We start from the raw sequence: 144,179 nt of genomic DNA, 5'->3' as shown, positions 1-144,179 counted from the left end.
TGAACTTGATTCCAGGAAAAGGTCTGCCCTGAGAAAATAAAGGGAAGGAAACAAAGCTTACAAAATTTCAAGCCAAAATTTTAACCATTTGCCTGCTGACAGTTGCTCTTTTCTATTCGCCAGACACTGTACCTCCACCTGGCTGAGTGTCAGGACTTCAAGACTACAGAGCTGAACTGGAACCTTCAGGAAAGGGTTACCTTGCACACCAATGCTCAGAGCAGCATTACTCCCGATAGCTAAAAGGCAGAAACAGCGCAAGTGTCCGTCAACAGTTGAATGGAGAAACAAAATGTGCTATATACATACAATGAAATGTTATTCAGCCGTAAAAATGTATGAAATTCCGATGCATGCACCAACATGGATGAACCACGGAAACATGATGCTAAGAGAAATAAACAGATACAATAGGACAAATATTGTATGATTCCACTTATATGAAGCGCCTAGCATACGCAACGTCATAGAGACAGAAGGTAGAATAGAGGTTACCAGAGGCTGAGGGTAGTGGGAATGGGGAGTTCAGGGTTAATGAGTAGAGTTTCTGTTTTTGTTTAATGGGTGGAGTTCTATTTGGGATGATGAAAAAGTTCTGGAAGTGGATAGTGGTGGTGGTTTCACAACAGTATGAAGGTACTTAACGCCATTGAATTTTACACTTAAAAATTAATTATTAAAATTGTTAATTTTTTGTTGTACATAGTTTTTCACAATGAAAACATTAGAGAGAAGTCTTGAAAGATCACATATTTGGGATAAAAATAAAATGAATCCAACTTAAAGAATACTGTAGAGCACATTTGCATCCTTCTGCAACACTTTTCTATTCTTTGCAATCTTCATTAGGAGAATTTCTTCAAGACGTCATGTAGTATCTCCTACTTTGCAGATGAGAAGAGTAAAAACATAATAATTCTCCCAAGTTAATCCCTAAGCTGGACATTCAAATGAGGACACCCTCGTTTCCTTTCTGTCTTTTAGCCCAATGACCTGTATCCTATAACTTCAACGTTATGAGACACTTATCTTATGCTATAAAGAAAGAATATGTGTTCCTAATTTAAGTTTTCTTTCTCTGCTTTTCATATAGCCAATGCCCACAGAATAAAAATACCCTGCTATGCACACATCACATGCTCAGTAAACATTTTTTCATCATTAAAAGCAATTTATTATTCACATATCTGATACCAAGCTAGGTGCTATAGTTAGTGAGTTAAACAATCCCTTTCTGACTCATGTTGGAATCTGAGAAAAACAATACTCATACAGAAAGAGACATGAAACAACCAGATGGCAACCCTTGATTTTATATTTGAAGACATTCACATGATAATTCCTCAGCAACAGGTTATTTGAGGGGGAAAAAAAGGTTGGGGGATGGGTGGTTCCTAATAAGATTACTGATGATCCATACAGATCAGAAAGCATGAGAATTTAAGGATTATTTTCCAGGTCTGTTTATTACAGTTCTTTAGGGCTGAAGACATGCTAGCTAATAAAGTAACATTGGACTTGCTGACATGGGAAGGTTTTAATGTCTGGTTCTTACTCACTGAAACATTGAGTTTCAGAATTTCATATATTCCATTTACTCAAACTTTCAAAGCAAAAGGAATGTCTTTTCTAAGATTAGTTCTAAAACCTCAAGATGGATCAGAGCAGCATTTCCCAAACTGTTTTCTGGGGAATTTGAAATGTACCTCAAGGAAAGGATTCTGTGGTCAATTAATTTGAGAAATTCTACTAAATAAAATCTCCCCCTTGAAGACTTACAATGCACTTGAGCATCTTAACATTTACCTTCCCTGTAAGAGTAGAATCCACTCCTCACCTCTGCTATGCTTGCATATGGGAAGAGTATACTTCCTGGCCCCATGGAGAGGTGTGGTCATGCGACTTGCCTTTGTCAATGGAATATGAGCAAATATCATGTGTACCATATCTAAGCAGAAGCTTTAAATGTGCTTGAATAATTTGGGTCAGTGTCTTTGTTCTTTACTCTGCCATGAGAAGACTGGGTCCCAAGTAGGGACTGTTCCTTCAGCCTAGATCCTGGAATGAAAAGAAATGTGGAACTCAGCAGGGCGAAGTCAAGCCAGAGATGACTTACAGATCTGTAAGCAAGAAGTAATGTTAGGAGAAGATTTTGGGTCTGAAAATAAAATACAAAGCCCCAGAAAGAGTAAGTCCAACACTAACTGCCAAAATATTAATCAGTGGTCAGGGACTTTCTAGTGCAGGGAACCTGCTACCAGGAAGGGACTTGTAAATGAGCAGAAAAGAGGTGTTAGCCTGGAAGAATCACTGTTTATGGGGAAAATCAGAAAAATAGATAAGGAGCAGTGTCCTTTGGAGATGTAGCAATGAAGGACAAGAAGGAAGAAAGTAAAAATAAGAAACCTGCAGAAACAAAAAGAAATAAGACATCTCAGCTACCCCTGGGTCACCCCCCTCACCATCACCAATACTATCTATTTAAATATACTGAACTTTATTACAGTGACAGAAAATCATGCTTTTGATATAGAAAACTTGTCCACAAAATGCCTGGGAATAGACAAAAATCCAACCAACTGCATATAATACTACTATAAGAAAAAAACAAAAATGTACAAGATATTTCAGTGAATAAAAATTCTCCCCAAAAATTTAAGCATAAAGCTATAATACCTATACCTATAGATATCTATAGAAGATACCTATAACTCAATAGTACAAATTGAATTGAGTATTTTCAAATGAACATATAAATACATATATTCAAAAACTAAGCATAAAATGGACAAGAAACAGGAAGAAATATAATGAGAGTTCATCTTACTAAGGACAGAAATTTTTTAAAAAGACAAAAATGTCTCAGAAACTACAAGATGCTCCAAGGGAGAATAGATTCAACTGGAAATTACATGCATTATATAATTAATTGATCAAATGAGTAAATGGGTTGGTGTTGTTGAGAGTCAGGGTTCTAACTGTAAAGAAAAGAAATCAAAAATGGAATAGAAAAAGCCAGGAAGAACCTATGGGATTGGATTGGAATTGGAAGTAAAAATATCAACTCATAACAGCATTAATCATTTTTAAAATGTCTTTGAATTGTAAAAGCAATTACACTCCAGTTAACTGTGAGCACACTTGGCACCCTGGTTTTGATTTCTAAATATCATTTCCCAACTAAAAGGAACCAGGACTTCTTGCAGAAATGACTGACTCCAGGGCTAGGGCAGGGGAGGTAAAGATGAATCTGGAATATTTGGTTGTGGCAGAGAGGAAGGAAGTGCTTACAAAAATGAGAGAGATATGTCAAAAGAATACAGGAACTAGCTTGCAAGGGTTCCCACTGGCCAAATCTACTAGCAATTTGAGCATCAAAACAAATGGATTATAATTAATAAAATAGGAATCTGTGAGTAATTGATAAAACAGAGAAAAGGAGAGGAGAATGCCTTTCCTTAAAATAGAATGAAGACTGATAAATGTGAAAGGAGTGGGGTGCACGCTGGCTTTAAGCCTCCATTCACACCCTTTGTCCAGGCGACTTTGTCCAGGTCACAATCTGCCTACCTATATTCAGTGGTCTTGGGAGCAAAAAGAAGCACCTTTTCCAGATCATCATTGTCTAAAAACAGAGTTCTCAAGAGAATCATTAAAGTCAGTGGAGCCAAGAAAAAATAAATTCGTATAGAAGGCAGGGCGGGGTGGTGGGGGGGAAGAAGTGAAGCAACCAGAGGTAACAGTATATGGGGTGCTGATAAGTCCCAGTGATGGGAACACTGAGTCTCAGATCTGCTGACAACAGAGAAGAAAGCTGATAACAAAGAAACAAAAGACTGCTCTGCAATTCAGAAGCCGTCAAAGCCACAGAGCAAGAATAAGAATTATGTGGCATGAGCTATATAACTTCCCCTCTTGAATCATCACAGACATAAATCATCCATCATGGAGCTCTTTCCTACCGCTCTTGGATACATCCTCAGAATCTTTCTCAACACAGCAACCCACTGGCTTTTCATCTAAGGCAAAGGACATCTTCTCTATGTGTGTGAATGTTTTACGAGGTTGGGGGTAGAAAGTGGAAGAAAACAGGAAGGGGAGCCTCTGGTGCTAAGTCTCAATTCAGCACCCATGTTGGTGACAGACCTAAATCAGGGACTGTCATACTTAAGAGTACAGTACATATATTTTTTTAGATACAGTAAATTTTAGAGAGCTTGCAACCCACACAACTACTAAAATTTTAATAATTATAGCAATCTGGCACCTTAAAAAGTTAATTCCTTCCCGGCAATAAAGAATTCTTTCTCTAAGCAGTCCAGAAAGTTTGCATTTAACTATGGAATGCCAGAACCAGCATGCCAAACTTTTACTAAATGTACCTGAAGCACTGGAAATTTTTATAGTCATCTAAACCAAATGCCAATCAAAAGCTTGTGTTGAACTTTTAACATCCGTTTAAGAAATCAGCAGTATAGACCAGGGGGTTCCCAGGGACATAAGATTTCCACCAGTTTTCCTACATTCCCTAAAGTCACGGGAGGCTGGACCTCTTCACTACAAGCACTAGTGAGTATCTTAGGGAAACAGAATGTGCAAGAGTTTTAAAGTTTTCATAATAAGGCTAGACTGTGGCCCCATTTCTCTCAGGCCCAGCTTTGCAGGCCTCGAAGCCCACAATTAATTGCACGGCTTCTCTAGGGTGACAGAACCTCCTACTAGATGCTCAACTGGGTGACTTCATGTGAAAATTGGTATCAGGCTTCATACAGTAGAGCAGGAGTTGGCAAACTTTCTATAAAGGACTAGATAGGAAATATTTTCAGCTGTGCAGGTCGTATAGTGTGTTGCAACTACTCAACTCTGCTCTAGTAGAACAAAAGCAGCCATAAACAACACGTAAACAAATGGGCATGGCTGTGTTCCAGTAAAACTTTATTTACTACAGGCGTTGGGCTAGATTTGGCCCAAGGCCACAATTTGCTGAGCCCTCCTGACAGTGTGCTGAGCGTGGAGTCCAGATGAATTAACTGCAAAGCAGTTTTTCCGATGCAGGCTGCCAACTCCCACCCCCACCCCTGGTATAAGACCTTGCCTTCTGGTGGCTCCTCACACCTTTGTTTTAATATGCAAGGGGACAGTCACGCACTATCAGATACATCTCTGCCTCTTGATTTCCCTTCGAAATGCTATGGGGACTACTAAGAGCTAGCTTACCAGTGTCCTCTCCGGCACAAGAACCTGGGGGCTCCACCAAAAAGCCATCTAATGCACAATGCAAATGCCATTACTGGAAATGCATTTTTTGCACCCTGAGCTTGAGTTTGCTGGAAAAGTTCATGTTTTCTTTTTCATTCCTCACCCTGCATGATGATGGCTTCAGGCCTTTAGCCTGGGCCATATTGAGGTTGTCAGGAGACGTGAACAAGTTGTGAGGGACAGCCTCACACTGGCAGCAATTACTAGAGGGAAGCAATCAATGGGGGTCTTTTGTTAGCATTGTGGGATCACCACTGCCTCAAGGAAGTAAGTGTCCCAGTGGTTTAGGCAAAAGCTGAAATGGACAAGCACTTACACCCTGGCTGCTCGCAAGCCACAAACCTACACTTACTCCATCAATTAATCCTGCCCAAAAAAACAGGGGTTGTTACCATCCACCATCTGCAGTCTACTGAGAGTAGGAGTGGCAAGACTCACAGAGGTTCTATTTACAGCGCCAGGAAATGCATCCTTCTTGCTTTCCCGGAAAGCGTGATTGCCTCATTCCACTGTGATTCCTTCTGTAAACAGGTAAAGGCCATGTGACAGCCACTTGGAAAGGGAAGACTTTGAAACTTCAGTCATGTTTTTCAACTCCAGAGATTTATTTATCAGGCACAACGACCTGACAAATTGCTCCAGTATGGAGGAGACACCCTTGATAATCCATAATGCCCATGTTGACTTGCTCTTTTCCCCTGCATTTTTGCTTTTTACACTTTCTTGCTTTAAAGTCATGTGACTTGTACAAAAAAATCTAAGGTTGGAAGTTGAAAGAAAGGTCCATTGTGATCGTCATCCAACCCTAATTTCCATAAAGAAGAGAAGCACCTAGAATTTTTCCTTCAAGGAACATAAAGTCAAAACCTAGTTAATACAGCCTCCTCCAAGAAGTTTGCTCCATCTGCAAACTAGATGCAATCTCTCTTGATTCTGAACTTCCATAAGAATTCTTCTGCACCACTCAATACACCACATTCAGGCTGGCCTTATGCTTCCACACGCACATGCCTCATCCTCCCCACCTCGTCTATATCCTTGAGAGCAGGAGCCAGGTCCCATCCATCCTGACAGTCTCCACAGCACCCAGAACACTGCCTCAAATCAAGTCGGGGCTGAACAAATGCATCATGAATGAACAAAGCAGTTCCTGCCTCTGTCTCTAGGACTCAGGGGACTCGCATAAGCACAATATTTGACACTACAAGTCATGATGTTATCGCATGGGACTTCCCCTCCAATTAAGATTAGAAGAATACAGAAGACCTACGTTTCCTTGATAATAAGCAAAATTCAGGGGTGGCCGGATGGCTCAGTTGGTTAGAACGCGAGCTCTTAACAACAAGGTTGACTGTTCAATTCACACATGGGCCAGTGAACTGTGCCCTCCACAACTAAAGTGAAGACAACGGCTTGAGCTTGGAGCTGAGCCATCGGTGGGTGACCGGTTGGCTCAGTGTTTAGAGCACGGTGCTCATAACACCAAGGTCACTGGTTCGAGTCCCACATGGGCCAGTGAACGGCACCCTCCACAACTAGATTGAAAAACAAACACTTGACTTGGAGCTGAGCTGCGTCCCCAACAACTAGATTGAAAAACAATGACTTGACATCTTGGAAAAGCACACTGTTGCCCAATAGTCCCCAATTAAAAAAAGGAAAGGAAAGGAAAGGAAAAGAAAGGAAAGGAAAGGGAAGAAAAATTCAGACAAAATCAACATCAGACTTTTCTATGAGGCTAATGAAGAGTTGTGGAAACAAGGCTTGATGAACTCAATTTCAGAGAGAAACAGTGTAATTGCAAATAGGAAAACATAATGCCACTTGCAAAATGATACTGAATTAGTATCTTGTTTGTCCACAATAGGGACTTGCATTCAGAACAACACTGGGCTCTAAAGTCAGCTAGAAGATATGGGGGAAGCCAGAGTGAGTAGGATAAACAGAGTTTCCTATGGTCTACTCCTTGGCAGCTCCAACAGACACCTTCTGCACACTGGGTCAGTATCTCACCCCCTAGAACATTCTTCTCAGGGGAGAATTCCTGCCAAATTCCATAGGATGGAAAGCTGGCGTGATGCCTTGAGATGAGAACAGATAATGATGAATGAGGCCAGTTCCCAGCGAGGCTTTCATTGAGAAGTTTGCTTCTGAGCACTGACACTTTCTCCCTGGATCACTGAGTAGTGCTATTCCACAGGGGCCCCCAAGAAATGGAAAGAACATCCAGCCGGAGGAATGTTTCTCATTTGGAAATTGGCTTTGTGGAGAGGTAATTATGTCCTAAGGTAAATTTTAAATATGAGAAAGGACAGCCAGTTCCATATATGAAATTACTCCATTTAACTTTATAACCATATCTTTCCTCAAGCAGTTAAGTTAATTCTTAGATGAAGGGCTTGACTGTCCATTTTTACTACATGTAATTTGGTATTCTGTAACTTTCACAGCTATTGGTCTATCATTTCTATGTGAAAAATCATGGAGATTATCAGGAGTGTAGTTTCAACCACTCAGCCATATCTGCAGATTTATGACAAAAGAGGGACACTTCTTCTCCAACAGTTTGTGGTAAATAGATTCCTGGGGCCACTGGCCTGTAGGAAGTCCCCTTTGTGATGTTTTACTTGGCACCTAGGTTTGGCATAACCTGAACTGGACGTAACTATTTCTGACTTAGTACATACATGAAAAATGGGCTCTCCCTGGTTCAGTGTGCAAATCTGTAAAGTGGAAATAGCAACATTTACTTATGTCACAAGAAAAACTACAGTTTACCATTGACATTTTTATATTATAATTATGAAAATGAAACTAAATGATAAAAAGGTATTATTATTATTATTATTATTATTATTATTATTATTATTATAGCCAAGACACCAAAAGGAAGACATGGGAAAGCAGGATTTGTTTATGTACAAAAGAGAGTGCTATACCGCCATGGACTTTATTCAGGGAAAAAAAAAAGTGGGAAGAATAAGAGAAAAAAGTTATTTTAACTAATGGAAGATGGAAGAAAAACAGCAGTGACATAAAACCTTGGCCGAGTCTTCCTAGGGACCATAGGAATTTCCCCAGATTGGTCAACCTCACAAATCACATGTCTTCATCTTCCATTTCTGACAAAGTGAGTTTGATTCTGTAAAAGGTTTATTCCCCAGTGGCAATATCAAAGACAGTGGTTCTTTCCCTATTTAGTCCAAAACTCCCTCTGAAAATCTGGTAAAAATCTATGGCTTTTATATTCATTTAAAATTCACATAGGCACATCACAGTAAAAACGATAACTATAAAAATAACATCTAATGTTTAGTGAACACTTTGGGGCCAGGCATTGTGTTAAGAGCTTTATACGCATTTTCTCTTTTAATCCTCACACTAACCCAACGAGGCAGCTACTATCTCCCCATCTTACAGATGACTTAAAAAGCTGGGAGAGGTTGAGTAACTCAGCCCCCATGCAAAAATTTGCCTATGATTATAGGGATTCTCAGACCTTGCTGAGGGCCACCCAAGGTCGACTGAGCATGCACATCAGGTTGGGAACTTGCCCTCCACAGACAGAACAGGTGCACACAGAGCTCTTCAGCATGTCACCAAGGATGTCCTAAATTCAGAATTTGTTCTAAAACATCAAAAAACAACCATGTAGGGAAATCTAAGATGGCGGAGTAGATAAACACAGTGCCTGCGTCTTTCCGTGAACACATTAAAATTACAACTGAATTATAGAACAATCTCCAGGTTGATTAACCTGGAGAACCATCTGAAGTCTAGCTGAACAGAAGTCCTATAAAACTAAAAATATAAAGAAGCCACGTCGAGACTGGGGCAGAGACTCAGAACAGGCCCCAAACTTCCGTACAGTGGTTGAGAATCAGGAGGGATATCTCAGCCATGGAGGTTCCCCCGGAGAAGCAAGGGACCCCAACCCCACACCAGGCTCCCCAGCCCCAAGTACTGGTGCCAGGAAGGGGAGCCCCCACAACATCTGGATGTAAAAAACAGTGGGTATTCCGATCATCTGGGTGGGAAGGAAGGCTGCAGGAAACCCAGCCATCCTCTTAAAGGGCCCATGCACAGATTTGCTCATTCGCAGGCACTCACCTCGGGCTCCAGCAGAGGGACGGTGACTCAGGAGGTGTCAGAGGCATATGGTGGGCAGATTAAGCTGTGAGGCTGGAGGACAGAGAGCGGGCTAGAGGACAGCTGCCATTTTCCCTGTGAGAGGTCCTTCTCCCGTGCAACCTGCAGGTGAACACCATCTTTTCTGTGTTAAGCCCTCCCCCACTCGGCCAAATCTGAATCTGATTGGCCTGAGGTGCTCTGCTCACTCCACCCTGCAGACTCACTGGGACCCCACCCCTCCCAAAAGTAGGAGGTACTTTCTCCACAAGCAGCCAACTCCACCCACATTGTACTCTTTCTTGGAAAACTATCAGAGTCCATTAGACGTCAGATGGGCAGCAACTGGCCTCAGTGTGCGCTAAGACGTTTGCTGAGTCTCTCCAGGCTCAGCACTGGCACCAAACCAGAATTTACATTAACCTGGTGACCAAAACTCTTCCTACGCTAGAGATCCCGAGACCCTGCCTCACCCAACCTGCCTACCGCATGAGGCTCTATCAGTGGCTGCACCTTAAAGGGCCAGCAGGTGGCAGCAGGCCTCGGAGTGTCCTAGCTTTTTGCGGAGCTACCCTAGGCCCGGTACTGGTGACACATGTCCTCAGTTCGCAGCGTGGTCTCTCCCACACAACTCCAGGTTCAGCACAGGCAGCAAACAAATGAAGATCACTTTGTAGCTCCTACTAGGTAGCCCCCAGCCAGTCAAAGGCAGTGGATGACATGGGCCTGCACCAGAGCCCCTCCCAAGAGGCCCCAGAACCAACATACTTGGAGGTTGGCTTCAGATCACAGCAGAGCACCACTCAATTAACCACACAAGCAGCACACACAAAGGGTGGAGTCAACAGGCACCAGAGCCCACAGGGGTCAGTCCCATTTAGTGAGGTAAGCCCCTTGCACTACAGCCCATAAGCTGTGGACATAGCCAAACCCCACAGGGTCAATCCCACCCACTGACATGCCAATAGCTATCAAGGCTCAGCTATAACAGAAGGCACACGCAAGCCACACAAGGGACATTCCTGGAGCACCTGCAGCAGGTGACCAGGGAGACTGTGCCAGGGCCCCACAGGGCACCTACTACCTAAGGCCACCCAGCCAAGACTGAGAGACATAGCAGTTCTACTTAATACATAGAAACAAACACAGAGAGACAGCCAAAATGAGGAAACAAAGAAATGCATCCCAAATGAAAGAACAGGATAAAACTCCAGAAAAAGAATGAAACAAAATGGAGGCAAGCAACCTACCAGATACAGAGTTCAAAACAATGGATATAAGGATGATCAAGGAACTTAATGAGAACTTCATAAAGAGATAGCAAGCATAAAAAAAAGACATAGAAACAAGTCAGAAGAATTGTTATTGAAGAATACAATTACTGAAATGAAAATGCACTAGAAGGAATCACCAGTAGACTAGATGAGGCACAGGATCGAATCAGCAATTTGGAAGACAAGGTAGCATAAAACACTTCATTGGAACAGCAAAAAGAAAAAAGCATCCAAAAAAATGAGGACAGTTTAAGAGACCTCTGGGACAACATCAAGCAAAACAACATTCGCATCATAGGTGTACCAGAAGGAGAACAGAGAAAGCAATGGATTGAAAACCTATTTAAAGAAATAATGACTGAAAACTTTCTTAACCTGGCAAAGGAAATTGACATACAAGTCCAGGAAGTGCAGAGAGTCCCAAACAGGATAAACCCAAATATGCTCACACATTATAATTTAAGACACATTATAATTAAAGACACATTATAATTAAAATGGCAAAGGTTAAAATGACAAAGAAAGAATCCTAAAATCTGCAAAAGAAAGGCAACTAGTAACTTATACGGGAGCTCCCATAAGGATGTCAGTTGATTTCTCAACAGAAACTTTGCAGGCCAGAAGGGTTTGGCATGAAATATTCAATGTGATGAAAAAGAAGGAACTACAACCAAGACTACTCTACCCAGCAAGGCTATCATTTAAAATTGAAGGACAGATAAAGAGCTTCCCAGACCAAAGGGAAAAAAAATGCTAAAAGAATTCATCATTACCAAACGAGTATTACAAGGAATGTTAGAGGGACTTCTTTAAGATGGAAAAAGAAAATCAAAATTATGAATAATAAAATAGCAGTAGCTACATATCTATCAACAATTACTTTCAATGTAAATGGATTAAACGCTCCAATCAAAAGTGTTAGGAGAGCTGAATGTATAAGAAAACAAAACCCTTACATCTGCTGCCTACAAGAGAATCACTTCAGATTGAAAGATACACAAAACAGAGAAATAAAGTAAATGGATGGAAAAAGATATTTCATGAAAATGGAAATGAAAAAGAAAAAAAAAAGCTGAGGTAGCAATACTTATACCAGACAAAATAGACTTTAAAACAAAGACTATAAGAAGAGACAATGAAGGACCCAGTAATCCCTCTTCAGGGTATTTATATAAAGAAACCCAAAATGCTACTTCAAGGGGACATGTGCATCCATATGTTCATTGCAGCATTGTTTACAATGGCCAAGATGTGGAGGCAGCCTGGGTGTCCATCAATAGAAGAATGGATAACAAGGAAGTGGTACATATATACAATGAAATATTGCTCGGCCATAAAAGGAAATGAGTTCTTGCCATCTGGGGCGGTATGGATGGATCTGCAGGGTATTGTGCTCAGTGGAGTATAAGACAGAGAAAGACAGATGCCATGTGATTTTGCTTATATGTGGAATCTAAAGAACAAAATAAACGAACAAAGCAGAAACAAACCTATAGATACAGAAAACATTTTGATGGTTGCCAAAAGGGATGGGGGCTGGGAGTGTGGGTGAAAAAAGGAGAAGGGGTTAAAAAGTACAAATTGGTAGCCATAAAATGGTCATGGGGATGTAAAGTAAAGCATAGGGAATATAGTCAATGCTATGGTAATAACTATGTATAGTGAGATGGGTACTATTCTAGTCAGGAAGATCATTTCTTAAATTATATAAATATCTAACCACCATGCTGTACACCTGAAATTAATATAAAATAATAGCGAATGTCAACTAGAATTGAAAAATTGTAAAAAGGGGGAAGAAAAAACAACAACATAGATATGTGTGTATATACAAGCATATACTATATACACGTATCTCTATGTATGTATGTATGAATTGCCATGTCTAGAAATTAACCATTTTTATTTTTGACGCAGCTCTCTAAAGTTGCTTAAGAATGATGAACTCTTTCATCTCTATCCACCTCTGTTACCTGATAAGAGACGGCTATCAGGTGTTTACACCCCACACACACACTCATCAAACAAAAACTGTGTTCCAGCCGCTGTGAGCTTCTGCATTGACCCTTGGGAGGTGTCAGATAAAGTGCTACCAACCAACAGACAGATTCACAGTTCCTCAACTGACATTGAAAATGAATAAAATATTACCCTGGGCCTTGAAATCCCTCTCAGACCCATTACTGATGACCCTCCCTGTCACTGGGCTGCTCTCTGAGCTGGTGTGTAATCACAGGCAGGCAATGACATCAGAGGTCTGGCGCTGGGCTTGTCAGCAGGTTCTGGGGGAGGGGTGGCTAACGTTAAGTACGACTGAGAAATCCCGGGCGCAGTCGCCAAGCATCCCAGACAGCCTGCAGCCGGCATCCAGGCGAGCCAGCACGGACTGGAGTGGCTCCCTGGCTGGCCCTAAGCCGCATGTCCACACAGGCTTGCTGAAGGGTCCTTCAGCATCTCATCAATCTTCCAAAGGGAGGTTCAACCTGAAGAAGTCAGTGTTACCTGCAGGCTTCCAAACATCTGCTCAATGGCAAAGCAACTTTAGGAAGAGGGTGCTGACTATCAGGGTATATATTTCCCTCTTCCTTCCCAACAAAAGTCTTTGAAGTCCAGGTGGCAAGCAAAAAAACTTCTCTGATTATCGGAAGTTGTCAGAAGAAGTTATCCAGTCCTCCGATTGTGGGAATCAGCAACGAGCTGGCTGCAGTTCTAAAAAGATGAGTTTTCCAGCTAACAAAGAGCTGAGTTCTGGGTCAAACACGTGTGCTGATCCCCTACCCAAATTTAGTAGCTTGCCACCACCAGCCAAGGGAAAAAAATGAACATCAAGAAAATTCAATCAGAACATCATGGAGGTCCTTTAAACCTACCGTGAATGAAATGTGTTTTGGTGTCAGCCATTTCATCCGGCATGAAAAATAAAATATCCACGTAAAGCCAAGATACTTTTTCCAAACACCATCCTGAAGTTATTTACCAGCCTCCAACTTTCCAAACAAGCAGTTGTTGATTTGTTTATTTGTTACAGAACCAGACACACATGGCTGCTGACAGCAATCAGATGGCGGAGGTGGGGGGATGGTGTGGTGTGTGAAAAGAGAATTCAAAAATAAATTGATGTAAAGAGCAAAACATACTGCAAAAAAAGCTCAGGACTCAGGCATACCTTCCAAGTCGTGTTATTCTGTGCTATTCATACCACTTTCCTTATTTATGTAGAACAATTTTTGTTTTCTTTTCCAGAAAGAATGCTGCCAATCGCCAGAGGCAGACATGTTTATCAAGCTGTGCATCTTGAAGTCTGACATAAAATCTGTGGCCTTTGGTACAGCTGAAAAACACTCTGTCAACACCATGGAGAGAGCAAGCCCGTGGCGCTGGCCTCGACCCAAGGAGTGCAGGGGAATGGACAAAAACTTGACACGAGGCCAAAAATTACAAGATGAGGGAAAGTCAAACTTGAGGCGAACAAACCTTTTCCATCGAGTCTGTTTAATATCTCGTGCAAGCATCCAAACCACAAATCGGTCAGTGCTGAGGTGAAAAGACAAGTTTTTCTCCCTTTTGGAAAGCTCTTTTGCTTAAGCTCCTATGAATACATCAATTATATTAGCCCTGAAAGTGTCTGTCAGTGCAATGTTAAAAGGTCCACTATTTTACAGACTGCCCATTTTAGAAACAAAATACCCTTCAAACTCCCTGCCCTGAATTGCTTGGGCCAAAGAGAGCTCCAGAGGGAGAAAAAAAAAGTGTAAACTCTGCTGGGTTGAGACAGAGAAAAGCCACCAGTTTTAAGTAAAATTGTATTAATATTTGCCCGCTTAATAAAATCGCCCCAGCACTTGTGTGCTTTCAGATTCTTCAACAAGTCAGGAACAATGTTCTTTTGTGACAGAAGGTGTGAGGCCAAAGAGAAAGTTGTCAAAGAGGCCCCACCCCCTCCAGCCCAAGTGTGCTTAGAAGTTTGAGGAGACAAGCTTAGTAACAGATCTGCCACAGAAATACTCTGTCCTGAGCTTTTCCTTCAGGGCAGGTCTCTGGATTCCCAGATGAGAAGTCTACAATATCCGGATGCCACACTGCATCAGGATTGTGTCGAGAGAAGCCAAAGATGGTTTGAAACAGCCCACAGGCCTTTGCATATAGATAGAAAATAATAATAATGATGACAGTTCATAAGTGTGCAGCTTCCAATGGACCTGGTAATCATCAGTCAATTGCCGTCACCCTTGGCTAAACTTCCAGAAGTGCAGCAACCTCACGCTGTCGTTTTCATACATCATGTGTTCTTTCCAGAGTCCCTCTACCCCTGCCTCTTCCTGTCGTGTCTGTCCCCAATCTCCGCCACCCTCTGTTGCTTACGTTGGCCAACCTGCCTGAAATGGGAGAGTCTGAAGCCTTCATGCTAAGAGCATAGCCAACATTCCACAAGATTTATGTCACAAAAGCCTGCAAAAATGACAAATAGTGGGAAAGAGGGACAAAAGGGGAAGCAAAAATAAATCCAACCATGAGTTAACCAAAGGTGGCCCAGTACCTGTCCCTAGTGGGTTTTAAGATATCTTAGGGGACATGGACCCAATAAGAGAGACAGAAAATGTTACATATCGTTACAATATCCTTGTTTTCAATTCAAAACTTCTTTGGAAAAATTTACTTTTTTTACCCTTAAGTCAAAATCCAAATGTGTCACAGTAGTAACCAAATATCTAGATTGATTAGGTGGACGGCTAGGCACAGAGAGGGGCGGTTCTTTTCTAAGATATTTACATCTGTTCTCTAAAAAATAAGCAAAGGTTGCCTGAGGTCACTGCAGTCATATAGCTCCCACATGAGGGATGAGACCGGTCACACTAGAGGGGAATGTCCCCATAAAGTAGTTTTTTGTCCCAGCCACCATTTAATGCCATAGTGCAAATTTTACCCTACCAAAAGTTACCAACTTTAGTAAACTATGACCTACCCAAACCATTGTGACACCAAAAATTATTCTCATGAAGAGCTTTTAACAGCATAGAGAGATGCCTCTGACATAACATTATATGAACGAAAGCAAGATAGGCAAACACATTTGCAATATAATCACAGCTATGGAAATACTCTATACAGATGGTTAGATTATAGATGATTTTTATTATTTTCTGTACTTTGTATTGTCTAGGTGTTCTATAACAAGTAGGGATTCATTTTATAATTAAAAATAAATGTTTTAAAATAGAGTAAAATCGCTAAAAAATCATCACCTACTTCTTTCAAGCACAAGATTTTCCTTACTTCATGGCTTGGGGCCTAAGACTGTACTTTTCAAAACTAAAATGACACTGTTAAAAATATATTTCTGTTTTGAAAGCTATTTTCCTCAGTATTTTTTCTGATACATAAAAGTGTTGTTGACCTTAACAGAAATGTGGGAGGACATCTATTATGATTTTATACATACATCTAGTTTATCAGAGCTGGAATTCTCTAGAACTGCATTGAGATGTGTTGTGAGTATAAAGTACCCACCAAGTATTGAAGACGTGGGGGGGAAGAGAGAATGTGAAAATATCTCATCAATATACTTTATACTGATTACACATTGAAAGGATATTTTGGAGATATCAGGTTGAATAAAAAATAATTTTAAATGATTTCACCTGTGTCGTTTTAACCTTTTTTAAATGTGGCATCTAGAAAATGTAAAGTTACCTACGTAGCTCACATATTTATACTGGACTGAAATGATCCAGAAAAAAATTCTGCATATGTGTGATTCAATTATTCATCTACCACCTTTGGAAACGTAAGAATCCAAGTATGCACAGAACCATCTTTTGGAAACGTAAGAATCCAAGTATGCACAGACTGCTTACCCAAGCCATATCTACGGCCGCCATAAAATGTGTCCTCCTGACCCTGTTCTAATTTGTATTATATTTTCAGTGGTCCGATAACTTCAGTTGTTTCTGAGCGTGGATGAATTGAGGCCAATTCAAGGACAACAGCACTTACCAGCTGCACCTACAGGTAATCTTGCCATCCTCAGACTGACACGACCTACGCAGTTCAGAATTCTCTAACTCCCCACTGTCTGCAATGGGCAGCCTCTATTCCTATGAATTCGCTCACGCATCTGTGTAGCACTTCATTCAAAGGGTGCAGTCCCCATTTGCAACATCCTTAAATACTGTTAGGTCCCAAATGGCTGTGCCAAAGGGACTTCCTCTGTGTAGTTCTGGGCCACTTCTCAAAGTGCCCCTCGTGTGAGGAGACTGAAAGTGATTGTTCTTCAAAAGGGCAGGGAAAATATGAAAGGAAGGATTATATCTGCCTGAACTGCCAAACCAAACTCTGAGAAGCAGGTTCTCCAGAGACTGACTCATATCCACATGATGTTTTCCAGGGGCCATGTTTTCACCGGAGGGGGAGGTGTGCATTCAACCTTCTGGCCAAGGCTACTCCAACTTTTTTAGCCAGCCTACTCCACAGCAAACGTGTACCTAGGGTCCCTTTTTCTTCCCACTCAGAGCCGCAGCATCATTAGAATTAATGAAACCCGAGGAGCAAGGACACACTAGCTTTGCAGTGCAGAGAGGCAAGGGGATGATAGAAAGAAAAAGGGAAGGGAGGGGAGAGGGGAGAAGGGGACAGGAGGGGAGGGGAGGGGAGGGAAAGAACAAGTAGCAAAGCCTGCTGGTGCACAGTACCCATCACCCAGAAGTAACAAGTTATATTCTTCCGTGAGGGGCTCTCTCTGACAAGGCAAATCTGTGATTCCCAATCCCCTTCAGGACAAAAGAAGGAAAGAACTTAACTCTGAATTTTCTACTTATGATAGCCTTCTCCCTGTAGTTTCTATTGTTGTTTGAAAGAAAGGAGAGAATATCTCTTGAATGAGGGCAAATCTCAGCCACTACAGCCTGGTCCAGGCAGCAAGAAGAGACCCAGGAAACCACAGATGGCAGTTACTACGTCAAGGCTCATGTGACTGAACTGAGTTACTAACTCCTGATTATTCCCTCAAAGATGACTAACACACAGCCCTAGTCTAGCAGTTTTCATGTTTTAAAATAATTTTCCATAGTGTTCTCTTTAATCAACTCCAGCAAATTCAGTGTCTTCATAAAACTAAAGTCCCTTTCATTCCAAAGGAATAGCTTCAATTCGAATTTTCCTCTGGGGATGAGTATTCAAAATCCTTACCCTGAGTGTGCCATACTACCGAACTATCTTCATTTTTCTCCCTGAAATTTTTTGGCCCAGCCTACAAATTAAAATGTTAAAGGAAATGAAATCATAAACATAAAAAGAACAATAAAGATTATGATTTGTTTGATTTTTAGATTCTTACTATTAAGACAGAATTTCGGAAGCAAAAACTACACTTAATTACTTTTAAATATACCTCAAAAATCACTACATTAAAGGGTGTTATAAAGGGTGACATTATAAGAACATTTAATTGACATGATGGGGAAGGCGGGCTGGCAGCCCACAAGAAAGAATCGAATTTGAAAGAGAATTTGTTAATTTTAAAATGTCATCCAAGTAATTACAGTCATTATACCTCCCCATGTGCAGCAAAGAAGTGAAAATACCAAGCTCTCCCGCAAATTTTCCAATATATGTATGCTGTTAAAACATACACGTGCGCACACAAACACACACAGTGAAACCAGATTTTAGACTTCAGCTCGCGCTTGCCAAGGTTCACCCTAGAGCAAATATTTACTGCGGAGTTACAAAGTTTTCCTAAAAGAGGACCAAAAGGGAAGCGTTTACAAACGCGCTGCGAGTACTTTCTATGCGCGGGGGCCACAAGAAAGATATAGTTTAATAAAAACATTTATGGACTTTGAAAGCAAACACAATCCAAGAGGTTTGCACATATGGGAAAAGATGATATTTCAGCCTAACGCGTTTTCTCTTGATCCTTTGGCTGTTTGCAGTGAACAAGCCCCCGTTTCCTCCGAGGCCCCGCTAATCCGTAGTGTAAAACATTCTCAGGAAACAAATAAAAGAATCCGATGCTGCCATCGGGGACAGGGGCAGAGATGTGGCTCTTTTATACGCAGACAGAAACTTTCCAGAATTTACGAAGGTCGCTGCACTGGGGTTCTCTAACCTAAACCATCCCCACCTCCTCCCCCACCCTGAGAAAGTCTCTAACTGCTTTCCTCTGCGTTCATTCTCCCACCCCATGAGCCTACCCCGCTTCGTGGTTCCAAAATGAACCCAACATGTGCAAAACAATTGGGGGAAAAAATACATGAGTGTGCGTCCTCGTTGTTTCAATGCTTTTGGCCCTTGTCTGCACTGTTTTCTCCCTGCCTGCGAGCCCACTATCTGGTCTCAGAACTAAAGTTTTGCATTTAAAGCTAGCATTTTGCACTTTCACTCCATTTTGTTCGGCCACTGAGTCTTAGGGGGTGTGGTATCCTTTTCTTCATTAGTGCTTTTGTATTTCATTCCCCATGAACCTCATTCAGGCTGTATCCATCTACCACAGGGCTGATGACCAAATGGGATCTTAAAAGAAAAAACTGCGCTATTTACAAGTCACGCGGATAGGAAAAGGAATCAACACCGAGTTTGACAAACTTTTGAAAAAGACCTTGTGGGGACCCTGCTGCTCTATCCTTGGGCTCTATCGCCCCCTGGTGGCATCTCCAAAACAAACATGGTCAGGGCTGAGCGGCTCAAAGGTTCAAGAGTCCTGGCCCTTGGTGGCTGGAGCCGCTCTCTGGGGATGCCCTGGTGCCAACTGGGGGGTGTGAGGAGGTGTGGTTTGGAGGAACAATAAACGTGGAGGAAAGAGAACTTCGGGAAACCCATCCGGCAGAAAGGTTTCTGGATTCCCACCCACCCCCCAACAAAAGAACATTAGAGCTGGACAAAGATGCCTAAAACAGCCCCTTCATTTTACAGAGGAGAAACTGAGGCCCAGATAGATGATGTGATTTGCTCGGGGACTTTGGTTGCTATTGACTAATCTCCCCCCCCCCCCCTTGGTCACGCTGCTATTTCTGAATGACGAGGTTTGGGAGTCCAGGCCGCCGGCAAATATTGAGGAGTCGGCCTTATTCCGTTGGAAGATGCGAAGGAATGATCAAATGAGGGGGCGAGCAGCACCGGAGACTTGCAGGCTTCAGTTACACCCGTTACGGGGGGGAATGGGCTGGGGAGGCTTTCGGGCCACATCGCCCCCTCGTGGGAACGCACGGCGCCCCCCGCCCAGACCCGGAGCTGCCGGACCCTGCTTCCCAGGCCCGGGGCAGGCGGCGGGGCGAGACACAAAGCAGGCCCTGCGGGCGGCGCTCGGGGCTTCGGGGAGGGCGGCGTGGGCTTGATTGATTGATTCACAACGTTTAACCCCCGCCGCCTCTCCAGAGGCGGCCGATCCAGCTGTGGCCGCGGGCCTCGTGTGGCCGCGGGCCGGACCTGCGCCCCCTGCGTCCCCACGCCCCGCCCCAGCTCCGGAGGGAGGCTGGGGGAGGCAAGGGGGGTTGATTTACAGCCGCGCCGGCCGGACTCGAGAGAGACCACTTCAACCCGGGAAATCTACTCCCAAGGCTCAGCCCGGAAGAGGCCCGGAAAGGGGAGAGGAGCCCTGGCCAGCGACAGCGGAGGGGGCGGAGGGCCGCGGGCCTCAACTTCCCGCGCCGGCTGGGTTTCGGAGAGAAAAGCCCACCGCGTTTCCTACCTCTACCCACCTTTTATGCGGGAGCTGAGCTCACGCGAGATCTGGGGGCTGCAGCGTCTCTTGCCCCCCGGACCGCTGCCCAGGGCACCCGCCGCTCAGTCCTCTGGCCTTTTCCACCCGGCTGGGCCCGGCTCCCGAACGCAGCGTCCCGCCGTGCGGGGGACGCCAAATCCGCACCTTTGGGCCCGCCTTTCTTGAGGGGAGCAAAAGAAATTTAGACGCGGAGATTAGAGAGGGTCCTGGGCGCAGCCTGGAGAGTCCCTAGGCCCCACCTCTATCTGTTTAAACACATTTTGCTCCCTTTTTTGCAGCGCAGAAAACAGACATTAAGACAGCAGCGAGACTGTGCTTAGAAACTAGGTTCTCTTGTAAATGGCCTGAGAGTTTACCTTGCTGAGTTAGTTCTCTACCTCGCCTCGTCCCTCTCCGTACTCACTAAGAAAAATAAGCGCTCGCTACAATTTTGGTTTTATCTTTAGCCTCTGTATGATGCTCTCTGATCATGTTTTGCTTCGGAGAAAGAAAATACAATAGTGCAATAAAATAAATAACCTATGGTTCAACTTGAACCAAAAAATTCGAGGTGGTAGTTCTAAAGTAAAAAATAATTTATTCAATTTTCCTACCTATATGTGACTGGATGTGAGGAGTTTTCCTACCTACACTTTGTGAAGTTGATCACTAGAAACTGATGGGGGTGGGAATGAAGATAACGTGCAGATTCTTCTTCTGCAGATACTAAGGACGATAAGGTGTTAGGTTAGACAATTACCCACTGTTAACATGTCATGGAGAGACTGGAATTCATGTGGGCACCCTCACCGTTCTTTTCTAGCTACACAAAAGTCAACAAAGCACAAGGAACAAAAACGCAAGGAATCCGATGCCTTTTTGTAAGCTGAGGGCTTAGTGGCAATTTTCAGAAAGATTTTTTAAAGTGATAAATTTGTCCACTTTAGATCTGTTTTTAACTACTTACTGCAATAATTATAGGGTAGAGTGATGGAAAGTGAACGTACAATTACTCTGCTTGCACCTATAAATGGACATGTTACTTAGGTATTGTCTTTTCTCCTCCCTTCTCTCTGAAAAGGCCATTAACTCTGAGTCTGGCCTTCAAGCAGGAGCAGCACAAACCCCTCTCTTCCTGATAAACCCAAACAGAAAAGCAGATATAAAGAGGAAGACATGAGACGTGGAGGTCCATACATTCCAGGGTCCCATGCCCAAAGTCACTGCCTCGGGTTGGCAAAACAAAGGCGCTGTCTCTGACTACAGGGACTTGTGAATGGAAAGAAAGTCTTCCCTATCTGTAATCCGGACCCCAAAATGAACCCCTACAAAAAGTCACGCTGCTCTGACAGCAGCTCCATCCAAAAGCAGCGATCCAACCTCGGCCCCAGTGGTCCCGCCAAACTCCATTCCCGGGAAGAACGTGGCTGGGAAGTTTAGCTTCACCCTGGATGTCATCTCAATCCTCAAGAAGCCCCGCAAACAACACTCTCAGAAAGGGAGCGGCTTCTTACCCTTACCTTTTAAAACTCGCTTGGAGTTGTGCTTATGGTGCACACTCTAAGGAAATGTTTTTGCAAACACTTTCACTGAATTAGTATTTTACTCGCAATCTTTCCTGGACAAAATTTCAAGAGGAAGTTTCATATTAAAGCAGCAACCAACAAAGCTTATTTTCGTAATATGTAGCTCTTTAACAGTGCGAGTACATTCTCACTTCATTTAGCTATAAAATAGAAAAGTGTTTGGTTTTCAATTTTTCTAAATCACTGCGGGGTACGGGGGTGAGGAGAGTGGAAGACGATCTTTATGCCATCTGGCGGTGCCGTGCGGAATTTCGCTGAAGACGCCAAATTTACTGACCATCTGTGCCTAGAGTGGGTTTCTCCAGGGAAAGGCTTTGTAAATCTCGTCCTTTTAAAATCAAGGGGTGGGTGGGGAGACAGACTCCTTCACCAAGGATTAATTTAAAGACAGATTCCCCGTGTTGGTGGGAATGGAGAGGGAAAATCTGTGCGTTGGAAATCCACACTTACAATTACATAGATTTCTAGACTAAACCATCATATATGTGCACAACATAACTCTTGGGTTTTTTTGGGGGGAAAAAATACCATTTATATTCCAGTGGCATAGAAGTTTGGAAAGGCCAGGGCGAGTTGTAGAGTTGAACATTTTGCTGCATTTATTCAGAGGGCGGTGCTGGCATCTGTGCAATATCCTCCACTGAACACGTGAGGGCGTGCTCAAGTCTCTCAGGTCCCTGGTAATATGACTCCTTCCTTTATTTGCATGAATTGCCTTGATTGGATATTAGGCTTTTAAAACGTCAATTTTACGTCAATTCGGTATCAACCAATCAGCAACCTACTCTAGTGTGATTGGTTTCTACTGTAGGTGTCAATCATCTGAAATTTGCATACTAGTCCGTGGTAGCTAGGAGCTTGTCAGTAGGCTGTGGCAGCTGGAAGGGAAGGAATCGGACGGAGAAGAATGAAAAATCACTTTGTTCTAGCAAAGCAAAATAAAAGTATTATTTTGCTTGTTATTTTAAAATGTAAGTGTATGCTCACCTAATAAAATAAAGACATTCAATTAAACAAAAATAAGCAACAATCAAAGCTTTGTTTACTAATTTTACTTAATGTTTGCTGCTTTAAAATATCAATTAGTCAAAGGCATAATACAACACAAAGAATGAGTGCTAATAATTTAATGTAAATAAGTGATAATTTTAAAATTAAAGGTAAACATTAAGCTTCAAGATAAAATTACTATGATAGTGTAAAAACACTGCTTTCAATACGTAGGTAGGATAAAAGCTCTGCTTCAAAAGAAAAAAAAATGCACCAAGTGGGGGATTTAAAAGAACATTATTTTGCTTTTAACAGTCATATTTCTCACTCTGCTTTTTTTTTAATTTACAGTGCACTCACAGGCAGTATGTACTTGAATGGAGCGTCTGTAATACTTGTATTTGTACATTTCTCCACACACACAGCCCAAAATAAAAACAAAGGAAAAATATCTCAGGGCCTGCGAAGAGGTAATTGCCAGTTTTAAATTTCAGAATTCGTAAAACCGAAGCTTTGATTTGCCAGCTACAAAACTCTTCTTGGGCTACTGTAATTTAAAATATGTGCAGAGCTGTAAGACGTTTATTATCTCCCCAAAATACGTGCAAATATGAACCAACGACCAAACACCTTATAAGAAGAAAACACTCTCGGGCCTTCCTCTGCCCGATTCTAACCCACCAAAGAAACTTGTCCGACGCTAGTTGGATGCAACAGGGCAACGGAGCAACGCTTCTCCTCTCCACTCAGCCAGCCCTCGCCTCTGAAGAATTTTGTACTAGGCGTTAACCACCCGCATTGCAATAAACTGGAGTTGCTTCTACGGCATTAACCGGATTAGGAAGTTAATATCACACTTTACATTTAATAGCCAGTGGGTTTTTCCCTCGGTATTTTATTTATCTGTGTCACTACTGTTTTGCTGGTTGCTGCATATTTCTAGTTTTCTTTTCCTTTCCTCTTTTTTTTCCTTTCTCCTTCGTTTCTTTACTTCTTTCTCTTTTTAACTCCTTCCCCCCTTTCTTCCAGTTAAGGATTATCCCAGTGTTCCGGATGTCTTTGAAAGTTCCCCCTGGTTTGCATGACTACAGGAGGCTAAGATAACGTGCGTACCTGTGCCTGACTATAGTAGAATCAAACCGGGCTAAATCGGCGCTGAAAGAAGAAGTAGGGGAGAGGTGTGTGGCACATATGAAGGTTGGGCTGTGATACGAAGTGTAATTTAGTGTGTGCTTTGCAAGAAATGCACAAATAGACATAGCGGTAAAATTAAATCTCTTCCTCGGGGTTTCTAAGTTATCTTCTTCAGACATAAAGTATGTATTCTATGTCTTTACTACCTCCCTGATTAGCCTGCTGATGGAGACCTTCCTTCCTCGGTAAAAATCGCTTCCAGAAGGTCTCCCGAGCAGATGAGTGCGCGCTCTGTGACTAGCAGCCTTCTGACTCAGCGGAAAATGCCCGCAAAAAGGACTACAGCCACGGAGTGGGCAGAAGCAGCTTCGATTCGAGCACTCATCGCCACCACTATCACCCCCATCACCCTTTCCCCCCAACCCCCCCTACACACACACACACACACACACACACAGACGCATACACCCACACGCGCACGCGCGCACACCTCTCCTAGCTGTCAATCATGCACTCACACCATAAGGCGCATGCGCGCTGATGAACTCCGGCCCAAACCGACCCCACGCCCTTTCTACGTCACCCTGCCCGATAGACCAATGAGAGGATGGATTTGGGGGCCGGGCTACAAGGACGCAGCTAGTGAGAGCGCGTTTGGAAGCCAAGAATTGTAAGGAGTAAATCCTTCCGCAGTCCACGTTCAGCCGCCCCCGCGATGATTTATGCGTCCCTTTTATTATTTGTAACACTTTGGGAAGTTATTAAAAGGAAGATCTACTGCTTCCTGTTTTTTAGGGGTGGAACTGGATGGCAATATTTGTCACTAGCCCTTATTAGGGAAGAGTGAGGCACAGTGGAAAGTGGTTGGATGCTAGGTTTGTGTGCGTCCTGTTTTTTATTACAAGACAGATTATCCTTTTCATTACGAGCTGTAGACAGGGCCAACTTCGAAGGTCTTCGTGGCCGAATGATCTTCGATCACTCAGGGAGCTGAAACCCGATCCCTTCCCACTTTCGTGTCTACTCTTGGCGTTGGGAAGAGCCTCTCCGGAAGGTGTTGCAACCTCTGGTTGCAAGAGAAAGAAATAAGCAAACTACCCCACCCCCCATCCCCCCAACACAGAGTAAACCTCGGCCTTTTAACGCTTGGATGCTCATTAAGAGTTAGTTGACTTTGTAGCGGATGCAATAAAACTTGGATGGTTTCAGGCCCCAAACAATCCTGGTTTCTGTTTTTCTCTCGCCCCAACCACACCCCCAAGGAAATTGCCTTTTCAGCAGGCGCCTGCGGGAAAGAACCGCAGGAGACAGATTCCCCTCGGAGAATAGCAGTTTGGGGGGTGAGGGGAAGGGGCGTCTGGGGGGCTGGAAATAAAAGGGGCCAAGGTAAGAGGGCAGGGCGGCGAGGGAGGTCCTCATGTTTGGGTTTGAATTTTTTGGCTACTAGGGGATGAATCCACAAGCCCGCAGGACCTGGAGGACTCAGAAATTAGTGGTCGCCCACAACTGCTGGCCACCCCAACCCTGGCTGCGTGTCTGCTTTGCGGGGGAAGACCAATCCCCAGGGCAGAATAAGCGGGAAAGAGCCAAAGAAAATAACGGATACAAATTCGCTACTCCCGACATTCAAATATAAATAAAGTTTCAAAAGTAAAACAAAGATTCCAAGAAGTCGGGGATGTAGACAGTATGTTGCCCTTGTTCTCTAGGTCACAGTCAGGAACTTCGGTCGCTGATCGGGAGATATTTTTATTTGAAATTATGAAAATCCATGCAGAAAGTGTTGCTGGGGGATAGAAGTGGGGTGATGAGAGAGACCCAAGGGGGAGGAGAAGGAGGCGGGTAGAAAGAACCAAGAACTGTTTGGGGAAGGACTGAGTTGAAGGAAAACAAAACCGTGAACTTCAAAGCTACAGCCTAATCCCCCTCGGGTTAATTTCTGCTTCCTAAAAAGTTGATCAGGGTCATAAATCACCCGCCCCGCCCCCGCCGGTCCTGCTAGGTTCCAGAGAGGTTCTCTCACAGCCGCTCGCTGCAGGGGGCGCGAAGTGAGTCTCCTGGACGAGGTCGTCTGTGGCCTCCTGGGACTGTTGGGCCCCTGGGACTGGGTGGGCGGATGGATGCGCGGTAATCTGTTTACTGGAGGAAGTGAGGGTCTCGGGAAGATGCTGGAAGGGGGCAGGCTCAACAGTGGAGGGGTCCTACAAATACAGTTTTCATTCTTCAGGGCCCTAACATAAAACTCAACCCTCAAGTGTGTTTGGGGCTCTGTTTGAAGAAGGTTACAGCGTGTTTAGAGATTTAAAGCTCTGTCGAGCAGTAAAAAATCAGAAAGGCCTGCCTGAGATTTGTCAAATGACTTCCGGCAGCAGGGCCCCTTTAAACCCGGACGAGCCTTGCAGCCTCTCATCTTGGCTAGGTCGGGGCCTGTAACTCCGAGCTGGACAGCGCGCTCGTGCCACAGCTGGGCCAGTCGCTATGGAGGATCAGGCAAGGGTCCGCCTCCGGTCCGTAGGGAGGCCTGCTTTGGGTGCGAGGGTAAAAGTCAAGTCGAGGCTTTTCTACCGCTTCTCCGCGCGAAAAGCCCCAAGCGGGGACCAAGAGTCTTGCAGTTGACTGTTAGATTAGGGGAAATGTCATCTGAGTCCAGAGGCTGGATCCCCTAAATAAAAGCCATCGCGGTGGAGGCTAGGGAGCGGACCTGCCCAGGAAGGCCAGGCAGTTCGTCATAAAGGCCCATGTTCCCAGCGGCAACAATAACTAAACAAAACTTAAAAATAAAGGCAAATAACATTTTGTCAAAAAATCTAAGAGACAGTGATCCTCACAGTCCAAGACGCTTAATGGACTGCAGCTCATAGGAATTCCCAGCCTTTCCGGATTATTCCCAGGCGGGCATAGACGCGGGATTTCTATCCTCTAAAATGACAGTTTTCTCCTCCGCACGCCCCAGAGCTGCGTGTTAGATCGCGCGGGATGCGACTGTCGTAGAACCTACCACACCACTCTGGTTTACATAAAGTTTACAGCTTGGGCTCACCAGGCTAAAATAACTAACTGAAGGAGACTGTTAACCAAGGGGGGAAGAAAGAGGTGAGAGGGGAGGAGAGAAGAGGGAAGGGGAAGGGAAGGGGGAGGGGAGGGGTATCTGTTCTTGGATGTCTCAGGTCTCTCAACTACAACTGGAAGATTTTTTTTTAATATTATTAATGTCCCTGCATATTAGATACAAAGGAGTAGATCCGAAAATGAAAAATCAAGTCTGATAGAATTCGTTACCCTAGATGACTAATTATTTAGATTCACACATGCAAATGTTCTTTTTTCCGTGGAAGGGAGATTAACATGGTTTATCTCTATCATAACACACACACACACACACACACACACACACACACACACACCAGGGTTATATTTCTATTTTTAAAAACATAAAATAACTCTAAAGTCGATCAGTGATGGATAGATTTTTTAACGGATTAAATGTTTTATGATCCATGAGTAAAAGCAGGATTAAATTCCAGGAAATAACGGATTGGAGATTTGATCATTTTCCCCGTTTCGGGTGTGGGGGGGGAATGATTGTCTCCCAAAATAAAATTATACCATAGATAAAAATAGAAGACCTCAAGAAAGAAAGAAACTAGGGGAAAAAAGACTGTGTGATGCATTAAGGCATATTTAAAGATCAGGCGCCAAAATAATTACATTCAAGGACAAATTAAAAGAAGGCAATGAGAGTTTATCTGAAGCATCAACGCCGCCATAGGTGGAGTAGCCACATCTGTCCCAGATATCAGACAATTTGCTCCACTCTTTTCAACTTTGGTTTCTGAACACAGCAACCAGTGCCGGAAGGGAGCGCCTGCAGCCCCAAAATACAATGCAGGCTTCGCCTCTGGATGCGTGATGAACTCTGCCCAGAAAATATGAAAGCTGCGGCTAGGACTCAGGTGACCTATTTCCCAAACCACAAGGAGGGCATAACCAGAATAGAATTTTCTCTCTCAGCAAGTCCAGCCCCGCGCGGCCTGAAAGCAAATATTCTCGACAGCTTCGGAATTAAAATGATTTGCTAATAATCATTGCTTGCACTTTCCGGGGCCCCGGCCTGTCCAAACTCGTGGTATTTGCATTGCTAGAAGCCATGCTGATGAACACGCAAGGCTCTGGTGCCCTGAGCACCTAGAGCCCTGCACCCTGCCTAATAACCCAGGGCAAAATATTTTCAAGACTTGCCCCCCACCTTTGTAAAGGACTTGGGGGCATTCATCAAGTCTGCAATGCGTTTATTCATTGCTGTAGTTCTGAGCTTTCTAAATGAATAGGAACCTATTATTCACATCCGTTCCTTGCACAGATATTTATTATCTGTAGGTATATTTAAGGGTCTGTATTGGCTGGTCACCTTTGACAGGCGCCGTCACCTCACACTCTTGGGTAATAGACCACACTGTGGCTGCATTTAATTTATTGAGGTGAGAAGTTACTGCGGGGAGGGGGGGTCCCAAAGGGTGACTCTGCCACGCAGAGAGTCGCAGGCCCAACCCCGTAGGTGCTTAAAAGATTATATTTTTGTCTCAGAAAGAACATACTCAAATGCAGCCCAAAATAAGAAAAACATTTCCTTAACGTGTGGGTTGTCAACTAGGATCCACGGATGCTTAGAGGTAAGTGAAACTTAGAATTCCCTGAAACGGAAAGCTAAATTTTGGGTGGCTGTGGTGGAGGTAACCTTTGTAAAATTAAATTCTTAAAAATGTGTGTAAACACCATCCACAGATAAAGGAAGAAATTATTAAGAAGCCATAGTTGAAATTTACACCAAGAGCTTGGAAGCTTTGCAATGGGCCCGAATAGACGAAATCTGAGAAGCCGGTATAATTAGAAGCGAACTAGGCACGATTTTTCGCTTGCTTTAAGGTAATAGATCAAAACAAGCAATACTGAAATCCTTTAATAGCCATGCCATTGTGATAAATTCAAGAGAGCTTAGGGAACTGGCAACCGGCTACCTGGTGTTAATATTAACGAGTTTTTAAGCCAGAATATTTCTATGACTCCATTTTCCCTCTAAACTTCAAGGCAACCCAAGATCTCCTAATATTGTCATTACCACGGCGGACAGAGGGAACCCGATCCGATGTGGTTCTAAAACAAAATGGGATATTAACCGTGTTTGTTTTCACTTTGATCCATAGGAAATAGGTCCTGCGCCCTGTGACCCATTAAACTAATAAGATTATACACATCAGCAGAGCGGAGGTTCTAATTGTTTCCATCTGTCCCAGATCTTTGCATTTTAAAAACTGATGAAAATGAGACTTGAGTTACAAAAAAGAAAATATATTGACAGCGAAAGAGTGACAAAGCTGAGCTGGTCGGACCACACATGAAATCAATTACCGAGAAAAAAAATAGGTGTATATGGTGTGGCGCTTTTAAGGAAGAAAAAACGCAGGAAACAATCATTTAATTGATCTGTGCTCCAGGTTTCCTAAAGCTAACACGCGTTTGAGAAAACCAGCCAATCAGAAGCGTATCCGGGAGACATTCTACACCTCCCTGCCTCTTCATGAATATTTAAACAATTAGATTTCTAGCTTTCTCATTTAAATGTTCAAGGGGATGTGTCACACAAGTTCGTCTTTCATTGGGTTGCTCACACCGAGGTGGAGCCAGAGGGAGAAGATGCGTTTGTGCCTTCATTTGCTTAGACTGCCCTCTTTTACGTTTTCGTCACAGCTAAACCAATCCGTGAAGCTCACTTTGACAAGTTCCTCCGCCCCTCAGTCCGACACTCCAAGCCAGCCTTAGCCAATAGAATGGCTACATGCAAATATTCCTCGCTCCGCCTATTTCCACACCTCTTCCCGGGGCGTTGAGAACCAAGCTGGGTGGGAGGTGCCGACTGCGGGCGGGGCGGAGGGAGGGAATGAGGAAGAGGCGGAGAGAGCCAAGACACGTGGGACTGGGTTTACCTCCCCGTTTCCTCCGCCTGGTTCCACCTCCCGGCGGACGGGATGCCGTTTGGTCATTGGCTGGATTAATGAGGGCAGGGGAGGATTTATTTTGCATAAAGAGTGGGCGGGCATCCAGAGTGCGCGAGGTAACTCGAGAACTAGTGTCCCGCCCCTCTTCTCGGGGGGTGTGGGCGGGTCAGGGGTGGGACTTCGCCAGCCTCGCCCCGCTTTCGCCAAGGGCTTAAAGAAACAAACGGTTTTCTGAAAAGATTCTTTTTAATTCAAATTTTAAAGGGAATTATATATTTCTAAATGTATCTTCTCGTTAATTTTTATGTCACTCAGGGTTGCACCATGATATAGAGGTTGCTAATACATCCAAAAAAACTTTCCTTTCAATCTGAGTAAGGTCCGCTGGTCCGGCTGGCCTTTTGTAAGGGAAAAGAATAATTTTTTTGTAATAAATTACTCTTTCACTGGAATTCATTTTTGCCGTTACTATGAATTCCCTGTCTCACTAATTTTCTACTATCGGAGCTAAGGAAAGCCGAGTTGAAGTGTTTAAAAAGCAGGGAAAGGGTGGAAAATTCTTGCGGACTAAGAAAGAGTTGGTGAATTGCTTGTGGATGATGCAAGTGTTAAAATTGATTCCAACAGTAATATGCCCCAGGGATACTCGGTTGACGTTTTTCAAATAAGAGAATTATTCTTGTGATTTATTTGGGGTTTTTTCTTACAAAAAAAATTCTGTTTTATGACCAGCTGAATGTGGACTCACCTTTTCGGGACTTGTGAAAGATGTCAGGTGGCAAATAATTGGAAAATGAAAGGACGAACACGGATTCCAGAACTTGAGTTTTCAAATACCATCTGTGTGTTTATATTGAATAACGTTTCTACAGCTTCCAGAAAAGTAATTACGGTATCTTGTTTGCTCCAAACTAAAATTTGGGAGTGGTTATTCTTAAATTTAGATTACTCTTTAAAATCTGAATCCTCAACAAAGCCCTTTGATGAAATAAAGATGGGGAAAAGGGCTGATTTCTTTTGGCGGGCTTGCGGGACTTTATTTAAAAGGAGAAGTTAAAATTCATAGCAAACACTAATATACAGCATCCCGCCCTCCAAATCTTGTCTTTATCTTCCTCCGGGAAGACAAATGACACTTTTCCAATTCTCCCATCCTAATCCTCCAACGTATGTAAATAGAGGTTCCAAATAATTTCTATATCAGTAAAACCTTGAGGGTCTCTCAACGGAGAATAATGGTTCCGGGAAAGTTAAGATCAAGGGTAAAGGAAAAGTTTTCTTGATAGGTCAACGTGGTCTAACTTTTCGCTTTGAAATACTTTCTGACATGTGATAAAGGTAGAAAAATATGCTTAATTATAGCCTTCCTGCAGTTGTATAAATGTGTTGATTACATTTAACTCAACTCATACTATATTTTGTAGTCTTAAAAGTAAGTGGCTTGAAACATTATTTTATGACTCCTCCATGAAATTATATTTAGAAATATTATCCATTGCTAACAGGCAATCTAATGTTAAAAATACATGTTAACACCTATGATATTCCAAGCATTTAAAATAATGCAAATCCATCTTTAAGCCAAGAAACATTGTCAGTTGATAATGTGTCAAAATTGTTATTTGAAATTGAACTATAGATAAAATAGATTAATAAAACATTCGAACTTTTATACACTTGATTCTTAGTAATTATAAGTGGTTAATTTTACAACCTAATGGCAAAAAATTATATGTTCAGGTTAATCAGTTTTAGGAGTTAGCTCCATATGACTGTTAATTCTGGTTTAATACTAAGCTTTGGGATGATGAATAAAATACTGAATTAAGAAATCTGAGTGGAAATTTACTTAATCCAAACCATCACATTGTTTTTTCTTCTTCTTCTTCTTTTTTTTTTTTAACAAATAAGGCTTTTCTAGTTCTGAAGTAATGTATGTTTTTGAAAAAAACTGAGAAATACTTAAAGGCATGAGGGGGAGAAAAAACAAAATATATACATATTCTCAAAATCAAGAATTAAATCTAACATTTTCCTATATATCCTTCCTACATTTTTCTATGTATTAAGTACTGGGATTGTCCTTTTGTTACAAAATTCATATTGGGCGCTATATTTAAGAACTCACTGTTCAAAGTTCAGATTTACATTGCTTTTATTTTCTGCTTGAACTAAATTTAACTTTGTAAGAATTTAGTCTTATTACATTCATATTTTTTATAAGGAAATACATATTCATAAAATAACTTAGAAACTACCAAAAAGTAGAAATAAAATATAATTATCTGTTCATAATTTCCACTGTCACTTGTTTGCATTTTTTTAGAAAAACACAGTATTGTAATTTTAAAACATAATTAATGGGACTTTTGAGTCAAAAACATAACAATACACCCCAAATTAATTTACCTTTTTGCATATTTTAAAAAATAACTTATTAAAAGCTTCATTTTAAAATTCTAAACTAGCAAAGGCTGATTTGAGGGTTTTCTTCATGTTAGGTTATCTCCTACAACATATGCAATTCCAGTATTGCTCATGCAAACATTTTTCTCTGCGTTTTACAAAAATCCTCCTTTCCTGTACTTTCTATTCCTCTTAAGATGCGTGTGTTGATTATTCCTATTTCAAAGCCTGCGAGAAGACATAATCACAGCAAGCCAACACATTAAAGACATTGGTCTGTTTTCAAATTGCAAAATTTTTCCTTTGGCCCAATTATGTTTTACTAACAGCATCTGCTTCCAATCTATTTGCACTTTTAGGAATACAGATTTTTATTAATAGCACCTGAAAATACCAGCAAGCCACAAAGGATATGTAATTAAGAATATCATCAAGCAAGTACTTAACCAAATGCCTGATTGGCTATGTTTGTGGTCTCTAAATGAAGCAAAAGTACATATCTCACCATTTTATTTTAGTCTCAAATGCTACTAACTTCTTACTCATCTTGATATTATGGTTCCAGTAACAAAGCAAATAGCCCTATTAATCATTAAATCATGAACTCATAGCAATACAGTCTTTATAGTATATCACATATCCTGTAAATTTCTAAGCCAAATTATTTCATTGTGGTGGCAGATGGTTGTGGAAAGAAATCCGTTTTTACATCTTGATTCCCTTTAGCTTACTGTAACATCCAACTCTAATATAGTCAAACAAGAGTTCAAATGATAAAAACGAACCTTATTTGAAATATATAAAGTAAATTATAAACGTGAGAAAGTCTAAATCTGTGTTCTCTGCTATTTCATTTAATTTAAATGTATGGATTATGTGAAATGGATAATTTCTCCCATTTTCCCAGGGTAGTTTTATAAGAAAAATACATGGAAATCGATATGCTACATAGAGGAGCAACAATTTAGGCCACTCTTTTTATGGATGTAAGAATTCCGTAAGAATATACGGTGGCATTTTAAAATCTCTCTGAATAAGAACTGATTGACCAATTACATACTCACAGCTGGAAGGCGCTTGCTCTCTATACATTTTAAAAGACTACATTTGTCTTTGTGGATAAACACCATCCACAAGAAAGGAAATTAAGAAAGTAGGGAGTGTTTGTTTTGTTTGTTTCAGGGTTCCTTTCGTTATGAGTGTTTGTTTGTTTGTTTTTAATAGCATAAATTCACCATTGGAGATGGAGATAGATATATCTCCAATTTTTTAAATGGAAACAAGAACTGTTTTGTGAGCAGAGTGCCATAATTGGGTCATGAAAACAGACTCTTAAAATCCGAGTGGCTTTACTAATAGTTACTGTATTTAAGGATCCTGTACTCTATGGCTGTTTCTATAAGGTGGTAAAGTAGTTATGAAATACTTTCATTTTCATTTGCTATAAAATATGCAATATAGAGAATAAAAACAAAATAGTGCTGGAATACTAGCTTTCCATGCAAAGAAGAAATGTATCTGAAGAGAGAAACATAGCCTACCTCCAAAATGTAAAATGAAATTTTTTTTTTCCTTTAAGCTTGGATTATGTTGAAAATTGCTTTAATTTTCTCCCTTTACATCATAGATACAGGAGTATCTTCGAGTGATGTTTCAAATATTCAGCATCCCCAAAACTAAGTAATCTTATTTATTTAAACTTGATTGTAAAATGAATTTTGTATAGAAAAAATATCTAGAGTCCCTGATGAATCAACTTCTCAGTTACAGTGTTATTTGCACATTCTCGTGATGGTGAACAACATGATGTGCAAAATTATGTTTCTTTTTTGAATTGTGAAATAGTACTTTAAGTTCTAGAAGTGGCAATAGTACATATTTTTGGAGAAAAAAAATCATTCCTGGGAAAATACATGTATTATAATCTTTTCCTTCTTTTTTTAGTTTATCCTCTGTAACATTTATAAAATGTCAGTATTATTCATAAGACTATTTGAAGTATTATTCGAGGCAAATTAATAGTAGTTTGATAACCAAATTAAAGTGTGAAGTTGGTAGGAACTTAATACATCTGGGATCAGCTTGTTTTGATTTTAAAGAGTCATTGATCATTGAAAATTACCATGTATGAGATAATAATGCATTTTCAAAACGATATATATATATATTTTTTTTTTCAACCAAAATAGCATGTGAATTGTAGAAAACTTTTAAAGCTCAAAGAGGGAAGCAAAATTCACCTCCAACCATAGAAACTACTGTTCAGATTTTATATGTAACCTTGAAATCTTTTTTCTGTATATATACAGAGGGTGCCAAAAAAATGTATACACATTTTAGGAAAGGAAAACTGTATTAAAATTGTAATACTCAATATATACCAATAACAAAAGATGAATACAAGTCACATTTGACTTCTGCAATTACAAGAGGTGCTCAAAGTGGTTACTATCAGCCTCCAGACACTTCTGATTACTGCAAACTACTGCTTCAGCAGCACTGACCCAAGTATCCACTTGTATACATTTCTTTTCTGGCATTTGCATTTCAAAAATTAAACATGGCACATGCTGTTTTGTAAACTGTTGAGTTGTTTTTTTCTTTGTCTAATTTCAATGATCATAACTGGATTTATTCAACACATTCCATGTCATGAGCCATATAAGTTGTGTCTAATTTTCTGGCATAAACATGTGCAGTAGTAAATATGACATTATATCTTCGTCAACAGCTGTGACTAGCTTTGTAGGGTTAATTCCTATGAGAGGCATTGCATATTTTCAAAGCTTTTTGGGGTTTTTTTTACACTTTTTCTTTTTCTTTTTTTTTTTTCCTTTTCTTTGTGTGTGTGGTTTTGGTTTTGGTCTTCAGATTGTTTGTTTTTCAATCAAAAAAGTGACCCACATATACTGTCTTCTTGCTTTTAAAAAATCAAAACGTTAAAAAATTTTAAAAAGCTAAAGTTTCCACAGACCAGCTTCCTCCTCCTTAGTTTGTTGTGTAGTTTAATCCTTTGTCCATGCAATTTACAGATAACATATGTATATCTACAGATGTACATCTAGAAAATATGTCATACTGATGTATAGACTTAAATACTGTTCCCATAATTTAAATTGCATTCATCCTCAGTGATGATCATACATCACTTAAGAGAACAGAGAGAAAAGAAAAAGGGTAGGAGAGAGGGGAAATTGAAGGCATGACAATCAGGTAAAATGAAGATATATCCTAAGCTAAACAAAGCAATGACATCCATATTTCCTTTACACAATTCAAGAAGGCTGCTTCAAGGTTTTTTTTTTAATAGTGATTTTTTCTTTTTCCTTTTTTTTTTTTTTAACCTAGTGCCTAGTCAGCGCACCGTTTATTCAGTCCACAGAGGTGACGAGAAGGCCCCCTGGACTGCTGAGCAGTCATTCCTCTTCCAGAATCAAATCCCTAATAGTCCTACTGTGCAGTTGTGTATACTGGTTAACACCATCAAAAATGACCTTAGGAACTGTCCAAAAGATTTGTGGGAAATGAACACAAAGAGAGACTTTTTCTGTTTTAATAAGCGATTTTAGAACTAGGAATAGAATTCCCTCAGTCAGGACCAAAGTGCCCAGAGTACGAGCGACAGAACTGAATTCTGAGTTTTCCACGTCTTTTTCATAGTTTCAGGGATGGCAAAGGGAGACCCGGGAGTATGGGGCGTCTAGTAAATGGGTGGCTTTGTTACCTCCTTAGTGAAGCAGATGCCGTGTAGATGAAGTGCTCCGGGAAGAGGGCTTAGCACGGGGAAGTGCTTCTTGCAGGTACAACACGACCCGCTGAGCAATGCTGCCTCCCCCGCACTCCCTCCCTGACCCACCCACGCATTCCACACACCGAGCAGTTGGAGACAGACATGTCATGAGGATAGTACAGGATACAGCTGTATCATCGCGGTGGCACGTCAGTCTCTTTCTTCCTGACTCTTCCACAAAGATGAGTCCCTAACTTCCTTCCTTCTATTGTGAGATCCACCATTATCTGTCTCCCCAGTGGGGTCACTCTTTCCTAAAATAAAGGAGGGGTATGGTGGGGGCGTGGGGGGGCGGTAATGGAGGACTGAGAAGAGGGATAGATGAAAAGCAACGTAAATAATAAGAATAAACTATAACTCCATTTTTGTTTCTCCTCAAATTTTTTTCCTATATGTAAGTCAACAAAACTGAACTGACTTAAACACAGTGGAACTTAGAAATTGACCAATTACTCCTTTCTCATTTCTGAGTGTCAAACTGATGCTAAAACGCCATGGAAACAAACTTCCTGTCAGTAAAGGCACAGGCTTAAAGCTTATGGAAAATACTTTTGAGGCATACTAGACATCAAATAACTGCTACAAAACATTTTGGTACATCAAGCCTAGAAGTATCAGAAACAGATGGGCTCACTTCCTCTCAGTATTTCACACAAACTCCAAAAACTAAAGGAAGAGCCTGGAAAAAAAAGAAAGCTTTTCCATTTGCTCATCCTATGTTTGAAAATTTTGAAAACACACCCAACCCATTCTAATTATATGGGTTTATTGCCCTGGGAAATTAATTATTATTATTACTCCATTAGAGGTGCTGAAAAACATTTGATCTTTCAAAAACGTCTGGCTCTTCTTTATGTAATCTCTTTCACAAAGGCATCAAGTCTTTGGGGAAAAATCCCATAGAACTTCTAGTTTCTGTCATCAGAGTTGATGCCTTATTGCCTACAAGCAAACTAAATATTTGCACATGCATCTTTCTTGAGGTCTACTTTCATGGCTCAAAAGAAGGGAGATATTTCTTTCATTTCTAATTAATAGGAGCAATAGTAGTCCTAATCAGAGGAATCCCTCCCTCTCCCCCCCCCAAAAAAAAGAAAAGGAAAAGAAAAAGCCACCTGGATTTTTCTAGTTTTTTTTTTTCAATTTTATGTATCAACTAAATATTTTCCAAACCTCCACTTTCTGAGCTATAGAAAAATCTAGAAACTATATCTCCATCTATGTCTATCTATTTAAATGTTTGTAAATGTGTCTGAATGTATGGATTGCTAATATGGGAGTGCTTGGGGTGGTACAATAGTTCCTACTTCATGTGAAAATATGGTAAAATTCTGGACTTGGTAGATTGCGTTTGTAAGAAATATTTATTCTTGAAGATCCCACCCAATCATTGTCTGCTGCCCTCTTTAATTGGTCATTCTGTTCTTTTTTCTGGTAAAATTCATCAAAAGTTAGGATCAAAGATGGAGACCCAAAACTTAAACCAGCTCATTTCCTTCATCTTCTGTTTATTAAATCAAGAGTTAAGACCGGGTGAATTCAATTACTCCTTTGAAGACCACATCTTTGTTTTGAAAGGCAGATCCCTCAAAGCAGCATAACTCGAGCATCTGTTCATCTGAACAGCCCAGAAACGTGCCCAGATTGTGCCAACTTCCAATTTTAAACCCAGTCTGAAGTATAGACCCTGGAGCCAGGCTGCCTGATTTGCTGGCTTGGCCACTGGCCACCTGTGTGACCCTGGGCCAGTTTTGTAGCCTTTCTATGTTTCTATTTCCCTCATGGGTACAGTGGGAATAATCACAGTATCTACAACCTCATGGGATTGGGGTGAAAATTACATTAATATTCATAAAGCTCTTAGTGCCTGATACTGCAAGCAATCAAAAGATTTCTTTTACTAAATGTTTAAGTGATAGGTAACCTATTTGACTAAATAACTAGAAATTCCTTTTGCCTAGAAAACAGGATATTTAGACTCTTTTAGGATTGCTCACAAAGGCAATTTGGTCCATATATTGTTATGTAGCAGGGGGCCTGGGACTATCTATTCCACTATCATATTTAGGTCTCTTTAAATGCAAATTCTTTCTTTCTTTCCTCTTCCTTCTTTCCTTCCTTCTTTCTTTCCTTCCTTCCTTTCCTTCTTTCTTTCCTTTTTTTTTTTTTTCTTTTTTTGGTATAGGATTAGTGCCAAGCCCATAACAGGCACCCAATAAAAATTTTTGGAATGAATGAATAAAGAAAGAGTGACTATGACGTCATGTTTTAATAATGGAAAGCTGGAGGGGGATAGTGTATGTGAAGGGTGGATGTGAAAATACTTCCCTGAGCACCTGCTGCAAGTTGGGTTTATCACCAGGACAGAAACTGAGAATTCTGAGTCCAGTGACCAAAGAAAGAGGTTTTAACCACAGAACCAGTGGCAGCTGACAGAAGCAGAGACAGCTGTCCTGTGTTGGGAACAACCCCTAGGAGTCAGGTTCCCCCATAAATGGTATAATGTCGGGCAAAAATGGGGACAATGGCAGTAACAGAATAGAATTTTCCTCCCATGGTCCTGACCCCACCATCTACTAAGCTAGGCAAGCCTTATACCAGCTGAAACTTCAGTTCTCCTTGCTAACAGAAGGATGCTAATGCAGCAGGTTCTGAAGAGTAAATGAGTATGTTCATGAAAGTGTTCTGTAATCTTCATAAAACAAAATGAAAGAGAAAGTGAAAAGAATTGTCATACTGGAATTAGAAAAGAAGTTAGGGTTAGCCATAAGGAAGATGTTCCTAAAAACGTTGATGATATAATTTCAGGCCAGGTTTTAAAAGGAGATCGTGGACTCTCCATTTGGAGAAAACTTGAAGAAAAGGAGAGGAACATCTCTTGGAGGGCAGGGGTTGTTTATAAGGTTCTTGGCCGTGCTTTTTGGCTCTCAGATTATATAATTATGTGGCCTCTAAAAATCTGAACTGGGGTGCTGAGAAACACTTGCAACTGAGTAGGTGCCACCTTTCCTGTGGCGTCCAGAGGCACAAGCCAGCATGGCCCAGAGGTGTGCTGGGATGTGAAAGAGGATGGCATCTGGAAGAAATAGAAAAGCCGCAGACTGGGCTGGTTTCACAAGATCTTGTTTGATGAAGAATCTCTTTTTAGAGAGAACAGTCTACTCGAGTCCCATTTCATTTTAAATACTACAACCAGGCTTTGCAGGGCCTGAAGCTTACATAATTCAGGGGCCTCTCTTTGAGGAAAAGATCATGAAATTACAATAAAAGTCGAAATGAAGCACAGAGTCTTGAAATGGGTTCGTGCAAATGAAGGGCCCCGAAGTCTGAGCTTCCTTAGTGGCCTGGTAAACCAGCCTTGCCTACAACCATATTATTATCTTTGCTTTACAGACTGGGAAACTGAGGTACAGAGAAATGAAAGAATTTGTTCCAGGGCACACAGCTCACGAGTGGTAGAACTGAAACCAGCTCCCCTCCCAGGCATCCTCATTTGCACGTACTTACAATAGAGTGGAGTCGAGTCTCTCTTCTCACCTGTGTAAATAGACGATTGTTTGATCCCCTACTTCCATGAGGAGTGTTTGCTCCTGACTCTGAGAAAGCAGTTAAATGCTGAACATCCTCCTGTGTGAGGGTTCCAGAAAACCTGGAGGTTTCCCAGGCCCGGAATGTTTGGAGGTTTGATTATGGGAGGCTTAAGTGAGGGCAACTGACATCACTGATCATCTGTGTTAAAAGAAGCAATGTTGAAGGAATGATAAAAGATGTAAGCTCTCCTATCTACAGCACAAGTCAAGAACATGGTCACAAAAGTAATCTGAAAACGTCAAAGATGCCAAGGACTCAGCAGCACCATCTTTCTCCAATTGAAGATGAAAACTGAGGCCCAGAGAGTGTAAGTGACTTGCTGAGGGTCACACAGCTTCCAGGGGCATAGTTGAAACAAAGAATCTGTTCCTGGAGTTCCAGTTCTTCATTGCCAACATCATCATTGGGGCTCCAATTCCACAAAGCAGTCTTCATGTACTTCCTACACAGGGCGGAAATGCTGCTTTCAAGTTGAACACTTAACCGTGCACATTGATTTTTACCTAATCTCAGTGACAAAACAGTCTCCAAGTATTTTTCCCATCCTACAAGACGCTTAGGAAAACCTCCAATGATGATCCTTGCAAAAAGAAAGAATTTCCCCCAACGTTTTACATTTAGCTATTTAATTTAATTTCCTGGTGCTTTCTACAGTTGACTAAAGTGTTAGCCCAGTCGGGAATAGTGGTGAAAAGAAAAGTTACCATGTCCTTTTGCTTTGGTGTCAGTGAAGGACATATTTTCACGTTCTTCTTATTAACTCTTATCAACTTTTAAAAGATCATTGCCGATGACAAGACTTAAGGTGGTTCATCTCTAGTAAGCTAGTTCCATCATTCCCACGATTCCACACCCATAGATAAAGTTTACTGGTGATGAAGGCACTTGTCCCTTTCGTTTCCTGCCCTCCTCCTCTTTTTTCTACCCTGGCTCCCTCCCGGGCTACTGAAAAGGTTCAAGATTGTCCTTTAAGTCTGTGCTCCCCAAAGAGAACATTTTGCGATGATGGAAATGTTCTAGATCGTCACTGTCCAATATGGTAGACACCCTTGTCCACTGAGCACTTGAAATTTGGTTATTGGGACTCAGGAACTAAAATTTAAATTTCACTTTAAATTTACATAGACACAAATAGCTAGTGGCTATCCTACTGGAGAGTGTAGATGTCGTGCGGGGCGCCCGGCGGGGTCTCTGCTCCCACTCCCCACACAAGAACGCAGGACACGGCGAGGCCAAAAAGGAACACCCACGGAGCCATAAGTAGGGGAGTCATATCTCTATATTCTCGCTGGCGGCTGGGTTGGAGACACAGGAACCAGGAGCAACACAATTCTCAACCCTCACTGTGCCGCTTGCAGACTCAGCCACCATCTTCTTGCTAGCTCCCCCTTTTTTTTCTGCTAGCCTAGCCACGGCAGTTATATTCATGGCTAATGGCTCACTGGTTACAGCTGACGGCCAACTAGCCACAGCTGATGGCCATTTGATCACAGTCGATGGCCATTTACTACCTGAGCCAGCACCTTTCTATGTGAGGCCGAGAGCCTGGAAACTGCTTTTTGGAGCTCTGTCCCCACAGTAGATATAGAGCATGTCCACAGAAAATTGTGACACAACATAGAACTAAAAGGTTTAACCCCAAACAAGAGCCTTGAGACTCTGCCCCTGTCTGACCCTGAGCTGGGCTTCATCTTTTGGGCTGAGATGAAAGAAAGGCCTCTAAGAGGGCTTGCTGAGGGACTCCTGGGGCATTGAGATGAAAGACAGGGTGTAATAACCTCATTGGTCCCTATACAATAAAACCCAAGAATATAGAACAGAGAAGGGACCTTAGAGATCGCTCATCCCTGCTCCTCTTTACAGATGAGAAAACTGAGGAGCAGTGAATGAATGATTCGGCAAAAGTTAACATAACCAGTTAGTAACAGAATCAGTCTCCTAATGCCCAAGCCAGTGCTTTTCCCTGGTTAGGTGCAGGCCTGGACAAATTCTGAGAGGCCAGGACAAGTCACTTTGCCTTTCATTCTTCAACATATCCACATGTGTGTTTCCTCTATGCAAGGGTTCTTGTGTGTAGGACACACAGGGTAGGAGATGTGAGGTGGTGCCTCTTGGTGGAGGAAGAAGGGTACTTACTCATTAGCTCATCTCAAAGGGCGGTACATGAGACCAGAGAAGGTGACCCAGCAGCCCAGCTGGCTCAGGACTGACCCAGTGTTAGCGTTAAATGTCCCACATCCCAAAAAGCACCTCAGTCTGGGGTATCAGGGCAGCTGTTCACCCTAAGACAGATAATAACATCACTGACCTTCTGGAATCCAGATGAAGCAGAGAATCAGGGCAAGTACTACACTTGTGTGGGTGGCTCGTGTCTTTCTTGTATAGATTTGGCGCGTTTCCTGGGTAATATCCTGGTATTTTTCCCTTCATCTGCATTCAATTGTTCTCCACCAGCAACCTGCAAGCAGTCCTGTGTTTAAATGGGCCATGCCTCCTTGCAAAACAGTACATTTTAAAGCATACTTTTAAAAGACCATAACATGATTTTAAAACAGAGATATAGAGTGATTAACCCACAATGTAGAACTCTGTTCTGGAGGCGGAGACCGGCTGTTACAAGGTGAAAGCATTTACACAGCCGTCAGTCATCTGCAGCAAACCTTGCCTTAGTGGAGGTCTGGGGATTTCTAATTGCCTCTTTAAGAACGTCCTGTTTCCAATTGAGTCAGTCCTGGACAGAAGCATTATTCAGGTGCTTGTTGAACACCTACCTATGGCATCAATTGTCCAAAGCCCCAGGATGAGGGCGATGAGGGAGACAGTAGAGCATATCAGAAAGAGTCCAGGGTTAGGAGACAAGAATTTGGGTTCTTGTTTTAATTTTGCCATTAACTAGTCTGTGTGACTTTGGCAAAGTCACTTGAAGTCTCTGAGCCTGCGTCATCTACGAAAGAGCAATTTCAACGCCTGCTCTGACTGCTCTCACAGGGAGGTTGTAATGAATATGAAAAGGCTTTGAAAAGTACAAAACATTACACACGGATAAGATATATATAGTGTGGGGCCTCCGATAGGTGAAGCTGACTTCTAAGAATGTAACTGGAAGTGGAAATCAAGCATAATTGCTGGGCCCTGAGATGAACCTTCACTTAAATCACCTGCTTCCCTGAAGGACGAGGAAGGAGAAACATGAAGACAGGAAAGGGACAGCACAAACAAGCACTAGTCCAGAGAGAACATATCAAAGGTCTAGAGAAGTCAAAAAAGCCACATTGTCTTCTTCTGGCATGTTCTTCTGTAACAAAGATGTAACCACAAACTGGGTCATTTAAAACAAAGAACCAGACAATGGCAAGACCCCACAAGGCAGCAATATGCATTCGACACGTACTCTATTAATGTGTGTTTATGTGTGGAGTCTCTAGCCTTGGAATGTATGTCAAGATATTTCTTTCTTGCTGTTTCTGCTCAGGTACAGGACATCACAGCAATTAGCTCGTCCTCATCTGAAGCCCAAATCGAGTTCCTTTTCCTAGAACATTTTCTATGATAGTCTCTAAGTTAGTTAGTTTCTGTCACAATAATACTGCATGACAAACAACCACCAAAGCTCAGTATCACACACCAGTGAATATTTACTTTTGCTCATGAGTCTAAGGGCAGTTCTGCTGATCTTGGCTGGGCTCTCATGTGTGTTTAGGGGTTGGCTAACTAACACAGAGTTTGCATCATCAGGCATTGCCTCGAGTGAGCTCACAGATAAAATATAGGACACCAAGTCCAATTAGAATTTCAGACAAGCAAAAAATAACTTTTAGTATTAGTATCAAAATATATAAGGCATACAAATATTTTATATATAATTTATATCTATTAATTTTATGTGTGATTTTAAAATACACAAACTATATAAAAACAAATAATAATGTCTATAATTAGTCCAAATAGTTACTACATCTGGCAACCCTACCCGTGTGTCTCTCCCGGCCCTCTAACCCGTTCCCATGGCAAACTAGAGAAAAAGCAGCGGAAGCACACGCAGCCCCTGCGGGTCTGGGCTCAGAACTGGCACATCACTGCCTGCTATCAGCCGAAACAAGTCAGACGCCCAACCCACCTTCAAGGACGGCAACGTTACATTGAGAAAGACCTGGATACAGGGAAGGTGAGGAATCGGGGCCATTTTGACAATCCATCTACCATAATCCCCAACGGCAAAATCACCACCAAATGTCAGCCCAAAAGCCTACAAGAAAATGTACACAGATCTCTTTGCCCATTCTACTCAAATATCGGAGAGGCGTGGCTTGATGAAGTGTTCAGGGCGTCCAACTCCAGGGGAGAAGGCCTGGTGCTAGCCTGACTTTGTAATTCATTTCCTTTGTTTTCTTGGGCAGACCGTTTTTTTCCTCTGGGGCTCAGTTTCTTCATCTACAAAATGGTAAATTTGCACTCGGAGGGCCTCGCAGCTCTAAGATTCAATATTCTTGAATATTTTAAGTGGAGCTACTTGCCTTCTTCCATCATTTCCCTACAGCGAACTCTTCTAGCCTAATCGACTTTATGACTGTATTAGCAATGCTATAACTTAAAACCGCCCATTATGGTCCTCATTGACTGCTCCTGTATTCAAAGTAAATTCAATCTCCAATATATATCCAATAAAAAAAATGGAAATCTCCAGGCCAAGGGGACATCAGCTCCTGGCAAGGAACAAGCCTCTTGAATAAATAAATCTGCTTGGCCCAATATTTCCCCCTCTTGATTTGAAGAGAGACAGTAACCCTTATTTCTGTCATTGAATTAATTTGCTAGAAGTGGCTGTAATTTCTATATAAATCCTGAGATTGTTTCTAATTTACATGTTATATATGAATGTTTATGCATGTGGTGCCAGCCTAATGTTCTCCAGGGATCCTCTTGGAAACTGTATGAATCATGTAAACAAAATTAGACTGAAATAAAAAGAATGTATGATATTTTCTTCACTAGTACTAATTTTTTTCTAAGTTTGGTTTTCTCCATAATGGCCTTCCTGCTGACTTTAATTATATTTATGGCACAATTATCCTGTACTGGGCACAGCCTCATTTGGCGTCTGTCTGATTTGGGGGGTGCTCGGCAGACAGGGGTGGTATGGCTCATTCGCTGTTTGTCCTCTTTGGGGCTGGTGAGGAGGGAGGGAGATAGAAGGCATCCTAGCGGCATCGATGTGGCTTTTTCTTCCTGCCCCGTCGCACCTCCCTTCTTTTCTGTGAGGATGAATTCAGGTCATGGGCAAAACTGAAACCAGGTCAGGGAACCTCCTCTTTCTAGGGCCTCCCCAGAGAGCTATTTGAAGACCATTACTGCTGTTAATTAATGATTTGCCAGCTGTCTGCACTAATTTTATAGCATTTATGTATGCACATGCATTGTACTTTAGTCTGTTTTCGCCAACTACACCAAACGCAACAAACATGAAATACGAATTAAAGTCTCTGATCTCAGCTTTGGGCAAAAGACCTGCTTAGTGGAGAGTGTTCTATCTCATAATCTCAGCAGGGGCTATGCCCACCTCATTGGTTGGCAAGGATATGGCCTTCTGAAGCTCTGCTTTCCTGGGAGATCCCTTCAGGACTAGTGTCACGAAGGGAGCAGACTGCCATTCCTATTCCGGGGTCATTATCAGCTCAATAGTCTGGATGGAAATGTCACAGCTCTTTTCAGAAAACTAAACTGGTCCAGATTGCCCAGTTTAGAAAACTTGGTCAGAAGGAGGTGTCAGCATCTCCCTGGGATCCCTTCCTTGCCTTAATCTCATTTCTCTAAATAGTAAGCACTGTATTTGTGATTGTTTTGATCTAACTCCTGGGGCTGATCCTTGTCATAATTCATCCTAGAGGCTGTCGTACTCAGAAATATGAGACGTTTGCCCTGGCTCGTCTCCAAAGCCCCTTGGGATTCAGAATTTTGGAGTGTTTTGCCATGAGTATTTTGAGTTCTGTCGCTTCTCTAGGTTAACACACATCACACCGGGTCATCCCCATCCAAGCATTTGACCACTCCCTTCTCGAAAAATCAAGGAAAAGTATAATCTGCCTGTGATAAAGTAGGATACAGCACAGTGGCTCGATTTTTGCTTCACCGTTCAGCAACAACACAAAAACACTGTGAGGTATAGAGGAAGATACAGCAAAGATGTGACATGATCCTCAGGAAGAAAGGAGGGGCAGGGGCCGCCAGTGTTTATGAATCACGTACTGTGAGCCAGGCTTTGTGTTCTGTCTTGTTTCATCTTCACAACTCTGCATGTACAGGTAACCCCCGTATAACGTGGTTGTTAGTTCCCTTAACAATGTCGTGTTATACGAAACAAAGAACTAGTACAAAAACGGGGGTTAGGTTCCAAAAATAAAAAAAAATACTATTATATTTTTATAATTAAGAGAAATATCTTTATTAAAGCAATTTTCACCAAAAGTGTAACATATTAATAGTTATTAAATAATGTTTTCTTCGCCATCACTACTAAGCTTTTATTACGTTCCGTGTTGTTCGAGGATTTCCCTAATTTCGATGAGATATTTTTTGCTCTTCAAAGCTCTTATTAAGCTCCGTGTTGTTTGGGGATTTCTCTAATTCTCAACCCATGTTAGAGTGAAACTGTGTTCTAGGATGCCGTGTTGTACAAGGGGTTTCCCCAATTCTCGAACCGTGTTAGAGCAAACCCATGTTATAGAAGTGCCATGTTATACGGGGGTTACCTGTATTATTATTTGGCAGTTGATGAATCTGAGACTCAAAGAGGTTAACTTATCTCTAGGGGAGAAGAAACACAACGGAAGAGAACATAGTATTAAGTGTCATGCCAGGCTGTCCATGCCCGAAATGCAGCAGAGGATTGAAAAGAGACAGATGAGCAAAAGCTGAAGTGGCTGGCCAGGGGAGCACATGAAGACTTTCGTCAGAGCTGGACAGCTGCAGGCGTAGGAGAGAACATTCCATGAAAGCGTCTGAGTGAGGAATGAACACAGGAGCAGTGAGGGTTTTGGCCGGCCGGAAGGCCCAGAGTCGGGTGGGAGGAAGCTGGTGGGCTCGAGACTCCCCACTCCAGACTGTATTTAGAATGGGAAGTTGACCCAATCTGGGCACGTCTGAGCCTTCGAAGGGGTCCTAGAAGGAAGCATGCTGACCCACTGGGACATAGAGTTCCACAGGTCCTTCTGCCTCCTGGGTGGAGCCCTCAATCTAGCCAGAATCCCTTCTAGACTCACTGGGGCAATTCAAGTCAGTACATAAACGTATATGTAAACACTGCTCCCCAAAATAATCATCAGGGTGAGTGTCACAGTGTGAACATCAAAGCTGTACACCTTATGATTCTGGATGCCTGAGAGGAAGCGTACTGGTGGCATGAAATGTGTCTAACATAACATCACTGCCTTCGGGGGTTTTTTCTTACTTCTAGGTTTCTTTAGGACATTGCAATTAATTCTGATATGTTTATGTTCTATGCCGATACCCCACACGTACTATCGTGTTTATTCATCTGTCTTTATGAACATGACGATTTGGGTTAAGGTGGGAATGAAGCAAAGTCAATTTGGGGAGATTATAAGGCAGAAATCCTTTTTTAAAAGTTTTCCTTCACCATACTGAATCATTTGGAGAAGAATTCAATCTACAAGGTCAAACCTGGGTCACATATCCTGACTTCCTTACACCCACAGCTTAATAATCTAAAAATAAAAATCAATTCTTGTCTGAGAGTTGTGAAGAGCTCATAATTGCTTTAGAGTGAAGCTCAGTATGGCTGTGCCTTCCCCTGCCTTCCATTTCTTAGAGATGAGAATATCATTTTTCAAATCCCGGGCACTGTCAGTATTAGATTGCATGGTAACCAAGTAGAAAAATCTCTGTTTAAGATTAAATCATTCTCATCATTATACTCTTTAGGCAGAATTGAGGTCCCTTCTTTAAAGCTGCCTATAAAAATGGCAAAGAAGTAATACAAACCATTTGTTGGTTAGAAATGTTTTCCCTTTAAAAAAATATTGCTTTACAATTGTTTTTCTCCTGTTATCATGGTAGTATTTTGAATCAGGAACGTGCTTTCATTTTTATAGAAAACTGGTTGCCCCTTTCCCAGCTACTGGATTTTTCTTTCTCTTTAATCTCAACATCCAGATGGGTTTGGAGCTTCATTACAGCACACACTTTAGTTGTGAGCCTGGCTGGGTTGAATTTCTGATTTGTTTGTTTTATTAGATTTTGTGCCCTTAAATAAAACCTTGCATTTCTAGAACACTAATGTATTTTCCATCACTGTTACACATCCATTTGCATATGTGGATATTTGTAATAGGGACAGCTTTCCATTTTTATTAGCACCTTCTTATAGAAGTATTGAGCCTTCCAACAAGTTTTTAAAAACCAATTCCCAGAGTTTTCATGAAATTTTAAAGTACCTATCAAGAGTCTTTTAACTGTAAAGATCAGCCGTAAGATGGAAATGGAAGAGTCCATTAAAATCTCATTATAGGAAGAGAAATTCTCTGCCACTTTTTCTTAATTCTACCCCACGGGAATGTAACTGCCCTCTGTCGCCTGGCTATATCTATATGGCCCCCCATTAAAATCCAAGGGCCGGTGTGGGAGGTGTCAGTGGAGACATGGGCACGCGGTCTGCATCCTCAGCCTCCGTGACGAGGACATACATGCTGGCCTCTGCTGCACCAATCCTTGCACATCACCCCAACCCTGCTTATCCGTTCTCCATCCACCACCATCCTAACAAAAGGAGCGCTATAGCCCTAGAGAAACAGAACATTCATCCTGAGTCTCCCATAGCCTATTTTTAATCAAAATTTAGACATTTCCACAACCTGATTTCTTTTAGACCAAGCCAACTTTCTTTTAAGCCTGGTCTGTTCTGTGAGGCCAGCTAATTAGCCTGCCTGTACCAGAAGTGCTCACTTTTTATTACCTTTAGAAAACAAAGCCAGGTTTGAGGAAGTGTTGGATGTAAGCTGTCTCCAAAACCTCAGGAAGGGAACCCCCACCTTCCAAACCCCCTCCTCCTCCCCAGTAAGATTTGTGGTCTGGTTAGAAGGACCATTTAGATGATGAAAGGAACCAGTGGACAGCCCCTGATTTATAACCAGTGTGATTTTTTTTAATATCCACCAAATTAATATTTTTATGTCTGTTCCCCCATCAAGTTGCTTCGGTTTGAATTTCAACGAGGGGAGCCTGCCAAGATCGTGTAGTAAAATACAAACTGGATCGTAAATCCCAGCAGGGGTGGGAGAACGTAAGACAGATTGCTAACACCTTTAAAAAAAAAAAACAACATTTAAACAAAAAAGGCAGGAATTTCCTTTAAAGTACACCAGGCCCAGGAGAGACTGGGAGAGACACAGCCGTCTGAACACGGCAAGCTGGTTTGCTTTCCCAGCATCCCTTCTTTGAGGACTCCAACCTATAGAAAGCTGTTCTGGCAGGTAAATCAGTAAGTTGGGCTTTTCATCCAAAGCCAGTGATGTCTCTCTGGGATGTGTGTTAGAGATAAGGCAGAAATACTCTCAAATGAGCACCTTCCAAAAAGCTGAGTCTTTCTGCATCCCTCCCTCTCGACTGACCACTCACACAGCTCATCAAAGTCTCCTTTCATTAGTGCCAGGCCGAGGGAAATAAATGCAGCTGGCAAGACGGAGTTTGAAGCCATAAGAAGAAAGCCATGTGTTTCCTTCCTAAGACTAAAATCATTTCCCTATGAGGAATAAAGAGCTTTTACAAAATTTCTGGATGGATATGTCTTAGAGGGGAACAACTTGATTACTCTTACACCCCCACTGGGCACCAGCAGGAGAAACAGAAGCCCTTATTTGCTTGGTTTTATAACAGGTTTATTATATGTGAGCATATATGGAAAAGTAAACACCCTTATAACCTAGCTTATTAATACACCGATTTGGATAAACCACAGGTCAAATCACGTCAGCTGAAACATAACTGCTACCCACAGGAGAAGCCTGATATAACTCAGTTGATAGCCTATAAAACCTGTCTGTCAACACCGGCATTATAAAGGCGTTTCACTAATCCTCCTCAGTGGACAGCACTAAATCCTGAACAATTTTGTCTTTTCTTTCTGTCCCTGGGCTATCTCTGGGTCTTAGGACACAATTTGATCACAGGAGCCAGATGACCTACTCGTTAATAATGAGTGACATCTCTAGCGTCACAGCGTCACCAGGAACTGAGTTTCACAGAAATCCATTTACAACCAAATTGCCTTTTCTCATAACACTTTGCCAAACAAACAAACAAACAACCCAACCCCTTTGGATCTTTGTTTTACCCACTCTGGGTTCAGAGCCAAAGTCACTGCTGAGACTTTCAGAAACCTCTGGGCAGACAAAGAGGCAGCTCCTGAGAGGGAGCTACATACCCAGCCCGGGTATGTAGAGACTTAACACTGAATGGACACGCACTGAGGAACACAGAATATGGTTCTATCTTTTGGTTCAAGGATATAAAGATTTTCAATGTATCAGTTATGGACATTTAATTACAACCATTGGAGAATTATATATATATATATACATATATATGTATATATATGTATATATATATGTATATATATATGCTGAGTTTTAGTCTAATAGCCTAACACGTTAGCAATCTCACACAAGTCCCCACAAGTGAGACACGAGTTTCACACAAACCGAAAGTAAGTGAAAGAATTTTTCCTTAGAAAATGAAAGTTGTAAGAACAATTACCAAAATTTGAATAGGACCTCTAAGTTAGATAACAATGCTGGAGCAATGCTGATGTCCTAACTGTACTTAATAACTGCACCATGGTTATTGAAATGAATTTAGGAAGTACACACTGAGGTCGTCAGGAATACAGGGGTAGCATTATCTACAACCTCCCACCCCATTCAGGAAAATACTCGTGCGTGCCTGCGCTCGTTCGTACACACACACAGTGATGCAGCAAACATGGTGAAATACTGACATTTGAGGAGTCTGCATGAAGGATATACAGGAATTCTTGGTGCCACTTTGGCAACTTTAATGTGGATCTGAAATTACTGCAAAATTAAAAGTAAAAAAAAGTCTTTCTATTTAGGCCCCCCAGAGTTACTGTCTCTTTTTCTTTTTAAATTTTCTTTCTCGACTTTCATTTATTTTCTTAATTTGGGTATAAATGACACATAACATTATATTTGTTTCAGTTGTACAACATAATGACTCAGTATTTGTATACATTGCAAAATAATCACCTCAATAAGTCTAGTTAACATCCATCACCACATAGTTACAAAGATTTTTTTTTCTCGTGGTGAGAACTTTTAAGATTTACTCTATTAGCAACTTTCAACTATGCAATACAGTATCATTAACTACAGTCACCACACTGTACATTACATCTTCATGATTTCTTTCTTTTATAACCGGAAGCTTGTACCTTTGACTCCTTCACCCATTTAGCCCCCCAGCCCACATATATACCCCACTCTTATTTAAAATAGAAGCCGAATAGAGTATATTTATAAGTTCCTTTATTTGCTTCCCCACATTAATCTAAAAATGGGTTTGAGGTAGATTCTTACCATTTTGGATATCATTTAGAACTCTTAACCCTGAAGAAAAACAGAGGATAGGGGATCCAGAGATAAGCCTGCTGAAATGAAAATTGCTACCAGTCAAGCAAATGTCCAAGAGAAGCGGTACTCTGGAAGCAGAAGACCTGAATTCTCTAGGCTTATAGAGTTCCCACCTATGGGCTATGGACCTCTGTAGCCCTCAACTTCCTCATCTTTAAAATGGGCATAAAGGCAGGGCTGTGATCAACATAGGGCATCGTGTCTTGTGATGTCTAGTCTCAGCTCTGCCACGTCTCCCAACCTCAAGTGTCCTTTACTAGAGCAATGGGATGGCACCCATGCCATGTGGTAGGGGCCACAGTCAGCTCCACATTTTCTGAGTATCGCCGACAGCCCCTGGGAAAGGCAGTGATCACCAAGGCTCTGCTTAGGTTCCCCAGGGGACCTTCCTCAGCGCTGAGACAAGTCTTTCCCTGTATCTCTTTGGTAATGGAAACATCCCAACCACACTCCTTCCTGCTAATCAAATCCCATTTGAGCTGAAGGCCTGCTGACATTCATTAGCCCAAACCTGCTTTTCAGAGATTTCCACTCACTTTGAGCTAAACATGTGGGCCCCAGCCTTGGACTGAAAGGAAGATTGTGCTTTCTTCTCTCTCTTTTCGACCAGAAACACCATTCTGCTGCCACTGGAAATTGATGCATCTGAGTACAAAATGTCTGTTCCCTGCATCCTTCAAACGTGGCGCAGGTTCAACCCAGCACACACACGCGCACATACACGCACATGTGCATATTCTCAGCCCATAAAAGTCAACTTCACCACCGAGTATCTAAAACCCACCACTCAGCAGACACTATCTCCTTTCTGGAACTTTTGGGCATGTCGACAGCGTCCTGTCATGGAGCATGTGTGCAGCTTGAACTGGCGATAAATTGAGGCACTAATCCCGATGCACAACAGCACCTGCAGTCACGGGGAAGAACATCTCAGCAGACGACGCACGTATAAATCACATTTATTTTCACAGCACATTTAAATAACGTTTCGGCCCTGGGGATTTTTCACCAAGTAATGAAGCATCACCCAATGAGAGTCTGCAACGTTGCTCCGATCTGTAAGGCCCCTCACAGCAGAGGGATAAAACCTGTGATTTATGTGGGTGTCATCAGGGTGGTGTCGGGGCTTCCTTTCCTTTGCACAAGACACTGCTCTGCATCCGGATTAGAGATGAGATTTATCTGCAAAATAAACAAAGAACAGGCCCCCCGTTTTCTCCCTTAATCACACCGATGAGATATCAAACATGCACACACTCATACAGTCACTCAACAGTGCACACACACACACACGCAATAGAGACAGGTTTATTATGAGATAGGAGAGAAAACCATCTTGATAAAAGATGATAATGTGTACATTGATAAATATTTGTTTTATCAATAGTTCCTGGCAGGAGGCGTCTAGTGTGTGGGCTTCAGCTGTTCCCCTGCAGTGATGTCCTGCCTGTGTCAATGTGGGCGCCTGAGACCCAAGACACATGGAGAGAAAGCAAATCTCTTCTACACATTGCAATACCAGTTCACCTGCCACCTTCTGTCTTCTTGTTCTGAGGGAAAATATGGCCTCACTTTACCAAAATTTTCCTTTGGATGAGTTGTCCCCTGGTCACTTAGGATGAATTGCAAATTGTTCTGCTGAAACCATCACGAGTTCTCTCTCTCTCTCCCCCCACCCCTTTTCTTCCTTTCTTTGCTTGGCAGCCATTGTTCTCTAGAGCGCACAGGGACTCCATATAGGTCTTAAGTTGAGGCTACTACCTGCCTTGCTAAGTGTAAGTTGGTTCTGACAGTCAGAGAAATATGTAAACTACATTTCAGTGGAGCATAACCCTGTGAAAACACGATTTATTGTGCGTGGATTTGGATATGCTACACTTCATTCTGCAACTGCCAAAATATTTCAACTCTGTCTAGAACACACTGAATTACGAATAGTAACTCATATTGTTATGGTGCTTTACAGTTAGCAAAATACACCCATATACTATGTATTATTATCACAGTTGGTCTTCACACACACTTGTGTGACAGCTAGGGCAGTAGGCAGGCCACAATCTTAGATGCAGTTCTTGTGCTTAGAGAAATCACTGTTGCTTCAAGGACCCAAAAGTACTTTACATTTTTGCCTTAGGTTCACATGTCTCAGGATCACTGGAGAAACCAAGAGCAGCAAGTCTCATACTTTAATACAGAAAACCATTCCTTGACCAGCCAAGAGTGGATAATGGATGGCTGAAGGCAGGGATACTAAACAGCCAGTGTCACTTGAATCAATCTGGAGTCGAGTTCAGGATCTCTGGATGCAACCTGCATATTTCCAAATGAGTGTCATTTCCCAGAAAAACACATTCTCATATTTACTGATATATATTCCATTTTCAAGCCAAAGTGTGAACTTTTCATTTGTTCAAATCTGACTTTTGTGTAATGGAAGGAGACTATAACATTACTTTGTGCAAAGTTTTCTAAGCCTAAGGTGAAGATAAGTACATTTACCTATTTTGGCCCAGGTCACAAGTTTGAAGTACAGAAATGCCAGCCCAGATTTCCCCTTACGCTTTGTAGAAGTCATGTTAGAAAGTCCTAAGTGGTCGCAAACGTGTGGATGTACATATACTCTTTGGTTCTTGTCATTTTAATGTCTCAAAATTATTCTGAAGTTGCACGGTAGCCATCCATAGAGCAAAGGAAAAATTTTAATTTATAAAGATAGTTGCCCCAAATTAACATAAAAAAAGACAATGAGATATAACAGCATTACCTAGCAAGACTAATTCAGGACTGTTGGAGAGGAGTAGCATGACCTTAAAAGTAGGGTAACCACCCATGGTAGTTTGCCTGGGGCAGTTCTGGCTTATGTTATTGTCTTGGTTAAATTATTAATAGCCTCTCTTCGACTTTCACAATTGTCCCAGTTTGGATGCTAAATTATAGAGTCACCCTACCTAAGAGCTGTAGGAAAATCCAGTTGAAATAGGTCATATTTTTTTAAGGGTTTTGAAAACAATGAAAGCAGTGCAATGGGAGGAGTGAGTGAAGAAAAAACAACACAGATTTTGTGCAGTCCGTTCAATTGCTCAGCCATAGAACGCTTGTTGAGATGGTATCTGTTTTGTTCATGTAATTCTAATTATGAACCAATAATGTGGAATAGAACTAATTCTATTATAACCGCTAGTCTGCAATAAAGCAAATGCACAGAATAATTTGTTGAGTCATGAGGCCCAGATATAGATTAACTCAAGAGCTCCTGTGGGTGGCAAGAGAAAGAGCCATCACTTCCTATCTCATCTCATGCCTCATGGGTGGTGGGAGGGGGGAGCTTGTCTGCACTGAGTTGGGTTCGTGAATTCCAAGTAGATGAAATACCATCCTAATTAGATTCTGGACAGTGTGAAAGCCGGGCCCATGGGGATGAGCGAGCTGTGGACACAGCATGCCTCCCTGCCTGGACCACAGGCGGCACTCACAAGGGCTGCGGGATCCACATGCCCTAGCGAGGGACAGACCCTGGCTTTAGCAGAAGGAATGGTGGCACTTTTCAATTATGGGAGTTTGGTCTCCCTCGAGAAAAACAAGGCTGTGCTTTTCACTCCTGCTGGCATTTGGTGCTCTGCGTAAGCATGGGTTGGTTGGTTGGTTGGTTTCCTATCTATCCCTGCCATAACCACCTCGATGCCAAACGTGGAACCAGCATTTCCCAGCCCCGACGTCAGAGAATCCAGATGCATCATCTCTGCCTGACAGCTCCATTTTGTCCTCTAAGACAAAGGCCCCAAACATTCCAGGAAATCTCCTCTGACTAGTCCCGCCTTTATTTTCACCCAACCCCAGATTCTCCCCACAATTAGCACTCAGAGAGAGTAAAGCTGGTCTTGGAGTTTCCACATCCTGCTGATCACCTTTCGGCCATAGCACCCGCACCCTGAGTAGCAACTGCCTCCCCTTCTAGAGCCTTTGCTGCTTGAGGTCAGTGACAGTGTTCTTCCCTGGATCTCCCTGGCTTAGCCCAGTGTCTTGCATACAGACATTTGGTCCTTGTTTGTGGAATGAATGTGTGATGTGGGCAGGCTGAGACCCACCTGAAAATAAAAGAAAAAGTCTGATAATAGATACAGTGTATTTATTTGTTCAGGATTTAACCTCTCTCTCCGTATATATAAATTTAGTAAAAAAACAAACAAACAAACGAAAAAAAGAGAGTAACATGTTATTTACCATCTTAACCATTTTTAAGTGTACAGTTCATGGTGTTAAGTATATTCACATTGCTAAGCAACAGATCTCTAGAACTTCTCATCTTGCAAAATACGTGGCATGGTGTATTTAAGTGTTTTATAAGAGTTACCTCATTTAAATCTCACAGAACTAGAGGTACTTGGGGTAATTCTTAATCCCATTTTGAGGAGAGAAGTTAAGCAACTAACTTAAGGTCACACAGCAAATGACTGGTAGAGCTAGATTTGAAACTCATACATCTTCAGTAGACTCTGGCCAGCAGTTTTATGTTAAAATTCCATAAAATTGTGGATTTATAGAAATTGCAGGGTTTCATTTCACCTTCTTCCAGATCTTTATCTTTTAAAAGCATTCTTAAATTTTTTACTGGAAAACAATATGAGAAAAGAAATCCATGCCTCTTTATGAAGTTCATTATCAGGATCTAAGAAAAACGAGGCAGATTTACTATAACAGCTGCTGTAGATGATAGTAGAATTTTAGCAAAGAAAGGCGCACCTGACATATAATTGAACTCAGCTCCATTATTTTACAGGTGTGAAAACTAAGGTTCAAAGTCATGGTGGAAGTTAAGGAAATCAAAGCACAAAGCTCTTGCCACACACTCTGATGCTAGTTAGAAGACATCTTGGCTTGATTGTTAATGATTGTTTCTTCCTGGTTAATATGTATGTCAGTCCTAGCAGCATTGTAAATTAAATGTGCTTTCGTCTGTGTTTCATTCAGGGTCTCCATACCCAGCCCCAGTCCGGTGCCCAGCTCTAACCAGCTTGATGCTGACCGCTTTCCCTGTCTCTCTTCCCCCATCATTGGTCCTTACCCTACAGCCCCTTTTTAGAACCACTCTTCTGTTAATACCCGCTTTTTCTCTCCAGAAATGAAATTCATGCATAATATACTGAGACACATAAATTCAACACCACCAACAAAAAGTCAACATAACAGCCTATCTGTAATATAAAGGAAAGTGAAAGTAATTTGTGATAAAATATATACAGTCGACAAGTAAACGTTCCAGCATGAGTCCGAGAAGCCATGATGGCACAGCCAGTGCCTGTCCCCCTGGGTGGAACCCCTGTGGATGCTGCAGCTAGAAGTGTGGACCCACAGAGACACGCGATGTAGGTGACTCAAATGCCATCCATCAGCAGCATTTGTCCCATATAGCAGAAAAATTTGTAGTAGGGCTCTGAACACGAACAGGTACCATCGTCTCTTCATGTTCATGGTGGATGTTCAGAGCGCCAAAAATTTTTTAAAAAGTAAATTCTTTCTGTTTAAATATGAAATGAGGCTTGGATAGTTCTAAGCAGGTGTTTCACCTATAAGTGACGGTCTGGCGGGGCACCGACTGTTGAGCAGAAGGTAGGACGGCGCTTTGCTGTGTGTCTTCAGCCTGTGGGAGCTCTGGCAGGAATGCGTCTGTCCACTGAATGGTTTTCATCGCCCTCTCCATTTTGGTGACCTCCACCAACCTCAGTCCCAATTTCCTCAACACACCATAGGGTTATCCTCACATCCTTCTGAGAACCTCTGCCATAGACCCTGCACTCCTTCAGAACGTGGACTTGTCTTTGCATCAGCGTCTCCTGCTACACTGTCTGCACAGGCAAACCCTCAACCCATGTTTGCTGAAGGGAGGGAACACATTGGACAACGAATTGAGCTACACCCAAAGTTGCTCATAAAACACCCCAGGAGACCAGGATTTGAGATCTAGTACCAACACAGGATTGGCCTGGGAATGTAATCCAACTCATCCAGTCTCTCACTGTTTCCATGTTTGTTTAAAAATAAATAAATACTTCTATATTTATATAGAAAGAGAAATACATTAATCTATTTCATGAAAATACACACAGATTCAAAAAAGGCTATGTGAAACCTGAAAGCAGCGCATAGTATTAACTAATTATAACTATCTACAACTGTCATGCAGGGCGGCATGCAGGGTCTCTGGTCCCGCTCCCCACATAAGAACACAGGACATGGTGAGGCCAAAAAGGAACACCCACGGAGCCATAGACAGGGGAGTCACATCACTATAGTCTCTCTGGCAGCTGGGTTGGAGATACAGGAAGCAGGAGCCACACTATCTGCAAACTGCCATCCACTTCTCTCTGCCAACCAACCTCACTTTCTAGCTGCAATCTGCCGGCTAACTTCAAACCGCTCTTGCTAGCTCAGCCACCATCTTCTTGCTAGCTCCCATTTTCTGCTAGCCTAGCCACGGCAGTTATATTAGTGGCCGATGGCTCACTGGTTACAGCTGACAGCCAACTAGCCACAGCTGATGGCCATTTACTACCCGAGTGAGCACCCTTCCACGTGAGGGTGAGAGCCTGGAAACTGCACTCCTGGCTCTGTCTCCACAACAACTTTTGTCTATACACTGACACATTTTGATGTAAATTTAGTGATGCAAAAGGAGTTATTGTTTTTAACATTTTTTTTAAAATGTAAAGCTGAATACAGGATCGTTTGTCATTACTGCAGAGAATACGTGCGGTACCATTATTTGTCTTTCCTGCCTTCCAGAACAGTGAACCAGATGCTGGAAGAGTTTTTTCTTAATCAGTAAATTCAACAATCAGTAATAACAGGTGTGGGTGTGTGCGCAGGGTTTTAAATGAATCATCTTGTTTAAGGAGGATTTTGCATGTAAAGCAGCTCATCCCCTTTCTGCAAATGAGCAAAGGGAGGTGCAGGGAAGTTTGTGATGAGGTTGGAACTCCAGGCCAGGTCGTCCTGACTCGGAAGCCGGCTCTCTCAGCCACGACTCACTCTGTCCTCCCACCTGGCTACAATGAGGACACAAACAACCCTAATTCAATGGCACTTTCCCAAACAAGTCACCAGTCCCAGAATCATAGGATTATGGGCAATATTGCCCCCAAACGGAGGGCTCCTTCACCGCTTTTTACTTTTGTCATCACCCTCGCAAGATGAGACGTTGGCAGAGCTGCCCCCAGCCATTCTCCTCAGTCCTTCATTTGACGCCTATTTTTTTATTTTCTTAGAGCAGTTTTAGGTTCACAGCAAAATAGAGAGGACGGTACAGAGATTTCCCATATGTCCCCTGCCCACTGCCCACAATCTCCCCTACTGTCAATGTCCCCACCAGAGTGGTACATTCCTTAGAATCAGTGAATCCACAAGACTCATCATTACCACCCAAAGTACATAGTTTACATTTCACTTCACTCTTGGTGGTGTCATTCTATGAGTCTGGATGTCTAATATCCATTGTAAACATATAATATACATGTACATATGAGACACATTGTAAGCAACATTGTAAACATATGATATACATTGTAAGCAAATGCATAATGACATGCATCTATCTTACGTATCATATAGAGTAGTTTCACCACCCTCAAAATCCTGTGCTCTGCCTATTCATCTCAGCCCACCCCTGGCAACCACTGAGCCATTTATTGTCTCCACAGTTTTGCCTTTTCCAGAATGGCATGTAGTGGGAATCATACAGTATGTATTCTTTTTGGATTGGCTTCTTTCACTTAGCAAGACGCATTTTAGGTTATCCATGTCTTTTCATGGCTGACACCTCATTTCTTTTTAGTACTGAATAATGTCCCGTTAAGTGATGGACCACAGTTTATCCATCACCACTGAAGGACATCTTTGTTGCTGCCAAGTTTGGGCAATCGTAAATAAAGCTGCTAAAAACATTTGTGTGTAGATTTTTGTGTGGACTTAGGCTTTCCATTTGGGGGGTAAATTCCAAGGAGTGTGATTGCTTGATCATATAGTAAGAGTACATTTAAAATTGTAGGAAACCGCCAAACCATCTTCCAAAGGGGCGGTACCATTTTGCATCCCCACCAGCAATGGATGTGGGTTCCTGTTGCTCCACATTCTTGTCAGCATTTGGTGTTGTCAGTGTTCTAGATTTTGATCGACAGCTATTTTTAGCACCGGTAGTGCATGTGACCCAGGGTGACCAAGTAGACACAGTCCCTGCCCTCATGGGGCCTACAGGCCAGAAGAAGGAGCAGGCATTACTTGTATAATCATATAAAAATACTTAAGCGCACACTATGGATGGTTTCGGGAGGCTGTGAGAGAGCACACAGAGGCCTAGCTTGGTGTGCAGCTTTAGTGATATGAATAATTTTCACTTTAATAAAGATTAGGTATCATTTACAGAGGACCTGCGATGTTTCAGCCCTTCTGCCAATCACATCTGATACACCTTCTCCAGTCCTGTAAAGTAGGCATCATCGTGCCCACTTTACTCCTGAAAAAAACGGAGGCTGAGAGAGGTCAGGAAACCTGCTCAGGTTGACAGGGTTTAAATGAGGACCTGTCAAGTGCCAAGGAGCTCTTGCCTTTTCTTTACCCTGAGCTCCATCCTCATATGACAAGGCTCTCCATAAGCACTGGTGACTGTTCTCACAAAGACAGGACAGAGAACAGGAGATGCCCTACTGTCGCCCCTGAAAATCTGTGGTCTGTCTTAGCTGGTTCCCCTCCAACCCAACGTCCATGAGCTAGGTACCAGGCTGCTCATGTCCCTCTCTTGCCTAAATCCTCCAGAGCACATCAGCACTCTGGTATAAAACCCCTTGGCTTAGTACAAAACACTGGAGGTCCTCTCGAGATCTAGCCCTCCTTCCCTCTGCACACTCTTGCTAGAAAGCAGTGCTATGCTGGTTTCTTGGCCTGTGCTGGTCCTGTTCCTGTAACGTCCTTAACCCTCTTTCCCACTGGGCTAATGTCTGTCATCCAAGGTCATGTCCTCCAGGAAAATGTCTTCTGATTCCTCCATCGGTACAGACTCATCCCGTGTGCTCCCTCTCTAGCATAGTGTCCATCCCATGGATTGGGAATGGCAGGTGTTGCCAGCGTGTCTCCCTTTGGGCCTGGAGCCTGAAGGTCAGGAACCCCACTATGCCACCACCAAGCACAGTATGTGGCACATGGAGCTGCACATGAAATATCTGCCAACTGAACTAAATTAACTTTCATCATCACAGACAGCGGCGGGGGCGGGCAGGGAGGGGAGGAAGAAAAGACCCTTCTGTTTTCATCATTCCGCAATTTTGGCTGCAGAATTTAGAGTTAAGCCTGATTCATCAGTAAATAAGCAACAACCCCAAACTCTTGACAATTACCTTTCACCATTTTCACCTGCCAAATCTACTTTCCCATTCCTCGGACTATAAATATCCTTATTGGAATAAATTTCAACACCACTTTTTAAATGACAAAATACTGTCTTTTACAATATTTTAAGTTTTTGCGCAACATTCTTATTTTATAGACTAGCTCTGTGTGTCTTTTATTTAAATGAATAGGTCTCAAGAAAAAAAATAAAGAATGGCTCAATTATTACATGTGATAATCTCTGAAATAAAAAACTGTCTTCTGTCCAACTGATTTAGAAAGAACCTCTTAATGGGCAAAAGAAACTGCTTAATAATCTGCCTTCCAGAAAATAAAAAAAGCCCATAATTTTTTGGAGGTAAAAGAGCTTTTTTACAAGATAACAAATGGCTTCAGTTTTTAAATCTTATACCAGGGTTAATGTACTAGTTATGTAGACATTCCGATGGAAACCCATTTGAAAAGGGGCTGAAAGAAAGGATTTTTCAAGCGGCAGTCCCCCACTCTCTCTCCAAGTAAGCCTGCCCCGCAAAGTACCAGGCTCATAAATAAATCAAGAAATCTGCTAATGACTAGAGCTGAGCACAATTTCAGGCCTTGACAATTGCAAGGAAGAGGCACCAGAGGGCACCACAGGACCATGTTTTGTGACTTCAGGCGCCATTTTACCCTTGGATGTGAGAAAATAATTCCATGAAAAAACTTAACCTTCTGAGCCCCGGACATCGTTTTATTTATTACTTTCAATATGCTATTACCGCTCATCTTAACTAGACGGCATGGAAGCTTAGTTTGAAAGACAGTGCCCTAAAAAGGAAGGTACAATCAAGTTTCCTCTTCGTGTTACCTTCCTGTGGGCCTGTCGCTGTGGGTGTGTGGGTTTTGTTGTGAGCTGTACAATTAAACAAGCCATTCAGGAAATCCATAACTGAAATGCAGGGATTCCCGTCACGCCCCGCACCCCCCACCCCCAATCTTGTTGTCTCAGACCAAAGGGTTTCTTCATTTTTATTATCTATGTAACGACATTTATTTATTAATTCAATACCTACCAGCACATATTTATTGAAGCCCCGAACGCGCGAGGCCCTGGGCCTGCCGTGAGGCTCACCACAGTGAGAAAGAAGGTGGTTCTTTTCGCTCCTGCAGCCAGGTTTAGTCTTAAAGCACCAAAATCCCTATGTGAGAGATGACACGTCTGTTTAGATTATTTCTCTTTTCACTGCTCTCCAGAAATATATTTTTTCCACAGAAAATAGTAAACATCACTGCTATCTAGATGTAACAGTCCTCAGACTGAGCACAAAGGCTTAACACTCGCTTGCTGGAACTGCATGCTAAGTGACTGAATTTTTATTAAATAAAATAATGCTTGTGGAGGTTTTGTGTTTTCCCTTTCAAAGTCCTAAGTCAATTAGAATTTAGCAAGAGATGGAGGAACATGCCACTACTCTTAGCATCTAATGGAGCATGTTTTCTGGACTCAGCTGGGTCTCACTAAGGAGTGCTGGTACCTAGGGTTGGTCAAAATGGGATACAGGAAGTCAGTCTGTTTCCTCCATCTAGTCCCAATGGTTTGTAAAACCAAGGTGAGACTGTACTATGACATAGACATTTTACACCCATTATCTCATTTAATGCTCACAATGACCCCAAGCTATCCCCATTTCCCAGCTGAGCAAACTGAGACAGGAAGAGGTTAATTCTTTGCCCAAGTTCACACAACCAGTAACCAAATCCAAGTCCATTCACCTGCAAAGATCATGTGCCTTTTCCTACTCAAGATAAACCTGCCAAAGACTAAAAATGACATAGCGGTGTTATTGTCCATACCCATCCATCTTCTTCCTGAGCACACAGTTGGACTGTATTTCCCAGGCTCCCTTGCAGTACCTTGTAAGTAGCTTCTAGCCAGTGGGAGATGTGAGGCACCCCACTTCCAGACCTGTCCATCTTCTTCTCTGTCTGTCTCAGTCCAACAACTAACTTCAAGGCCCCTGAGGATGGGGGAGCCACCCACAGAATAAAAGATGCTGTGTCCCTGAATCACTGCATGGAAGGTGCCCGCTAAACACTGACATTAAATGTTTCCACGAGCAAGATATAACTTCTGCTGTGTTAAGCCACTGTGATTTGGGGTTGTTTAGTAAACAGTTAGCCTTCAATAAATAATACACAAGAAAATATTATGGCATCCATGAAGGTTTCTGTTCACCCACCAGGGGCCCTGGGGCCTTGCTTTAGTTCTGTGATAGTGAATTGGTCACAATCATGGGGCGGGTGGTGGCGGGCGGGGGGAATCAGTAAAAGAAGAGCATTGAACCAAGTGATTTTTCAAGTCTTTCTCTGATCTGAGAAAGTCTTGTAATTCTTGGCGCAATCTCTTACCCAATTTTCCTTCACACTTAACACCTTTTCCTCTACTCTGCTGAGCAGCTACAGACAGCTACACCCCTCTCAACCATGGCAGCAACATGAGATGTAAGATGTACCATCAGGAAGATGGGAATCTTCAAATCGCTTTGCCCTGGCATGTCATAACCTGCCCTGTCCCACTCCTGCTTCCTTCGTGACATGTATGGGAATATAAGCATCTTCCTCCAAGAGTAGGGCTGTCTGTAGACCAAGACCTTGAAAACGGCTGGGCACCAGAAGAATAAATAGAAGGAATTCTGCTCTTTGAAAGCACTGATACTTCAAACGATGTCACTTTGATATCTATAAAACATTATGCCTAAAATATTAAGAGTATCTTTAGTGGTTCAAGTGATATCATTTTCTGTCACTGACTATGAAGTGGTCAAAGTGAAGATAATGCTAATATAGAGGAAGGCGGAACTGAGGATTTTAATCACACAGACTCCTGGCCAAATCAGGGAAGGAGTGAATCGTTTGTAATGCTGTTGATTCCAGCTGGGTGCCCTGTGCTGAAATTAATTTCGCCCTCTTCTGGTCTACCAGGGCACTTCCAGAGAAAAGATGTGAATGTTCACAAATTACTCCTGTCACTGCCTACCTTGCCTTCTGAGTCCTGCACGTGAGAACTGCCCCCGATAGAACTTGGCATTTTCGTCCCTGTGGCCTCACTGGGTCTATGGCAGGGGTTTGTTGCATTGAATACTGTTGGGGTTTCTAGAAAAACCAGTGAGGGATCTTGAGAGTTGTGACAGATTGAGGGTGCAGACGTAAAACCCCAGGCCTCAGTAGCATATGATGGCAGTATGTGGCTTTCTGGATGTGTCTGAAAAGAAAGAGGCAGCGTAGGGTCTTAATACATGCTCTTAATATAAAATAGTAAATATGAAAATAAATTTTATTAACTGTTATGGTAGACACTGTTTGGGGGCTGGTCACTAATTTCCTCCTTCCTCGCTTGTCTGTAACAGACTCCTGTCTCTCTGAGGTCAGGAGGGAGGGTTGGGGCGTAGCCGGTGGCTGCCTGACACAGGCCCTTCAGAATCCCTTCTCCTCCTTCACAGTCATTGGCCAAACAAAACCCATCCCTGGGAAATTTCTGCTGAACCGTGGCCCCTCTACGTCCATCCTTCCAAGTTGTTTTTCTGTCCTTTGTGAACTAAAGAATCCCGACGACTCAAGGTATTGACAGGACCCGCACTAGGCATTATTCTAAAGCACTCGCACCTGACTCAACCCAAATTATAAATTACCATAATTACCAAGGGTAACATCCAAGGTTAATGATGAAACAAATTAATGCATAGTTAAAATATCTGAAAGTGTTCTATAACTACTACAAGATGAAATAAGGTTAATTAAAGTAATTTTCAAAATATTAACAGAACCATAGTTCCAGCGAGTTCAGGAACATTATCAGCACATTAGAATCATTAAAGGATTTAAACAATTTATAGAGCCATGGACAGAGCACTTATATTTATGAAGGTCAAGAAAAGAATAAACCATTTAGCTTACTTTTGTGTGCGTGAGCCTATTTTGTTTTTTGCATACTGTGGCATTATTACCTATACGAGCTAAAATGCTTTAATATCATTTGTAGATTTCTATTTATGAAAGGTTATTTTGCTTATAGAAAAAATAACCGATTAAGTTTGACCATTCACAAATGGACAGTTATTTGTAGGTGCTTAACCATGATGATCTATCCAAGCTTGGTAATTTGTCATTTTTAGTGCTTATTTGATTGCCTAGAAGAGCACAATGGAGTGTAAAATGGCGACATTTCTGTAGTGCTTCTGCTACTTTGATTGATAATGAGAAGATACGGCTACCATTTTTAATTTTTAAAATGCAAGATTATTCCAGAGTAAATTACCGTAATCACACAGTGCAAGTAAATTAATATCAGTTCATTACCTAATAGCAAAAATAATATTAACCTAAAGAATCTAAATCCACTTCTGACACATATTCAATTTTTATCAAGTTGCATCGACAGTCTTTTCTGGGTTATATGTGGTGGTTCTCAGCATTAGCTTCTCTGCTAATTACAAATGTTGGGAGTGAGGACACAAGTATTCCAGAGGTGCTGCAGAAGGTTGCTTCCAGAATTGATCTAGCTGTGTTACAATTCGGACACCACTTCACTCACACACCACTGGGTATTTTGCATGGCAAGCCTGCTAGTATAAATTCCTCCAATGAGAATGTCTCAGGGCTTTTGCTCCCGTGGCATTATGTGAATTTTTGCCAAAGCTGCCCAGAAGTTCACATTTGGAGAATTCAGGTTTTCTGGTCCTTGTTACTCCCCAACTGTCTGCCCTGGGAGAGTCCAGCAATCCAAAGGCACTGCCTTCCACAGCACCCCAAGGGGTGGCGCCCATGTTTTCCCCAAATGGGGCTACATGTGGGTCACACAGACTGGAGGAAAGGGCCTGAACTCATAAAATGTCTCTTCAGCCTGAAGAGCTTTCAAAGTTGGGAAATTTATGTTGCAACCTTGAGAAAGGCAAAGTAAATAGAGAGCATGCCAGCTATTTGTTTTCCTGTTGATGAATTCTCCAAGTTTAAACTGGAGGCCCTCCAAGGACTGGAGTTGTCTCAAAAAGCAAAGTGTTAACCCTGGAGCCCTCGGCGGCTTTTCCCACCAGTTCTGTACTTCTTTCTCTGCCACCTAGAAAGTTCCAAAGTATCTCTGGGCTTTTGCTTGCTATGTCTGTTGCTCTCTGATGAGTCTGTTCCTCTTTATAATGCAGAACAAACCAGGGACAAAGTCAGTGAAGGAAGAAGCCAAAAGACTACGTGGTGGAAGAACTTTTAAGACCTTCTTATAGCAAGGCTTCCTAGAGCCAGCTCCTACACGGTTAGTAAAACTTGTTTAGATCATAAAAATGAGTCAACTGTTTAGAGGCAAATTTTTCTAGCTTTAAATATTTGCCACACATTCTATTGCAATTGTGGTTTTCATTTTGTATCATAAATCCTTAATCATCTCTTGGAAACATAACAAGTTAGCATTACACTTGTTTGTTTGTTTGTTTGTTTGTTCGTTTTTTCTGAACATGAGACATACAGTTTATAGACAAAGCTAGGTAAAATGATGACTTTAATCCCTTAACCACTCTTTATTTTTAGTGTTTACTCTAACCAACTGTTGTTACCATTTTTAAAATGTAAAATATAATCCTTTTCTAATTATACAGTCACTACATTCTCTTTATAGGAAACATGGGAAATGGTTATAAAATTTTTAAAATATTATTTGTCATCTCATCACCCACAGTGAAGCATTGTTAACATTTTTGTATATTTCTTTCTTTTTTTCTTTTTTCTTTGCTAGCTACACTATTTGGACGCTGAATTTTTTCATTCGATCTTATATTTATAAGTATCTTCTCAATATTTATTATTAATAATCTTCAAAAATGAAGTCATTTTTAATGACTTCAGTAATATTTCATTGTTGGAATGTACCATAATGTTCTTAACTAGTCTCCTATTGTTGGATAAAAGTGGCATTCCAGTAAACACATTTCTCTGTAAATCTTTGGCTGTAGTTCCAATGGATTTCTTAGATTCCTAGAATTAGAATTACTGGGTCAAAGTGTAGGAACAGTGTTAAGATGCTTAATACATTCTCCTGAACTGCTTTTTTTCAAAGGATGCTTACCAATCTATGCTCCCATTAGCAGTCACTAAGATGCCTGTCACCCATATTGAGGATTGTTGTTTTTTCATCTTGGCCAATACAATAGATACTTCCACTGTTGAAATAAGTGGTGGGGCCCAGCAGTGGGGAGGGCTGTAGACTGGGAGTCAAAGAACCTGAGCTTGAATTTGGGCTCTTCCATTACTTAGTTATATGACTGTGTGGAAAATCCTTAGCAGGAAGGGTGAAAATTTGGAACAGTATTGACTGCCCAAATGAGATGATGAAAATGTGAAAATGCTCTGTAAATGTAAAATGTAAGGTTTTCTTATTACTGCAAGGTGCCTAGCCATTGCTACTAGGACTTAAGAAAAATTAGGAATTGAGTACGCAAATTATAACACCAAATGAAATGTTACGGGAATATTGGTTTAAGGGTTCCTTTTAAAAAAAATAAGAGAAGGTAACTTTCTTATTAGCATATTTTCTCACATCTCTTTCTGAATACACACACACACACACACACACACACACACACACACACACACACCAGTATCTGAAATCCCAGATGAACCTAACTGTATGAAATAAATATATGAAATATGTGAGATAAAGTTGACTACTGTCTTGGATTATGCAGACTCAACCAAAAGTTAACACTGCAGGTGTAATTGGGATTTAGATGGAGATGGCATGAACTCAAGAACTCTTTCAACTTTAACTGCCACACCCCAATACAAAGCTTTCCCTCCACTCTGGCTGCTCCATTCCAGTCTTCCCAACACAGCATCCTCTATCCATATTATTTCCCTCTTCTCAGCAATCTATAGCTGTGTTTCTGCTGATCTCCTTTCTCCTGCTGTATTTCCCAGCTACCCAGAGTAGGAAGCGTAGAAGGCTCTCCCTTCCCAGGATTCTCACCTGTGAAGCTCACAGGCCAGCTCTGGATTACCCATGGCTTTGTAAGGTCCTTTCTTCATTTCTAATCCATAAATGTCCCCCGCCCCCATTGGCTGTAAATGATTAAAGGAGAGAGATTCTTCCTTCGCGTTTGCAGCTCTGTGCACATTCTCAGCCCTAAATTAACTGGCCCCTGAGGCTGATAAAAAGAGAAAGTTTTACCCAGGGCCAAGGAGTCACTTTCCCAGTAACTCCCACTGGGGAAACTTTCTCTAGACCTCGTTGCTCTTGGCGTGATGGGATTGAAGGGCAGATCAGTGCCTCCCGCCACATTTCTTCTGGGGACTATTTTTCCCTCATTAATTGTGCTGACAGGATAAGAATAGCTCACAGCCCAGCAGCAAAGGCTAATAGGGACAGTTTTGTTCTTTCCTAATTTTTTTCCTCACCTTCTACCCTCCTAGCTAAATATATACCTCCTTTCTGATTAAATGTCATTGTTGTGTTTTGTTTTTTTTAAAAAAAAAAAAAAACTAAACTAAACTAAAGAAGAGGCTGCATTTCAGTCTCATCATTATGATTCCCAAAGAAATATTAATGTTCCAAGGGCATGACTGTCATAGGCACATTTTGGAGAGTGAAATGACTATGTTTTCATGTCAATTCTAGATAACGTTCCAGTTTTCAGAGGAAACAGAAAGCTACCAAAATTATTCATGTCAAAGGACAGAACAGAGGCTAAGTTTGCAACACCAGCCTTTCTATCACATCGAGCTTGAGCTCTGTGATTTATGTAAAAAGGAGCACAGGCTTTACAAGCACTGAGCAGGACTTTCAGTGCTGGAGGAAGGAATTGTTATGCTAACGGAAAGGTAAGATTCTTCGCTTCTCATTAGGCAACTGGTAGGGCTCAGAGAACCTTCCTAGTGATTGAGAGCCCCCACTTTCTAGTTGAGAAGGTTGATGGTGCCTGGTTTCAGCTCTAATGGAATCTACAGATTGCAACCATGTATGTCTACAATTGGGGCATTAGGTCCTAGGCAATGACCCAAGACAACTTTCCTCAGACTTCACAACACAATTACAAAAAGAGCATTTGGCAGCTATCCTGAGAAGAGGTTCTGAGAAAGAACTCAGCAACCCAGCCAAATATAATTGCCTCCTAAAATTAGGTCAAAGTTGTCAACATTGGTTGAGGACCTAGAGGCTAAAGTTAGAGCACTGGCCAATCAATCTGTAAACAAATTCATTATTGGCCTTCTTCAGAAACCAGGAAAGGGGATCTCTCTGCTATACTGGCAATGGTTTTTTGAGAAAATACATTAGGAGGAAAAGTTGAAATTTCAGTTTGCCATCACTACCACCAAAGCAAATTATTCCATAATCCAGAACTTTCAACTACTCATATCTTTCCATGCCGTTTCACATTTTATTTTTATTTTAGTGCCCTTTTCATTTAAGAATCATCTCAACTTTTTTTCATAAGTATTGAAACAAAGATTCTAGATAAGGCTGTGAACAGCTTTCGATCCCAGGCTTTCCACACTTTGGGGAATGGTATAGCTTTACCCTGGCTCCCAGACTCAATCCTGCCAGCTCCATCCCACCCACGTCCTTCAAATCTTTCCTCCAATCTTCTCAGCTTCCACAAACACAGACAAGAAGAAGCCGAGCCTATTGCTGACACCGCTGATAGGGAACAAAAGATATGGTAGCTGTGTACCAAGATTTAGTTCCCATCATGAAATAAATACTGCTTCTGACTAACTCTGCGTGATAGATCAGTCCCAGGGGTTGAGCTCACAGGATGTGCCCTCCTGAAGCTGTAGACCTTGTTTCCCGGGTACCACAGCTGTTGAACCTGAGAAAACGAAAAGGAAGTACAGAAGTCCCCTTGACTATCAGAAATTCTCTTTCTGTTACAATCAAATTAGATGAAACATGTGAAAGGCCTTTGAAAATAATAAAGTATAAGGAAATGTGAGGCCATAAAAGAAGTATTACAAGGGGAATCATGTCACCCATTTCAGGTAAAACTTCAATTAATGTTATCACTAACATTTTGAATTCAAAGTTTAAAAGAGAGAATTAAAATCAAACCAAAATCAGTCTGTGAAAGAGGCAATAATGCTCTCCAAATGATCCACGTGCTCACCGACATTTCCAGCCTCAGTTGCAGTTAGTCCAGGGGCTCGGTGATTACCTCTAGCCAAAAGGCTATGAGCAGAAGGGCTGATGGACTGTGTATCACGTTGGTTCAAAGTACTTAGCAACAGAAATGAGTTCTCCACACTTGTCTACCTCCTTTTTCAGTGACCCTGGAAACCACTTACCGAGATGAAGGAAACCTGGATCGCTGAGTCACTGGGTGGAAGAGTGCCTTCCAACCCAAGCCACAGAGATTCCAGTGTGTATTGAATACCCTAGCATAATAAAGACTATCTTTTTAAATACATTGATTTTTTTTAAATTAAATTTTATCAAGAACTCAGTGCTTTCCAGAGATGCTCATGATGAAAGGAAATAATTGTAAATGGTGTAGTTCTTGCACTAAGTCTACACCATCAATGATCTGGATATTAAAGAAAAGAGAGTCAGTCCCAAATCAGAAAATGCCTTATGCATAAACTTCTGACCTAACAGTTCAGTGGATTAAATAGAAGAGCTGACTTTGACACTCAAAGGTCTCATTCTGATCCAGTCATTTAGTCTTCCTAAGACCCTAAGTAATTTAATCTCTTCTCTCTGTTTTGGTTTTAAGATGTAGAGAAGGACCTACCTCAGAGGGTTTGGGTGAGCAATAAAAATAACTGTAAAACACTTTTCCGGCACAAAGTGCTACATAAATGCTTAATGATTTCCTTTAATGATATCATGGACAGGGAGGGGTACTGTACTTTTAGGTGAAATATTTTCATTTGAGTTATAGCATGTAATACTCTAGATGTCAAGGCCTGACGGATGGCTGAAATAAGGATCTTTTGTTTTTTTGGAGCTGGATAATTTAATCATTTCCCCTTCATTTCCAAAAATTATATCTAATTAAACACATGCAGAACTCAGATTTCACAGAAGAGGCTAATGATGGCCTATATAAAGAGAGGAAACTTTGTCATATGCCAGGGATGATACAGTCTTAAGGTCTTCAGTTTTGTTCGTGAATTCTGCTTTGGACAAAAAGCACTCAGGAAAAGTGGAAGGAAAAGTTTGGCTTTTTTCATTTTCTTCCTTTTTTCCATTTTTAATACTAACTTACTTTGATTTTAAAAATCATAGCCTTATGTTATACTGAGGCCAGGTCAGGGTCTCATGGGACAGGCATTCACTCTCTAATGCAGGTGAGTATTTTGTTCTCTAGATCAGAAAAGAGAGCAGTTGGTCAAATATATCTATTCATGATAGACAGGCTGCATTCTTTGTAATTGTTATGGATAAATAGTAAAGAGTAAGAAGAGAAAAGGTAGGGAACTTTTTTTTTTTTTTACAAAAATGTAGTTATAGAATCCATATATTATTTTCTATATTTGTCATAAAATAAATGAGTTTGAGAAATTCTGCCCTACAGGTCAGTTTGCAAACCTCAAAACCTTCATTCACATAGATGCTCCCTCCTCTGAGTTCTTCTAATTCTCAAATGCCATATGTGCCCTCTCCGCTTTCCACTTACCCTCTCACAACAGCTATGACGTACTGAATGAATGCTTACTTTGTGCCAGATTTCGCACCATGCAATGAACATGATCTCATAGACTCCATACTATAGTCGTATAGGTAGGAAGTGTTTATCCCATTTTACAGAAGAGGAAACGATGCTTGGCAAAGTTAAAGAATTTACTCTAAGTCATACAGCTCGTAAGGAGCAGATCCTTGTTTCAAGCCTTGTCTAGCTGCTCCCACAGGAGGAGCTTGGAATTTAGACAGGAAGTGGGGCAGATTGCAATTCTAAGTAGGATGGCCAGAGCAGGCCTCATTGAGGATATCTGAGCTTATCTGAGGGTAAGGCAGTTAACCTTGTGAACGTCTGGGGGGAGAACATTCTAGCAGAGTGAACAGTCCGTACAAGGCCATGAGGTAGGAGCAGTAAGCAGGTCTGCGGTGCTGAAGCAGAGGGAGCAGGAAGGAAAGAAGGAAAGAGGTGAAGGGATTAAGGGGGACGTGGTCGTGGGGGAGGGGCTCGCAGATCATGCAGGCCACTCTAAGGACCAGGCTTTACTCTAAGTGAGAAGGGGAGTCACCGAGGCATTTGTGGGCAGAGGAGTGACATGAGACTTAGGCTTTAAAAGGGTCACTGGCTGCTGTGGGGCGGGGGGCAAGGATAGAGGCAAGAAGACCGATTAGGAGATACTAAGGTATCTGATAGTGATACTGTGATTTCTAATAAGAAATATATATTTATACTTATAATAAAATATATATATTTGGTCTGTAGCCCCTTCCTGGCACAGAGTTCCTACAATCCCTGGAATTTCCTAAGTAGTGAGAGTGGTGAAGGTGTCTTTTGCCCCTGGGTCACCTAAGGATGGGCCTGGTCATCAGAGGAACCAAACAGGTGGTTAGAGGGTTGGAACTTCTAGTCCAACCCCTCACCCTGCCTCCCACCTCTGGGGAGTGGGGAAGAAGGGTTGGAGATTGAATCAATCGCCAATAGTCAATGATTTAATTAATCATAGCTCTATACGGAAGCTTCCATAAACACCCCAAAAGATGGGTTTGGAGAGCTTCTGGATTGGTGCACACATGCGGATTGCAGGCGAGGAGCACACCCAGAGAGGGCATGAAAGCTTCGCGCCTTCCCCCATGCCTTATCCCATGCATGACTTCCATCTGGCTGTTCCTGAGTTACATCCTTCAGTGACCTAGTAAGTAAAATGTTTCTTTGAGTTCTGTGAGGTGCTCTAGCAAATTAATCTCACACAAGAAGGGGGTTGTTGGGACCTATCTGCAGGTCAGTCAGATGCACAAGTGACAACCTGGCCTTGCAACTGGCCTGTGACGTGAGAAGAGGGTGGCAGTCTTGTAGGACTGAGCCCTTAGTCTGTGGAATCTGATGCTATTTCCAGGTAGATGGTGACAGAACTGAGTTGAATTGTGTGGACAAAAAAGGGGCCATATACTAAACCTGACAAGCTCAGGGGAGGCCAGCATGGTGGGCCTTACAAACTCAGAGACCAAAAGTAACCACACAAGGTGGTCTGAATATAAAGATTCCTAACTAAAAGGGGGTCATGGTGGGTAGTCACGTCCTAAGCCTGTCGCTGCCTTGACAAAGGTCAATCTGCAACTTTAAAATTGTCTGTTGTCTTTGTGCATCTAAGATAACATACCTTTGAAATGTCAGAGTAATCTTTTTTTCCAGACCCCTCGAAGGCACAACCACCGGCACCAAAGCACAAGACCATTGTTATCTTGTTCTCCGAATACCATGTCTGTGTGCTGTAAATGTTAACACTCCTGTACCCATCACCGGGACAGAACTGTGTGTCTCTCCGTTTTATTTTTTATCCAGTCTCAGAGACTTCTCAGCTTTGCTTTCTCCTGTCTCCCTAATCTACAACCAATGGATTTCCTGTAACCCTCCTTACGTCTCCTCATTTGATTCTAATATACAAAATAAGCTACAGAACCACTATTCTCCGGAGCATTTTCTCAATCCATTGAGGTTTTGTTTGCCGGCAATTGTCATCAGCTTGGCTCACATAAACTCTTATAAGACAGGCTGGACATTCTTTCATTGACAATTGTAAAACACCCAGCTTGTGTCAAGAAGTTGCTTACTGAGTTTCGGGGAACCCACCCCCTACACACACATTGGAGGTGGGTCCAGAATCGTCACTAACTGAAGGAATCCAGATGACAGATGAAGGTGACCCAGACCAGAACTGTAGCAGAAGAGGTAGCAAAAATGCTTGGATTATGGATATAATTTGAAGAAAGAGCCACAGATTCTTCTGGCAGTCTGGGTGTGGGGAGAGGGGATGAAGAATAGAGAAGAGTCTAAGATGATGACAAAGTGTTTAGCCTGAGCATCGGGAAGGCTGGAGTTGCCCTTTCCTGAGCTGAGGAGACCGTAGGTGGTGCCGATTTGCAGTAGTGACTTCAGGAGCTGGGGGGTGGCCATGTTCGAGACGTGAGCCTGTCTTGGGAGGAAGGTCTGGGCTGGAGATGTGAATATGGGAATTAGCCAATAGGAGAGCCACGAGACTGGACTAGACCACTAAGGAGTTATGCTATCTGGTGAGAATGACCCGTTCATCCAAATGGAGGATTTCGTTTCCCCAAATTGGTAAGAACAGGGAGAAATGATTAAGAGCAAAAGGATTGCTTGACAATCAGGGAAGCAAATTTAATTTTTAAATTTATTTTTCTCAACTATGGTAACAGCTTTTGGCCAGGGGCCCCAGGCCTTTGTACAAAAAACTCACAGATGTTTGGACAAGGAGCAACCATGGAATTTATTGTGTGCATGAAAATTTTGGCACCAGACAAAACCAGAAAGTGCGGTAGAGTCCCAGAGGCCATGCTCTTTAATTACTGTCACTGGGAGACTAAGCTTCATGTCTGCAGAGCTGGCCAAGCATCTGACAGCCCTGGACACAAGGAGAGAGGGGACACACAGGTCCTTGGTGAGGGAATCCTAATTAAGTCCCATGTCACCTCCACTGCACTGGCAGATATTTACATTGAAATTTCAACCCTTTTGGAATCTAGCGTCATTACTATCATGAATGGGAGGCTGAATATCTTGCACTACACTAGAATTTCCCCCAAATGGTAGGTTTGTGAAGTTACCAGTGCCGATCATTTATTCATTCATTCATTCACTCATTCATTCATTCATTCACTAAGTAGCTATTTCAGCTTCATCCCTGTACAAGTGAGAATTGGGCCTGCCCTGTAGGAGTCAGCTGATACCTGCCCCAGGAAGGCTCCTGCCATCCTTGCTCAGCAAAGGAACCACCGTGTCTCCATTGGCTTCCCACTGGCCCTGTCTCCGTGTCCTGCCATCCCATGTTGCTGACACAACCAGCTGAAGCTTGTTGGCAAGGAATCCAGCTGTATTCAATCTGCCCCCCTAAAGTACTCGTGCTCTCAGGAACTCGCTCGATGCTGCAGTTAGTTCAGAGCCACTGGATGGATTTGCTTTATCCTCAGAGTTGCAAACCGTCCGCAGGATTCTACACTACATGGTCACGCAACCAGACCCCAGTGTTCTTCAGCTCTGCACCCTCCCCAGGAACACTGGGGTGTTTCCTTCCCTCTACAGTGCTCCAATTGCTACATATCAAATTCTCTCTTTCTCTCGCTCTCTTTTTTTTCTCTTTTTCTTTTTTGGTCAAATTACACAAGCCGAGATCTACAAGTGCCCAGTAACCCAGATGTTGTGTGACAGGAAACCAATCTCTTCTCGCTTTGTGACTCCATATTCCCCTGTAAGCTATAGATGGGAAGCCTGCGTGCCTGTATTTCCACAAGCCAGTTCTCTCGTTCCAAGCAGTCCTCCAAGGAAATTCTTATTCTGTTGGCATCAGTGCGGCTGCTGTAATTGCTCATAAAGCCATCCTTGGGACTTTGCGGCAGCCGCCTCTACTAAGCTCTGTAATTAATTCTTGGAAAGCCATCGAAGGAGCTTGTTCAGAGCACAGTTAAATCAAAAGCAGGCTTCCTGCTGGCCCACTCCGATGGAGCTCTGATAGTTTAAAATAGATAATGAACCAGGCTGAAGAAATCTCCTCACACCCATTCATTCCTCCAGCAGCCGGACCCATGTGCCACCCACGACAGAAATGGTGAGCAGGGGCCACATGCTGAAGCAGACACTGTTCTCCTCTCCCGTGTAGAGAGGTCTCGGAGCACGACCTTTCACTATTCCAGACACTTGTTTGCTTCACATTATTTTCTTGTACTCATTTGTTTCCTTTTCTGTTTGTTTGTTTTTTCATGGACACTGAGGTTGTTTGGATAAAAACATTTCCGAAAGATGTGTGGGGGTGGCAGGCATCACGAGCTGAAGGGGGAGGCTAGTGAAGCTGGATGATGGGCCCTGGTCTATACGCGTGAGCTCGGTTTGGGTAATAATAATAGTAAAAGCTACAGTTCATAGAGTACCAGCGACGTCCCCACAGGCTTTAACCCTTGGACACACACTCTCCCAAGAGCTCTAAGAGGACAGAGTGATAGCCTCCATTATACAGATTGCAGCCTGGTGTTAGAATGTCACCATGTAACACAGATGGCTTCATGGGAAAGAGGCAGATTACAGCTTTCCGTCTCTGTGCCTAAATAGAACGGCTCTGTAAAAGCACAGTGCCTTGTACACATGAAAGACTCAGTAAACGTGCTTACTGACTCAGTGGCACTCACACTTAGTCACTCGTTTTAAAAGGGAACTTGCCATTTCTCAACTGGGGGTGATTTTGCCCTCTAGGGGCCATGTAGCAATGTCTGGAGACATGTTTAATTGTCACAAATAGCAAGGCAACGGTCTTTGCTACTGGCATCTAGTGGATAAAGCCAAGGATGCTGCCAAATACCCTGCAGTGCACAGGATGGCCCGCTAACCCTCAAAAAATGATCAGCTCAAAATGTCAACAGTGTCAGAGTTGAGAAATCCTGATCTATAGTTAAGATCAACCAACAGATCATCATCTGCTGATTAATATTTAAATTATAAAATGCCAAACCCAGGAAAGAAAATGGTTAATCTCATAGGCTTGGACATTAGATTTTATACCAGAACTGGCCAAAAATGTGTCCTTTGCATTCCCAAATCCAGACAAGTATCTAGCATAAATATTAATACCATACACCTTGGTTTGGGAGCTATCCGAGAAAGCTCGAGCTGTCAAGCCCAATTTTGTGTATAAGAATTAATTCGAGCTACCATGTGAAATGAAAATCCAGCCAATATACCAGTATAAAAATCAGCTGCCCCTAAGGCTCGTACCAAATCAGAAGAAATTTTCAATAAATTCCAAACAACGAATATCATGGAGACTATGTTGTCTGTCCACAATAATATAGAAATTACAAACCAAAACTAAACTTGACAGCAAAAATTTGAAAAACAGTATTTTTGGAAAAGAAAAAAATACACATCTAAATAATACTTGGATTAAGGAATAAGTTATACTACTTTATCATTTGTATTTATCAACTATTAATGTCATAAACATTTCTCTTATACCTTTAAAATCTGTTCTAAAATATGACTTTTCAGGGCAGCATAATAGTCCTACACATGGATAGCATATAATTTCTTTAATCAATCCCTCATTTAGATGCATTTATAGTATTCTCAATTTTCATCTATTATAAATAATGCTATAATGAACATGAAACATTAATATTTTTACTTCATTGTTCACAAATATATTTTGCACCATTCAGTTCTTTGTATGTTTCTCAATTATAGAATGTTCCCAATTGGAGATCAGTTGTACAGCAACTTCATCTAAAGGAAGAAGAGCCATAAAAAAAAAAAAGAAAAAAGGAAAAGAAACCCAACATCCTGTATTTCAGATCTTTCTAAAAATATCATATTGCTCCAGGAAAAAAATCAAGCCAAATGATGGAGGTTTGTGTCACCATTTCAGAAAGCATAAGGAAAAGGACAGTACAGATACAGCATTTCAGATGCCACCATTATAATTTAGAGATCTCACACATTAATACGTAAGTTCCAGACATCACGTTACTTCCTCTGCAGGCTGCCTCTAAATTGAACTAAAAACTACATTCCTGAAGCTAGGCAGCTAGAACAGTAGGACGATAAATCAAACAACGATATGAGTTTCATTTAACACTGAGAAAACAAGCGTTTCTAGATAACTACATGTCGTGTAAGACAAACAATTCTGGAAACAGGAAACAAATGGGTGAGGCAAAACTAAAAGGAAGAAAATTGGATGAAATTCATCAGGACTGAAAATATTGGCAGTTCCAGGACAGGGATATTAGCTGAGTAATCAGGTGAGATGCATGTGAATACTGACACAGTCCACACTGCCTAACTCTGAGGGAAGCAGCACACGGCGCCTGTTAAGAGCCCCCCCTGGCATCAAACTGCTTTGGCTCAACCTTGGCGGTAGAGCTGGGTGGCCTTGGCCAAGTTCACCAAGCCTCGGTTTCTATATCTCTAAAGTGGCTGTAATAACATCTTCTACCTCACAAGGATGCTATGAGAATTAAATGCAAAAACCCACACAAATAAATGGTTTAGCACAGTGCCTAGCGCATTTGTGTGTGCTCAAGAAGTATTAGCCATTACTACACGAGCTTCAAAAGATTAAGAAAAGCCAGATGGCCCGTTGAGAAACAGGAACAGGATGTTGTTACTATGCCTCTGTGATAAACTCTGTAGTTCATTTTAACACAAGGACATAAATTTGGTTCTACAGCCATTTTCAAAACATTATAAATTCCAAATTTAAAATGCTATGAAATCTGTGTGCAAGTTTCCAGTACAGAGTCTGGTCATCAACATAGATATTTATAGATATTAACATAGATATTAACATTGCTATTCATCACGGGAAGACTTTAGGCAGAAGTGTAGGTAGACCAGTGACTTTAAGGGACGTAGGATTGGGTAGCTTGGGCCACCTCGCATAAGCTGCCTCTGATGAGAGGTTGATTGCGTTCTCTCAAGTGGTGAGGAGGATACAGGCCCACTATCCACGATTTGGCATAAAACAATAAAATTGATATATATTTGCCAAACACATTCCCTTGATGATGGCTGGATGCCAAAACATTGTTTTCTGGGTTTTTTTGTTTTGTTTTGTTTTGTTTTGTTGTTGTTAAGGATTTGGCTTTGAAATATGGAAATTCCCAGGACGAGAGGCCACTCAGTAAGAGCTAATGATGCTGAACCCTTATCAACTACTGAGAGCTGCTCTCAGCTGGGTCCATCAAACTGTCCCAATTGGAGATGGCTTCCATTTCCTTCTAGTCAGAATCCAGTCTGTCTACAACGGACCTTTGTTGACTTCATTATTTCCCTAGGAAGTATTTTAAAGCATCTTATTCATTTATAAAATTAACCAACAGGTCATCAGCTTGCCCAGTCTGAAAGCAAGTCTGATCTCTTTATTCTCAAACAGCAAATATAATAATCCTATAAATTATGCATGGACAAGATTTATATTTCCAGAGATTTTTACCTTCGAAAAAAGTGCTGCTTATGGAGTGGCTGTCTCTCTGCGAAGTGAAGGGGAAGTGAAGTGGTTGCCCTGGCTTTCTCTTTGGCCCCTCATTGCGGTTCCGTCTGTTTTGCCTCTGGTTAGCAGCTGGATGCTTTGCCTTGGCAGAGAAAGGTATTGTCTGTTTTAATGCTGACCTGTGATGTTTTATTCACATTTTAAATCTTTTATCGCCTGCGGTTCCTGTGAGATTTTCCCTTTCGTTAGCATTTTTTCCTGATTGGTATTGATTCTCTGTTTTTCCAAAGGGTTAGGATCCTACTGCCCTGCTGGCATGATTGCAAAGAATCTGACTGCTGTTTTCCTCCCACAAAAGAAGTATCTATAGCCATTTAATTATATAGTTTATTTTTAAAGCAAGAATGGAAGGACCAGGGATCACCTTTCACTTAAATTCAGCTTAGCATGTTCTCAGAACGTTTAACATTCTCAGTCCCTTCTGTTAGTGAACTGGGTGTCCTCATCTAAAAGAAAATCAATGCATTGGGTTTTACCCAGTGTAATGTCACAAGATTTTACTATATACTGTTTGCTTTCTTCAGATAGAAATAGAACCCATAACCTCAAATACTATTAAAAAGAAATATATATGCTCTGTGGGAAAAATAATAACTCTTAGACATTACAGTTGCAGAATAAATCCTATACCTTCTATCAGATATAGCCTGCATATGATGGTGACCCGAAACTGCCTTAAATGTCCAAACCGAAGCTGTTCCTGAATTTTATACATAGAAGACACCAACATGTTCTCTGGTAGCCAAATTTTAATATAATAAAAAGTGTTATTCACGGGTAAGATCCATAGCAAATAGGCAGGAATACATCTACTCATGTACATTGTCAAAGGACAAAATGGATGTATCCAGAGACAGCTGACCATCTAGATTAGAGAGAAATGTGTCCTCAATGGGGAATGACCCATTCTGGGCCACCCAGAGTTCCAGATCTCACAGTGCTCCCTGCTCCACAATCACCTTCCATTCACACATAAATACTCTTATCTGTGAACTTGATTTTCCAGGAGTCTCCACTTCCTAGATGCTCCAAAGCTCCAGTTTACTGCATGGTACTTACTGCAGCAATTTCAAAGACTTTGTAGATAGAGGAATTACAGGGGAGAAGCCTGAGGGTTAGAGGCTGAATCTTCCTGATGTAGAGGAGACTCCTTTGTACACACGGAAAGAAAGTTATCAGTCTGGTGCTTTCTGTGTTCATCTCCACCCCAAGGAACCGACTCAGATCTTGCGATCTCTAGGAATGGTGGAAGTTTCATAATGTGCCCTAACGACTCCTAGTCCTTCTCTCCTTGGTCTCCTCCAAACACACCCACACTCTGCACTCTCCAAGCCACTTCAGAAAAGTAGAGAGCTGATACCTATGTCGGTGCCAGGACTGGAAGCTGACTCAGACGCCCGCTGTGTATCTCCAGTGCCCTCTGGGCAGCAGGAAATACCAGGACACTCCCACTTGGGGGTACTCCAATGGCTCTGCCAGCTTTGGGGAGCTCTGGCCCTTCCTTCAAGGGAAAAGGATGAGTCCCTAAATTTCTAGTGGAGAAAGGTACACACAGATCAGGACAGAACTAGGAAAACAAGCAAAAATGTCTCTACCCTACATCTACCAGGCAGATGGGGCTCCAAATACATAGATAGAAGCCACAGAAGTGCTGGGGGAGACACATGAGGGGTGATACTTTCCTACTATTTTGCTAATTTTTTTGTGTGTTGTGGTAATCGAACCATCCTCAAGCCTTACCAGCTTAACTGCAGGTTAACATTTATTTATGCTGAGCCCAGGAACACAGTTAGGCCGCACCTGCCCAACTAAGGATCACATATCCTTCCCCAACTCCACAGTTATTTCTGGAAGTCTCCCATGAGTGTTCCATTTGCTCAAAAACAAACCCACCCGGGTTCTCCAGCGTGTGGCTTCCTTGTGGGAGCCCCTGAGCCACTGGAGAGAGGAGCCACTTCCTGGCCCCGGCTGCTGTGGCCCCAAGAGAGAACACTTTCTTTCTCTGCCACACTATTGGGCACCACCACTGCTCCTCAGTTCACCAGACACTGGCCTTGCTTTCCTTGCAGAAATCAAGGTGTCCATTTCCCGTCCTCGGGACTTAAGCCTCACAAGGATCCACACTGAAAAACAACCCCTTTCCCATTGGCCTGCATCCACTGTCTCTATAGGAGTCTCAGAAGCTTTTGGACTTTGTCACGGATGGGATCACCTGGGGAGTTTGCCAGAAATGTAGAGTCCTGGGCCCCACCCCTAAGAGCCTGACCCACTAGCTTTGATGAGGGATCCGGAGCTGCTTTTATACAAGCTCCTCAGGTGATTCTGAAGCAGGTCTGGATGGCACTTTGACAAAAAAATTGGAAGAGACCACACGATGAAGAGTAACACACAGTAGGTTTTATATGGAGAGGGAGCCAGAGAGCATTTGGAGAATCTCCATAGTAAAGAATTTGGTCGGTACAAATGGTAGGTGCACATAAGGCTAAGAGAGGAGAAAAGAAACATAAAGCATTAAAATAGAAAGCCAGGTAAGGAATCAGAACTCAGAGATTGCCCAAGAAATGAATGAAGCACCACCCTTCCCAGCTTCTTCCCACCCAAAAATAGGGAAAGAATCCACCAACCACTCCTTCCCATTTACCCAATCTTTCTATGCTCTTTTTCAAGCTGGCCAAACACAGCAACCACAGAAGCAATAGCTGTTGGAAGGATCCGTCATATGAAGCGGGGGAAAAAAGTGTAATGCAAAGCAGTCTGGACATGGCATTTCTGATAACGTCTTTTAACTTTGTGATGAAACTTGAGCTATTTGGGCAGCTAACCCTCTAGTACCACATCCTCACCCCACCTCCTCTTCCTGTCCCTCTTTCATCCATCTTGTCCACTCCATGACCAGGGTAAGAAAAGACCTCACATAGATGAGAGAACAGGCCTGAAAGAACAAAAGAGAAGTGGGTTTGGGAGAGTTTGCATTGTTTCATATCCCAGAGCAGATTAAATTTACTGAAAAGCAGTTTTTCGTCTCTGCAAAAACTAGATGAGCATAAACTCAGTTCTCCTCCACTTCTCTCTCTTCATGGGGGAACACTGGATTGACTCCCCCCAATAGCCACCTACCCCCACATAATTGGTTTCAGCCACTCAGCACGTGGCCTTGCTATCCAGTGGCTGTACAAATTGTGTCCATAGTTGGCCACATTAGACCAGAACACTGGTGTCCAATAGAAATATAACACAAGCCACAAATGTAATTTAAAATTTTCTAGAAACCACATTTTAAAAAGTAAAAAGAATCAGATGAAATTAATTTTTAATATAATTATGTAACTTAATAGATCCAAAATATTATTTAAACACATAATCAGTACAAAATTATTATTGAGATATTTTACATTCCTGTATTTCATACTAAGTCTTCAAAATTTAGTGTGTTTTTTATATTTATAGTATATGTCAATTTGGAATAGCCATATTTCAAGTGATTAATAGCTGTATACGGACACCGCTACCATAAAGGACAGTAGAATACTAGAAGGTAGGGCACCACGTTTGAGATTGGGGTGGAGAGAAGAGGATATCATTTCTTCCTTCTCCTCCTCCTCCTCCATTTCCTCCAAGTTATGAATAAAAAAGCATATGGCCCTTGTAGCTGCTGGCAGCTATCTTATGACCATGAGGTGATCCAGACTACCTCCTTGGATCCTTGATCATGTAAGTAGCTTTGCTACTTCAGAGCCTGTCTGCCTTTGAACTCCCAGTGATAGGAGATAACACATCTCTCTATTATTTAAGTCATTTTGAGTCTGCTTTCTGTTACATGTAACAAAAAACATGGTAATCTACATACTGTTCCTGTCCATATTCTAGCCACAAAGGCATACTTCCAGTCCATGGTGTGATGGGTTTGCTTGCCATTTCAAGCAAGTGAACACAAGCCAAACACATTTTTCCTCTAGGCTACAAACTGGAAGAGCCAATAAAACTCTAAGCTACCTATTTCCGTGATGAGTAACTCTTCTCTTTACTCTTGTTTGAACACTACTGCAGTTGAACTATTCTTAACGAAGTTAAGGTAGCACTTTACATTAAATATTTTAGAAGCAAACATAGACTCATTTCATCTAAGCAGTGTTTCAAACAAAATGAGTCCATTGTTGGATATAGACATAATCACAATAAAACATAATTACTTAGGTCCAAAATAAAATTGATTAGTGCAAACTTGATGGAGTTATATAAACAGGAAGAGCCCCTCCAAAGTCTCAGATGCAAAAATTGCACGGAACTCTGAAACCAAAATATAAGCAGTGGGCAAGAGTTTAATGAGTGTACCTCAGCTGGGTTGAAATGCTGCCAAATGCTCACTGGATTTTCCTGCAAAGTTACAAGAATAAGCACATGTAGATAGCTCCACTTAAATATGTTCAAAACACATTAAAAAAGAAGAAAGGTCTCAAATAAACAATCTAAATTTATAATAGCGGAACTAGAAAAAGAACTTAAACACAAAGCTAGCAGAAAAAAAAATAAAGATTAGAACAGAGATTAACAAAAATAAAAAATAGAAAAACAATAGAGAATCAAAATCAAGAGTTTGTTCTTTGAAAATTCAACAAAATTAACAAAACTTTAGCTAGATGACTAAGGAAAACAGAGATAAGACTAAAATCAGAAATGAAAGAGGGGACACTACAATTTATTTTAAAGAAAAAGGATTGTAAGACAGTACTATGAATAATTGGACACCAACAAATTGGATAACATAGATAAAATGGATAAATTCCTAAAAACACAAAATCCACCAAAACTGAATCATGAACAAACACAATATCTGAACAGACCCCTAATTACTAACGGAATTAAATCAGCAATCATAAAACCTCCCAACAACAACAAAAGCCTAGGACCACATAGCTTCACTGGTAAATTCTACCAAACATTTAAAGAAAAATTGACAGCAATCTTCCTCAAACTCTTCCAAAAAATTGAAGAGGAGAGAATACTTCCAAACTCATTCTTTGAGGCCGGTGTTAACCTGAGAGTAAAGTCAGATAAAAACACTGCAAGACAAAAAAACAATAGACCAATATGATGAATACTGGTGCAAAAATTCTCAACAAAATACTAGCAAACAGGATTCAACAGCACAGTAAAAGGATTATACACCATGACTAAGTGAAATTTCTTTCTGTAATGCAAGGATGTTTCCACATACAAAAATCAATTGATGTAATACATTATACTAACATAATGAAGGAGAAAAATGCTACATGATTATCGTGGTTGATGCAGAAAAAGTATTTGACAAAATTCAACACTATTTCATGCTAAAAACCACTCAACAAACTAAAAATAGAAAGAAACTACCCCAATATAATAAAGGCCACATGTGAAACACCCACTGATGACATACTCAGTGTTAAAAGACTGACACTTATGCTCTAAGATCAGGAACAAAACAAGGATGCTTCCTTTCACCACTTCTAGTCAACACAGTACTGGAAGTCCCAGCTAGAGCAATTGGGGAAGAAAAAGAAATAAAAGGTATAAAAATTGGAATGGAAGAATGCAAAATTATTTCTGTTCACTGATGATATGATCTTATATGTAGAAAACCCTAAAGATTACACATACACACACACAACCTGTTATAACTAATAAACAAGTTTTCAAAATTGCAGAATACAAAATCAATATTGCAAAAATCAGTTGTTTCCACAACCTAAGTGTCCTTCGATGTAAATGGGGTCAAATATATGGTGACAGAAGGAGACTAGACTTTGGGTGGTGAGCACACAGTGGAATATACAAATGTTGTATTATAAAGTTGTGTACCTGAAATTTATATAATGTTATTAACAAATGTTACCCCAATAAATTTAATTTAAAAAGAGAAAAAATCAGCTGTTTCTAAACACTAACAATAAACAATCAGAAAAGGAAATTAAGAAAACAATTCCATTTACAATACTATCAAAAAGAATAAAATACTTAGGAATAAACTTAATCAAGGAGGTGAAAAATTTGTACGAAACTACAAAACATTGCTGAGAGAAATTAAAGAAGACACCAAGAAATGAAAAGACATACCATATTCATGGATTGGGAGACTTAATATTGTTAAGATGTCAATACTATCCAAACAGATTCAATGTAATCCTTATCAAAATCCTGATAGAAATAGAAAACTCCATCCTAAATTCATATGGACTCTCAAGGGACCGTGTAGAGCCAAAACAATCTTGAAAAAGATTTCCTGATTTCGAAGTTTACTACAAAGCTACAGTAATCAAATCAGTTGTGGCACTGGCATAAAGACAGACATATAGATGAACAGAATAAAAAAGAGAGCCCAAAAATAAACCCTCACATTTATGGTCAAATGATTTGCAACAAGGATACCAAGACTATTCAAAGGGGAAAGGAGTCTTTTCAACAAATGGTGTTGGGAAAACTAGATGTTCACATGCAAAAGAATGAAGTTGGATGTTTACCTTACACCATATACAAAAATGAATTCAAAATGGATCAAAGACTCTTCAAAAAAATGTAAAGGGAAAGCTTTATGACATTGAATTTGGCAATGATTTATTGAATAGGACACTAAAAGCACAGGCAACAATGGAAAATAGATAAATTGGACTACATGAAAATTTAAAACTTCAATGCATCAAGAGATACAATCAATAAAGTGCAAAGGCAACGTACAAAATGGTATATATGATAAGGAGTTAACTTCCAGAAAGAACACCTGCAAAGCAACAACAAAAATCAAGCAACCTATTTTTTAAAATGGGCAAAGGAGTTGAACAGACATTTCTCCAAAGAAGATATACAAGTAATCAATAAGCACATGAAAAAAAAAATGCCCAACATCACTAATCATGAGGGAAATGCATCACAAAACCACAGTGAGATACCACCTCACACCCATTACGATGGCTATTATTTAAAAAAGAAAGGAAGGAAGGAAGGAAGGAAGGAAGGAAGGAAGGAAGGAAGGAAGGAAGGAAGGAAGGAAGGAAGGAAGGAAGGAAGAAAACAAAATAACAAGCATTGGCAACAATATGGACAAATTGGAACCCTTGTGTACTGTTAGAGGGAATGTAAAATGATGTAGATGCTATGGAAAACAGCACAGCAGTTCTCTTGATTACAAATAGAATTACCATATGATCCAGTAATTGCTCTTCGGGGTATATACTCAAAATTGAGTTGAAAGCAGGGACTCAGAAGAGATATTTGTACACCCACGTTCATAGCAGCATTATTCACAATAGCCACAGGGTGGAAGTAACCCAAGGGTCCACGGACTAATGAATGGACAAATAAAATGTAGAATATACACATAATGGAATATTATTCAGCTTTAAAAGAGAAGGAAATTCTGATGCTACAATATGGATGAACCTTGAGAACATTACGTTAAGTAAAATAAGCCAATCACAAAAAGACTAGCAATGGGTGATTCTACTTATCTAAGTTATCTAGACTAATCAAATTCACAGAGACAGAAAGTAGAATGCTGGTTGCCAAGGGCTGGGGAGAGGGGAATTGGGGAGTTACTGTTTGATGGGTACAGAGTTTTCGTTTTGCAATATGAAAAGATGTCTGGACATGAATAGTGGTGATGTTTGTGAAACAACACGAGTTTACTTAATGCCACTGAACTATACACTTAAAATTAGCTAAGATGATAAATGTTAGGTGTACTTTACCACAATTTTTTAAAAAGTTTCAAATCTTGCTCATCTTAGTTCCTATAAAACTTAATCATTATAATTCAGTAAGTCCATTTCAAATATTAACAATGCTTTTTATCTTATCCCTTAACCAGGACTAGCACCCCTTTAAAATATGAAGGGGCCAAAACAAGATGCTTTTACAAACTCCAGGGGGAAGCCATATAGTACCCATGCCTGCATTACTTTCTCAGGAAAATTTCTGACCTCCAACTCATCAACATCCCTCTCTTTATATCCACGTGCCTTATTCAGTCGACATTTATTGAGGGCCTACTATGAGCTAGGGATCAAGGATACAAGGAAAATCAGGGGTTGACCCTATCAGGCCTCCTTCCAACAAGAGCCTCCACTTGAGCTAGATATTGAAGGGTAAGTAGAATTTGCCAAGAGGCAAAAGATGGGGAATGGCATTCTCAGAAGTAGAAAGAGCATGTGCCAAAGGTACGTAGCTGTGAAAGGCCTGGGTACATCCTAGGAAATGGGAGACATTTTCCTTGGCTGACCTAAGATGCTTTTCCTCAGGTCTCTACCCAACACTAGAGACGGATACCTAGTTCTGCTACTGCTGAGCTGTGTGAGAGATGCTCAGAGGGAACTCTTCAAGGAAGCGTGTTTAAGTGAGAATGCAGAAGGGCAGAGAGCAGGAAACCCATTCTCCCTGGCTTCATGCCTCCACACCCCATGCCACACATGGTCCTGGAGACCTCATCCACTGCCACGTTCCACATCTCGAAGTCCCATCTCCCCTGACCACCTTCAGGCACATAATAGATTCTCCCTCCAAAATTCCCGATAGAAGGGATGTTTTAAAAATCAAATTACATTTTAAACACATAGGGTTAGCTCATTTTAAAAGCTCATGCAGTGGTAAATCCTTTGGAAAGTAAATTATTATCCTTAATCTATCTGTTGTGTAAATACAGATTTTTACATTCTGGGTTCTCTTGGGGGAGAAAAAAGTCTCCCCCATATGAGGTCGGACAATTAAGTTCATGAATTGTAGCAACAATGTTGCTAATATTTTTTTGATATCAGAGGGATTATTCATGATGAATTTGTACCAACTGGACAAATAGTTAACCAAGTTTACTATGTGGAAGTGCTGAAAAGGCTGCATGAAAAAGTTGCATGACCTGAAATTTTTGCCAACAATTCATGGCTCTTGCATCACGACAATGCACCAGCTCACACGGCACTGTCTGTGAGGGCGTTTTTAGCCAGTAAACAAATAACTGTATTGAAACACCCTCCCTACTCACCTGATCTGGCCCCCAATGACTTCTTTCTTTACCCCAAGATAAAGGAAATATTGACAGGAAGACATTTTGATGACATTCAGGAAATCAAGGGTAATATGACAACAGCTCTGATGGCCATTCCAGAAAAAGAGTTCCAAAATTGCTTTGAAAGGTAGACTAGGTGCTGGCGTTGGTGCATAGCTTCCCAAGGGGAGTACTTCGAAGGTGACGGTCGTGATATTCAGCAATGAGGTATGTAGCACTTTTTCTAGGATGAGTTCACAAACTTAATTGTCAGACCTCGTGTGTGTGTGTGTGTGTGTGTGTGTGTGTGAGTGTGTGTGTGTATTATATATAAAATTCAAGTGTATGTATATCATATATTTTATATGATATATGATATGATATAATGTAGTATTATATATATCATATATTTTACATATATGATATATATACAGCTACATATTTGAACTGAATAGGCCCTAGGAGTAAATTGTTCCTCCGCATCAGCTAACAAACTGCTGTTCTGGATGCTGATTGCTTTGGCAGCAGCAAGTAGAAACTAGAAGGAAGACAATGGATCAGGTCTCCAGCTCCAAGTGTGGGGATGACTCATTCAGAACCCTCCACACTCTTGTGGCATTTGTCCCCTTTTAAATGCAAGGCAATCTGAGTCATAACCACCTAGTTTTATTACATCAATTCTAAATAACATAGTTGTCTTAACTACAAGCTCCCAACTACAAGAAATATTTTCTTATTAAGCATCGAATTTACCTGTGTAAAAGTACGCCATGCAGTTTATAAGCATCACATATGCGTGAATTAATACAACAAATATTCAGAGAAAAGAAACAGTAAGCACCTCAAAGATTATGTACTTACTCTAAGGATTAACTAACATTCCTTTATTAATAACCAATTCTACATCTAATCTGAAACACAAATGCTCAGCGGTACTGAATCATCCCTTTGGTAAAGCAAATGCCATAAATATGAATGAATGCACATCATTTCCTTGGGTCCCCTCCCTCTTGCATCTTTCTAGTCTGAAACCCTCACTTCCGGAACTAGTTGGGCACTGCTTCTTTGGTGCCACCCCCAGCCTTGTAAATACCCCCTGCCACAGTGTGGTCCAGGGGTTTGTTTACACTTACCCATCATATCAGGTTCCGAGTTTCTGTAGGCCAAGAACTGAGTCTTACTCATCTTCGTAGACCCAGTACTTGACAGTATCTGGTAACAGGCCCTCAAGAAATGTTAACTGATTAAACAAATCCTTTGCTGAGCGGGATCTGCTCTCTGAGCCTGGGGTCCCTGCAGCCCACCAGCATGCCTGCCCTCGTGTGCCTCTCTGCTCTTGAGCGGCAGTTGGCTGGTTCTCTGGCCAGAATCTCAACTGGGAACTGTGCCATGTGCTCCTTGGACAGTGGCCTGACCCCAGAGATAGCTGTTTGGGGGCACACTCGTTTACCTGTAAATGCTCATTTGTAAAACAAGCAGACAAAAGCCACTATTTTGTGCCAACTGTTTCAAAGTCAAATTATGACCCCTGCGGATAAGAGAAATGGCCTTAGTTTATACGGAGCAGTTTGAGTAACCCCACCCTGAAATGTACCCTTGTATAAACCTCGGCATAGTGAGGTGTGTGATATCAGCTGTTAAGTTAGGAGTCTATGTGAATTCTGCAACTTTGGCACTTTTCAATCCATTTGGTAACAGTGACACTAATGATTTTTAGGGTCAGGCAGTCTGAAGTTACTTAAATGGTATGTTAAGGCGCTGTGGCAGCTTCTGATGGTGGGTAAGTGATAGGATGAAAGGTGGTCAGGAGGCCCTAAGGAAGGAAACCCTGAAGGACGGCCATCAGGCATAGAAGCACCCGTGGGGACCTGCTGCCACGGAGCTCTGCAAAATGGTCCTTGGGGATCCGGATGGGATCCTGGCTCCGTGTCCTGGCTTTGCCATTTGTCAACTTCACGAAGTTGGGCAAGTGACAGCTTTATGTCTTCGTTTTCTTATAAATTGGAGATAACACACCAGAGTTACTTCATTGTGAAAATTAAATGAGATAATTTATGGAAAGCGGCTAGCACAGCCTAATCCCGGTTAGTGCCTCATAAATGTGAGCTCTTAATTCTATTATCATTAAGGCAGAAGAATCAGTATCCCCGAGCCAGGCTGCCTGGGACTGAATCCTGGCTCCACCCTTTCATAGCTCTATGCCCTCGAGCAAGTTATTTCACTTTCCTGGGCCTCATTTGCCTCATCTGTAAAATGGACATACGATTAGGTTGTTGCGAGGAATAAATGAGGCAAGGTCTGTAAAGTGTTTAAAACAGTGCCTGGCACATTAAAGAAGACAGCCTCCAGGTTGGTATTCTTTCCAAGGGTGCCTTTAGGAATAAGACATACAGCACCTGGGCAGTAATATTGGGGGCCGTAATTAGGGTTAGCGTTAGTACTAGTCGCACTAGTGAGCAGTAGCAGCAACTTACTTTTTACTAATTAATAATAGCTTACATCTACTGCATGCTAGTGCTCTGCTGGTACTCATGATAGTCTGGAAGCTTCTCCTTACTTATCTTCCCCCCAACAAAGCTCACCTGATCCTCCCCAAGAGGTTCATACCAAGCCCAGCCAAGGAGAGTTCATGTCCTTTTGCTTACCAGGACATAATCAACCCTTTGCACAACGCCTGGCATGTAGTACGTGCTCAATAAATACTTGTTGCATGAAGTACAACAGAGCTGCCATGTCCATAACATAGGGGGCTGTACATAATGAGCAAGCTCTTCCTAGCACAAGGTTCTGTCACACTTCACTTTGTTCATGCAAAGTCCCTGTGAAGGGGGCCCCGCAGCCATCCACGCTTGTGCCTGAGTCTGAATCGCTCTAGGATTATGGCTGCAGCATATCTTAGAACAGTACCTTAATTTTGTTATTATAACCTTCTGGCCTCTAGAGTTGACAATCCAAAATGACTGCAAAATTTAATTAATTCATATTTATATATTGGTCACTTAAAAGCAGTGATTATTAAGTCAATATTTTATGTGATCTGCACACTTTTTTTCTAGCCCTCCAGGAAAAGCTTTAGTATGATTCTGCCAAATATCAGTTACAGCCAGGTAATATTGTCACTTACAGAGGTTGCCAAAAAAGTGTATACACATTTTAAGAAAGGAAAACTGTATTAAAACTGTAATACTCAATATATGCCGATAACAAAAAATGACTACAAGTCACATTTGACTTCTGCAATTACAAGAGGTGCTCAAAGTGGTTACCATCAGCATCCAGTTGACTAAAGTGTCCACTTGTATACATTTTATTGGCACCCTTGGTGTTTATTGTGCCACTCCACCGACCAACTCCCTTTCCAAAAAACATAACCTATGTTTGGTCTTTACAAGTTTATTTACATAGTCCTCCAGCCCCTTTTGCCTCAAGAACTTTGAAAAACAATGTGCCCCCAGCACAAATTTAAGTTGATACTTAGTATTGTTCATAAGTTTAAATAGTTACAGAGGCTGTAACTTCTGATAATCATAAATATTGAGATTTAAAAATTAAGTTGTGATATTATTCTTTTATATGTACCCAACGAAACAAATATCATAGTAATTTGATGCCAAATAATTATCCATTTAAAAATATATGAACAAGCTCTTATTTAATAATCAGACTATAGTATTCTCCATTTTTTGGAAGCTATAATTCACTCTACTTTCCCCACAGAACTTCTTTATGATGTAATTTTCATACTTTTATTGATTACCCTATTATACTTCTCAGTAGTCAAAGTACATACATGAATTGTGATTTAAATTTGTTTTAATTTCCCAGGACCATGACACTCCACGTGTTCGATAATTTTTCTAGATTGAGTCTTCATGACAATCATTACAAATATACGACTGAGAAAAATCATGTAAATATGGTGTAAGTTTTGATTAATAATTATTAAACATACGAAGAAAAAGTTTTCTGGAACTCATTTCTTCATGAGGTTAACAAGAAGGCTATAGGGCCTGGATTAAAGGAAACCGCCCAGCTCACATTTGTTTTGCTACGTGGAATCTCTTCCTGCTGGAATAGAAGCCCCTGAGGAGAGACCCTTCACTGTGTCATTCACTGCTGTAGCTCAACATCTAGAACTATGCCTAGTACATAGCAGGTACTCAATAAAGACATGTTGTCAAATAAAATAGTCTCTTTGTTTGATATCGCAAAGGTTTTTATAACCCAGTCAATGCACTTTAGGAAGATTTGGGATGAGTGATTGCAAAATAAAGCAAGTGTAGAGTGGGAGGTGGGTGCTGAGAAAAGGAAAGAGAGGAGAGGACGCATAACCTCAGGCCCAAAATGATTCTGATGAAAATCACTGCTAGTGAAGCTGAGGACACAGAATCGATTCTCTTGACACTTCTGTGCCTGAGTTCCCCCTAAAAAGTCTTCATATACCTACTGGGATATGCAGGCCTCAGTCTGAAGATCTCTGGGCTTTATAACATTAATCCAAGGTGTAATGCTATTGTTTTAAAAGAGAGAAGTCGGTGCGCTGGCTTCAGGAAGAATAAGGAGAAAAGCTTCTTTCGACTGTAATCATTCCAGTCTGGAAACTTCCCAATCCAGGATCAACCTAAAAAGAAGTGTTGGAAGAGAAATGAATGCTTTAACTAATTCCACAGAAGAAAAACTTGGAAAGCAGATACTGTGGAAGGATGTGGTTATCTCACCTATTATCATATCAAACATCCAAGGAGCCAACATTGAAAATGAATTGACATTATGTTAACTCTCAAAGTAAAGATACTTAAACACACACACATTAAGGTCTGGACCCACAAACTCATTCACCATTCAAATATTTATGGAATGGTCACTATGTGCCAGGAGGAATGAGAACTATTGCAATGTAGCAACAAATTAAGTACAAATGGTCCCCACCCTCAGGGAGCTTAGAATTGAAGCCAATGTGGCGAATATTCTGGGTTTTGTGCTACAATTTATTTTCAATAAGTCATATTTCAGAAACAAAAAGAAACCTCATGATTTGCATTGGGGAGGAAGAAATGATATAAGAGAGTGAAAGTTTCCTACTATATCCTGGTTTCCTATTCAAATTCATGTTTTCAAAGTAAATTATGCAAAATTTGTTAACAGCGAAGTGCCTAAAATAAATTCAAATTTACAGTTTGAAAGCTAGAAAGACGAAGCTAATTCAATTTTCAGTTTTCACAGGATACAGATAAATCCTGATTAACTGTTAACATCAGATGGTTTAACAGCCCGAGCTGGTTTTACTTAACCATCCTCTTCCTTTTCTCAAATCCCCAGACGCAACGTCATGACACCCTAACAAACCAATTCTCAGTGGCCTTTCATAAAGCTGCGTTAGCTGTCCTTTCTCTCCCCCCTCTCTCTCTCCGTCTCTCTCTCTCATACACACACACACATACACTCACACACAGCTTAGGAAGATTTAAAAAACTGGAGGCGTATTTTCCATAGCACTTCAGCTCATGGTAATAACTTCAGTATAAATGTTGACTCACAGGGAAAACAGTAGCCAACTGGAATCGTAGCTTAAGAAATGCAATACAAAACAAGAGCTTATCTGCAGATACCGGTTCTTTTTCTGTGCTGTTGTGGATTTATCCTCACCATTGAGATGAAACACATCTTTTTGATAGCAGGCCACACAATCAGGAAAACAATTCTAAAAGTTCTCTAATTAAGGGAGCCATTTCTACCAATGAAGACCAATTCAGGTCCAGCCCAAGACATTGATAGACACAAGTCCCCTCCCAAGTGCATGCATGAAGATGGTATCTCCAGCCCCTTCTGACGATCTTTCATAATAAATATCTGCAGTTGTCACATCCTTTCTTGGAGACCTCCTACCCCCAAGAAGAGGTATGTGAAACTGAACCTTTAAACGGAGACATATGATGATTTTAACGTTGATTAGAAGCTCTTAAAGATAATTGTCTCTTCCTGTTTCATCCTCTAGCAAGATTTCCTCTTCTTTAATTTGGTCACAAAGTGGTTTCCTTCTAAAAGGAGTATTCAACTTTTGGAAAACCAACAAGAAGAAACTGAGAATATTCACACACCACAGATAATGGGTGCTCAACTGTTAATAAATTTCATTGTCCTCTCATCTCCAATCCTTCCGCCATCAAACAAAGTTAATCTGAAATCTAAAATCTTAGAGTCCTTCTGAATCAGTCAGCTCTTGTTCAAAAAGAGAGAAGAGCAGGGGTGGGGGCAAGGATGCCAGAGGGAGGGTTAACTACTCAGCCCTCCCCACCCCTGAAATAAAGGTCCTTTACAGTTGAAAACCAAGGAACACAAACCTTGGCATGGGACTTGGCTCAGACTTGTCTCCCTGCCTCTTCTAAGAGACGGAAGCTTTACTTCACTAGTCAAACCTCAGTTTTATCCATAAAATGGTGGTGTGAGGACAATGCCCAGAGCTTAGTATCTACTCAACCAATGTTGGTAGAAAGGCTCCTAGTCTCCATAATCATGGGTAACTTTATTGACCATTTACCATGTACCAGGCACCAAGAATTTTAATCTGCTCAATGGTTCTGCGAGGTAAGTACTATCATTCTCATTGTTTTAATGACCAGGCAATGAAGGAACAAAGATGTTAAATAACTTACCCAAAGCCACATAGCTGCTAAGAGACTAAGCCTACACTTGAACTTAATGCAGCCAGGACGAGTGGCACTGTGCAATAGACCTTCCTGACATGACTAATTACTCTATAATCTAAGCTATCCAACACGACGGGCACTGGTCACATGTGGCCGCCGAGCACTTGAAATGTGGCTGGTTGTGACTGAGGAAGTGAACTTCTCATTTTATTTTATTTTAATTAATTTACATTTAAATAGCCACATATGGTTAGTTGCTACTGTACTGGAAAGCCCAGCTCAAGAAGCTGCACTGTTAACTACCAAAGATTAGGTGCATCCAGTGTGGGCATGAGACTTCAGAAAAAATAGTAATTAAATAAGGATTAATCGATTTATACATGTGGCTGTACTGTGGGAGAATAGTATCATCTAATTACTAGCAATATACTATTGCCATGGTCATATTCTATTTCCTTCTTCCCATGGGGCAAGCTTAATTTTTTTTTAATCACCGAAGTATTATATTGTATTAAAACAAGTCAAACAACCAAAAGTGTATAACCTATTAAGTGTAAGTTTCTCTCTCCAATACCATCCCCCATCCTAATTCCCTTCAGATCAGAACACACAAACTCTACATATCTATTTTGATTACATGTGTACACGAGTGCACAAAGAAGGATCAAAACCAGATCAAAACCCCTTTATTGTTCTATAACATTTTCTCTACTGAAATAACATCTCATTCATCAGCCCATGTGAATTGCATACATACCTCGTACATCCCTCTTTACTAATTATTTTGTTGTAAGGCTTTACCATAATTTATTTATCCGGTCCTCTATTGATGGGCATTTTGGTAAATTCTAAATTTTTGCCTTTAAAAATACTGCAGAAGACAACCAAGATGGCGCAATAGGTAAACATTGTGTTTATCTTCTCTCACAACCACATCAAAATTACCACTAATCGACAAAACAACCATTATTGAGAATCGCCTAAAATCAAGCTGAACCGAAGCCTTTCAACTAAGGACGTACGGAAGAAACCACCTCCAGACTCATAGGAAGGTCAGAGACACAGAATGGACTGGTCCCACACCCGTGTGTGACCTTTAAAGATCGGGAAGGTTATTTCAGCTGTGGGAGTCCCCCCCAATTCCCTAGAGGAGTGAGAGATCCCAGCCACACGCCAGCCCAGGGTTCCAGTGCCAGGGGGAGAAGTCACCACAATCTCTGGTTGTGAAAACCAGTGGAGATTATGACTGAGTGAGACAGTGCAGCTGCACTCACAGGCACTCCTCTTAAAGGGATTATGCACGGACTTACCCACCAATGGATTCACTTGCTCTGAGCGCCAGCACTGGGGCAGCAGCTGAAAAGGTGGCAGGGACAGATAGTGGGGAATTGAGTTGTCTGGCTTGGGACCAGGGCTGGAGACGTGGCTTTCTCGTGGGCGGGAGAGCCGGCGGAGGCCACTGTTTCTTTGTTGAGCCTTTCGTTCACCCTGTCCTGGTGATTTGAGATCTGGCCCCGCCCAACTTTCGGGCACACACTGCTTTCAGTGGCTTTGGCTCAAGCTGCAGACTTTCTTAGGGTTTCTCAAAGGTTCATGGAACCCAGACAAGCAGCATCTGGCTTGAGTGTGTCCTGTACCTCTGGCTGAGCAGCCCTAAGCCGGCACTAGCAGCAGTCAGCCTTGGTTCATAGCTTGGCTTCTCAAGGCGCTTCCACGCACAGCACAGGCAGCAGATATCTGTGGATTTCTTCCTGGCTCCCGCTAGGTGGCCTTAGATGAGGCACAGGCTGTGGCTAAAGTAGACCTACAGGGGATCCACTCCAAGGTGGTCCTGGAGCTGGTGCCCCCAGTGGCCAGCTTCAAAATGAGCTGGAGCATCACCCAGCCGCCTCCAAGTGTGACATACCCAAGGGGTGGATGGGGCAGGTACTAGAGTCCTGCTGAGGCAGAGCCTGCTCTGTAAGGTCAGCCCCTATACAACAACTCTTCCATTACAATCAAGGCCAGTCCTTACAACCAGTGAGCCCAAGGGTCAGTCCCTCACATTGATGTGCAATTACCAATCAAGGCTCAACTACAAGAGGAGGGCACACACAACCCACACAAGGGACACACCTGGAGCGCATGGCTCAGATGATCAGAAAGACTGTGCCACTGAACCTCACAGCACACCTACTACATAAGGACACTCTACTAAGACTGGAAGACATAGAAGCCCTACCTAGTACATAGGAACTAACACAAGGAGGCAGCCAAAATGGGGAGACAAAGAAACATGTCCCGAATAAAAGAACAGAATAAACCTTCAGAAAAGGCACTAAGCAAAACGGAGATAAGCAATCTGTCAGACGCAGAGTTCTAAACACTAGTTATAAGAATGCTCAGTGATCTCAGGGAGAAATTCAACAGAGAGATGAAAACCATAAAAAAGAACCCGTCAGAAATAAAGGATACAATAATGGAAATGAAGAATATATTACAGAGAATCAACAGTAGATTGGATGAAGCAGAGGATCCAACCAGCGATGTAGAAGATAAGGTAGCAGAAAACACCCAACCAGAACAGCAAAAAGAAAAAGGAATCAAAAAAATTGCGGAGAGTTTAAGAGGCGTCCGGGACAATATCCAGCATACCAACATTCGCATTATAGTGGTACCAGAAGGAGAAGAGAGAGAACAAGGAATTGAAAACCTATTTGAAGAAATAATAACAGAAAATTCCCTAACCTGGTAAAGGAAATAGACGTACAATCCCAGGAAGTGCAGAGAGTCCCAAACAAGATAAACGCAAAGAGGCCCACACCAAGACACATCATAATTAAAATTCCAAAGGTTAAATACAAAGAGAGAATCTTAAAAGCAGCAAGAGAAAAGCAGTTGGTTACCTACAAGGGAGCCCCCATAAGACTGTCAGCTAATTTCTCAACAGAAACTTTGCAGGCAAGAAGGGAGTGGCAGGAAATATTCCAAGTGATGAAAAGCAATGACATTGCTCTACCCAGCAAGGCTATCATTTAGAATTGAAGGACAGATAAGGAGCTTCCCAGACAAGAAAAAGCTAAAGGAGTTCATCACCACCAAACCAGTATTACAAGGACTCTTAGAGGGACTTCTTTAAGATGGGGAGGGGGGCGGTAAAGGATGGGTGAAAAGGGAAGGGATTAAGAAGTACAAACTGGTTGTTATACAATAGTCATGGGGACATAGGGTATAGCATACTCTGAGGAATACAGTCAATAACATTGTAATAACTAGGTATGGTGCCAAATACCGTGTTTCCCTGAATATAAGACCTAGCCAGACAATCAGCTCTAATGCATCTTTTGGAGCAAAAATTAATATAAGACCCAGTCTTACTATAACACCAGGTCTTATGTAATATAATATATGACTGGGTCTTATATTATTTTTTGCTCCAAAAGGTGCATTAGAGCTGACTGTCTAGGTTTTATTTTCGGGGAAACCCAGTAGGTACTAGATCTATCAGGGTGATAGATAGGAATGGGGTTGAGGGCAGGGTGAAAAAGGTGAAGGCATTAAGAAATATAAATTGGTAGTTAATACAGTATGAGGAATATAATCAACAATGTTGTAAAGATCATGTAAGTTGCCAGATGGGCACTGGACTTATCAGGGGGATCACATCATAGACTGTGTAGATGGCTGACCAATGTGCTATACACCTGAGGCTGAAGTAGAATAATATTGAATGTCAAATATAACTAAATATATAGGTATATACAGTCCCTGGAGGTGGAGTACAGCATAGGGAAGCTAGTCAATGGTATTGTAACAGCTATATACGATGTCAGAGGGGTAGTAGCTTGGAGGGTGGGTTATCACTTTGTGAGAGATTTAAATGTCTATTACATTGCTTTGTACACCTGAAACCAATAAAAAAAATAAAAGGAATTTCTAAAATAATAATAATAATAATAATAATACTGCAATGAGTGAACAATCACCATGGAGTTGCAGCTTTCTGAGACTTCTCCTTAAAAATGGCTCAGCAGACACTTTCCTTTGTCTACCCAATCTCTATCCCTATCCCATCTCTTCTTTGCTAACAAAATTTATTTGGTTCAGAGTCTTCACTGCAGGAATGCAGAAAGGATCTCAAAGGTTTGGATGCATGGTTTTCATGCTCTGGAATGGGAGCTTTACCAATACGTTAGTCCAAGCACATTTAAGCAGCTCTTGCATCAGTATTTCCTACCTTCTGGTTCACACACATAATACTGTATGAAATATAGAGTCAGAAATCTGGCCAGCCTAAAGATGAGAATCTCCCAAAGCTGTGCTTTCTAGCCTTTTTCATATCACGTGACACATAGTGAATGGTAATATTTTAGGGCTCACGGGGGTAAATGGATAATGCTACTCAAAGCCAACAGTTTCCAGCCTAATGGTTCCAGCTGCCCTACTTCCTATCTGGCCTTCCTAAGGACAGAAGAGAACAATATTTTAGCCCACCTGAAACTCATTCATGGAACCCGGTTGTGAGCGCTACTCCAGAGAGATTCATCATACTTCATTGAGGCTAAGCAACATATTTTTCCACATTTAATCTCTCTGAAATTAGCATGCATCTTACAACTTAACGCCTTATAAGTGCTGTCAGCCAGGCAGCAGGCATCAACTCATTGACATTTTCTACCTTTGCACAAATTCAATCTGAAAATCTACTGTTGGTCCCTTCTTGTAAGGTCAGTATTAGGTGGAGTTATTGTGTAATGGGCACAGAGTTTCATTTTGGGGATGGTGAAAAAGTTCTAGAGATAGATGATGGTAATTGTTGTACAACAAACAGTGTGAGTGCATTTAATGCCACTGAAATGCACACTTAAAAATGGTTGAAATGGTAAATTTCATATTACATATATTTTACCATAACTTTTTTTTAAAAAGGCCCAGCATCAACCTTGAAGAACACGTGTCACTGGCTAGGATGCAGAGACAATAGTGGGGCACCCTTCTAAGGATCTCTGCATCTTGACCTGTGCTCTTGATGGCACAGATGGTAAGACTATGTGAAAAGATTAGACGTCTGAGGGCTCTGAACATGAAGAAGTTCAAGCACTACTTCAAGCAATTTATTACTCGGATAGTTTTCCTTGTTACATATGCACAGGAGTGACACAAGACAAAAAACTCTGTTCTGGCCATTTTTGACTGTGTTTGACCCTCCAGATGCACTTTCCACCCTTTCTTACTCCTGGAGGCTGACCTCTGTGGACTGCATTGGCAAGGCCCCTTGCTCTGGCTTCCAGTTGGGTTCAGCCAATAGGAAGCAATGGCAGGAGCCTGGAGAGGTCGCGGTATTTACCCCCTCCCCGGCTCCCTCCCTGCTGGGCTGTGCTTGGCAATAGCTGCCTTTCCCACTGATGGTTGGGCTCCCTTCAGGGTCTGTTCCTTACCCCTGGCAGCCTGGGAGTGGTACCTGCTTCCCACTGTTACCAGCCCCAGGGCGCCTCTCACTCTTCCTGGTTGGTTTCCCTCACCCCATCCACACCCTTTGTAAATATTCTTGCATCAAACCATCTACACTGCCCCCACCTTTTGAGGGTACTCTTTGTTTCCTGCTGGGATTCTGATTTTTAAAAAATCTGTATCTAAACCAATCTAAAATTTAAGAAAATGTGAAAATCTTAGTGATACGTAAGTACTGTGTCATAGTTTAATTGGCAGCACTCTTTCTTAGCGGGACATAAATAATGGTGCATCGTACATTCGTTGACTTCTTAGATTTGACAAGGGTAAAATCTCCTTCACGCCATAAAGGGTTAAAGAGATGTTTCCAATATTACACTTCCAGAATTAACCTGGGATTATAGCCAAACAAGTTTAATATTTCGAAATATCATACACAATGCAGTTTAGTGCCAATTTTATTCCCTGGGTGAGTACCAGCAGTAAAATGTATGTAAGGGCCTCTGGATCAGGGTCTCCTGGAAGTTCTGAGTGTTGCCCCAGGCCAGCTTGTCTTCCTGCTTTCATCTAAGCCCCTCCACACCCCTCCTGGGCATCCCACTGGCTCTCATCCATCTCTCTGCATTACTTTAATAGTTTCACAACTGGCTAGTCCACCTTCAAACAATTCACTCTTCCCTTTGCTGCCAGAATACGTTTTCTGAAAAAGCAGAGCTGATCAGGCCACTTCCCTGCTTAAGATCCTTTAGGTGCTTCCCATGGCTTTCAGGATAAAGTTCAAATTTTTTAACATGCCACACAACGCCCTTCACGGTTTACCCGACAATCTCCTTAGTCTCCTTTCCTGTCGCTCACTTACACGTGATGCTTAACGCCGGCCAGAGGACTTCCTGACTCCTAAACACACCATACAGTTGCACATTTCCAGGAGTCTGTACTTGCTGGTCCTTTGAACTAGAATGCCCTCTCCACCATTTATTCACCTCCTACTCATCCTTCAATATTCAGCTTTGTTACCGCCTCATCTGGGAAGCCTTCCTAGATATTCCAGGTTGAGCTAGCAGTAGTGGTCAGCACCCTGTGCATTTCACACTACCTGAAATTGCTTACATCCAGGGGCTTTCACATGGTAGGAACTCAAAGGTTGTTAAGGAAATGCATGAATACAATTTAGTAATTTTCTGCTTCTATTGCTTTTCTTGTATCAGGAACATTTTTCAAAGAAACCGTTTTCTCAGCATTCAGTTCTGTCCAGTGGCAAAAGTGGTCAGTAGACTCAAAATAGCAAAATAATCCCCACAGCCATGCTACCACAGGGCCCTGGAAACCAACCTCACATGCTAAGGACAGACTGAAGGTTTGCATTGAACTAAGCCCTAATTATGTTCAGTGCTTTTAACTTCGAGCCTAGACACCCAGGCTTTGTACTATGCTGGAATCAGGTAACTGAGTGATACCCAGTACTGCATAGCTGCTAAGGTCATAAATTCTGACCCAGACTGCCTGTATCTGTACTTTCCTTCTAAAGCTACTGATTAGCTGTGTGCCTTGGGCAAGCTATTATGCCTCAGTTTCCTTATCTGTAAGATGGGAATATTAACAGTACTGACCTCAGAGCAAATGATTTAACATACGTGAAGGCTTATAACAGAACCTAGCACAAATTGAGTACCATTAAGCTACTATTTTTTGCATTTTTCCTATTACACGGAAAAAAAGGCATATCTGAGGCACAAAGCAGAGAAGTCATTTCAGGAATGGCTTTCTGCTGTGGTGAAGCCAGTTAGCTCTCCTACTGCCCATGTAATGAATTCACAGATCAAAATCATGAGTTCTAATATTGCATGGGTCTGCTGACGAGACATCATTGTCCTTCCATCTGCTTTCTCCAGTGCTACCAAAGTGACACAGATTTTTATTCCTTCCATATCACATAGAGCAGTGTGAACAATTGAGTTCTGCCTTTTTTTTTTTCCCTGCCCATAGCTTTTGTATTTATAAGATTTCTGTGTCTGTAGTGGTTATCCATGAAATCTCCCCATGCAGACAGCCACACGATTAAGTCAAATAATGAGTTAAGCAAAAATATAGTTCCTGAAATCATTATGTTAACTAGCTGGTGGACTCCGCTGGCTCCTTGGGATCCCAAAAAATATGTGTCCACTTCCCCCCCACCCCACTATTCAAAGAATGTTTGGGAGCACTTGGGAGTTCTTTGGAATAAACACGCTTAGAAAAATGCAAGGTTATCTAGAATCCTACAATTTTGCTGCTCGAAGATGGGTTTGGACATGACATACAGGTGAGGAACCAGCAATGTGGTTCCCTAGCCCCTCATGGAAGATTTTCCAGCACCCACACGTTTCCCAACCTTTGCACTTGAAAATAAAAGTGTTGGGGCGGCCGGTTGGCTCAGTTGGTTAGAGCGCAGTTCTCATAAATCCCAGGTCATCAGTTTGAGTCCCACATGGGCCAGTGAGCTGCGCCCTCCACAACTAGATTGAAAACAATGACTTGAGTTGGAGCTGATGGGTCCTGGAAAAACACACTCTTCCCCAATAAAAAAATTTTTTAAAAAATGCTCTTTAAAAAAACAGAGGTGGCCTGGTGGCTCAGTTGGTTAAAGAGTGAGCTCTGAACAACAGGGTTGCTGGTTCAATTCCCACATGGGCCAGTGAGCTGCACTCTCCACAACTAGACTGAAGACAACACGCTGCCACTGAGCTTCCAGAGGGGCCGCCAGACAGCTCGGTTGGTTAGAGTGCAAGCTCTCAACAACAAGGTTGCTGGTTCAATTCCTGCATGGGATGGTGGGCTGAGCCCCCTGCAACTAAAGATTGTAAATGGCAACTGGACTTGGAGCTGAGCTGTGCCCTCCAAAATTAGATTGAAGGACAATGACTTGTAGCTGATGGGCCCTGGAGAAACACACTGTCCCCCAGTATTCCCCCAAAAAATTAAAGAAAAAACCCACAAAGGCTACCAATGTTCAGCGAGAGTTTCCATTGTACCTATTATTTGGTTTATTCACCTGAAATGTTGAAAAATGAAGACAGGAGGGCCTAGACCACACAAAGCAGGCTGCTGGTGATCGTGACCCCAGTCCTAACAGCACCCCGCCTCCCCAGTGCTCTGTTCTCCCTTTCCTGGCTTGTTTTCTACCCTCCTATTTTATATTATCTGCCTCTGGCAGAATGACTTCCAACAGGACTGGGATTTGGGGCTTATTTTCCTCATTGCTACATCCTTAGCATCTAGAGTAACACCTGATACTCAGGAGGCAACCACACACAGGTCTGAATGACTGAGATCTGAGACAATGCAAGCTTTACAGTAAGAACCTCCAGACTAATTTTCCTAGTTCCTACTCCCTCATCTCTACGGCACTAGAGTAAACCACAGCCTGTCTTGTTAGTCCTTTTACTCACCAGTAGTCACGGGTGGGAGACAAAGTGAAGGATTTCTAAGCAAATCATTTAAGCAAGTCAAACCAGACACAATCATGGCAGGAGCTCCACACCTTATCCTTCTGTGGAGACTCTGAACTCATCTCTGCTTGGACGAAGGCTCTCCCAGTCAACCACTCCAGCCACACCCTCAGAGCCACATGCAGCGTCTTGCAAAGTTGGTTTAAGTTTTGTTGGAGGTCCGTATTTTTCAGAATATCTCATAGACCCATTTAGACACAGAAAGCAGGGGAAAGAATCCTTTTTACAAGTAAGCACATCTTAACATCTCAAATGAATACAAGTACATGAGTTTGAGTCGCTTTATTTTACTGCACAAATATAATTCAGACATCTTTGGGGTAAAGGACTGAGGAACTGAAGCAAAAACAGCCCCTGATGGAAAGGTGGGAGAATGGGTGATAACCATGGAAGAGAATATACAGGCTGCTTAGGATCAGGACACATTATTCCTGTGAAAAGCAACTGCTAAGTGCTACCATTCAGCTCTCATATCCAGCAATTCATTACTTTCCCCTACAATTGATCCTTCCTCTATTATCACCCGTCCCAATAAGCCAACTGGAATGGAACCAAGTAGAAAGATGGTGGTTTTTTTTTGTTTTTTTGTTTTTTTTTTACAATCAAGGACCTCTGAAACACAGACAATCCCAAAGCTTCAAAGTATCCCACAAATGATGTCATAAGTTGAGTCCCTTCCTCACTTGTCAGCAACATGGCACTGGAACCATTTCCTTTTCGCTCACCACCCTGTGCCCAGTGCCTGGCACCCAGCAGGCACTCCGTAAACATTTGTTGGATAAATGCCTTTGTTAATAAGTTTTTGTAATCCCTTGGATCAATCAGCTCTCCAGCCAAAAGCTCATAAAATCAAAATAGGGCAATGTCGATGGAACACGCCTGGAATCCGGCACCAGTCACTGACCCATTGCACAGAGCAGGCTATTGACAGGAACGCACCAACCCGAAGCCACATTCCAGTGGGAGGAGAAGAGCAGTGTCTCCATGTAAAGTATCTCTACCGCCCCAAAGGGTAAATACCACCCCATCTCAAAACCAATTAAAAAAAATAAGAGTGAATTGGACCTAAATCAGAAACCGAATTGACACAAGATTGCCAAACTCAATCCTTGCAGGATCTCATTTACCTACATAGCAGGTCACTCGAGTAAAAGGACCATCATCCATGACTTTCCTACATACATTTCCTTCTTCTAGGGTAGAGAATTTAAATTCCTGTAAGGCACTGCACACCCACACACCCAATGCTATATCTGTGGCTCTCCTCTCCTACCTCAGTGAGTGAGTCCGGTCTTTTGAGTACCTTTTAAATAATCTTGAAAAGCCCAAAGCTTTTTGTGTTTAAACCAAAAAACTGCAGTCAGAAGTCCACCAGGGTAAGATGCAGTAAGGGAGATTTGGGACGATTTTGTTCCCATTTACGTGTTTTAACCCACCAGCTTCAAAGATAGATCAAGTTCCTGGAGCAGCCTTTGAACACCCCCCTCCCTCCTGAAATCGCCCCTCCCCCAAGGGAAAGGCGCAGTGACGTGGCCACCAGGTTTACCCTGCCCGGTGTCCCAAGGCATCCACAGCCCTCGAGGCCATGGTGGTGGTGGCAGCGGCGGCGACCACAGTCTCTAGAGACAAAGTTCTGTAGTGCACTGACTTCTATCATATACAGAGTCGGAGTGTCTCAGAACTTTGCCTCAAAAGACCAAACAGGCTGTCTTCCTCCAGAAGCTTCTTCCTGCAGGTGTGCTCCCCCCCACCCCCAGCTAAGACAAAGAAGAATAACTCATTAAAAGCAATTTAGCTCAGGATGCGACGGATAATGGAACGGGTCATTAATTATGGAAAGTTACTGCCGCAGTCAGCAGGGGCAAATGCCCAGCAGAAATGGTGTATTAACAACCCGGTTCGACGAATTCTGGTCGCAATGTCACAGCAAACGGGATACAGGAATCACACTACCTCCCCCTCCTACCACCCATCCCAAATTAGAACCCCTTCCCGGCCGAATCCCGCTTCTTCCTCGCTCCTGTTATTTAAACTTTTGCAAGCTGCTAACTCACTCCATTTAACTTGTGGCAACTTTTTACCTCCCCTTCTGGAAAGTTGGTGGGGGAGGGGATCGCACGAGGACAAATTCTCGGAGCTGGAAGAGTTAAGGGGGGGGGGAGCGAATACAGGCCCGGGAAATGCCCAGCAGATGGGACAGCCCAAGAACGCAAGGCTTTGCGGGGCCTCCACTGCTTCGCCCCTTCCCCCCGCCATTCCCACCACTTTATTCCGGTCTGCCCGTAGTCCGCACCCAGCCCCAGAACTCGCGGCTATGCAGTCCTCTCCCCTCCGCTCCACCCACCCACTCTGTGAGCTTCTCCCTGCCCCATTAGGCAAACGGCTTGCCGCGGACCTAGTCTGCACGCAACCTCCCCCTTGCACCGTGTCCCCAACACTGCCTCTCTGCTCTTAGCCCCTGCCCTGCAACCCTGCCCCTGCAGTACCGGCTGCCACCCTCCTTCCCAACACGACAGCCCCCTCCCCCTACATACCGCACCTGAACAGCTGTTGCACCCGTGCAACAGGTCTGGAAAGTGTCTTCCCCTCCTCTCCCCGCCAACCTCCCGCCACCGTCCCCTCCCCTACGACCCCCTTCCCCATGACTCCCCAGAGCCAGAGTCGGAGATGCAGTGGGCAGCATTCCCCCGGCTGGGGTGCACAAGCGGCTGGCGAAGTGCGGGGAGCGCAGAGGCACCTGGGGCTGGGGGCGGGTGGTCGCGCTCCGGCCTCCCTTGGCCGGGGCGCCCTCCCGCGTGGCCCCTTCTGCGCCCGCCGCAGGCTCCCCAGCCTGTTCCTCCAGCGCCGGCCGCCAGGCATTCCCCGGCGGGCTCCCCCCCTCGCGCTCCGCTCCGCTCCCTTCCATCTTGACTTTTGCCGACGTGGAAATTTTGGGTTTGGAGACGACCTGCGCTCTTATTGGCTGCCGGCGGGCGGGGTCGGAGGTCACGGCTGCTCTCGCTATTCCGCGCCAAGAGGAGCCGCACAGCGGCTCATGTCAAGTCAGCAGGTTCCCTCCGCCTCCCCAGGGGTCACGTGCGCCCCGGGCGGGCCCTAGAGCCGCCTCCTTATGCAAATAGACAGGCCGTGAGGGGAGGGGGAGGGGCGGGAGTGGGCGGTAGCGCGAGGGGCGGGGGCGGAGGCTAGGCTCACTGGCCCGGCCGGGGGAGGGGCTTGGAGGGGCGGGGCGCTCCAGGTGGCCACCTGGCTCCGCGTCCTGCCCCGCCCCCCTGCTGGCCCCCCTGCTCACCCCGCTCTGCTACCCTGCCCCTTCTGCCTCCCGCTAGTCTGCGGGACCGTGTCATCCGGCAGCCCCGCCGGGCCTAGGGAACCCGCGTTTTGCCAGGTGCCTCTGAACTCCCGCCTCCTCCCGAACCCTTTCCACCAGGACCGGCCCGAGCCCAGGCTGGGCCCAGGTCTCTTCTGAGCTGGGGAAGAGGAAGCGGCGACGTTGCCTGCGGGGCAGAGAACGAAATGGAAACCTTGGGGAAGGCAGTTTCCTCCTGTGGCAGGGAGTTGAGAGAACTAATAGCGAGATTCCCGGTAAGAGAATTCTAGGACAAAGCAAAAATCAAGAATTCATCGGGGTTAAAAAGTACTCCCTTTTAATTAACTGCTTACCCAGTGGTCCCCAAAATAAAAAGGGGCCAGAATGCTAACTAAAAGCCAGTTCTGATTTTTTTTTTTTAAACACGTCTGTGAGGACTAACCGAAAGGCCAGTCCGTCTCCACCCGACTTCTGCTGAGAGTGGAACCCAGGACACGTTCTCCTTCCACATCTGGATGGAAGTGTGATTCCGTGGAGCTCAGAATTTCCTGAGAACTCACGGGGCATGTAAAAGGAACCAATTCTTAACGTGGTTCCCTAAACACGTCAAAGAAGGTCCTTTTCTAGAAAGAAAGCAAATGGATGAATGGCTGCATGACCTGGATGTCTTCCTTCCCTCCTCCGCCTTCCCCGAGGAAAAGAAAGTAACAGCATTGCAAAGGTAGAGCTCATAGGATAAAAACTAACTCTTGGATGGTTACTCAAAGATCTGCCAGCTTATAGTCACCAAGAGAAAGGAAAGGGGCTACATTTTTTAAAATATAAATATTTCCTACAATTGGCCTATTTTTTTCTTCGTGTAATAAAATATCATCTTTATAATTTACCCATAAGTCTGACCAAATGATCCAGAAAAGCAAAAGGAATTTTCATGGGAAGAGTCTTACCTGTAAAATTCTTCCCATCCTCTCTTCTTAATTTACTCTCTCCTTCTCCCTATTTCCCCCTATGGAAAGATAAATCATTGCTCCTTCCAACTGTTTTATTCTCAAGGATATTTCTCTTCACTCCCCTTTCTCTTCTGTCTCCACACTCGGTTGTTTATCTGACCCTTCCCGGGTTTGCAGGGGCCTCTCCCTGGGCATTGTCTCCTCCCGCCCCCCACCCCCTCCTGTCCAAGGCTTGCCAGCAGTGCTTGCTGGGCCTCCCCCGAGTTGGTGCTGGCTCTGCCGCCTGTTCTGTTGTGTGCACTGGAATATTGATTTTTCAGTGTGTGTGCGCCGGCTCTGTAAAAATCAATATTTCAGTAGCTCGAGCACAGCGCAGGGCAGTGTAATGGAGCCGGCCTGCTGATGTAACGTGCGGGGTCCACTCTCAGCGATTGAGGTCAGTCAGAAAACGGCAGTGTGTTTTCCTATTTCATGTTTGCTTCAGAGAGAGGGAAGGAGTTTGTACACCGGTGTGTACATCAGATTCCAGGACAAAGTAGCCTTAGTGCTATTGAGTAACACGCAAACCAAGTTAGAGAATGATACATTCTAAGGCCAAAAAAGGTGATGATGGAAAATGGATTGTCTGCTCTAAAAACTCCTACATAAAACATTGTGGGGGGTGGGGAGGTTACTGTCTGCCCTCAATCCTACCAAATTTCACAATGAGAAAAAATAGGCTCAACTCCAAGAAAGGGCTGGAGTTTATCTTTGATACTGGATCTGTGGATTATTAATCTACAGCCCCGGAAATATGCTTCTGATCAATGAGGACAAGAGATTTCTGGCATGCTTTACAGAAAAAAAATCAATAATAGTATCACTTGGGGACTATCCTCATGACATTTGCAGCAGATGTGGAAGGATGCTGGACTTGGAGTCAGACCAGTGGGTTCTGAGCAGAAATGCCCCATCTCTAGCCTGCTGACCTTTCTGGGCTGCAGGGACTTTACCTATAAGCGAAGGGGGTAAACTAAATACTCTCTAGTACCTATGAGTCTACAAAAGAGAAAATACTACAGATAAAACCTTCAAAAACAAAAATACAATTAAGTCGAGTATATACCATAGATAAGAAAAATAGATTAATACCAGAAGTGTTGCAGAAACAGAAGGTAGATATGTTCCTGCTCTAGTTATGTGTTTTACTTTTAAATTTTATTCTAGTGTGATCTTATGGAGGGTAATTTGGCCATTTTTAAAAAATGCACTTCTTTTGACCTAGCATTTCTAAGAGTTTTTCCTAAAGAAATTATTAGTATTGCTAGAAAGATGTTTATCATTGCCAATTTAGAATACTGAAACATTAGAAACAACCTAAGTATCCAATAATAGGGGATTTAGTAAATAAAACATGGTAATGGTATATTTATTCAGTGGAACACAACTTTAATATGGTGGTGCTAAGTGGATATTAAAATAATGTGGAAGATTTGCACTTATGGAAATGTATGTACTACTTAAATCTCTATCTACATCTCATAGTGGTAAAGGATATGAGTTCTGGAGCCCAGTGGCTTGAGTTCAAATCTCTCTCCACCGCTAACTAGATGTGTGGCTTTGGTTGGCTTTAAAGGAAATGTCTTAGTATCCCATTGCTGCTGTAACAAATTACCACAAACAGTGGCTTAAAACAACACAAATTTATTATCTTACAGGTCTAGAAGTCAGAAGTCCAAAATGAGTTTCATTGTGCCAAAATAAAGACGTGGGCAGGGTCAGACTCCCTACAGAGGTTTAAGAGGAGAATTTGCTTACCTTTTCTAGAGGCTACCTGCTTGTGGCCCTTTCATCCATCTTCAAAGCACAGCACTTCAAGTTCTGTTTTTGCCATCACACCTCCTCTCTGACTCACCTTCCTGCCTCCTTTTTAAAAGGATCCTTGTGATTACATTGGGCCCACCTGAAGAATCCAGGATAATCTCAGCATCTCAAAGTTCTTAATCACATCTACAAAGTTTCTTTTGCCTTGTAAGGTAACATATTCATAAGTTCCGGAGATCAGAATGTGGACATCTTTTCCGCCATTATTCTGTCTACCTCGATGAGCTAAAATCAAGGTGTCTCCAGAGTTGCATTCCTTTCTGGAGACTGTAGGGGAGAATTTGTCTTCTTCCTTTTTCAGCTTCTAGCGGCTGCCTGCATTCCTTGGCTCAGGGTCCCCCCTCCTTCAACTTCAAAGTCAGCAATGGCTGATAGAATCTTGCGTAGATTGTATCACTCTCACAGGAGTCTTCTGACTCCTTCTTCCACACTTAACAACACTTGTGATTACGTGGGGCCACCTAGGTAGTCAGGATAATCTCCCTATTTTAAGATCCGCTCATTAGCAACATAATTCCATCTGCTACCTTCATTCTCCTGGGCCATCTAGTGTGACATAACCACAGGTGCCTGGGATTAGGACGTGGACATCTTTGGGAGGTGATCATTCTGCCTGCCCCACTCAGGATAATGGTGATAATGTACATTATAAGGTTGTGGAGAAGCTCAAACAAATCAATGCATGAAAAGTGTCTAGAACAGTGCCTGGCACATAGTAAGCACTCCATACTAATTGGCCCATAGTAAGCATTCCATACTAATTATCTATTATCGTTATCATCCGGAAAGGAAATGCAGACTGTAAACAGTTGTTGCATTGGAGGGTGGGATTAAAGCTGATTTTTTTCTTTCTTCCTTTTGCTCATGTTAGTTTTTCTCCCATGAACATGTGTTACTTGGGCACTTAAAATTTTTTAAATAAAAATGAGACAAATCAATAAAGGACGTTATCATAGTATAATAGGAAAATAATTTAATTTGGGGTTAAAAAGTTCAGGCGCTCATCTCAGCACTGGTTCTAAAAGAAATTGTGATATGGGGTGAGTTGCTTTACCTCTCTGCATTTCAGTTTTTCTTATCAGTAGTATGAGAGGGATGAACTATGCATTTTGCAACGTCCTTCCAGTTCTAAATGCCATGCATCTAAAAATTGAAAGATCAATAAATTCATAAACGGTAAAGAACACTTATTAGTATATAAAGAACACATACAAAATCATAGAAAAAAGAGAGCCCTATAAGGAAAAAAAAATGAGTAAATGCCATAAGCAGGCATTTCACAGGAGAAAAACAAATGGCAGTAAGCATAGGTAAAGATGTTAAGCCTCATTAGTAACCAGGAAATGCAATTTAAGACTAAACTGAGACACAATTTTGTACTCACTAGGTTGGCAAGTACCTCCAAAAGTTTCTTGCAGCTTGTCCTCTGTGTGTCCCCAGAGTCAGCCATTTTTTTTGGCACCTTCTGTATTAGGAACAGAGATACATGTTTCATAACTATCCAGCCAGCTGAGGTGAATTTGTTCCTTCTCCAATTAATCACAGTGTTGATTTTAATGCTGAAGAATCACATTCCTCGTTCCCCTGACTTGTCTTCTGTCATTTCATAAGGTTTGTCCATCTAGTCAGAGTCCAGAGGGGCTGGGTCTCAGAGTCCTGCAACAGTCCTGACAGTCACGTTATTTTTGACTTCCATCTTTGATCCCATAGTCTTCCCCCAAAATAAACGGCTTTGTCTTTTTTTTGGGGGGGGGGGGTTTCTATTTTCTTGACTCTAACTGAAGCATTTGGAAGCAATTATCAGAACTCAGGTGTACCTGAAATATCACTGTTTCCAATGAGGATTGGCTTGTATAGGGTTTGCAAAATGAAGTTGGTGCCAAGTGCATTGAGGAGGATGGACAAGAATGGTCTCTGAGGCAGCAGTGACACCTGACATCTACACGTCAGCACTTTCATGTGCCTTTGGATGTTAGATTCTACGACACATCAGTTGGGTGGAGAACTGGTTTTTAAGACTCACTACCGAAGGCAGAATGGCCCCCCCAAGTCATTGCATACCACTTTGCATGAGGTCTTCAGTTTTGGAGACAAAGATTTATTTATTTTTAACTCTTTATCGTGAAAAATGTTCAAATATACAAAAAGAAAAAGAATATAGTGTAAATACACTCTGTAAAGTAGATATAAAAATTATAGAAAGGGTATAATGAAATCCATCACCCATCATGAGTTTTAATAAATTATAAATCATGAACTTTCTTATTTCATTTGTCCTCCCCCATCCTTTCCAGGATTATTCTGAAGCAAATCGCCAGTATCACGGGGTGTAGATGTTGTGAGGAGGTCATCATGATAAGCAATCTCAAAGATCAAGAGAGTATTATTAATGGCAATATTGAGTAAAATCCCTCTTTGCAACATTATTACAAGCTATTTATTTTAATCAATTGAATGCCAAAATTCTTCACTCTTAAGACTACTTTTAACTTCCATAGCAACAGAATATTGAAAGACTCAATGAAATAATGCCAGGTCTATTGCAATAGTCTTAACCGGTCTCTATAATCCATCCTATGTAAAGCCCATGTTTGCCCACTCTTTTAGTAAATGTGAGTGCCTATTATGTGCAAAGCGTAGTACTAGGCACAGGAGGAGATACAAAGGTGCTTCAGATACGGCTGCTATTCTGTAGCAAAGAATGTGTCTGGCCTTTGTCCTCAGTTTCTGGGTGGGGGTTTCTAAACCCTTGGAATTTTCCAAGTGACAGGAGTGCCTTTGTTATTTATGGTGGGCTCCTGGACCACATCTGACTCCATGATAACGAGATGACTCATGATGGAAAGACCCAGCCATGTGATTAGAGGGGTGAGGCTTTGGTCCAGGTGGTACTAACCTGATCTCCAGGGAAGGAAGAGGGACTGCAGATTGAGTTCAATCACATGATCAATTATTCAATCAATCGTGCCTGCATATTGAAACTCCAAGCAAAATCCTGGACTGGACAGCCAAAGCTGGGGTGTGCTTCCTGGTTGGTGAACACATCAACATGCCTAGAGCATATACATCCCGAGTCCACACCGAGAGGATGAGGAAGCTCTGCGTTTGACACCCTTGCCCTATGTGTCTCTTCACTTGGCTGGTCCTGATTTATGTCCCTTATATTAAAACTGTAATCATAACCGTAGTGCTTTCCTGACTTCTGTGAGTCCTTCTAGCTAATTACCAAACGTGAAGGGGTCGTGGGAACCCCTGAATTTGTAGCCAGTTGGTCAGAAGTGCAGGTAGCCTGGGAACCTCCTGCAGCACAGCTAGTGTCTGAACCTGAAGTGAGGGCAATTTTACGGAGGACCATGTCCTTCACCTGTGGAGTCTGCAGTAGCTCAGAACTGCACTGCAGTTATAGACGAAAAAAGGAGTTCTATGGAAAGTAAGCTCACAGGGTGATCTGATCATAAATTCCTAACTGAACAGGTCGTGGTGTGGAGTCACGTACCAAGCATACAACTTCATAACTAAAAGGCTTATCTTTGCCTTCAGCAAGCCCTGTCCATTGATTCTGTGCATCTAGGTGAACACACCTTTGAAATGTCGCCCTTCAGACCCCTGCTTCTGTTACATGACCACCCTGTCAGGCTCCTCCTGCTAAAGCATGCAAGACATAATCCTATCCCCATCCTCCACTTGCTTTCTCTCACTTTCATGTAATCTTTCTGACATTCCCTCCTTCATCTCAAATGCACGAAAGAAAACTGCAAACTGTTATTCTCAGAAGCATTTGTCTCAGTCTCTCGAGACCTCGCTTCCAGGAGTATCTTCTGTTTGGCTCAAATAAATGTTTATAAACATTCTCTATAAGGTTTGGACGTTCTTAAGTTGACACCGTATTCGACTTCAATGCTAATGAAAATTAAAAGTGTCACGCAACAGTTACAAATGTGCTGTGGAAAACGAGAGATGGGAAAGAGAACTTGCAACTAGGGACACTGGAGGAAGCATTGGGTGAAAGGTGGGCCTTGCCTGGAGCCCTGAAAGGTAAGTGAGATTTGGACGTGCAGATGACATAAGAATAAACAAGTATTGCATGCTTCCTCTGCTCTGCATCAGGCCCTGCTCTAATGACTTAATAAGTTAGTGACTTATTAACATGCCCAGTCCTATGAAGGTGCACTAATATTATCTGTCCTCTACAGGAGGGCACGCAGAGCTCAAACAGCTTGCCAGGAGTTGCACACCTAATAAGTGGAGAGCTGGGATTTGAACCTAGACAATATGAGTCCAGTGTCCACGCTTTTATAACCACTACATTTGACTGCCTTTCAAGTGAGAGGAAAGAACATTTCAGGAGGAAGGAATAGCAGAAACAGATGGGAAAGCAGAGGTATAAACATAAGGGGAAAAGAAGAATGTTAGATAAGTACTTTGAACGGCAAGGAGACATGGGGAAACCAAAGGTTCTTGGGGCTGGAGCTTTGTAACGGGATTCTGTGAACTTTTAGGCACTGCAACAATGTAAGAAGTTACCATTGAAAGCACAGCCCCCTTCTCCAAATCAGGGTGCTGCTCTTGCACCCCTGAAGGATGAATCACTTTCCACCTGATACTCAAGTTGTGGTGTATAGATTAGAGTCTCCAAGGGGAACTATGCTTTCTCATTGTTTAATCTCCCAATTGGCCTAATGCATACTGTAGGCCGTGACTACCTGCGGAATGACTGGCTACTACACTAGACTGTACCATATCAATTGCCAATATTTGACCGTTTCTCACCTATAAAAATAGCAATGTGTTATGGTTTCAACCTATTAAGACACTGTATTATAATTATGCTCAGAGAGAGGCTGTTAAAATTCAAGTACATTACTGTTAGAGGCCGTAAAATAGGCATTAGAAACTTTACAAGGGACTATTGCTAAACTTAATGTACAGCATTTAAACTAGTATATAAGAATATGTAGTATATTCTACACATATACATTTGTAAATATGCTATAATACATATATTAGCTATTTTAGTATATATACATATATATGGAGAGAGACAGAGAGAGAGAGCGAGAGAGAGAGAGAGACCTATCTGTAGGTTAATTCTACAAGGACTATTATCCATGCAATCTGATCTTGATATCAAATCAGAAGCTCAAATTCCATGCAAGTCAGGTTTATAAACTTGAGGTAAACCTCAGTACAGATCAAAAATGAAGGAGGAGAAAGAGAAACAAGAAAATCGGATAAACTTTATTCAATAGTTGCCATTAGACATAGTGTTTCATAGAGGACTCTGTTGCAGTGGGTACGAAGAGTTAATTTTTAGCTGCCTTCCACCAAGAAGTGAGGAAATTTTTCACGTGAGGTATGTGTCACATTAGAGACGATGCCGTTAATCGAAGGAACAAGACCGGCTGATGTGTGTTTCTCATAAAGCAAAAGAGACCTGCCCATCTGTGAACCTACCTGCTGAGCTCCTGGCTGGTTCCACAGAAAGTAGAGCGTTAGAGCTAAACCCTGAAGAGTGGCCATCATCTGTGCAGCTTACCCAACAGAAGTGAACTAATGAGTCAGACAGCGTAAGTAAACTATGTAGTATGCAGCCCAGAGTTTGCAGCCACCCCCAAACTTCTAGTGAGGAGTTTACACGTACACAAGAGTCACAACTCAAGGAGAACAGTTTAAAGTAGACTGAAATACAACTCAAAATCCTGCCCAGCAAGTCGTAGGTTTGTTTAGTTTAATTGAACAGATTGTGAAAAAACAAATGATGTATTCCTGAGAGCAGGAATGCTTTTTGTGTGCTGACTCCCCTGAAGCAGGCCTACTAATAGGTAAGATTTTTCCTCCTAAAGGTTCGTTTTAAAATAAAGTGCTCTAAACATTTAATAGACATAATTGTTTCTAAGCTGGGGGAAGTAGTGAAGCTGGACTAGCTATGCAAATCACGTGACTCGATTTTTTCACAAAGGGTTCTCACTCACAAGGTCTGAAGGTAAGGCCAAATAGACGTATGAAATGATCCCTCTAAATTAAAAAAAAATATTGATCAAAGGACATCAGATGTCTCTTACATTTATTTACAAATCGCTGGGAAATTCCGTTCCTTTCTTTAAATCTCTCAATTTTGTGTCCTGTGGAAATAACAGTACATTCCTAAGAGAATAGCTCTTCTTTTACTCCAGGTTCTCAGAAGTTTTCTTTACGAAGGAGAAGAGATTTTAGGATCCGTTCTCCAAGCTGGATGTCTTGCAGGGTCTTCTCTCTATTCGTTTGTAATCCTACAAAGTCTGGCGGCCCTGCCCAACCAGCTCCCCAGTTGCTCACTTTTGTGTTGCTCCATCCCCTCCCTTCTATCCCTTCTGTTCTAACATGAAGACCCTGTTTTTCCAGAAGCCTCTCTTGCCTGGAGACACCAGAAATTCATCCTGGAATGAGGACTCAGGATGACCATGTAGCACAGCCCTCTAAAAGGAGAGACTGACACTAAGCTCTTAGAACCCTCTATACCTGATTCTCAGTCTATCTGGGGCCTCCTTTCCTGTTCAGATTTCCACTGGGGCTAAGAGGTCTGGACAAGTGCCTATTCCTTGGCCCTTGTAGCTTTTCTCCCCTCTTGTTTCTCTCTACTCCGAAGAGCTTTCTCTTCTTCTTTAGTGATAAAATAATGATACAGTCCCTCTTCTAGAACTATGTCCAGAATTACAGGAAACACACCACCATCACATTCAGAGCTCCCGCCCCGCTTACTCTCCTGACCATCTAACACAGTGTATGCTTACTCAGGGTTCTCGCTCCCCACTGTCCTCAACACTGTAAACTCCCTAAGGCAGTGACTGTCTTCCACTGCTACAGATGTCCCCAGAGGCCAGCACACACATCGTAGGCATTCTATAAATATTTGGTGGATGAATGAATGAATGAATGAATGTGCCTAGAGTGGAGGATATAAACAAAGAGAGTAAAGAACAAACTTGCATAAAACAACTTTCGTAATACTTTTGAAAATCTGGGAAAGGATTCCAGAGTTACCCAATGGGTGTTAAAACGATCAAGGACATCCTGAGCCCACTTCTCAATGTAGTAGGAAAAAAATGACTTTTGCTTTCAGATATGTACTGTAGCCTAACATTCTTTGTGGGGACTTTTTTTTTTTTTAAAGGAAACAATCTGTTAGACAAATATGTGAAAGCTTTTTATTTAAAGAACATAAAATACGGAGTCAGAGCGTCAAACTCAATGTTTTTCTTTCTTTGTATGCCTCAACCACCAACAACCTGATATACCTCTTAAAGTAATTTGATTCTCTTTTTGGAAAAAAGTCACCTTCACCAAAGATGTTATGAATAGCACATGTGCCTTTAAAGGAATATCCTTTAAAATACTGACCACAGAATCATATGATATGATTCTAAAAGGTTCCGAACAAGTCAGAAAGTTTGTTTCTCTAAAAAAATGAAAGAAGAGGGAAAGAGAGGAGAATATGTTATAAGCTCCCTTAACCTTCCAGAACGATTCACTTTTTATAATTTTATTTCTCCATATATTGTCAGTGTCACAGTAAAGCGTTTGATTTACCAGCCTCTACGGCAGGGGCAACTCTGCTTCGGATCCAGTTTTGTTTATTAAATATGAGTCGCACTGTTGGAGTTGGGTCCTCAGGCTTATTCCTACTCACTTGATGGGGTTTTGATTGCAAGAATCAATGACGGCAACACTCTGACCAGTGGAGGAAAGCTTTTTGCAGGACGCAGAACACTAGATAGTCCAGTGTTTTGCTTCTCCCAACTGGAATTCGAACTTTCTTTTGGCTTACCAGGCACCATTCATTTGCTTTCTCCTTTATGCTTCAGTAACACTTTCAACAACTCTCACTAGAGCACCTATCACACATCAATAAGTTACACTCAGGACCACAGCTAGCCCATGTGGCACCTCTGTGTAAATGAGAAAAAAAACACCCCTTCCTTTGGGTGAGTCAGAGAGAGATGGGGTAATACCAACCATGTATTTTTATTAAGTTTAGGGAGAAAATTAGGGCAGGGGAGGATACGCATCTTCCCCCATTCTCAGAGCACACCTCTACCACCAAACAGAAGAGGGATCTGTCAAGCACAGAAATTTTTTTTACTGTTTAGTTCCATTGTGAGACACAGCTGCTAACAATAGTGAGAGTTTTTCTGTACAGACCACATCTCTTCCAGAACAAATGGAACCAGGTCAACACTTTGTGTGAGAAAGACTTTTTTAGAGACAAGGCACTTGATTTCCAAGTGCATGCTTTGCAGGCTGTCAGCCATTCAGTGATCTCTTACTTTTTTAGAGATGGTCCTATATTCTGGGTTTTCAATAAGAACAAGAGGAACAATGCAACGGTGCTTTCTTCTTGTGCTTGAGACCATTCCAGAAAGAACATTGATCATTTATCCCTCCTCCATCTCTTTTGGAAAGGAGGGAAACAGTGGAGAGGAGAGGGAAAAGACTGAGGTGAGAGAACGGGGTGAGAGGCAGCTGCTACTTTAATCTCAAAAATATCCTGGTGACCACAGTCTGGATGAATTGGAGCACTGGCTGCTTCTCTCGCTGGTCTTGGCCAACGATGGTGATGGAGTGTGTACTCTCTCTGGAGAGTCCCCTTCTCGGTAGGCTAAGGTTCGTCCTGACAGGCGGGGAGTTACACGTGCTTTTCCACTCCCATTTCTCAACCACGTACGTTGAGGATACACAGTGTACTAGCAGGCGTACTAGTAGGGCTACGAGTGCCTATTTCAGGGAGTGTTAGGTTTTAACCCTAGCGATAATCTCTTTCCGTGTTTTCAAACTTCCCTGTCTTGACCTCATAGTAAGAAAATATTTCACATTGCAACCCTGTGCACACATGACTATATAAACATAGATTTCACTGAAATAAAAGTTTTTGGAAACATTATTATTTAGTCACATAACATGTAATACACTCTAATCTTTTCTACTCTGTTTTTAGAACACGCTGATCACAACTCACTAAATTGATTTCATGATTCACTAATGGGCTGGGACCTACAGCTCGAGAATCACTGATCTCTTTTAATCCCCTTTTGTTTTAGAGCAGGAAACCAAAGTCAAGAAAGGACAGGGTTACACAACTACTGTCTAGTGGCAGACCCAGGACTCAAACCCAGGTAGTGAAATCATCTAATTTAGCTAATTATTAATAACAAACACTCTTCTTGCAAAACAATGAGCAAATGCTATGCTGGTACGGTGAAGGATGCATGCTATTACCAAAACATGTAGATTTTTTTTTTAATGGTGGAAAATTAAAATCACTCAAAAAAGAACCACATGAAATGTCATCCCCCAAATTCTCACACATTTATCATTTTCAGTTGCAAACTCCAGTATCTAGAGGGCAAAGCTTTTATATATGTATAAAGTTTATATAGAGAGATATAGAGTTTATATATCTATATCTATATCATCTATTTGTGTTGTTTTACAAACACGTTAAATTACATCTGCAACTTGGCTCCAATGGGCTGGCTCATGTAAACTTCCTTTCACTGAGATCTATAATGCAATAGAAAGAGACCTGAGCCACCAGTCCTCCCAAAGATCTTTACTTAAGCCTGCTTGGTCAAAGAAGAGCTGGTGGGCATCTCTGTGATCAAAGGAAGGCCTCTCAGTTACACTAGGGGACACTACAGAGGTATGAATGAGAGGGTGGGATGCAGGAGAGAAAGAGCCATGTAGCAATAGTGTGCGTGTAGAACAGTCTCAGCAAAGATCAGCAACTTGACAGCCCATCATTCTTAGATGGTTGACCTTTAAACGCTGCACACATAACAACTGCCGTTGTCTCTGACCTCATTACCACTCTAAGAGTAGTATTTCCATTAAAATTAGTCTTCAAAAATGAAGCCCTAAATTTCAGCAACCAGCATACTTTCCTTCAATAAAAGCATGCATGCCTTCCTGTTCCACCTATTTTTATCCCATTTCAATAATAATAATAAAAAAAAGCCGGCTACAGCCAAAGCAAATACTTTCTCTCTCTTACCAGCAGCGGGGCTGGTCTCCAACCTGCCCAGGCTACAGAACTGAGGATGGAGCTGATTTTGTCCATGGCTTTTTTTTTTTTCCCTTTCATTGACATGGTACCTGTTCACCGGTTCACGTGTCAGCTGATGAAAGCAGTGATGACCTTTTCCAACAATTGGCCTCTGTCTTTACACTGGCATTCTGCACTTGACTGGAAGCCATGAAGATCACCTTAAGGGCAACTTTCAACCTATTCCTGTGAAATGGCAACAGAACAGAAAATGACACAGAAGTAAACGGACATTTGTAGATACACTGAGGAATAGGTATAGGTACTTTTAGCTTGTGAATGTGAAAAGGTCACAGGTTGTTTCTGAGCATGTTCCAGCTGGAGGCAAAAATGCTTTGGGGTAAACAAATGGACCCCATGCACAGACGCACTGAAAATTAGGTATGAAAGTTACATATGCAAAAGTACCACAAAAATTCCTGCTGTGATCATCATGAAATTACCTTGGAGTGTGGGTTTCTGGCTCACTTTCCAAGCTATGTAAGTCCTTTCATAAAATCTCTAGGCAGCATTCCCCCCCTCCCATTGGTTTGCCTTACCTCAGCATAGTACAGTAAATGTTTTGTCTCTTCCAAGCTCTAACTGCTAGGACAACTGTGTAAGAAGTGCTTCCTTTTGGGAGTCTGGGGCGGGGGTGGGGGTAGGAAAAATAAATCAGAAGGTTTGATTATAACTTTTAAAAATCAAGTTTTAAAAATTGGTATATTTCTGTACTTTGTAAAGACAGGCATCTTAAATAGTGCCTAACCATGTTTTGGCAGACACATCGCTGACTCGTGGAATGAGCAGGCTTCCACATCCATATTTATGGGAAATATGTCAGAATGTAACCCATCCCACTGTCTATGAAGGGATCAACAATTACAAGTTATCGTTGCCCTGTCATTATATTGCTTTACTTCTTTTCAAAGACAGACATAGAGATTGCTGTGAGATGGAAAATAATCAATCCTCAGAAGAAAACAGAACATTGGCTCTTACAGCTGAGTAGAAGAGTCGCATGTATGCTGTTTCATTTCTCATCTCATCTTTGGGTGATGCAATGTAACACACCACAACTCAGTATTATCAAGGAGGTGGCATTTCACAGCATGACGACCTGCATGGGGGGAGGGGGTCCATAAGCCGGATTGCTACTGATGACACTAGCAATTCAGTGACATTAAAAAAAAAAAAAAAAAAAAAAAATTTGAGTACCATTTCCAAAAGAGATAGGTACCTTTGAAGAAATAATATTGCCTTTTCTTGACTTTCACGCTCCAGGTCATCCCCGACAGATAGGTACAGTAAAAACCTGTATCCGTAATGTGAACAATATGCTTCCTTTAATAACGGGCCCAGGTGAAATGAGACCAGTCAGGAAAGGCATGATAATCTCTCTGATTTTACTAGTTAACAGTTCTCCAAAAAACAGACTTGTGATTGTTGTTATTCTAGCAAGTCGGTCATTTACAAATGGATTGTGTCCAAAAATTTCACTTACGTGTTTGGAATATGGAGTGTCAAGCATAGGTGCCCATATATGCAGTATAAAAAGGATAGGTACCCAGACGGGCCCAGAGGCGTCTATTTCATTCATATTTTGCTGATGGTCTTGGGAGAGACAAATATGCAGGACCCAAAGAGTAGTACTCTTCTTGGGAAGACAATCTGTGGCACAAGATCTAAAAACAATCTCCTTATGATTTCTACCACTTCCAGGAAGGAAGGACAGAAGGACGAAAGGAAGGAAGGACGGAAGGAAGGAAGGAAGGGAAGAAGGAAGGAAGGAAGGAAAGACGGAAGGAAGGAAAGACGGAAGGAAGGAAAGACAGAAGGAAGGAAGGAAGGAAGGAAGGAAGGAAGGAAGGAAGGAAGGAAGGAAGCAAGGAAGGAAGGAAGGAAGGAAGGAAGGAAAGAAGGAAGGAAGGAAGGAAGGAAAGACGAAAGGAAGGAAGGAAAGACAGAAGGAAGGAAGGAAAGACGGAAGGAAGGAAGGAAGGGAACAAGAGAGGGAAGGAAGAATCATCGTATTAGCCATGGTCCAACCAGGAAACAGAAACCACTCGGAGATTTTGGTTTCTCAGGAGACAACAAAGCTGAGTAACTACTAAGAAGAGGCGAGGCAACCCAGAGATCTGCAGCAGCAGGAAGTTACTAGCGCCCCTGGAGTGGAGGGTCAAAAGGAAGAGGTGGTATTAACAGAATCTGGAAGCCAAACTGCCCTGTGGAAGCTGGAAGCATAGTGCGCCTGTCCAGTGGGGGCTGGAGCCATGGAGGAGCTGCCACAGATGCTGTCAGGGAAGAATCTATGGATTCAGGGAAGGATGAGGAGAAACACTATGGCTTCTCTCTTCCTCCCACCATCCAATCGCCACTAATGCCTTCCATTGACCAAACCCAGCCAGAAACCAGCTGCCACAAGATCTTAGGAAATTCAGCCTTTAGGGGTCAGCTTCCTGCAACACAGAGCAAGTAGGGAAGGGCAAGGAATGGGTCTGAGGACTCACAGGTCAGGTCTGGCACACGAACCAACTAACTAAAAAGAAGAGGGGGGTGGGGAATCTAAGCTGAATCTTAGCAAATTCAATAGGAAAGGGTTGCTTATTAGCTCTGAGAATAAGGATCATGCACAATCAACATGAAAAGTCATATTATGATACAACAAAGATAACACTACCAGACATCAATATGAAGATGCTACAAGATAAACCATGACAGCTGCCAAATGATCACGAGCTGGAGATACTGTGAATTGACTGGGTTCTATTAGGTTGGTGCAAAAGTAATTGTGGTTTAAAAGGTTACAAATAATTGCAAAAACCGCAATAACTTTTGCACCAACCTAATAGTTCAGAGAGAAGGAAGACTGGGATGGACGTAAGGCTTGTGGGGCAGAGAAGGCTCCATTGATGACACAAAAAGTGTTTTACTGGGTCAACTCTACACCCTGACAGTCAAAAGATCAATGAAACCTGAGGAAAGGTATTGGACTCCTCGGTCAGGAAGAGTAGGTAGCAGGCAAGTGACCCATGATCCTACTGCAGATGGCCCCAGTCTAGTCTAGAAGCCATACTGACTAGGTGTGGTCACATTGTAAAGTTTGGGAATGCCTGGAAAAACAAAAGGCGCTTGCAGGGTGGCAGGTTTCCGCAAAGGTTCTGGTTTGAGAATGGAGGAAAGAGACCATGGGAACAAACACCATGGTGGTGGTGCTACAACAGTGTGAAGGGACTCACTACCACTGAGCTGTGTACTCAAAGAAATGGTTAAGATGCTAAATTATATGTTGTGTGTATTTTGCCCAATAATTTTTTTAATTATTAAGAAAGAAAGAAAGAAAGAAAGAAAGAAAGAAAGAAAGAAAGAAAGAAAGAAAGAAAGAAAGAAAGAAAGAAAGAAAGAAAGAAAGAAAGAAAGAAAGTCCAATGGGCAAAAATCTGCACAACAAATCACCGGCCAGTCTTCCCTTACAGCCTGCAAGCTTCTCGGGACGGAATTTGCATCGCGTTTGTCTTAGTAATCCCAGGGCTTTGAACACTGTCTGACACGCAGTAGGTGCTCATGGCAGAGTTGTTAAATGAATAAATGGGCTAAGCTGAAACCGCATGAAATCAGGAGAGAAGCACCACCAAGCAGGTCACACGGAAGACGCTCTGACATGTGATGCTCTCAGATGCTCTGAGGTGGCAGCATGGCGGCCTGCTGGAAAACCCCAGCGGCAGCCAGACCTGCGTGGGCAGCTGCAGTCAGAAAATGAGATGGTTCTTTTTGAGCAAATATGCAGTCATAAATAGTACAGGCCTATGCAAATGGCCACAGCTGCACAGCAAGGACCGGAGTGTGCACTCAGCCCAGAATGCATTCCTAACCACCAAATCCTTCCCAGCTATCTGTCAGCTCCGAGGGGTCCAGGCCTGCCATCCAGAGCAGGGACCCACTGAGAGAGAACGAGGTCATCACTATTGTGTTAGAAGCCCTTAGAAGGCCGCTCCTAAGAGGTTTGCTCTAAGGAACCTGTGATTCCAATGTTACCTGCCTGTGAAAGTGTCCCAACCACTGAGATGGTTTCAAGAAGACAATAAGAAGTAACTGAGGTGTCAAGTTCTTAGGTAATGTATAGCATCTTTCATGTAGGAATTTTTATTGTGATGATCTAAATGTACGAGAGAGAGACTGTCTCTTTTCTGAGGAGGGGGAAGAGGGGCTTTAACAGAAAAAACAGCAATATTTGATTTGTATGGCCCCCTGAAAACCTCTCAGGGGGCTAGGATGAGAGTGAGGCCCTGAACAAAACCAATGAGAAGACTGTGCTACTTATTAGCATTTAGAAAGAACGAACCGCACCCTATTTATATTTCTCTCGAGTTCCCTTTCCCATAGGCAAGAATGCAGCCAGTGCCTGCCTGACTCATAGACCCAAATATTTGTTGAATGAAATAGTCCCATCAGAGAAGTTATAACAATTCCCTAAAAGAAATTTTGAAAGAGAAAATGAAAAAGACATGTAGTTATTACAACAATACTACCACCAACACAATGAAAATGTATTGAATGCAAATTCAGGTCCAGGCACTGTGTTAAGCTACAGAACAGTCCACACACGACCCAACACACTCTCCAGGAATTCACCATCCACACTTAGGAAACTGCTGCTGGATGGAGTCAAAGCCCCAATCTTATTTTTATTGATGTATTCTCCACCTTCCTCCGTAAAAGATTTGAGGTGACCTACAAGAATACAAACATCAAAATAAGATTTTAAAAGTGTTTTAGTTTCCTGGGGCTGCCATAACAAAGTACCACAAAACTGGGTGGCTTAAATAACAGAATTTTGTAGTCTCACAGTTCTGGAGGCTAGAAATAAGAGATCAGGTTTTTGCAAGGTGGTCCTTCTGAAGGAGCTAGGAAAAGGATCTGTTCCAGGCCTCTCGCCTTATTTCTGGTAGTCCCTTGGCTTTTGTCAGCATGACTCCAATCTTCACATAGCATTCTTCCTGTGTGCACATCTGTGTCCAAATATCCCTTTTTTATAGGGATACAGTCATATTGGATTAGGGGCCCACCTTACTCCAGTATGACGTCATCTTAACTAATTACATGTACAATGACCCTATTTCCAAATAAGTCCACATTCTGGGGCTTAGGACTTCAACATGTGAATTTTGACCCAATTCAACCCATAACAAAAGTGAAAATGAAGAAGGCATGGGGGGATTCCCAACCAACAGAATGTGCACATTTATCTACTCACCTTCCTAAAACCTCAATAAATTAAGAAAGTAATAATAAAAAGTTATTAATCCACAATAGCAGATAGGAGATGGAGGATGGATAGCAGAGAGAGGAGAGGTAACTGACCTGGCAGAAAAGAATGAAGTTACAACCCAAGGCCAGTAAACGGTGAGGCATTGTATCACTCCACAGAACTCCAGAGACTGGGAGATGCCGGATGCCAGATGCCAGCAGAGGCAGGGGTCAGACAAGAAGCTCGACACAGACATTGGTTGAAGAGTCTGTATTCAGAGACACTGGTCCTCTTCCCCACCTCACACAGCCAGATGACCGTGTTTCCCAAGCAGCTTCCTAAAAGAACCAGCAGGTTTCTTTTTGAAGAGATTGAGTGGAAAGGCCCAACCCAGAGGACACCAGGTTTGGAAGAGGGCTGGAGTACGGAGTAGGCACAGTGCTAAAACCAGGGATATTAAGTGAAAGCCCACATAGCCTATGGAACTGTCAGCCCCCTGCCCCTACACAGATCTTAGAACATCCGCAACCGGAAATGTGAAGGCAAAGACAGGAAGATGGATGAGTCTACACTACAGACCCAAACAGCCCCAGGGGAATAGCTTATGATAGTTACATTTACGGTTCCCCAACAAAAGGCTGGCTCCCCACCGGCTTGTCCTATAGTGACTCCTTCCAATCAACAACTCTTGCCCATGTTAATAGAACTTCAAGTGAGCCTCGCCGTCTCACTCTTAAACAGAAAAGGACAACTAGACACTGGGAGAAGGCCTCTGGGAGCTGGACATGGAGTGAATAAACAAAGGCACCAGGAGGAAAGAGAAAAAAATAAAAGGAACCAAAGAACATTTTTTTTAAAAATCAGTAATTAATATCCTTGGAGAGACAAGAAAGAACAGTATTTAATAAAATGACAACAATTAAAAACAAGAAAGGCCTCTTGGCAGTTAAAACTATAATAACAAATTAAAACTCATTCAGAACATGAAAAGATAAAGACAAGAAAATCTCTCAGAAAGTAGAACAAAATGTCCAAGAGTTAGAAAATAGGGAAGAAGAGATAAGAAAATAAGGAGATAAGAAAATAAAAAGATTAATTTGGGAAGTCCAACATCTGAATAATAGGAGTTGCCAAATAGAGATAAGAGAAATGGAAGTAAGAAAATTATCAAATAGTAGTAGTAGTAGTAGTAGTAGTAGTAGTAGTCGTAGTAGTAGTAGTAATAATGATAATAATAATAATAATAATAATAAAAGAAAAATTTTTGGAACAAAAACATGTCTCCAAATGGTAAAGGTCCACTGAGAATCTGGCATGACAAATGAAAGAATACTCATAACCAAGGTTCATCATTCTGAAATTTGAAAACACCAGGACTAAAGTGAAGACCTAAATGCTCCCAGAAAGACTATAGAGGTCACTTAGAAAGTATGGGGAAAGAGAACAACATTGCAGGTTAGCTAGTATAGTCGTCAAGAGCGTGGAGCCTGGAGATGACTGCCTGGGCTTATAACCCAACTTATGACTTGTGTGACTTTGGGTAAGTTACTTGACCTCTGTTGCCTCAGTTCTGCATCTCTAAAACAGAGATAACAAGCATCTCTCCTTTATATATGGGATAATAGACATAAAAAAATACTCAAAATAGAGCTTGGTTCATTAAAACTGTTACATATGTGCTAATTCATTCATTTTTCCAGACTTCTCAACAGCAACATTGGAAGCTAGAAGACCATGGAATAATACCTTCAAAATTTGAGAGAAAATATTTTCAAATCTAGAATTCTCTACCAGTTAAGCTACAAATCAAATGGGAGGACATTTTAGACATGCGAGGCATCTAGAATTTTATTTCCCTTACATCCCCTCCCAGGAAGAGATTGTTTTCTTCAACAAAACCAGGAGAGCTGAAGACATATGAGTGTCTCCTAGTTTAGAAATAGCATGCTCATCTTCCTATTTCTTTCATTTTCAGTTTTAGATATGAACTATTGACTTTAACATTTTGGTACATGAGAACTGAGCTCGGCACTGTATTTGTACCATTTCCCCTGTCCTCATCTCCCTCCCTCAGTTATGCCACAATTTTTATTTAGTTAAATGAAGAAAATCAAGAGGTAGCATTTACAACATCGTGCCTATACAAATATTATTTGCTCTGAGCAAACAATGACTAGAACTATGTCCTCTTTCTTGTTTATCCTTTGTTTCTCCTGGAGTTAAAAGCTGCCTATTTAAAAATTCAGCCTGGTTTTTTATGTCTTTACCTCTTCCCTCCATCCCCAGTGCTCTATATCTCTACTTCATGCCTATCAATAATATGTTTTATATACTCAATTATATCAATTCCATTTTTCCTCTTGGGGGTTTTTCTCCTAGGACCCCCTATCCTCCGTTTTCAGGACTGAATTCCTGAAGCACAGTTGTCATCCTGGGACTTCCCTTTCCTATCATCTGGAGAATTCCTTTCTCTTTTTATTCTTTTTTGTGTTGAATCTTCTGTTATCTGCATTCTACTCATAAATCCAGAAACTTTGGAACTAGTAATCAATCTACTACTAGGTTTATTACTTCTCAAGGTTATTCTGAAAATCAGGGAGGATTAAGAAAGAGTGCACTACATCACTTCTAAAAATCAGCAAAAAAAAACCACAACAACAAAAAAAAACCGCAAAGATATTTGCATATTGAGAAAAAATATTGCATTAAGTCAAGGATCTCACTCAAGCTCACAAGTGCTTTCACAGTAGAGCTACACACACAACTAAATTAATGAACGTGTCAACTGTTTCTTCCTTCTTCTACGTCATTAACATTTATGCTGGCCTTTAGCAGGTAAGAGTGTTTCAAAGCTGACATCCAGAGAAAGAAGAAAAAAGATCAACCTTGTGTTTTGATTAATTCCTCTACATTTTTCTTGTGCCTCATCTCCCAAATTTACAGGCTCAATTACATTTATGGTAAACATTTTTAAGTACAAAAAAGGAAAAAATAATATGGAGTAGAAGTGGGGGAAGAGAGAAAAGCAGGTCTCAGATGGGCAGACTCAGCACCACATGAACTTGGACTATTAAAGAAAATGGAGGCTGAAACTGAAAACTACTTCCTTTATCTTCTAAATGATGACTGACCAAAGAAGGAGAAAAGAAGGTGATAGATACAATTTTGATGGGGAAATGAAGGCAACAACAATATTAATTTTTAGGCATTGCCAAATGCGTTATGCTGATACCTGTATCTTTCAGCATCAAGAAGCAGTTTTTTGATGTTGTGTAAACATCACAATAATTTCATCTTTTTTTTGTTGTTAAATATGTTATCTCACTCCATTTTAATTATCAGGGGATATATCAATGACAATGTAAAGTTTATAGCACCTGAAATGACATCTCATCAGGTTGAAAGTCACCAGTCACTATTTAGAGAAAAACGTCTCTGTTTTTTTCCTTACAAAAGTTTCACATCCTTAAGTAGATCCCGAATTACATCACTGTATCCACAATATGCAAGAAGTTAACGAACCCATGACTACAATTTTATCAATCAGAAAATGTCATTGAGAAAAACAGCATGTAAGTGAATTTAAAGGACTAGAATTCCTCATAGAGTTTTAATGGTTGATCCCTTCCGTTGAGAGATTTCACACTAACAACTAGGATGTGAGTCAAGCACAGATTTGCAAGTGAGACGCGCAGGGCCTGGGAAAAGTCAACTGGCAGGGATGTGCTCCTGGCTGCAAGTCACGTCGTTTATCTTCCGCGTAAGGTGACTCTCTAGTCATCTGTATGATCACCACATATACATCATGAACACAAAGTGGTCTCAGAAAAGTCTAGTGTCATAAACATTCTTGTGGAAATTAGACTCCCAACTCTTGCTTCTTGCCTTCATTGTTCTAAAATAAAATATTCTTACACAGTCACAGACATTTAGACTACTGAGTGGTAGGGTGGGCAGTACTCTTAAATATTGTCAAATTTGAGTGGAAAAAGGCAAAACAAGCCAGGGGAGTTGAAGTTGGATAAAGTTAAAACTAAAGATGTCTCACAGTAGAGACTATTTGAATCTCTCCAAGACCGGCTGAGAAATATTAGGATCATGCAAAAGTAATCGCGGTTTCGGACCATGAATTTTAAATCATGATAACTAGGCTCAAACACATCTTTATTAATCAAAATAGGAATCATTACAATCAACACATTTTTACCAATGAGAAATAAGTTTATTTATTCCTGTAGCATAAAAATCCGTGCTTTGGGATTCAACGAACTCTTGGAAAGCATTTTCTGCATCCTGATGGTTGTGGAAGCATTTCCCTGCAAAAAGTTGTCGAGATGCTTGAAGAAGTGGTACTCGGTTGGCGAGAGGTCACGTAAATATGGTGGATGAGGCAAAACTTCGTAGCCCAATTCGTTCAACTTTTGAAGCGTTGGTTGTGCGACATGCAGTCGGGCATTGTCCTGGAGAAGAACTGGGCCTTTTCTGTTGACCAATGCCGGCTGCAGGCATTGCAGTTTTCGGTGCATCTCATCAATTTGCTGAGCATACTTCTCAAATGTAACGGTTTCACCAAGATTCAGAAAGCTGTAGTGCATCAGACTGGCAGCAGACCACCAAACAGTGACCATGACCTTTTTTTGGTGCAAGTTTGGCTTTGGGAAGTACTTTGGACTTCTTCTCAATCCAATCACTCAGCTGGTTGTCACCGGTTGTCGGTTGTCATGTAAAATCCACTTTTCGCCACACGTCACAATCCGATCGAGAAACGGTTTGTTGTTGTTGCGTAGAATAAGAGAAGACAACACTTCAAAAGGACGATTTTTTTGATTTGTGGTCACCTCATGAGGCACCCACTTATCGAGCTTTTTCACCTTTCCAATTTGCTTCAAATGCCGAATGACCAAAGAATGAAATGGTCGACGTTGAGTTCTTCAGCAACTTCTGTAGTTGTAAGAGGGTCAGCTTCGATGATTGCTCTCAATTGGTCGTTGTCACCTTCCAATGGCCACCACCACGCTTCTCATCTTCAAGGCTCTTGTCTCCTTTGCAAAAATTCTTGAACCTCCACTGCACTGTACGTTCGTTAGCAGTTCCTGGGCCAAATGTGTTGTTGGTGTTGCAAGTTGTCTCCGCTGCTTTACGACCCATTTTGAACACAGATAAGAAAATCGCTCGAATTTGCTTTTTGTCTAACATCATTTCCATAGTCTAAAATAAATATAAAATAAGCAGCAAGTAATAAGTTATTAGCAAAAAAAAAAACATAAAGTGAGCAATGTGCATTAAAATGATGTATAACATAACCACATTTATTTAAGAATGTATTCCAATATCAAATGGCAAATTTCAACAACACAAAACCTGCAATTACATTTGCACCAACCTAATATCTAATCACAAAATAGTCCCTTTTGCCTTGTGAGTTGATTATACCTTTTTTTACAATTTGATTGAATGGGTTAATCATTCAAGGAGAATAGATCAGTCATAAGGAAAACACTGGGAAAAAGAGAATCGCAGAGGCAAACGTGGGCGGTGTTCACGTGACCCCTTTGAGAAGCACCATCCTAGGGACAGCCAGTCACACTTAATAGATGTGGGCTTCACCATCAAGCAGTCTTTGGGGGCAGAGATTTGAAGCTCATGTCTACTAGCTTCTACTTGTAGTGTGACTGTATAATTCCATCAGCCCCTCAGTAACATCATCTGTACAATGGGAATAATCAGTTCCCATTACACAGGGGAGTTGTGAGGATGAAATCAGATACCATAAACTAAGCGGTGTTAGAACAGGGCTTGGCACATGGTCAGCCCTCGATACCAGCTGTTATTAGTATGTCTATGTAGTCATTTCGATTTCAAATATTGCTTTTCAATAAATGCAATTTGAATGTTGCATTTAAATATGTCATATAATTTAATAGTAAGTTAAAAGTAATTTAATTAGAATTTAATTTTTTTTTAAATTACGATTTCCTTGGGGGCCACTGGAGTCTCTTGAACATGACCCCTCTCCCCATTCTTCAGCAGATTTTGTAAAATCTGAGACTGAAATAGAACAAAGCTGGGCAAGTTGAGGGGATCAAGAAAGAAACACACCTATTTTGGCAGACATACCTTAAGTTGTACCAACTGGACAAACAGTTAACCAAGTTTACTATTTGGAAGTGCTGAAAAGGTTGCGTGAAAAAGTTAGACGACCTGAACTTTCCCCAGCAATTCATGGCTCTTGCATCACGACAATGCACCAGCTCACACGGCACTGTCTGGGAGGGAGACTTTAGCCAGTAAACAAATAACTGTATTGGAACACCCGCCCTACTCACCTGATCTGTCCCCCAATGACTTCTTTCTTTACCTAAAGATAAAGGAAATATTCAAAGGAAGACATTTTGATGACATTCAGGCCATCAAGGGTAATGCGACGATAGCTCTGATGACCATTCCAGGAAAAGAGTTCCAAAATTGCTTTGAAGGGTGATCTAGGGGCTGGCGTCAGTGCATAGCTTCCCAAGGGGAGAACTTCGAATAACTAGTGATATTCAGCAATGAGATATGTAGCACTTTTTCTAGGATGAGTTCATGAACTTAATTGTCTGAACTTAATCTTGTATATACCAGATTTCAAAGATTTAGTCTGAAAGATTTAGTATATCACCTGTTGCCTTTTTATTTTAATGTGACTGTTAGAAAATTTTAAATTATACATGCGGCTCACATTGTATTTCTACTACGTAGATGGTACAGCTCTAAGCCAATCATGGTGGTCACATTCCATTACCAAGTGAAGGATTTAGGAAACCGTGTACATGTGATGCATGATTGGTTTATTACAACCAATAAAAATGAGGGTGGGGTCAATAGTGGTAAGGCTTCTGGAAGGGTTTTCCTCTCTGTTAAGATGGAACATAAGACAGAGAGACATTCTTTTTTCTGCTATGGATGTTGTCATCACAATGTGCTTCCTGGAACAATGGAAGCCATTTTGGGACCTTGGGGACAGCTGGCTTTAAAAAGTAAGCCAGAGTAGAAGGATAGAGAAAAACTGTGCCCTTGATGAAACAAATGAGCCTCTGAGTCTATGGAGCTTTATGTTAAAATTATGTTTTTTTATGTTAATAAATGAATATCTTTTAAAGCCTAATTTAAATGAGTTTTCTGTTACTTGCAGACAAAAGCATTCTACATAATTGGTTCATCTAGTGGCAACAGTGTCAAAAGGCTGTTATTTCTGTGTGTGTTATCCCCCTACTTAATTTATCGTCAAGTTTTCCTCTGAAAAATTAGAGGAAAATTGGAGAAATAGATAATTCTTTTGTGAGCCATTCCAAAATACCATCATCTTTTGTGTCTGTGAAAAGAAAATCTCAGTGGCTGTAATGTCTTGGAAGGATACCACTTCTCCTGATTAATACTCCTCTTTTCTTTTTTATTTTTTTCAATATGTAAATAAGGAGTAGGCCTGGGTCAGGCAATAGAGGATTGATTCATTTCTGTAGTAACACATGTGCAGTTAGCCTGAGTTCTGTAAATAGTGGGGAGGGAGCCATTTTTCTGGCCAGCTGCCAGTCTCCAAGCCATGCAGACGTGGTAGTCATTGTCTTTGAAAGTAGCTCTATGTGACTTCACGGAGAAGGAGGTTTGATGCGATAATCACATGGGAACCAGTATTAAAAATCTACATTACACCACTCTTTTCCCCTGTACTTGATTACATACTAATAAGAAGATTTCAGTGTACAAGACTTGGACTCAGTAATCAACTGCTTTATTTATCTGTCCTCCCCAAAGTCTAAATATAATCAGCTGCCGACATCAGAAGTGAGCAACTGCTGAGAACTCTGGGCAATGCCTGAAGCACGTAAGAGGCAAGGAAAAGGAAGAAAGTTTTTAAAACAGTGTTGGCTGCAGAGAAATGTGTGAGCATGAAGCAGTAGAGAGAAAAAAGAAAAGGTGTGGGAACCGAGTGTTGAAGCTGAAAGGGACCTTTGAGCTCATTCGGTCCAACCCCTTCCCTTAAACATGAGGTAATGGGGCCCAGAGAGGTACTCTTGGCTCCTTCCTCCTTTCCTTCTACACGCGCTGACTGCTGGCCATGGACCATCTATGAAATGCAGGGCTCAGAGGATGGAGACACAGGCAGCTCTGCCCTCCTGGGGTTCTCGACACCAGCTGTTACAGTCAAGAGCAAAGCCGTCAGGGTGATTTTACTTTTGTTGTCACTTTGTTTTTTTCCTGCTAAGTCACCGCCTCCCTCTATTCCAGATATGAATCAGGGCTGGCTCTCAGACTAGTTCTGCTTTATGTCTTTGCTGGTGGGGTTTGGTTACCATTAGATTAAGAAAATAAAGCAGTAAATTTTGCTCAGATATTATTCTGGGGAAGCTTGCTCTATCTATTTCTACCTCCCTCTCCTGCTCTCCCTCCTTGCCTCACTCCTTTCCTTTTTCTCCTCCCTTCCTTCCATCCTCCCTTCCTCTTCCCTTCTTTCTTTCTTTCCAACATACATTATTTCCCTGAGCAGATTTATTTACCATTTTTACCATATTTACTATTCTTTCTGACCTTCCAAATGACAAAGAAATTTCTTGGTTCGAATCATGATCCAAACAGAGCTACCACAAGCTTAGGATTCAAGAGTCGAGTGCTACCCACAGACCCTTTCCTTACTCTTATCTGAAATGTTTACTTGAAATGTAGCTGTCCTTCAGAGAGATACAAAACGGGACAATTTTGCATCCTTTGCTCCTTCCTGGAGCCTGGAATGATGAAGCTAGAATAGCTGATAGGAAGAAAGACCCACTACATTTAGAATAACACCCAAAAGATGAGCCAAGAGGAAGGATAGCTGTGGTGAAGTCTCCTTCTTCCCTCTCTCCTTCCATGACCTTAGAATCCAAAGCCCCCTCTCCCCGCAAACCCACCCCAACCAGCAACAAAAGACAGATCTGGAACTCAAGCACTGAAAACTGGCCTGGAGGTCAGGGTAGGGACACAGCCAGTGAAAAAGGGAGAATGGAAGGAACATAGGAGCCGGAGAAGAGAAAGTTTTCCCTTCAAGAAGCTGCAAGGAATCACCCTGGATCCTCTGTGCTTCCCATTCACCACCTTGTACCCATCAGCAAGCTCTGTTGGCTCTTTAACATATTCCAACTCCATCAACCTCTTCCTCCACCCTTGTCCCACGCACCACCATCACCCAGTTGGGGCACAGCCTTCTAAACGGTCTTTGAGCTTTCACTCTTTCCTCCTTAACATACATTCCCCCTGGAGCAGCCAAAGTGAGCTTTTAAAACTATTTTGCAAGACCGCAGTCAGTGGCTTTCCCCAGTACCAACACGCTCCCTGTGGTCTGGCTCTGGAGCTCCCCACGACCCTATGTATCTGCACTTGCTTGCCAGCCCAGCCATCCAACCACACTGGTCTTTTCTGTTCTTTGCACATCCAATCACATTCTCACCTCAAGGCCTTTCCACTTGCTGTTCCCTCTGCCTGGATTGCTGTCCCTTAGGCACCCACCATAGCTCTCTCTTCCTCATTTATAATCGCTTAGTATAATCGCTCCCAGGTGGTCTTCTCTGACCACCTGGGCCAGCCTCACTCTTCTTCATTATCTCTGTACCGCTCATCACCATTTGAAGTTATCTTGCTGATCCCTTCCTTCCCTCCTTCCTTCCTTCCTTCCTTTCTTCCTTCCTTCCTTCCTTCCTTTCCTCCTTCCTTCCTTCCTTCCCTCCTTCCTTCCTTCCTTCTTTCCTTCCTTCCTTCCTTCCTTCCTTTCTTCCTTCCTTCCTTCCTTCCTTCCTTCCTTTTCCTTCCTTCCTTCCTTTCCTCCTTCCTTCCTTCCTTCCCTCCTTCCTTCCTTTCTTCCCTCCTTCCCTTCCTCCCTCCCTTCTTGTCTCTTTTCCTCCTTCCCTCCCTTCCTTTCTCCTTTCCTCCCTCCGTCCCTCCCTTCCTTCTTTTTCATACCTATTTTTTGGTCTGTTTTTCCACCAAGACCAAAAGTTCTAGGACAGTGCTGAGACTGTGCCTATTTTATTTGGGGCTTTCTCCTTGGAGCCGAGAAAAGAATCTGGCACGGAGTAAATGCTCCATCAGTGTTTTCTGAGTGAAAGAAGAAATGTGGGGTGGCCTCAAGAGTCTAGTATCAAGGCCCCAGACTAGGGTTGCCAGATTTTGCAAATCCAAATACAGAACACCCAGTTACATTTGAATTTCAGATAAACAACAAAGGCATAAATTGGTATATGGCTCAGATATTGTGCACATTCTTTGTTTATCCGAAATTCAAATGTGACTGAGTGTCCTGTACTACATCTGGCAGCCCTACCCCAGACCCACTGAGGAGCGTGTGTGAATTGAAAACAGCAAAGGAGACCATCTCGAATCCATGCTCTGTAGACCCCTAGGGGTTGGAATTGATATGAACAATGTACAGAGCTGTTTTGTCTTCTGGACAGTGTGAGTGTGTGTGTGTGTGTGTGTGTGTGTGTGTGTGTGTGTGTGTACTATTTAGCTAATAGTAAGGTGGTTTTGGTAATGATTTTGCCACCCAACCCTTATACTCTAAAAGGTACAGAACAGAATGTAGAACAGTAAACAATAGAGCCAGGGAGCAGATACAGCCACAGGAAGGTGTGGCTTGTTTCATATTGACACAACAACCCCAGGAGACCTTCTGCTAAAGGAGGTCTGTCCCTGTTCAACCTCTTTCTCTTCTCAGTCCTAGAAGCGATTTTGGGGGGCACCATGGAATAATTAAATTAAACTTTTTCTTGGACTTCATGACTGAGACAAAAGCTCATATTTATCACAAAACATATTCAATTCTTCAGTCTCAAAAAATACCAGACTTTATGAGGAAATTAAATTATGCACTTCTCAGCATTAATCCTCTTGCGTCCATAAAATGGTTTCAGATGTGTAAAGTGCATTTAAAAAGTTGCATATATTTCAATTTTCTCCAAAAGTTCTAGTCCAGAGATACATTTTTTTTTTTTTTTGCCATGGCTTCAAAATGTGTAGAAATCATATATGGATCTGCTGAGAAGTAGTCCAAAAGCATGGCTCCCAGAAGGAAAGACCCTCAGGGTAAAAAGGGCCTCCATGGACAGGAGACACTTTTGCATGCAGAGCAGGTTGGATCAAGTCCCTTCACAGGATGATTGGAAGAAAAGCTTGAGATGCTCTGCTCTGCATTGGTTAAAGGGCTGCAATGCATCGAGTTCATTCCTAGAGCCGTAAGAACCTTGATCTACAGGAAACCCAGAGTTTTTATGTGTCTTAACAAATCTCACGCAACTGAAAAGATACCTTTAATTAATGCAAAATGGAATATTGCTAAAGATGTACCTAGGAGTGTTGTGTTTTGGTTTGTTTTTGAGACCAACAGAGGTGCTAAGTAACAACAGTGATTGTTCTTTGGACTGATCCAGCCATTTTCAAGGACCTCGAAACAACTCATGCATTTCATCCCATTTTCTTCCCAGTAACTTTTGGTTTTGATTTTGACATTCCCTCCTTGCAATTATATGGATGGGCGGGTGCCTGAAAATTTAGTGATCTACAGAAACTTGGAAGCAAAATCCTCGTCTTCCCCTCAGTCATCTGTTAGACGGAAACCAACTCAAACCTTCCATTCAGCTGAGAACTGAGGGAGACATAAAGGTCACAGCACTCATTTTATTTACTTATCAGCCATATCCAACATCTGCCCTTTCCCCATCAACAACATAGTTCCGCATTCCCTATTTAGTTTTACGTATGCACTTTATTCCAGAAAGAATCGGCAACGCTTGTAGAACCAAGAAAATATATATATAATTTAAGATAAAGATATATAACATATAAAAAGGCATCTGATACTTTTTTGTTCTGGATCTAAGTCCATAGAACTTTCCAGAGCAGTGGCTTCATGATGGGTGAACCTATGAAATACCAAATTAGTACACTGCTCGGTATTGAGAAGAAGGACCTCAAAAATCGGGCCCTCGGATGCTGGCTAAATGAAAGACTAAAACAAGCAGAGAATGGACACATACCTAAAAATAAGGCTTTAAAGGTATACACGTATGCAAACATGAACCATTTCTTCATTGCAAGGAAAACATGCAGAGCGTCTGCTCGGCATCTTCACAGATAACTGAGCCAAAGCCTCTGTACTGGGATTCCTGGGAAACCTCCATCTGTTACCATCAACTTGTCTCAGTTTTCTCATAATTCTAACATTTTTCCCAGGAAGCCAAAAATCCTACTTCTGGTTAACTCTCCTGGATAAAAGGTATAAGTATGTACCACAGTGCTAAAACACATTCCTAGGAAAATTGTTTTATAACTCAAATTTTATGAATTGAACTATATTTTAAATGTATCTGGTGAAATGGGGAAGGAGTTGGGTAGGGAATCTACTGTTTAAAGAAGCCCTTTCATGAACTCATATACTTGATCATTGGTATTAATTTTTTTTAATTTTCTAAGTAATACACATCGGTAATAAGTCAAAGAATACTTGTACAGAGAGGTACAAACAAAAGCTAATAATAAACTTCCCACTGGCTCTCGTTTCACCCTACGTGATTAATACTGACAGTTTGATACAGATCTTTCCATACTCTTCTCATCAAAATACGTGCAAATACACACATATGCTTACTGAGGGTTCGGTGGAATTTCAGTTCCTGTTTTCTTTTTCTTTATTAAAACAAATTCCATTATATACATTATCCTTTTTTTATTCCCACTTGGCTATATAGTACAGTAAGTTCAGTACTTATGGTTTTGTCTCATTGTGTTTGATAACAGCCATAGTTACCCAACACTCCACAGTGTAAATATACAAAGATCTCAACCACGTCCCTTTAGATGGACATTCTTTTTCTCTTGGTTTTTTCTTTTTACTGCCACAAACAATGCTGCAAGGGGCATTCTGGTACAGGCCTTTCCTGTCGGACATGCCACTCTTGTGCTTACTTTCCAAGTGGAGATTTTTCATACCAGTTTTCCTTAAAATAATTAGAACAAACTTAATAAAGTATGGAAGTACCTTGGAGCAATCTACTATCTCTTTTTTTAAAAATGCATGTTTGTACCTCGACTCAGCTGAGCACCAACGAACGGCAAGCTAGCTTTCTGTCTTGAATGAGTGTAACAGCTGCTCCTGGCTGGAGACAGGAAGTGTGCGTCCCGCAAAGCTTTGATCACCCCATGGCCTTTCCACACTGGGAACAATTTTTCCCCATCTGCAGGCTCCGTAACCGGTTTGTGAACTTTCACTCTTCTGGAAACTTCAGAGATGCATAAAAGTCTGCACATTCGGCCTCAAGACTGTGTCAGTAGTGGAGTCCTTCATAAAACGCCAACCTATTTATTCAGCTGGGAACGTGAAACTCGGGGAATGGTTTGTGTATGTGTTGCATGCAAGCATGTAGCATGTCAGAATATCAGACATAGTTTGGAGCCAGGCAGCTCCAAAAAACCTGATTTTGAATCTATATTGCCCCAGAAAGTGAACATATTTCTTGCTACTTTGGCTGTGACAGTAGAGTTGCAAGATTTAGGAAACAAAAATACAAGATGCCCAGTTAAATTTGAATTTCAGGTAAACCACAAATAATTGTTTGTTATTTTAGTATATTATATGTGTATCATATATAATATTTTACTCAATATTGCATGGGATATATTTATACTAAAAATTATACCTGGCTTATCTGAAATTCAAATTAAATGGGGTATCCTGTATTTTATGTGGCAATCCTATATGATAGGATGAATTTGCTCTCCGTCCCTTATAGTATAATAAGATAGATAGATTTAATTAAGTTGAGTTCCTACTAGGGTAAGGTAGGCCGCAAATCCAATGACTGGTGTCCTTATAAGAAGAGGAGAGGACACGGACACATAGGGAAGGCCATGGGATGAGGGAGACAGAGATTGGAGAGACACAGCTAAAAGACAAGGAAAGCCAAGGAGTGCCAGTAACCACGAGAAGGTGGAAAAGAGAGAGGCCTGGAACAGATTTTTCACTCAGAGCTACTAGAAGAAACCAGCAACCTTGATTTTGGACTCTGGCCTCTAGCATTGTGAAAGAGTACATTTCTGTTGTTTTTGGGTACCCAGTTTGTGGGAATTTGTTATAGCAGCTTTAGGAAACTAATACACACAACTAACCAGCTCATGGCAGAGCTGGTAGTAAACCAGGTCTGTTTGCCTCTGAAGATCGTAGTGTTTGCCCTTCGCTGCCCTGCTTCCCAATGTAATACACATCCACACGCAGATTAAGGGTGAGATCCCCACAGATAGGGCTTGACAGTCTGTGGAAAACACTAACCCACAGATCTAGCAAATATATCCTAGGCTGGTCTACTGGGTTCAGTGCTGCTCTTCAGAGGGCAACACACCAGATTGGTGAAGAGCATAGGCCACCCAGACTGATCACTTACTAGCTGTGTGGCTTTGGGACCACTGCTTAGCCCCGCTGTGCCTCAGTTCTCTCACCTGTAAAATAGCACCAGCTTTACACGGTCACTATGAGGATTTAAATGAGTCAACACATCCCAAGCACTTAGAGAACGGTGCCTGGCACTTGGTAAGCAGGACATGAATGTTACTGTCCCGACTGTGACAGTCCCCATTGGGAGGTGTGGGAACCCAGTCTGTCTCCAAAGGGAAGCAGCAATTTGACAAGAGAAGGAATAGGAGGATTATTCAAGCAGAGGAAAGGCCAATGGAAAGTCTAAATGAGGCAGGGAAAACACTATGACAGGGGAAATTCACTAATTATGTAGTCAGGAGGGCTGGTCCCTTGTTTGCTGAAGGCATAAGGAGGGAGGCTGCTGAGCCGGAGAGACATGGGCGAGGGGCAGGGTTGGGATGGTTTCTCCAGCAAAGCCGGTGGGACGGGCTGTGACAGGAGGGAAAGTGGGGGAGACGAGAGCAGCCTAAGGGGGCGACATTCCGAGCTCTGTGCCATGAACACTCACCACCGATGAAAGCAATCATCTTCGAAGAAGAATTCATTTCTCACTGGTGCTTTATGGTTTTATTTGGGGGAATCAAGAAAAAAGGCGAACTCCTTCTCCAGGGTGGGCACAGGCCAAGAACTCAGCCTGTCCTTGAGGCCCGGGGGAATACCGTGGTTAAGGGAAAAGAGGAAGACAGAGTGTTGGTAACTTACTGCCTTACTGAAACTTAGTAGACGTCAGGCCTTGTGCTAGGAGCTGCAGATACCCGGCAACTGAGACTTTTTGCCCTTGAGGACCTCACCAGCCAGCCAGAGGACAGACTAGTAAAAAAATAATTACAATAAAATGTTACCACATTATTATTAACAAGACCATATTAGAGGTGAATAGAAAATTCCTTAAAATATAGATAAAGAAACAATCTAACCATGTAGCAGATTAAAAGTAGTATTAGGATTAAAGGAAATATTAGAATTTAAAAAGCAAGAACATTTTCCAGCTAACTTTGGAGTCTCTGAACCACCCATGATGAAAACAGCTTCTTAATCAAATCCAGTTTTTATTTCCAGGCCGAATTGTAGGCCCTTCTGTTTCCCACTTAAGCCAGTAAAACATTTCATTCCAACCTGGTTGTCTCCCGTCACCTGTCAAATAGAGCTACTTTAGCTGTAGAGTGGTCTCTCAAGGGGCGTGTAAAGACAACCCCTCATCCCCAGAGAACTCTCTGGAGCTTTGCTGTTACTAAGAGATCCATAAAGTAAGCAAACAAAAAAAAAACCCCATAAAATTAGTTGATCTGGCTAATACCCTCATATCTGGTCTGAGGGCTCTTCAGACAAGGGACACGTCTGTTCTCTCGGGTTACTCTCGGCACTCTTGGCTCCTGGCACAGAAGTGTGCTACGAACTCTGACCGTCATCCTTCTCTCACTGCTTGTCTGGGTTGCAATGTTTGCGTGCGTGATCGCCAGAATCTTTACTGCTGCTATGCAGACATTGTCTCAACCTATGATCACCCAGCAATAAGAACTAGAAACCCTGGCACCCCTAGAGGTTGAAACAACGACCCCCCAGAAGCCTGATGCACAATCAGCACTCCAGTAGCGGTGGACATCTGGTCTGACGGTGGCCCCAGCACGTAATGGTCTGTCCTCTAGCTCACGCTGAAGAATGACCACACGTGGGCACTACATTGCCTATCGGCCACCTGAAGCCCATGGCTTAATTATCAGGCCTAACACTATGGCTTCTAGATCAACATGGCTTTACTATTTGTTCAGGGAAATTCTGGCCCGGGAAGATAAGGCCTTGAACCAATAAGAGCCTCCTATACTCATTTATCTAAACAGACTGCTCACCCAGTCGTCTTCTCAGGACAGTGGGCTTGTTCCCCTGAGCAAATGGTCTACTTCTCAGGAACGTAGGGCACTCAACGAGGTGAACCACTTGCCTATCAAATAACTATTTATTTATCAAGTCTCATTTCCAAACTCTCTCCTCTTTGTTGTGTCCACCAGCCCTAAACAAGTCTATCATAAACTTTGCCCAATTCTGATCCAATTCTTGAATTTAAAGACCAACTTAAATGGCTTGAACTCAAACCCCCAAACTCTATGAACATAATCTCCTGCTGAGACATTACTAAGACCTCTCCAAGGTGATGCTTTCCCTTACGACAGCAAATAACAAACTCAGCTTTCTTTGATCACCAGGTGATTCTGGTGGTCTTTGAGGAGAGTCAGCAGTTGATATCCTAGAGGGTTTAAATGAAGAAAATTCAGTGAAGGGACTCCTTACAGAAGGACGATGGGATTAAACAAGGGGTGGTGAGGCACTAGGAACCAGCAGAAGTGGAAAGCCATTATCACCCTTACGGCTGAAGGGACAGGGGGAGCAAATAGTCACCGGAACCCCGTGAGAGTGGGAACTGTAGACTAGGGGCCACCTAGCAAAAGCTGCAGCTGTGGAGGCGCACATCCAGGTCAGAAAGGAGGGGTGCGTAGGAGGGGAGCAGGGAGAAAATGTCACCACCTCTCGCTTCTCTTGCTTCGGTTGCCTGCTGGTCCCTCCCATTGACCAAACCCCAGTGGAAGCCTGTAAGCAAGGGGCCCAGACAATGCAGAAATCTGCCTTTGGGGGGACAGAGCAGGGCAGAGAAGGGAGAAGAATGGATCTGTGTGAATGTGGGAAGGAGCAAGTGGAGTGAACAAATGGAATAACTAGTACATAGCACAGCAAATATCTGTTGAATGAATCAATGAATCCCCATTAGCCACCAGCAAGGTGCCTAGTAATTAATGTTTGTTAACGAAGGAATAAATGAATGAATGAATGAGTTATATTGACTACAAATTCTTTCTACTTAGATTTTTGGTTTCTGAGGTCATAACCAGTAAATGTCAATTTTGGTGTTTTTTTTTTTTTTGCTTATAACTTCATCTTAAGCCAAGATCAATGAGGAACTCAAAGAATAAGGAAAACTGGAAATATTTTAGAGATTTCATAGATATTGTCTGTGGTATAATGTGGCTTTAAGCCTGGACTTAGGAGTTGTGGCACAAGTAATTCTTCACCTCAATGTTACCAAACCAAGACTTTTTATCTAGGGAGCTTATCATAATTGTAAAAGCTACCCAGATCACATTTTCTGGAAGCAGTTGAAAAGGTTAGCAAATTAGGAAATACCACCAAATAAGTTGCCAAAGTAATCTTTTTGTAATGGTCTGTTTTGAATTATATAGCCTAAAAGAATGTGAGCTAATGAGGGTTAGATTCAAGGAAGCAAATTAAGTTTTGGAGCTAGCCACCATGTGATAGCTACTTCCTATTATAACTGCTAAAAAGCTCTAGTTCTGAAATTCGATAGACCTGGTTTTGAGTCTCCTACTAAGGGACTTTGAACAAGTTGATGACTCAGCATCCTCATCTGTAAAATGGGAATGATATTCTATACTCCTTTTGGCAACCAGCGTTCAGTCATCGCCTTTCAATGTTCTTTCCTATATCCCAGGAGGTGTCGCAGACTCAAATCCCTTGGTAGTTCTTGATAAGAAATACACTCTGACAATGTTATGTAGGGCCTTGTGCAGGATGTGGAAGTTCGGGCTTTAGCAGATGTGAAGTTTCACAGCAGTTTCTAAGTTTTCTCTTTCTAGTTACCAGCCTGGGAGCTGCAGAACGGCGATGGCCGGCTGGGACCATGGGCAGCAGTTGCCTCCTTTTTCCTGATCTGTGTGGTAGCAGCAACTTCTTTCACAACATCAGCGTGTTCAACTTTTTAAAATGAGCATCTAATTCCTTCTGTGAAATCCTTTCCTGCTTGAAACACCGAAGGAGGTTGCTGTTTTTTTAATTGAATCCTGAGTGTTAGGTTTCATGCCCAAAGAGTGTCTTTTGCAGAAATGGTCCTTGAATTCATCAGTCCAGGGTCCGTCCTTTGGTGTGTGTCTCACTGTGTGTGGGATGTCCTAGAAAACTGCAGACTTGCGAGTTCTCCACAGCAATGAAGAAAAGTGAGCACATCTGTTCATTATGCTGTTGGCGTTTTAATTAAAATCATTCCTTTGGTTAATGCGACCTTTTCTAACACCTTAACCACAGAATCATATCAGATAAAAATATGGGCTGAACTTGGGTTCCTGCTAAGAACAGTACAATTTATAAATTTCAAACATATATTTAGAAACCAAATGCAATTTTCATTGACCAAAAGCCACTAAGAGCCATTCCTTAAGACAGAACCTTTTACTTTAAAGGATTATTCCGCTCAATGGAAAATAAGCGCTTTACATGTTTGCTTATTGTTCCCCCATCTAATTTGACATGTTGTACGTAAAGTAATATAAGTGTATTAGTAATTTGGGTATTGTTTTCATTAAAGACAGAAGAACGTTGGACAATTTGTTGCAAACCCAGTCATTCTTTGCCAGTTCTCCTGAAATGCAGTGGGCTAGAAAATGGCCTTCCTCATAGCACGTCCTCTCTTCCCAATGCTGGCGCTTTCTGTCAGAACTGTATAATACATATCTGAGAACATTCTATACTCTATTAATATAGCACGCCCACCCATCCCAGATAAGACTGTAATCTTCTTGAAGGCAGGTTTATCCCTTTGGGGAAACTCTTGGTATGGCCTTCTGCAAACTAAAAAT

At 41.9% G+C, this 144,179-nt stretch overlaps 2 long non-coding RNA genes and 1 pseudogene across 2 annotated transcripts; 1 reads left to right on the top strand and 2 right to left on the bottom strand.

The window, feature by feature from the left end:
• Positions 1-52,457: 52,457 nt before the first annotated feature.
• On the bottom strand, positions 52,458-108,042 carry LOC117012140 (uncharacterized). The gene is made up of 5 exons (XR_004421135.1): positions 107,896-108,042; positions 92,524-92,697; positions 81,711-82,001; positions 79,013-79,151; positions 52,458-52,690 (listed from the first exon to the last, which is right to left on the bottom strand). It is a non-coding gene; the product is annotated as an uncharacterized LOC117012140 (long non-coding RNA).
• On the top strand, positions 65,966-70,273 carry LOC117012139 (uncharacterized). Its single transcript, XR_004421134.1, has 3 exons — positions 65,966-66,164; positions 68,520-68,722; positions 70,164-70,273. It is a non-coding gene; the product is annotated as an uncharacterized LOC117012139 (long non-coding RNA).
• A 21,191-nt stretch (positions 108,043-129,233) lies between the features above and the next one.
• On the bottom strand, positions 129,234-130,271 carry LOC117012096 (histone-lysine N-methyltransferase SETMAR-like; annotated as a pseudogene).
• Between the last annotated feature and the right edge of the window lie 13,908 nt (positions 130,272-144,179).

Source organism: Rhinolophus ferrumequinum, chromosome 20, assembly GCF_004115265.2.
Source record: "Rhinolophus ferrumequinum isolate MPI-CBG mRhiFer1 chromosome 20, mRhiFer1_v1.p, whole genome shotgun sequence".
NCBI lineage: Eukaryota > Metazoa > Chordata > Mammalia > Chiroptera > Rhinolophidae > Rhinolophus > Rhinolophus ferrumequinum.
This window is presented reverse-complemented; position numbering and strand designations above follow the sequence as displayed.